Source organism: Mytilus trossulus, chromosome 4 (genome assembly GCF_036588685.1).
Source record: "Mytilus trossulus isolate FHL-02 chromosome 4, PNRI_Mtr1.1.1.hap1, whole genome shotgun sequence".
Taxonomy (NCBI): domain Eukaryota; kingdom Metazoa; phylum Mollusca; class Bivalvia; order Mytilida; family Mytilidae; genus Mytilus; species Mytilus trossulus.
Window position 1 is genome coordinate 72,857,837 of NC_086376.1, and position 131,685 is coordinate 72,989,521.

At 31.6% G+C, this 131,685-nt stretch overlaps 5 protein-coding genes across 9 annotated transcripts; 2 read left to right on the forward strand and 3 right to left on the reverse strand.

Annotated features, from left to right (window-relative positions):
• Positions 1 to 714: 714 nt before the first annotated feature.
• Positions 715 to 73,148, reverse strand: LOC134715921 (helicase POLQ-like). Of its 3 annotated transcripts, none has more exons than XM_063578483.1 (19): positions 73,063 to 73,148; positions 66,726 to 66,831; positions 20,778 to 21,101; positions 20,270 to 20,448; positions 19,494 to 19,694; positions 19,116 to 19,191; positions 17,275 to 17,372; positions 16,594 to 16,695; positions 14,190 to 14,344; positions 9,534 to 9,773; positions 8,041 to 8,182; positions 6,460 to 6,564; positions 5,447 to 5,663; positions 4,588 to 4,745; positions 3,911 to 4,009; positions 3,022 to 3,195; positions 2,286 to 2,399; positions 1,639 to 1,773; positions 715 to 1,021 (listed from the first exon to the last, which is right to left on the reverse strand). In XM_063578483.1, the coding sequence occupies exons 1-19, from the start codon at positions 73,129 to 73,131 to the stop codon at positions 860 to 862; spliced, it is 2,856 nt and encodes a 951-aa protein (XP_063434553.1). In that variant the 5' UTR covers positions 73,132 to 73,148; the 3' UTR covers positions 715 to 859. The 3 variants fall into 3 exon arrangements, with proteins under 3 accessions (XP_063434553.1, XP_063434554.1, XP_063434555.1); XM_063578484.1 differs by having other exon boundaries at positions 73,075 to 73,147; XM_063578485.1 differs by lacking the exon at positions 19,494 to 19,694 and having other exon boundaries at positions 73,063 to 73,147.
• On the forward strand, positions 46,218 to 52,507 carry LOC134715920 (uncharacterized). Of its 3 annotated transcripts, none has more exons than XM_063578482.1 (2): positions 46,218 to 47,237; positions 50,664 to 52,507. In XM_063578482.1, the coding sequence occupies exons 1-2, from the start codon at positions 46,910 to 46,912 to the stop codon at positions 51,281 to 51,283; spliced, it is 948 nt and encodes a 315-aa protein (XP_063434552.1). In that variant the 5' UTR covers positions 46,218 to 46,909; the 3' UTR covers positions 51,284 to 52,507. The 3 variants fall into 3 exon arrangements, with proteins under 3 accessions (XP_063434552.1, XP_063434550.1, XP_063434549.1); XM_063578480.1 differs by having other exon boundaries at positions 46,218 to 46,462; positions 46,903 to 52,507; XM_063578479.1 differs by having other exon boundaries at positions 46,218 to 46,462; positions 46,909 to 52,507.
• A 10,289-nt stretch (positions 73,149 to 83,437) lies between the features above and the next one.
• On the forward strand, positions 83,438 to 100,951 carry LOC134716801 (uncharacterized). Its single transcript, XM_063579808.1, has 14 exons — positions 83,438 to 83,511; positions 90,107 to 90,232; positions 90,548 to 90,625; positions 90,862 to 91,033; positions 91,537 to 91,613; positions 92,442 to 92,592; positions 93,096 to 93,154; positions 94,145 to 94,267; positions 94,503 to 94,574; positions 95,163 to 95,192; positions 95,649 to 95,848; positions 97,700 to 97,939; positions 98,274 to 98,337; positions 100,057 to 100,951. Exons 1-14 carry the CDS (start codon positions 83,464 to 83,466, stop codon positions 100,909 to 100,911), a joined length of 2,295 nt encoding a protein of 764 aa, XP_063435878.1. The 5' UTR covers positions 83,438 to 83,463; the 3' UTR covers positions 100,912 to 100,951.
• Position 100,952: 1 nt separating this feature from the next.
• Positions 100,953 to 102,825, reverse strand: LOC134715922 (E3 SUMO-protein ligase ZBED1-like). The gene is made up of 2 exons (XM_063578486.1): positions 102,093 to 102,825; positions 100,953 to 101,598 (listed from the first exon to the last, which is right to left on the reverse strand). Exons 1-2 carry the CDS (start codon positions 102,225 to 102,227, stop codon positions 101,179 to 101,181), a joined length of 555 nt encoding a protein of 184 aa, XP_063434556.1. The 5' UTR covers positions 102,228 to 102,825; the 3' UTR covers positions 100,953 to 101,178.
• An 8,271-nt stretch (positions 102,826 to 111,096) lies between these two features.
• LOC134716802 (complement C1q tumor necrosis factor-related protein 2-like) lies at positions 111,097 to 113,041 on the reverse strand. The gene is made up of 3 exons (XM_063579809.1): positions 112,969 to 113,041; positions 112,337 to 112,387; positions 111,097 to 111,512 (listed from the first exon to the last, which is right to left on the reverse strand). Exons 1-3 carry the CDS (start codon positions 113,039 to 113,041, stop codon positions 111,097 to 111,099), a joined length of 540 nt encoding a protein of 179 aa, XP_063435879.1.
• Positions 113,042 to 131,685: the final 18,644 nt, after the last annotated feature.

A 131,685-nucleotide genomic window follows, 5' to 3' on the forward strand; every position in this document is an offset into this window, starting at 1 on the left:
GACATTTATTGTCGAAATGTGCATCTGGTGCAGAAAAATTGGTACCATTAATGTTATTTGTGTCATTATCTTAATCACTTTAAAAAAAAAACTATATAAAAAAAAACCCACTTGAACCACAGCACAATAACACAATGACGGGATGTTTAAGTACAGATCATATGTAGGTCATATGTAAGAAAGAAACACAAAAGGCATGTAGACAAATGTTTCAAAAAAGAAATATGACATAGCTTTGCCTTATCTTAGAATTATTATCAGATTTGTTCTAAAAATCTAAATCTAAATCATAAATACATGCCCACCTTCAATATATTATATGTACAAACCATGAGCATCTGAAAACATCCTAGTATTCAAACTGTAGGAGTAGTTGTATGGTGAAGCTTCATACTATAATGGGATGGACTGACAGAGAGAGAGAAGGAAGGGCAGAAGAATGGACTAATGGACAGAGATAAAACAATATGACCCTCCAATTTTCAGTTGTGGGGGCATACAAAGTTTTTTTGTATTGATCTATCTACAGTTGTTCTGAGTCAGCTTTCAACATATACACTGTCAAGTCTTGTGATTTTGTTCAAGTTGTTAACCTAAAGATAAATTAAAAAAATAACAGGACAAATAGAATCAAGAGCCAGAATCTTAACTGAGCAAATAAAGAATTATCAAGTAATAACACTTGACAGAAGAATATGAAAAACTTTATAGATGTTAAATTAAAATTTTAATATTAACATTGATCAACTTCTGATTGCACTTTAGACTTCACTATATTTATGAACACATTTTTATATATATAGAATAAGTTCTTTTCTCCAATTAAAATGGCACAGTTTTTCATTTAATCACTGTTATGTTATGTAACTGATTCCTGTGAGAAGTTTGCACCATCAGGGGTAGGAGGTAGAATGTCAGATTCCTGAGAACTAATCATTGTCATGGAAACACTTCCTTCAGGTACATTTATAAGTTCTTCAACTTCCTCCCTCAATGCTTCTGCTTTTTCATTCAAAAGAACCTGAAACATATCAAAAACAAAATATGAATTTCTGGTTAAAATCAAATTCGATTTCATGCATCCTACGTGGCAGACATAATTTACTGATACACATGTACAATGACTATATTTCAAAATACAAATTAACACTATGTGAACCAAGAAGAATGTTACTTCTGGTTTGGGAATTGAACTTATTATTTATGTCTAGTTCAACGCAGTCGAATGAAGTGATCCAGGAATATATCATATCATATTGCACATAACATATAAATACATAAGATGACATCTTTGTTATTTTGCTACAAATAAAGTAGAAAAGTTAGAAATGTGATGTTGATTTCATACTGCAAGAAAGCAATGTGCAATAATTTATCAGTTTCATTATATTTTACATGGGACCATGAAATAGCCAAATAAAAAATATTCATTTACCGGTATGCGTATAAAACATGAGGTTAATGTGATTAACAAGAATGTTAAGATTCAAATGAACATTTCAAACTGTTTTTAAAAAGTGACAGGCATTATTTTCTACAAAAACCACTTCTCTTCAAAATGTTCATCTAAAGTTAATTTATTGTATAAGCTTAGATTTCAATGTATTAAAACTTGTAGCTCAACTCTATATGGAATACCTTTGCAGAAGTGACAATCTGTATAGCAGCCTTTTTAGATATCTGTTTAATATTTTTAACAATGTCCACTGGATCAGCATGTGCCACATGGGTTAATGTTTTATATCCACTGGAATGAAGCTGTTTGGCTCTTCCCTACAAAAGTTTCATTAATATATCATCTCATATTGAATCATATTTTAAGTATATTTTAGATTGAAAAAGTATGTGCGCACCCAAGAAACAACTTTATATTTGGTGAGATTATGCCAATAGTTATAATAAAGCTTCTGTTAAATTATTTTATTGTTTCTCGGCTGCGCAGGATGTTTCCACAATAGAAATAAAGATAGAAAACTGCATAAATTCTGTATTTTTCATCGTTTAAGTAAATTTAGTACACATTATGACGTAATTATGACTTCATCAGATAAAAATCTTTATGTTTTTCATTTATATTTCTTGACCCTGTGCATTTCCAAACATAATGTGCCAATTTGAAATAGTTTTCAAACGTTTTATTTTCTTGGGCCGAAACAAGGCCTTAATTCCCCTACTCCTTTGTATTTCCTATTGCAAAACAATCTTATGCATTCAACCAGTTCAAACTTTTTCAGAATCAAACATCTATTCCTCTCTCTAAAAACAATATATAGGTGAGAACTTACCAGTTTGACACCTGGAATTTCCATCAAGGGAATTAATTCTGTCGTGACACAATATGACAGTCTTTTTACAAAATTTCCTAGCAAATCTTGGTATGCCCAAAATTCTTCTAATTCCTATAAAATACATGTGTTTGTTTCAATATAAATTACTTTTTTAAATAGTACAAACAGGTGAAATTATAGTTTTCAATTTTACATAATGTAAATATTGATTCATATTAATTTTCATTTATTATGTTTTCGGCTCTTTAGTCAGGTTGTTGGCTCTGTGACACATTCCCCATTTCCATTCTCAATTGTATCCTTTCATTGCCTTAAAGAGTAAAAATGCTATTGTAAATAAATTTCTTTTCCTTGGGTTTCAGCAATCACATGATTATGAATGCATAATTTATTATTTGCCAATTGCCCTCTCCTGTTTATTTTTACCAAATCAATGATTGAAAATGAAAGTCAATACATTTATCTGATTATAAATAATTTCATATAAAGCACAATTTCTTTTTTGTTTTGACAGCTGAATGATGGTTTTAATTTAATGATGATAGGACTCGTCTACTGTAGTAAGCTTCCTGATGGTGTATAGGTTCATTAAATAGCACAAGAAATTATGTTTCAAATTACTGAAAACATATCTTTCAAAAACTTAAACAATCTTGACCAGATGTCTAAACACTTGACCAAACTTTCCCAATCATCTGATCTGTGTTTCAGTCTTCATATGTATGACTGTTACCTGACAGAAATGAAAAACACAGGATGCAAAACCTGCTGCACTAGACAATAGATTCTGTATAAATCCTCTTGGTTGCTGAAACTTGTCAGCTACTTCCCATAAACTCTTCTGTTTCCATAACTCATACAACATTAGGGTGAGGTAGAAGCGATTTAATACAAAATCATTTACTTTCTGAAATATTAAAATAAGCATTTGATAATAAGTCTGTACTATCACCTCAAGAAAAGAGTTACCGGTATAAATTAATGAAAATGAGTAGACTAATATGATTTTGTTGAGATTTTATCAAAATTAATGAAATCTCCCATTAAAGCTTCAAGTGTATATTTTAACAATACTTTGAGCTCTTTTTTCTAAATTAAAGCAATATTTCAATATTCACATTTTGAATGAGAGAGTAATTATTGATGATAATAAAGGGTTATTGCATGAATATTGGGGAATATTGTCCCAAGTAGAATTTTATATTGCACGAGCTTGCAAGTGCAATATATGTTATACAAGGGACAATATTCCCCAATATTCATGCAATAACCCTTTTGTTGTATAGCTATATAATATTTGAAAGTAAAAAATGTTTAAACTAAGATTTTGTTGTTGATAACGTCATCAATGTTGAAGATTTATTGCACTAGTGCAATTTTAAATTTTATTGCATGCTAACTTTTTGTTACTTTCTATGGGAATTATTATATTGCATTGCTTTTAATCATACAACAATAGTGACCAATACAGTCATGTCTTTTAAAACCATAAGTGCCTATAAAACAGGTTTTATGAATCTCTGATATCAGCAAACTATTGTACAAATACATATTTGAAAACCTAACAATAAGCACATTGAAAGTGGATTTTAAATAAGCGGAATGAGAATATTATATCTTACCTGTCTAGAACATTGTCCAGAAGCTCTCATGGCTATGTAACTCTCAGGCACACCTATTAATGATGCTGCTTTCAATTCTATGTTATCTAAAGCTGACAGCTAAAAGCAAGAAAACATATAGAAAGGAATTTGAACAATCCTGACAGTTAACATATAGCTAAAGTATATAATGCTTAATGTGTTTTTTCTCTTACAAACAAACTTTTCACTAACAAATACAGTAAATTGCAAAACATTGTTAGGTGAGGAGATGTCAGATATAAAGTTTCAATTCTTCTTGAGCACAGTTTATAAGGGTAAAGAGGTTTATCTTAAAGTATTGGTGTCTATTTTGTTTAAAATCAACACAAGCAACTTGTATTGCTTATGGACGTGCAAACAAAATACATAATTACTGTATGGTGAGGCTTAAACAAACAGTACAACTCACTACTGCTTGATCTGATATCACCAATATATATATAAATAAAAACTCGTAATTTAAAATAATAATCATTAAAATTAATCATAACAGAACTTATAAATATTAAAATTAGAAAGATCATATCATATCATTGGGAACATGTGTACTAAGTTTAAAGTTGAATGGACTTCAACTTCATCAAAAACTACCTTGACCAAAATCTTTAACCTGAAGCGGAACGAAAGGACGAACAGATGATTTCTATATTATATACCTGCTGGAAATAAATAATCCATGATGGTTTGACCATATCTACCATATCATAAGGAGTGACTAGAAACAAGAGGTGTATATAGGTAGCCAGTACCAGGGACTCCTCACCTTTCTTCAAATCATTATAAAGTAGGGAGGCATTATCAATATCTACAGAGCCTGCAAGAAAAATATATACATACATGAAGATAATTTTTTTCAGGAACTTACAATAAGTATTTTATAATTATTTAATATCATTTGAGGTGACTAACACATCTATGGGCCAGGTGTATTCATATATAACATATATTATATATTTATAATCTGTATATATATTTACACATGTTATAATAAAAATAATTGATTTACTTACATATATTTACACACTATTTTGAAAGTATTGACAAAGTTTTGGCGTTGTCCGTTTATGTTCGATTTATGAGTTTGACTGTTCCTCTGGTATCTTTTGCCCCTCTTTTAAGTCTTTTTATAAATAAAGCATTTATTTAATGCTACTTATTTTACGTTTTCAGACCAAACAACACATTTTTTAAAAAGGTTTTAGAGAAATAAATTGTTGAAGGATAAAGTTAATACTTCTGCACCACGCTGGATTTACATTTGCTGCCTTGACTTTGCGCGCAACAGGAGTAAAACCTTGCAAAAGCTCACATTACACCTGTTTCTCATTTTTGTACAAACACAGCTGATATTTGTAAAACATGTTTAAAGACACCAAGCTGTTATTGTCTATACAAAAGTTTTTAAGGTGATGAATGAAAATAGATGGCAATAATATTAATAGACTTCATAGCATTTTTACAATTATTTTTTGCTTTTGCCTTGATAAGACAGAGAGAAATAATCTTATAATTTACCTTTAAAAGTAGCTCTTCCTAGAGGTGTAACTTCTAAATGAAAACTATCACAGTTTTCATCTCCCTGAGACATTGACCTTTTCTGGACAACTAAACCAAGTTCAATTAACTTCTGCAGTGAATCTTTGGTTACAATAGAAACATCACATGTAGTTCCTTGAGTGGATAACAAAGTTTTTCTCATAAACTCATACACATCAGAAGTGGTCTTAGTAACCTGGAAGAATAAATGTATAAACATATGTAAAACCAGATGATTATGTCTTCATTTATACAGGTTTTAAGTAAAGAATATTTTTAATAATAATTCTGAGTTCACATTAAATTGGCTTCTATTTCTTTTCTTTTTCATTTAAAATATTAATTATTGTATATAAGGAAATGTTAGTTGTCCGACATATCCAAAAAGCTACCACAAATCACATCTGTTGTGTTGCTTATCAACTTTAAATAGTTCTGACTAAAGTGTGGCAAAAATATTTGTTCAATTCAGCACGTTGAAATACCAAAGTATTTGAAAAGAGGAAAAAGTAGAGTCACAAAAATACTCAACTTACAGGAAAATCAATTCAGAAAGTCCATATTCACATGGCAAAATCAAATAACAAAACATATCAAAAATAAATGGACAAGAACTGTCATATTCCTAACTTGGTACAGGCATTTTCAAATGTAGAAAATGGTGAATTAAACCTGGTTCTATAGCGCTAACCCTCTCACTTTTATGACAGTCTCATCAAATTCCGTTATATTTACATTGATGTGTTAAAAAAACAGACACAATAAATAATATAGTCAAAATATGGGTACATGATGGTGTCTCACATGATTCACTATTAAGCTGATGAGCCAGTATGAAGTCATTCTCTTCATAAACCTTATCACATTGCCTACAATTATGACCAACGTACCTGTAGCCCTACCACAGAGAGTATGAGACAACAGATTCTCTTTCCTCCATCATACATCAGATTAGCCTTATTCTATTGGCTATGATCTTTTGAGTGACATACCTGTAAGCCTATCACAGATAGTATAAGACTACGAATTCCCTTTCCACCATCATACATCAGACTACTGTAACACATCTCATTTGGTCCAGATATCAATTCTTGTACCTTAATAACAAAAATGTAACTTAATTTTAAGAATTGAATGCTTCTTTTTTTCAACATATTGGGGTGTTCAAGCGTTGACCAAAGTACATTTTGTATATAGTAGAGAAGCCCTTTATCATAAAAATGAGTGCATGATTTCAATCAAGTTTTCCTTTTATTTACCTGTGCACTTTGACATGGAAGCAGGCATCATCATGCATGTTACATTTCATTTTAAAATGAAGGTTGATTTCAGAATAAAGCAAGATTGCTGTTTGCCAATCAAAATAACGTATTGTAATGAAACATACATGTAATCATGTATATAAAAATGAATTATTCATCCTCGTTATAAGTAACAAACTAGTTTTAACAATTAAATTGAGTAAGCTGTATATAATACAGATAATAATCAAAGAGCAGAATGCTCTGAGGGATATGATTGCCATATAGTTTTCATTGACATATGTATAACAGTTCTGCCAAATTTTCATTAAGCAAATGCGTGAGATTTGGCCAAAATTGAAAAGATCAAAGCGGAAAAAAATAGATCCATGGATACTGCTGCAAATTAGCATGAACATGCGTGAGTCTCACGCATTTTGGGCATCCCTGGTAGGGTACAGCTGGATAGTATAATTTTCAAAACTAATTCAACTGCTTGTGCAAATGTAATAATCTGAATAGCCACTCAACTTTAAAAATAGCCAATCCCTGATACAAGTGTATGAGCAATGTACTTATTGTGTTTTATTTTTGTACTATCAATTCCAAGTTTACTTTCTACAGCAGTCACTGAGAGTAAGAGAAGGTATTTCACTTCATATCTTATCACCGTTAGTTCTAGGAGGAACCCCATTTCTAACTCTTTATAAAAAAAAGTTAAATTCCTTTGGGTCAGTGGACATGATTTCCTTTCCGAACATACTCCTCTGTTTAAATTAAGATTGTTCTTAATATAATACGACGTTAATTGACATCTAACGAGTTAATTTTTCTTGACTAGTCGTATTGTATTTCGTTTTTGACGGAAAATACTTCCGGAAGGAAGACAACTCGAAACGATAATATGGAAGACTCCATTTCGGCTGAAGGGGTACCGGTGTTATAGGTAAAACTACATTGATTTTAATTCAAATGATGCATATGATTTAAAATTATACAACGACAATAACCCTCAATAGCAGACAGACATAGAAAGAATCCCATGAGTTTCAAATTAATCAATGAAGCAGGGAATCCAGAGTAACCACTCAATCTGATACCCCTTGAAATCAAGAAAACTATACGCATGCGCATTAATACATAGACAAACCCACAACTTGCCATTTGGAAGAAATTGCTATCACTAAAAATCCATTAAAATAGATCTATATACTAAAACTCAAATTTTTTTAACAGAGATTTATCTATTATAGTCAAAATTTATTTATCTAAAACATATAACATTCTTTTCAGCTGGTTTTATTATGTCTCTGTTTTGAAGGTGATTTTTACCTTATCCCTGTCTGTAGATTTGGTAATAAGGATGCTCTCCCCTGAGGAATCAATCCCAGCTCTACCAGCTCTTCCTGTCATCTGTTTATACTGAGTCCTGCTCAGAAATGTACTCCCTACATAGGGACTTCTTAAAATTACTCTGGAAACAAATATATACTATATAAATACTTTTAATTTGTGAAAGTATAGCTGTTTTATTTTAAAGAAAAAAACTGGAATATATGGATATTTTTTTGCATTGACAAACATCTTTCCAATGCAAAAATAGTTATAAAATTCTTTCAATTTAAAGCTAATTTATATGATGTTGATTGGTCAATTCTTTACATACAGACTTCCATTAGCATAGTGTTGGCGATCTGCTGTAAGGCAATATTTCAAGGTGTAGCTTTTTCTCATCTTATGGCAATTTAAATTTTCATATCTTTTGAAAGGCAGTTTATCCTGATTCTGTACTATCACTTCTATCAAACTTTGCATGTTATTTCTGTGCAGTCTGGGTAAACCTGTATTCCAAGTTATCGCCAATATATTTGAACAACCAATATAACCTCTAAGCAAGAAGTTTAACACAAGCTTAAGCCCGTAGATTTACACCAGCTTCTAGTGTACTCATACAAGCAAGTCAACATTACCTTTTAGTTCACTTGTACAGGGCCTAAATTAATATATTGTTTGTTTCCCCAATCCCAACCTTGCCAAGCAAGGTGTGGGTAAGTAGGTAGGGAAATAATTTTATTTTTTTCAAAAAGTCTGAATAGTATCATATCGATGCTGCAAGCCGAAAAATCTGAAATGAATAAAATAATTTTCAACTTAGTTTCCTCTTAGCAGGTAGATAAACATCAGCCACCATTGTACTTGTACAAGCCAGTAAACATTACCTCTTAGCAGGTAGATAAACACCAGCAGCCAGTGTATTTGTACATGCCAGTAAACATTACCTTTTAGCAGGCCTAGGTAGATTGACACCAACCGCAAGAGCACTTGTACAGGCCTTTTAACATAACCTCTTAGCAGGTAGATTAACACCAGCTGCCAGTGTAATTGTACAGGCCAGTAAATATTACCTCTTAGCAGGTAGATTAACACCAGCTGCCAGTGTACTTGTACAGGCCTTTAAACATTACCTCTTAGCAGGTAGATTAACACCAGCTGCCAGTGTACTTGTACAGGCCAGTAAATATTACCTCTTAGCAGGTAGATTAACACCAGCTGCCCGTGTACTTGTACAGGCCTTTAAACATTACCTCTTAGCAGGTAGATTAACACCAGCTGCCAGTGTACTTGTACAGGCCAGTAAATATTACCTCTTAGCAGGTAGATTAACACCAGCTGCCAGTGTACTTGTACAGGCCTTTTAACATTACCTCTTAGCAGGTAGATTAACACCAGCTGCCAGTGTACTTGTACAGGCCTTTATACATTACCACTTAGCAGGTAGATTAACACCAGCTGCCAGTGTACTTGTACAGGCCTTTAAACATTACCTCTTAGCAGGTAGATTAACACCAGCTGCCAGTGTACTTGTACAGGCCAGTAAACACAGTGTTCCTTCTGAGTAAGCATCTTCTATCAGTCGTCTCTCATCCATTGTCAGTCCACTATGATGATAGGCTATACCAAAGTGTACTGTGTATTGCAGAACAGGACAAATTCTCTGTTCTCCATCACTGTATAGTTCTTTTAATAATGCTTTCTTTTCAGCTTTCTTTATGTCACATAACTCTCTAAAACAAATAGCTGTAAGCATTTATTCATTGGACAACTAAAATGATTTTTTTTAATTTTCAAGAATAATGTGAAAATCATTAAAGGGAAATTCCGCGATTTTTTACTTGTCATCTAATTATGTTCATCTTAACATAAAAAACACATTTGCAAAGTTTAAAATTCATATTCCTTCTAATAACGGAGAAAATCAAGTATTTGTAACTTTTTTGGTTGAAATTCTTGAGTGGGTCGTGACGTATAAGCCCGATTTGTTGAATTCTGGGAAAAAATAAAATCTGTTTAACTCTTATAGCTTATCGACAATATACGTAATTAAAAGTGCACAGCTGACGAATGGTCGTAGTTATTAACCACAATATAAGAATGAACGAAAATGAATTTGCATATACCATTTTGTATTGATTGAATTGAACTCCTATAAAATTATCTCTAGTAAATGTTTTCGAATACATTTCATTTATTATTGTTGAGATTTTTTCATAAAATATTTATTGAACATTTTTACTGATATTGAACTGAAAATATTCCGTTGTATTTACCGTTATTGTTTTCATAATCATTTTAATGCAACTAATGTGTGAGCAAAGTGTATATATTATTTTGTAAAGGTCGCTGTATATTTCTCGGCTTGAGGTCAATTCGTTTACCTTGTAGCTATTTAGCCGTAGGTGTGAGTTCAAGCGTACACAGGTATGAATGTTGTTATTTGGAAAGGATAAACTGAAAGGATTAGAAAGCATGAGTATACACTAAGATTTAATACACGATGAGAATAAAGATACAATAATTAAATTGTGTAAATATTAAAAAAGAAAATAGAATTCAGATTCGTAATTCCGAAAGTGTATAAAAATGAAATGAAACATTTTTTTATTACTTTCTTAGCGGCAATTGGCGTAAAGATTCAAATATGAAGTAAAAAATAGTAGTTTTAATCTTTAATAAAAACTAAATGCAATATTACCCAATTTGATAAGGATATACCATTGCACATCTGTTTGATATCATTGACTTTACCGGAATTTCTTAACATGTATTCAAATCTGACTGTGTTTAAATGCTCGTAAAACGATCGCAATTTTAAAGTTTTTAATTGAAAAAAAATACAACATACAACATGCATGATTTTTTTTTAGTTTTTTCATTGAACAATAACTTACACGAACTTTTTGTGAAAAGAATTCCAATTATCTAAGCTAAGACATTATTTTTTGGGGGGATTTTTGTACATTTTTTTTTAAAATTCTATGATAATATTTGTGAATGTTGAACATGATAGCCGTCATTAATCCAAATAAGTAACACAGTAGATGTAATAAAACTTATATTTTAGTCATACATAACTGATATTGACGAATTTAGAATAGTTCGTCCCTACATCGTTGTTCTTGAAACAATCATTATTAGTATACATGTAAGTTTCCTTACGTATAAGCGCCATTGAGGATGAGCTCCAGAGAAAGCAGACTAGTAGCGTTTTGTAAGTTTGTTTGTTGGGAAAGGAGAGGAAATACAACCACTTGTACAGATAAACGACAGAATTACCATACAAGCATTTATAGTCAACACAACCAGAAAGAATTCCCATCATTGGACGGGAAATATGAAGGCTTCCAAGAATGAACAAGTGACATGTCTAACTCTGAACAGTTAGAAAACGAAACTATCAACATGGACCGCTTGTTCTTGATATTTGAAACTGCATGCATATATAAGTATACGTTTATGATAGTGACGAGTTCTTGCGTCTGACAAAAACTAAAATCCTTCATGGTCATATCTTGCCATACGTTTATATTGGTTTGCTAGGTGATTACTTAAAATTGTTATTTAAACATCCTGTTTGTGATATGTAGATTCATTTCAATACCAAAATTTCGTCTATATATTAAGTTTCACAAGTGTATAACATGGAGAAGCTCTGAAGGTACATTACTCCCATTTTGTTTGGGTATGAACCATCGATGTTTACAGCAATACCAAAGAATAAGATGATGATGGTAGAAAGAACTATGGGCGTCATGTGGCAAATATATATATTACATGCATATCAAAGATTTCCAATACAACCATATTATTAGGTGTAACACCACTAATTCGGGCCGGCCAGAAAGCACATACCAGAAAGTAGTACATATTTAACACAAAACAGTTCCTACGCATGGACATAACTTTCAAAATATTTAGAATATTTTATTAATTTTGGTATGAAATGAAAGCTGCATGACTGGTGATCATTGTAGAACAATTTTTGACTGATAAATTTGAATAATAAAAAAATGGCATGAAATTTAAAAAGGAGGGTACATTTTGCCTTTTTGTCAGATCGGAAGTACCTGTTTTGGTACATCCGAAGTTCTGGGAACCAGTTCTTTCTTATATGCAATGTAAGGTATGTTGATTTTTTCAGTACAGGACACCAGAAGGTGTTGCTTTGACATGCAATGATTGCCACTTTATTTGAACTTAAAATAAAAGAGGTGTGCCTGCTTGAAACGGAGGAATTTAACATAGAAAGCAATGGGACCATGAATTAGTGGTGTACTTCCATTAAGAAGGAATGTTTACATGCTATACTCTCAAACTAGTATTACAGGATTCTTGTGGCGTTCACCTTAGACACACATTTTTTTTAACGATGTTTAAAAAAAAGACAGAACCAATTTAATGTCATATTTCCCTATTTTTTTAATATAACTTAGTCTTTTATCTGACAAAAATACCCCTATTTAGCGGACAAGCAATTTATTCTTTTTTCTGGTATTGAATACCAAGAAAAAAAATAATCCCGAAATTAATTTGGAACTTTGATACTCAATAGTTTCCCACCAAATATTCACATCCTTTGGGGATAATTAGTGTTCCTCCAGTGGCATATATAACAATTGTGATGACGAATTCCCTCCTTTGTTCGAGAACAATCTTTTTGAAATATAAATCTGTGATTTTACTATATCCACAACTTCGATGAACCAAAGCAAGTTAAACATCAACCTGTATTTAATTCAAATTGGTTCTCTTAATTCTTCTTCTTCGATCGTCTTCTGCGTTTGGTATACAATAGTTTATCGACATTCGATGATTACATACTGCTGGCATACGTGGACTTGTCTATTTACAAAACTTTTACCTTATTTATTCAAAATATATGTTGTTTTCTTATGTTCAATGTATACATGTATATATTTCAAATTGAGCTATAGTTCCGTAACTTTCTACCACGTCGTATAAACGAAGCGTCGACAAGTGCGTACATTTTTTTAAATCAATATTTCTGGTATGTTCCAATTTGTCCTTCACTATTGACAACGAGTATATATTACATTTTCCCAAATTTTCCCTTGGAAAAAATATTTAAATAGATTTTAATTTCATCAAATCTTATTTTTGGGGTATTATTTATATTTTTATGAATTATATTCTTTACACCAGAAATGTTATTTATGAATACCTGGACGTGTCATCTCATACCCCTCACAATACCTTTCGAAGTAATACCTTTAGGCATGCTGGTGATCAGATGAGGGAAGATCAGAATTTATTTGAAAAAGGTTTATTACTTTAAAGAATTATGGACAAATTAGATTTTCGAAAACAATTTTCACGGAACACTTATTTATGATTTCAACTTAGACTTTTTACCTAATTCCAATATTAACAGTTTAAAAACAACAGACCATGGTAATTTAAAAAAAAAAGAATATTTTTCGTATCAAGTTAGTTAGTCGGATAAAACAACCGTACGATTGACAAGATATCGACACGTAATTACGACTACATCGGTTACTGTAGTTTTGTTTCTTTGTGGTTTATAGACATATCGTTGTCAGTTATCGGGGAAAGAAGACAAAATGGCTGATCGCAGAGAATTGATACTCTAAATTTAAAATCGATGGTGATCGTTTATCTAGCGGAATAAAACTTTAATATATATGAATTTGAGCATTTTTATACAGGATGAACATAATATCAATTTTTGATTTTTTTGCGAAGTTTCCCTTTAAATTTCATTAATAATTTAAAACAATAAAATAATGATTTCACACATTTAATGTAGCCATAACAACTAAACATATTATACTTAAATCTAGTCATATGAAAAAATAAAGTAACATGAAATCCAATTTGCCTCATTTTAATTTTCACATTTTTCAGCAAAATCATACATTGAAAAAAATATATTTAACTTTATGATCTTTGCTGATTTTCATAAACTGAAAAATTTAATTGTAACAAAGCCTTAACTTTAAATTTTAAAATCAAAGCTTTCTTAATGCAACCTTTGAATCAGGTTAAACCACAGTATCATATCTATAACTTTCAAATGCATTTTTCTTCATACGTTTTGCTAAAACTTTAGTTACACATTGGTAATCTATTTATGTTACATTACTACTAAGATGATATTTTACCTGTTTTTATTAACAAACATTTTACATAACATCATGGCCACATTTTCACAGTTTTTCTTTGTAGGACAGAAGACCAGACATGAATTCTTTGGTATAACCTCTAATACTAATCCCATTAAATGGTCTGGATCTGTTTTGGTTTGCTCAGAAGAATACTGTAATTATTTAAAAAAAAAAAATGAAAATTCATACGTCTTAAAATTATTTTCAGTTTCTACATGTAGGTAAAATTTCTGAAGCCAAACTACTTAGAACTAACCAGGTAATGTTCTCCATCTGTTAATTTATAGCTGCCCATAGTTTTATCATTTCAAACTATTGAACCTTGTGATTCTCTGTATTTTGTAATAAGTTATTAAGCTGTATGACAGATATGATCAAAGTTGTGAAATAGAATGAATGATGATAATGGTAATGGATACTTAGTACTAAGGTAACAAATTTTTGTAAGTTTGAATGTTGTTCTGAAATTGTGAGTATTAAATGGAGAATGTGTCCAAGCCCCTGATTACATAAATGTTGTAAAGGGAAATAACTCAAGAACAGCAAAAGTGAAGCAAACAAAATTCAGACTTGATATGAGTTTTGAGGTAATAAGCAGTGTGTATAAGGCCGTGTTCACACCAAACGCCGTGTAGAGTAAACATGTTTACAATTAGTTTAGTGTAGTGTACACTGGTTTCACATTACATTTGTTCACATCTATACACCTTGTTTAGCTACCTGTACATAAGATTTGTTCCCACTTGTAAACTATATGTCATTTAAATGTTCATTACGTAGAACTGAATTCAAAATTTTTGGACAATTTTTCTAGCGCTAAGGGAACAACCATTTGTCTTCAAAAGGAGGTGGGGTGGAAATGGAAATATTCCGTTCCCCAATTTGATAAAAAAAAAGTGGTCATACAAATGATAAAAAATTTTATTCTGAATCAAGAGTTTCCCCATACATTATAGTGTTAAATATTGAAAAAAAAAATATTTGATCACCAGCATCGAAAAAACAGGAATAAAAACGTACGCGCGAAAAAAAATCTGACTCAGAAAAAAAAAAATAACCCTCCCCTTTTTTTAAGTTAAGTGGTTGCTATTTTATGAAAGCCATTTTTATTATTTGTAGTAGTTTGAATATACAAGAGATGTTTTGATTATGCATTAGAAAACGTTAGCTGCAGCAGTGTGCTTACAGCCGAAAAAAAAGGATTGAGATATAAGGGATCACTACATTTTTATCTTTTCTGTTTCTTTCAAATGGTATTTTCTTCTCCAAGTAGTATTTGGTAAAGGAATAGGGTAACGTTTTTTTAATTTATTTTTTAAAGTCTTATTTAACGGATCTGAGATACTAGACAAACATATCATTTACCTCACACTTTTTTTCTTTTTTTAATCATGCATTTATGCGTGAATCGCTGTTTGAGTAAAGACCAGTGGCGAATATTTCTGTGTACGTCAAGTCGATTCGGGAAGACCTTTTCAAATGAATTAGGCAGCAACTATTTACTTCAATTTTTGGAGAGGGGAAATAGGAGCGGTGGGTGGGGTGGGGGGGTTAGGGGGGCATGGGCTATTGATTTTTTTCAGGACAACTTTTGGTGACAAGTCGAAATCAATTTTAGCATTATATATAGTGGCAGCTGAGGGTGAAACAAACAAACAAAATTTCAGGGTCAAAAACTGGAAACATTTTTAGTTTCCAAAATAAAATCCGTAGCTCACCACCCAACCCCCTTGCCTTTATGTTTTATACTCAACTATAATAGCCCCCCCCCCCCCCCCCCCCCCCCCACCGAAAAACAATTGGTTGTTGCCTTATGGGTTCGGCAATTATGCTGCTTTGAGTCTTGATAAAGAACGTTAATTTTTTTTAACAAAAAAAATCTGTAAAATTTAGACAATAATTTCGGTGAAGAACTATATAATAATGTCACTAATAATTATCAAAAATATCAATTTTACTCAAAAATAGTTTCCTCCTTAAATATATACACGGTAAAACTAATGTCCTAAATGCCTAGTTTTGAGTACACTTAACCTACACAAGGCCTACATTGACTATCGACTGTGTGTAGATAAAACATGATTTAAACTACATGTAAACATTGAGTTTTATCAATGGGAACGCAATTGTGTTTAGTTTACGTGTGAGTTACACTAACACAACACCGAATTTAGGTCAATGTGAACACGGCCTAAGTTTCATAACATTTGGTTGAGGCAACCTAAACCAATTTTAAAACATACATACTTATGGATGGACAAGGGAAACACCTAATATCCCCTCTTATGACATCAGGGGCATAAAAAGAAAATAAACAACAAAAACATACAAAATTTTCAACTATAGATATTATTTTTTGTTGTTGGTATATTTGAATTACTATCAATGATGAGTAACTCACTGGAAATGTAACAACCCTTCTGTGAGATACCAAATCTTCTGACGTCTTACATGTCACCTCATAAATGTTGTCCTGCAACTTTAGGTACTCTGTCAATTTTACCTACAAAATCAATGTATTACTATATTACTATATGCATTCAGCTACAAAAACAAAGCAAACAATGTGAAAGTAACTTATCTAATTTATGGAAACAGCTATCAAGCTGATATAACTTTCAACAAGGATACCTTATAAATGAGCAAACAAATTTCTTACCTCCAGACAAACGAAATATTAAAAAAAGTAATTTTATATAAAAAACTCACTTGCTACTACATGTGATTTTGTTACAACAATTTTTTTCATGTTTGAAATAAACTGAATTCTTTTTGAGCATGTCTTTCCTCTATTTATTTTTTTCTGTTTCTTCATTTTTTTTCCTTTTAAGTAAATATATATTTGACCATATACATTGCTAAACAATTGTTTCTAAGATGAAGATATTGCATAAAATAACTTTTACTAGCAGTTATTTTCAAATAAAAATTTACTATAGAACAGCATGAACAGTGTGTTTGAATTCTGCCATCTGTATTGAAACAAGACTATTTTATCTCATGATTAAAATGAATTATTTTCTTGCAACAAGATAATTTATCTAATATGTCCCATGCAGTGCATTGCTATTTGAAATCTTACAGGTCTAAAGTCATTATGGTAGACATCAGCCTTAAGAAAGTTCTGTAAGTCTTCTATATTGTTCAAAGTAGCACTCATTCCTATAATCTGTGTATTACCTGGAATAGAAAAATCTAAAGGATAACATTCACAACATACATAAAATTGCATACTGTGAAAGTACTTTAATTCGTGGGCATCAATTTTTGTGGTCTGAGCAATATTTACATGTTCGTGGGTTTTTAAATTCATGGATCTTAAGTTTCTGAAGAAAAAAAAAACAGTGAAAAATAAAAGCCTTTAGAAAGGAAGGTTACAAATAGTCTGGACTGAAGGAAATTGCAAAGTAAACATTGACCCGTGTAAATTGTAGTGATAACACTAATTGACCCATGATAAAGTGATCAAATGATTAAAGACTATCAAAGGTGTTAATTAGGCCATAAACACATAACATAAAAGAAAACAGTAACATAAACAAATGCTATAAACGTATCTTCCTATCAAAATCAAGCCCATCATGAAATTATTATTTCCCATGTGTACGAGAACTATGAGGATATAAAATGAACACTTTATCATAATAGCATTTCAATACTGGAAATCTGACTTTCATCCATCAAAATATTTTTATGAGAATTAAAAGATCACAAGTTGAACAGTTAAGGTATTAGATATTAAATGGGTATACTCCTGCATGCAGTTGTAGTTCTGTGACTCCTATTAAAGTATTCTCAGATTTAGCGTTATTCAATATATTTTCTAGATCATATCAGTAGTCAAACCTACCAATGGGGATCTTTCCATATCTTTATTTGGACAATGGTTGTTTTATTTCGTTGGACACTTAAAATTGTGGATAAAGTCATCTACGAAAAACCACGAAAATTGGTACTCCACGAATAAAAGTACTTTCACAGTAAACAAGCTTTTGTCAACTAAATGTATCATTTATACAGGAATTATTTTTAACCAAAAATCCTTTCCTTATCAATGATCAATCATTTGAAGAATAATGTGTTTATTAAAGGTAATGCATAAGTTACATGTACAAAATTTAATACATCATGTACATTTGTGAGGTTACTTATTTCAAATCATTTACATAGTTAATGTTTTCACAAGTTAGACTCTCTAACATCGATTTCAATAACACTGTAAACTTCTAAATCTACCTTACAGATAGATACCATCTTAATTGTTGGTATATAACTTTACCTTCATTTGGAAATTTTTCATAAAACCCAACAGAAGGTTGTATGTTTGTTGTTTATGTCATGTATGTATGCTGGCTGATAAGTTTAAGTTTCTTTAGTTAATTCATGTTTTCTTATTGAAATATCTTGTGAAATACTAGATAAATTACAAGAGATAACTGTAAATCATATTATTTTCTAATAAAAGTGGACTAAATATTGCTAAATAGGGGGAGGGTTGAGATCTCACAAACATGTTTAACCCCGCCGCATTTTTGCGCCTGTCCCAAGTCAGGAGCCTCTGGCCTTTGTTAGTCTTGTATTATTTTAATTTTAGTTTCTTGTGTACAATTTGGAAATTAGTATGGCATTCATTATCACTGAACTAGTATATATTTGTTTAGGGGCCAGCTCAAGGACACCTCCGGGTGCGGGAATTTCTCGCTACATTGAAGACCTGTTGGTGACCTTCTGCTGTTGTTTTTTTTATTTGGTCAGGTTGTTGTCTCTTTGACACATTCCCCATTTTCATTCTCAATATTAACATAAAATAAAGTATCTGCAAAACTAAGTTGGTTTACAATAATTATAGGCAGTGTTTATATTCATCTATAATTGAAAAAGTCAAAATGAACCAACCAATTAATTCCAGTTCAAATAACCTACTCTGCTTATGAATAATTTTCAGCAATGTTGACTCTAAAGTGGCACCACGACTCCCACCTTCTCCTATCATGTGGAGCTGAAAAATTAAATGTCTTAAATATATCATAAGGTATATTCCGTATCAAGGGTAAAATTAACCATATTATGACTCCTGATTCAAAGATCAGATGAAATAAAAATAAAGCTAATAAATGTCCAATTTGACCATTTTAGAAACTATACTACAGTGATCCATTTGTTCTTAAACCAAAAAAATCCTTATAAAAATAAGAAGATGTGGTATGATAGTCAATAAGACAATTATCCACCAGAGTTCATTTATTTCAAATACTGAGATAACTTGACACATTTCATCAGTACAAAGTCAAAGACACTAACTTCATCTACAACAACCAATCCTAGAGTATCTAATCTGTTGTTCTCTATTAAGCTGTTAATAAGTGAGTGAGCTTTCTCTATTGTAGCTATATATAGCGATCGTTTGTTCCGTCTTTTCATTGGAGGGAATCTGCCTTTACTTCCTGCATATTCCTCTACCAAGAAATCTAATTCTAATGCAAATGTGGATATACTTCTAACCTAAGACAAAAACAAAAACAAAAACAGTTATAATTATATTTTTAAATATCAAAACAATGGTTGATCTCTGCAAATGAAGACTTTTATGTATAAGGAAAGCTACAAAAATGTTGGGGAAATTATTGTCATAGCTGGTTATCTATGAGGGGTGCTTAACCTTAGCAGATGAACCAAAATCAGCCTATACAAATTCTACAATTTTATGATAAAGTTGGATCCAAAACATTTTAGGAATTTGTTGTATTGTTAGGTGACTGGTCAGCATAAATAGGTCTTCATGGTACTCATAAATTTGACCAAATTACATTGCAAACAACACATCCCGCATATGTTAAAAGATATTATAAATAGGTCTTCATGGTACTCATAAATTTGACCAAATTACATTGCAAACAACACATCCCGCATATGTTAAAAGATATTGTAAATTTGTGAACCTTTTCTTTCTTTCTTACTTTACATTTATCAAATTCAAGCATTAGTAGAAACAATTCTAATAAGTTGCAAAGTCCAACAATCATGAAACAAAGTGTTAACACACCTTTTTATGCTAATCTGTACGAAATTGAACATACCTTTTCCTGTACTATAGAAACAAATGGTAGTATAATAATAGCGTCTTTTTGTTGACACAGTATCTGTTTAAGTATCAGTATCTCAGCTACTAAGGTTTTCCCACCACTTGTAGGTAAGGAATATATTAGATTTCTCCCTTCTCTTACGCCTGGTAGATTCAAACATTCATCTTGCCAATCTGCAGATAAAGGAGGCCTAAGAGTTGTTAAATGTATATGAACAATATAGTAAGGAAGGATAAACTTGGTTTATTATATGATGTAACAGAAGTCATCTTGTTTTTTTTTTATAATATAGGTAAATGAAGCTTTTTTTCTTAATTGATTCATTGCCTGAAATTGAGACCAAAATTTTGATTGTATAATATTTAAAACATTATGTACCAAACTGAGATAACAAAAAGTAAAACCTATATAAACATGATAAATGATGACTTTGTTGTTTATAATTACGCATCACCATGATAATTACAAAATGAATCAACACAATATTCATTTGTAAACCAACCATAAAGTTTTGTGATTCCTCTATGTGCCTGTAGAAGGTGTTGAACTTTAGACGGAAGACCATAAAATGGACCAATATCTGTGGTACTTCCTTTAGTTTTCAGTCTTTCCATTTCTTGCTGGACTTTCTGTAGTTGTTCCTCTTGTTGTTGTTGTATGACTGATCCAGGTCCCTGAGGTGTTTTTACACCTGCATTATTATGTAGTCTCTGTTTGATTCTGTCTCTAAGAGTATTTACAGGTGTAACAGGAACCGTTTTCTCTGTTTTAACATGCTCTTTGTTAATATCTTTCTTGTCTGGTTTTAATTTCACATCAGATTTTTCTATAATTACAAAGTCAAAAATACATGGCAGTCAAAGAATTCTGTTCATTATATTCTAATTAATATTGTTTTAATAATGGGTTTTTAAATTTCTTTTCGTTGAGACTTGGGGTTTTTCCCGTGATACTATTTATAAGTTCAAGGTTGGTTAGTGAGAGTAGGTGTATAACAAGTTCTTGTTTTGGTTATAAATATAGATGGGTAAAATATGCTCGTGAAATACTTTGGCGGTTTAAAAAGTGGGGTCCCGTTATATTATATAAAGAAAATTTGCGGGTGTCATTTATCGAAAGTGCTTGCTCACAGTAACTACGACAGTTTTTGCAGTTTATTCCTGACTACCATGACTACGTTATGTCAAACTCCGATCCAGATCTAGATGTGAGAGATCCTACAGAATCCAGTGGTGTTAATACTGATTTGTCGACAGACAGTGCTGTGTCACTCTTCTCTACCGTATTGAGTAATTGACAGTTTTGTTAAGTTTAATTCTTTGGACGCCGCATCACGCCTTATTTCAGAAGAGAAAGAGACATTAAGAAAACGCAACAAAATTCTTAAAATTGCCGATAAGCATGGGTGGGATACTGTTAATGAGTATTTGGATAGTCCTTTGGCTGATGATAAGGACGATGCCGCCAACTTACGATCCGTGATCACCAGAGCTAATTCAAGGAGAAGGAATTACAAACCGTATGATCGTCCGGTGGAAAAATCAACAAATGGTTATAGCCTTGCAGACAACAACGGTACAAAATTCAACACCAAAGAATTTTTTCGTGGCTTTAGCCAATTCAACGCCAATGACGGGAACCGTGGTAAACCAAACAGCAATTTCATATCAGCAGTGTGCTTTTACTGTAACCAACCTGGTCACTTCACAAGAGCCTGTCCATTCAAAGGAGCCCCATCTGCAACAGTCAGCTCACCAAAAGAACAGTTGCCAAAATCAACATGAGGTGAATTCTTCACAGTCATCAGTTATTAATGAAGTTGAGTATAGTTTTGATATTATTAACAATTATGAGACAGAATCGAAGGCAATTTAAAAAGAAATGTTGAGTTCTGGAAAAATGTTTTATGCGCAAATGATTTTATTATTAATACTATAAATTTAGGATATAGAATACCTTTTGTTAGTGAACCGAATTTGGCATATTTACGAAATAATATGTCTGCTATTAAATATTCAGATTTTGTCGAAAAATCCATATTCGAATTACTTGACTCGCATTGTATTAAAGAAGTCACATGTCCACCTTTTGTTGTGAACCCTTTAACGGTATCTGTACAAAGTTCAGGTAAAATGAGATTAGTACTTGATTTACGTCATGTTAATCAATATGTTGACAAACAAAATGTGAAATTTGAGGGTGTTAATGAAGCGTTAAATTATGCAGTTAACGCTGAATATGGGTATAAATTTGATTTTCGGTCGGGATATCACCATATTGATATACATGATGATCACCAAAAATATTTAGGCTTTTCATGGAAATTTGGCAACAAAATCAGATATTATACTTTTTCTGTTTTACCATTCGGCCTATCATCAGCTGGTCATATTTTCACTAAGACAGTTAGAGTTTTAGTTAAACATTGGAGATCTATGGGTTATCCCATCATAGTTTATTTAGACGATGGTTTTGGTTTAGCTATTGATTTTGATACATGTACAAAAATGGCTAATCAGATTCGTGCTGATTTGAAAAAATCTGGTTTTGTTGCTAATGAAATAAAAGCGTGTGGACACCACAACAGAGTATTGAATGGTTGGGATTTATTTGGAATTTATATAATAGTACATTAGAAATACCAAATAAAAAATTTCAGGGTTTGAAATTGTGCATTTCTGCATTATTAGAAGGTATGATTAGACCAACTTGTAGAAATTTAGCTAAAGTATGTGGTAAAATTATATCCATGAAACCAGCATTGGGTTCTATTTGTCAAATTATGACTAGACATTTGCATATGATGATTAACACTAGGATATATTGGGATTCTTTTATACATTTAAATGACGACATTTACAAGAACTCAGATTTTGGTATTTTCAGTGTGAAAAATTACATTTTAAATGTATAACTCCGATGTTTAGATTACCTGAACGAATTATATATTCAGACGCTAGTGAATATGCTGGTGCAGGTTTTACTGTAGGTGATAACCATATTGTACATTTTATGTGGGATAAGGAAGACAGAATTAAGAGTTCTACTTGGAGAGCATTAAAGCTGTCAAAAATATATTAGAATCATTACAATTAATGTTATGCGGAAAACTTATTAAACTTTATACAGACAATCAGAATGTTGTTAAAATTGTACAGAAAGGTAGCATGAAATTAGACTTACAAGTTATAGTATTAGATAATTTTCACATATGTTTAAACAACAATATAGTATTAGAAGTAGAATGGATACCTAGGAATGAAAAAATCTGCGCAGATGCGCTTAGTAAAATAATTGATTTCGATGACTGGGGTGTTTCACAAAATATTTTCAATTTTTTATAATTCTTTATGGGGTCCATTTGCTTGTGATACTTTTGCAGACGACAGAAATAAGAAATTAGCTGTATTCTTTTCCAAATTTTTTACTCCAGGTACATCAGGTGTAGATGCATTTGCATATGATTGGTCAAAATTTAATAATTGGGTAGTTCCTCCTGTTAATTTAATTACTCGGGCAATCAATCATATGCAGATGTGCAAAGCCAAAGGTGTTTTAGAAGTACCAAAATGGAAGTCTGCCATTTTTTGGCCTAGAATTGTAGATCGTTTTACTGACACTTATCAAAAATTTGTAAAGGTTTTAGAGAATATCAAAATCCAAAAAACTTTTTTGTGGCTGGATCACATGACAACAGTGTTTTTGCAAAACAGCCATTTAACAGTCATGTGTTGGTACTGTTAGTTGATTTTAGCTAATGTTTATTTTTACCAGACACAAGTTGGTTCCTTTTTCCTTTTTCCTTTTTCGATATTCAAATTTTGAAAAATATTACAAGTCCAAACAAAATTTTTTTTCCTCAAAATTTTTTTTTCCTCAAAATTTTTTTTCCTCAAATTTTTTTTTTCCTCAGAATTTTTTTCCTCAAAATTTTTTTTTTCTCAAATTTTTTTTTTCCTCAAATTTTTTTTTCCTCAAATTTTTTTTCCTCAAAATTTTGTTTTTCTCAAATTTTTTTTTCCTCAAAATTTTTTTTCCTCAAATTTTTTTGCTCAAATTTTGTTTTTTCCTCATTTTTTTTCGTTTCCTTATTCAATTTCTTTTTCCTTATTCGATTTCTATTTCCTTATTGGAATTTCATTTCCTTATTCGATTTCCATTTCCTTATTCGATTTCCATTTCCTTATTCGGTTTCTTTTTCCTTTTTCAATATTCATTTCCTTTTTCGGTTTCTATTTCCTTATTCAGTTTCTATTTCCTTATTCGGTTTCTATTTCCTTATTCGGTTTCTTTTTCCTTATTCGGTTTCTTTTTCCTTTTTCAATATTCATTTCCTTTTTCGGTTTCTATTTCCTTATTCAGTTTCTATTTCTTTATTCGGTTTCTATTTCCTTATTCTGTTTCTTTTTCCTTATTCGGTTTCTTTTTCCTTTTTCAATATTCATTTCCTTTTTCGGTTTCTATTTCCTTATTTAGTTTCTATTTCCTTATTGGGTTTCTATTTCCTTATTCCGTTTCGATTACCTTATTCGGTTTCTAGTTCCCTATTCGATTTTCATTTCCTTATTCGGTTTCTAGTTCCTTATTCGATTTTCATTTCCTTATTCTGTTTCTTTTTCCTTTTTCAATATTCATTTCCTTTTTCGGTTTCTATTTCCTTATTTAGTTTCTATTTCCTTATTGGGTTTCTATTTCCTTATTCGGTTTCGATTTCCTTATTCAGTTTCTAGTTCCTTATTCGATTTTCATTTCCTTATTCGGTTTCTTTTTCCTTTTTCAATATTCATTTCCTTTTTCGGTTTCTATTTCCTTATTCGGTTTCTATTTCCTTATTGGATTTTCATTTCCTTATTCGATTTCCATTTCCTTATTCGGTTTCTTTTTCCTTTTTCAATATTCATTTCCTTTTTCGGTTTCTATTTCCTTATTTGGTTTCTATTTCCTTATTCGGTTTCTATTTCCTTATTCGGTTTCTATTTCCTTATTGGATTTTCATTTCCTTATTCGATTTCCATTTCCTTATTCGATTTCCATTTCCTTATTCGGTTCCTTTTTCCTATTTCGATATTCAATTTTGAAAAATATTACAAGTCCAAACTAAATTTTTTTTTGCTTCAAATTTTTTTTCCTCAAAATTTTTTTTTCCTCAAAATTTTTTTCCTCAAATTTTTTTTTTGTCTCAAATTTTTTTTTCCTCAAATTTTTTTTTCCTCAAATTTTTTTTCCTCAAAATTTTTTTTCCTCAAAATTTTTTTTTTCTCAAATTTTTTTTCCTCAAAATTTTTTTTCCTCAAATTTTTGTTCTCAAATTTTTTTTTCCTCATTTTTTTTCGTTTCCTTATTCAATTTCTTTTTCCTTATTCGATTTTCATTTCCTTTTTCATATTCATTTCCTTTTTCGGTTTCTATTCCCTGAATCGGATTCTATTTCCTTATTGGGTTTCTATTTCCTTATTGGGTTTCTATTTCCTTATTCGGTTTCGATTTCCTTATTCGGTTTCGATTTCCTTATTCGGTTTCTAGTTCCTTAATCGATTTTCATTTCCTTATTCGGTTTCTTTTTCCTTTTTCAATATTCATTTCCTTTTTCATTTCTATTTCCTTATTCGGTTTCTGTTTCCTTATTTGATTTCTTTTTCCTTATTCAATTTTCATTTCCTTATTCGGTTTCTATTTCCTTATTGGATTTTCATTTCCTTATTCAATTTCCATTACCTTATATGGTTTCTTTTTCCTTTTTCAATATTCATTTCCTTTTTCGGTTTCTATTTCCTTATTCAGTTTCTATTTCCTTATTCGGTTTCTATTTCCTTATTCGGTTTCTTTTTCCTTATTCGGTTTCTTTTTCCTTTTTCAATATTCATTTCCTTTTTCGGTTTCTATTTCCTTATTGGATTTTCATTTCCTTATTCGATTTCCATTTCCTTATTCGATTTCCATTTCCTTATTCGGTTTCTTTTTCCTTTTTCAATATTCATTTCCTTTTTCGGTTTCTATTTCCTTATTCGGTTTCTATTTCCTTATTCGGTTTCTATTTCCTTATTGGATTTTCATTTCCTTATTCGATTTCCATTTCCTTATTCGATTTCCATTTCCTTATTCAGTTCCTTTTTCCTATTTCGATATTCAATTTTGAAAAATATTACAAGTCCAAACTAAATTTTTTTTTGCTTCAAATTTTTTTTTCCTCAAAATTTTTTTTTCCTCAAAATTTTTTTCCTCAAATTTTTTTTTTGTCTCAAATTTTTTTTTTCCTCAAATTTTTTTTTCCTCAAATTTTTTTTCCTCAAAATTTTTTTTCCTCAATTTTTTTTCCTCAAAATTTTTTTTTCTCAAATTTTTTTTCCTCAAAATTTTTTTTCCTCAAATTTTTGTTCTCAAATTTTTTTTTCCTCATTTTTTTTCGTTTCCTTATTCAATTTCTTTTTCCTTATTCGATTTTCATTTCCTTTTTCATATTCATTTCCTTTTTCGGTTTCTATTCCCTGAATCGGATTCTATTTTCTTATTGGGTTTCTATTTCCTTATTGGGTTTCTATTTCCTTATTCGGTTTCGATTTCCTTATTCGGTTTCGATTTCCTTATTCGGTTTCTAGTTCCTTAATCGATTTTCATTTCCTTATTCGGTTTCTTTTTCCTTTTTCAATATTCATTTCCTTTTTCATTTCTATTTCCTTATTCGGTTTCTGTTTCCTTATTTGATTTCTTTTTCCTTATTCAATTTTCATTTCCTTATTCGGTTTCTATTTCCTTATTGGATTTTCATTTCCTTATTCAATTTCCATTACCTTATATGGTTTCTTTTTCCTTTTTCAATATTCATTTCCTTTTTCGGTTTCTATTTCCTTATTTAGTTTCTATTTCTTTATTCGGTTTCTATTTCCTTATTCGGTTTCTTTTTCCTTATTCGGTTTCTTTTTCCTTTTTCAATATTCATTTCCTTTTTCGGTTTCTATTCCCTGAATCGGATTCTATTTCCTTATTGGGTTTCTATTTCCTTATTGGGTTTCTATTTCCTTATTCGGTTTCGATTTCCTTATTCGGTTTCGATTTCCTTATTCGGTTTCTAGTTCCTTAATCGATTTTCATTTCCTTATTCGGTTTCTTTTTCCTTTTTCAATATTCATTTCCTTTTTCATTTCTATTTCCTTATTCGGTTTCTGTTTCCTTATTTGATTTCTTTTTCCTTATTCAATTTTCATTTCCTTATTCGGTTTCTATTTCCTTATTGGATTTTCATTTCCTTATTCAATTTCCATTACCTTATATGGTTTCTTTTTCCTTTTTCAATATTCATTTCCTTTTTCGGTTTCTATTTCCTTATTCAGTTTCTATTTCCTTATTCGGTTTCTATTTCCTTATTCGGTTTCTTTTTCCTTATTCGGTTTCTTTTTCCTTTTTCAATATTCATTTCCTTTTTCGGTTTCTATTTCCTTATTTAGTTTCTATTTCCTTATTTAGTTTCTATTTCCTTATTGGGTTTCTATTTCCTTTTTCGGTTTCGATTTCCTTATTCGGTTTCTAGTTCCTTATTCGATTTTCATTTCCTTATTTGGTTTCTTTTTCCTTTTTCAATATTTATTCCTTTTTCGGTTTCTATTTCCTTATTCGGTTTCTATTTCCTTATTGGATTTTCATTTCCTTATTTGATTTCCATTTCCTTATTCGATTTCCATTTCCTTATTCGGTTTCTTTTTCCTTTTTCAATATTCATTTCCTTTTTCGGTGTCTATTTCCTTATTCGGTTTCTATTTCCTTATTCGATTTTCATTTCCTTATTCGATTGCTGTTTCCTTATTCGGTTTCTATTTCCTTATTCGGTTTCTATTTCCTTATTCGGTTTCTATTTCCTTATTGGATTTTCATTTCCTTATTCGATTTCCATTTCCTTATTCGATTTCCATTTCCTTATTCGGTTCCTTTTTCCTATTTCGATATTCAATTTTGAAAAATATTACAAGTCCAAACTTAAGTTTTTTTTTGCTTCAAAATTTTTTTTTCCTCAAAATTTTTTTTTCTTCAAATTTTTTTTTCCTCAAAATTTTTTTTTCCTCAAATTTTTTTCCTCAAATTTTTTTTTTCTCAAATTTTTTATTTCCTCAAATTTTTTTTTCCTCAAATTTGTTTTCCTCAAAAAATTGACTGTTGAATGTCCGTTCAAAGTTTTGAACATGCTCAAATTTTCCACCGGATATAACGTCCGCTTAACGGACGTCTAACGGGCATGAACGAATTGAAAAAAATGGAAATCGTTAGGCATCCGTTCGAGCTATCCGTTGAGGTGTGAACAAGGCTTTCATGTGTGACAGAGGCTTATAGAAGACAACTCGCTACGCATTTTAGATTTGCTATGGATTTCATAAAATGTTATACTAAATTCCCGGCCGAGTCAGCATTTTTTGTTAGTGTATACTATTGGAGTCCATTTAAAGACTTATAGAAGGACTTGATTAACTGTAGAACCCTATGGGATTTATTGTGTTAAATTTTCAAATAACTATTTCTCGAAAACAGTAAGTGATAGACAGACACGGTCTTCAGTAATGAGAACAGGACAATATAACAAATAAAATGAAATAAAGGATGAGTGCTTTAATCTATCTTGGAAATGATCGCGATCCCCAACTCTAAATCATATACATACGTGTATATGGGACAATAAAACAAATCAAATGAAAATAAAAATCCCCGATGTCGCCCAACCTCCTTCTGTTTGAGGATTTGTGAACGCTCAAGGTCCCCACAACTAAACCACATATATTCATTTATGGGACATTATAACAAATCAAATGAAATATATTTGAGTCCATGGGGTCACCCAATCCCTCCTGGTTTTGAATTTTGAATTGGTCGAAATCCAAACCCCTAAATCATAAATAGTCATGTATGGGACAATAAAACAAATCAAATCAAATATAGCAAGTGTCCCTTAGGGTCACCTCACCCCTCCGTTTTAGAATTTGGAAATTGTCAAGATCCCCACCTGTAAACCATATATGTTCATTAATGGGACAATAAAACAAATCAAATGAAATATAGGGGGAGTCCCTTTGGTCACTCAACACCCTCCTGTTTGAGATCTTGTAATAGGTCGAAATTCCCAACCCTAAACCATATACATTCATGCAAGGGACAATAAAACAAATCAAATGAAATATAGGGGGAGTCTTTTTGGTCACTCAGCACCCTCCTGTTTGAGATCTTGAAATAGGTCAAAATTCCCAACCCTAAACCATATACATTCATGTACGGGACAATAAAACAAATCAAATGAAATATATTGGGAGTCCCTAGGGTTACCAAAAATCCTCCCGTTTGAGAATTTGAAATTGGTCGAGATCCCCATCCCTAAACCATATATATTCCTAAATATCAAAACAAATAAAATTAAATATAGGGGGAGTCCCTTGGGTCACTCAAACCCCTCCTGTTTGAGAACTTGGAAATGGTTCAGATCACTACCACTAAAACCATATATGTTCATGTATAGACAATAAGACAAATCAAATGAAATATAGGAGGAGTCCGTGGTTTTCCCCATCCTCTCCTGTTAAGAACGTGTAAACGGTCGAATTCCCAACCACTTAATCATGTGAAGTCATGTATGGGACAAATCAAATGATATATAAGGGGAGTCCCTGGGGTCACATCACCCCTTCCGTTTTAAAATTTGGAAAATATCGAGATCCCCACCCCTAAACCATATATATATATAAATAAATAACCAATAAGTCAAATCAAATAGATTATAGGGAGAGTCCCTGGGGTTACCCAACACCCTCCTGTTTCAGAACTTGGAATTGGTCGAGATCCCCACCCCAAACCATATATCCATATATAGAAAATTAGAAAAATCAAATAAATTATAGGCACAATCCCAATTGTCACCCGCCCCTTTCTGCTTTAGAAATTGTAAACTGTCGAGATCCAAATCCCTAGACCATATATAGTCATATATGGGGCAATTAAACAAATCAAGTGAAATATTGTTGGGAGTCTTTAGGATCACCTCACCCCTCCTGTTTTAGAATTCAGAATTGTCGAGATAACCATCCCTAAACCATATTTATCTATGTATGGGACAATTAAACAATTAAATGAAATATAGGAGGAGTCCATGAGGTCACCTACCAACTCCTGTTCGAGTTGCCGGGTGACCTAAGGGACTCCCCAACTCATGTTCGAGAACTTGGAAATGGTTGAGATCCCCATAAACCATATATATTCATGACAATATTACAAATCAAATGAAATCCACGAGTCCCTTGGGTCACATCACCCCTCCTGTTTTAAAAATTTGGAAATTGTCCCCACCCCTAAACCATATATATATTCTTATCGGACCACAGATGAATTATCACGTTGTAATTAGTTAAAACTCCCTATGGATTTTACTAACCCTCTATGGATCCATAGGGGGTCAGTAGCGAACTATATAACTTATAATATATAACCAATAAGACAAATCAAGTAAAATATAGGGAGAATCCCTGGTGTCATCCCACATCCTCCTGTTTGAGAACTTGAAAACAGTCGAGATCACACTTCGTAGCCATATATATATATTCATGTATGGAACAATAAAAGAAATCAATTAAAATATAGGGGAGTCCGAGGACTCACCACGACCCCTCACGTTTGGGAACATAGCAATGGTTGAGATCCCCACCTCGAAAAAATTATATGTTCGTGTAAAAGACAGTGAACAAATCAACCAAAATATAAGGGGGGTCCCATGGGTCACCCACCACCTCATGTTTGAGACCTTGTAAACAGTCAAGATCCTCACCCCTAAACCATATATATTCATGTATGGGACAATAAAACAAATCAATGAAGTAAATGGGGAGTCCCTGTGGTAACAACATCCCCTCCTGTTTGAAAACTTGGAATTGGTCGGAATCCTCTTCCCTTGAACCATACATTTTTACGTGGGGGATGCTATAACAAATCAAATGAAATAATAAGAGTCCCTGGGGTCACCAGCCCCTCCTGTTCTAGAACTTGTAAATGGTAGATCTCCACTCTTAAATCATTGGTTGTCATGTATGGGACAATAAAACAAATCAAATGATATATTCAGGGAGTACGTGGGTCATTATTTCCATCCTGTTTGAGAATTTGTAAACGGTCGAGTCCCCCACACCTTAACCACATATATGGGACAATAAACAAATCAAATGAGATATATGGGGATTCCCTGTGATCACCCCACCCACTCCTGTTTTAGAACATGGAATTGGTCGAGATCCCAATCCTTAACTATATATATTTATGTATGAGAAAATAAAACAAATCAAATGAAATATAGGGTGAGTCCCTTGGGTCACCCACCCATACCTGTTAGAGAACTTGGAAATGATCGAGATCCCAACCCCAAACCATATATATTCATCCCGCCACATTTTTTATGTATGTGCATGTCCCAAGGCAGGAGCCTGTAATTCAGTGGTTGTCGTTTGTTTATGTGTTACATATTTGTTTTTCGTTCATTTTTTTAAACCAGAAAACATAATGCCCCTCTACTATCGTAGGTGGGGGCATACAAAAATTAATAAATAACACTCATAATGCTTAGAATGGTTGTCCTCGTGCAACACAGTTAATCACACCATATAGGAAAAACAGAACTTATTTTGTCATAAGACACTGTCAAACATCCATACATACTATCCACACTCATCTGTGTCCACACTTGTTTTTTTTACATAAATAAGGCCGTTAGTTTTCTCGTTTGAATTGTTTTACATTGTCTTATCGGGGCCTTTTATAGCTGACTATATGCGGTATGAGATTTGCTCATTGTTGAAGGCCGTACGGTGACCTATAATTTTTAATGTGTGTGTCATTTTGATCTTTTATGGATATTTGTCTCATTGGCAATCATACCACAACTTCTTTTTTATATCATGTATAACAAATATAATAAGGTTTATGGCGAGTCCCTGGAGGTCACCTCACCCTTCCTGTTTGAGAACTTGTAAACGGTCAAGATCCCCACTCCTAAACCGTATTTATTCCTGTTCGTCATTTCAAAAAGATTTGAATGTCATACAAGATCATTCTCCTATGCGTCGCATATGTATATCACTTTACTACTCTTAACCAATGTGTACTGGACTTTGTCCAATGTCAGACTTCAACGTGAAAGACGAATTGTTGGAGCTTTATTTGGGAGACTTCGTAACGGAATCCCGTTACAAATAGTATGTTTATTATAAAATTTTATTGGTGCATAAAATGAGACTAGGTTAATTGAATTTACTTTAATTATTTTAGGAATTATTTCTGGGCCTATCACAATTTTTAACCGGATTTTTGTGACAAAAATGTCGGTTATTGATTTGGGGATGTACGGCGGGCGGCCGGGCGGGCGACAACCAAATGTTGTCCGTGCATTTACTTATGAACCATTCAACCGAAGCTTTTCAAATTTTAATATGTTGTTACAGACAACAAAATGAAGGTCAAGTTCAATAATGACGATTTTGACTCTTACCGTTCAGGAGTTATGGTTCTTGAAAGATAGAAAAATGGCATTTTCACTCGCGTCCTTGCATTTACGCACTAACTGTTCAACCAAAGCTTCCCAAATTTTAATATGTTGTTACTGATGACAAAATGGAAGTCAAGTTCAATAATGACGATTTTGACTTTTACCGTTCAGGAGTTATGGTTCTTGAAAGATTGAAAATGGCATTTCCAGTCGTGTCCGTGCATTTACGAATGAACTGTTCAACCAAAGCTTCCCAAATTTTAATATGTTGATACTGATGACAAAATGGAAGTCAAGTTCAATAATGACGATTTTGACTTTTACCGTTCAGGAGTTATGGTTCTTGAAAGATAGAAAAATGGGCATTTTCAGTCGTGTCCGTGCATTTATGCATGAACTGTTCAACCAAAGCTTCTCCAATTTCAATATGTTGTTACTGATGACAAAATTGAGGTCAAGTTCAATAATGACGATTTTGACTTTAACCGTTCAGAAGTTATGGTTCTTGAAATATTGAAAAATGGCTTTTTTAAGTCGTGTCCGTGCATTTACTCGTGAACCATTCAACTTAAGTTTTTCAAACTTTAATATGTTGATACTGATGACACAATGGAGGTCAAATTTGATATTGACGATTTTTACTTTCACCTTTCATCAGTTATGGTTCTTGTAATATTGGCAGGACACAAATAAATGTTAATAACTCCGGTTTGCTGTCGTTGTGACAGCCTCTTGTTATTTATGGATCATTGTTAATTAATTTGCCATTAAATAAACATAAATTTACAATAAACGAATGTCTAATGTTTGAAATAAATTGAAGCAACACTGCCACAGTTTCCATAATTACGTTTGCCTTGCTTTTTGGTTAACTGCCTACATCGCTTATAGTGCTTTGATTACTTTCTTTGGATACTCACACCGATAGTAGAAAGGTTAATTTTGTATAATTCCGTATTTGATCTTGAAATTTAAAAATCAAATGAGGCGTCATTTTGCATTTGCGCCGATCCTGCACTTCATTTGCGCCGATTTTTTCTTTCATTTGCGCCGATATTTTCTTTCATTTGCGCCGATTGTTTTAAAGGTAAATTACAGGTGAATAATTCAGTTCAGTTCAGTTCAGTTCAGTTTCTTGTATATTCCTCCATTAAATGTGGAGCACTACCCAAAGGGTATAGTTTGAGCAACTATTTACACCTTAAAACATAGGGAAACAATTAATTATATATACAGATGACTGAATTTGGTCATAATGATCACTAAATAATAGATATCATAATTAATTCATAGGATTGTCATCATAAAGTTTTGTGTTTTTTTTGTGGTTTTTTTTTAATATATATAAGAATTTATATGTGCTAGGGTGTAGGAAAATGCCGATTAAAAAAAAAAACTGCATATACATGTATTTACAGGAATTAAAATGGTCAAAAGTTTTAAATTACTTATAATCATTAGCTAAGAGTGCTATACATATAATAATTACATTAGATGTATGTTTCATTGTAATACGTTATTCTAATTGGCTAACAGTACATCACATGTTATTCCGTAAACAATTGCATGAGACAATAACATTTATCATGCATGATGACACAAGGTCCCACAATAAAGTGCACAGGTGAATTAAATAAAACTGGATAACAATCGTGTTTTCATGATCCTAGCTAAAAAATGTAATTATAAGTATTGAATGCTTCTTTTTGTAACTTTATAGTGTTGTAGAAGCGCTTCATACAAAATGTACTTTGGTCAACGCTTTTACACCCCAATAAATTTACAAAAAGAAGCATTCAATTCTTTAAAAGATATAAGAAGATGTGATATGAGTGCCAATGAGAGAACTCTCCATCCAAGTCATGTTATTTTTCATTTTACATTATAGACCTCTTCCATTAGCCACTTGTACAAATTTATGAATTGTCAATCATAACATGTATATAACTGTTGTCCCCTGCTCACAGTGGGGAGGTGGAAGAACGCCTACAAGATACATCTCCAGACATTTTCCCTGAACGTAACCGTAGTTCTTCACCCTCTGTCTTTCGGACATCTGCCACATATTTATGCTCGATCTGTGTTTTGACAATAAAATCCGTGGTGACTCTGGCTTTACACAGTTTTATAGTACATTAGTAAGATATGTTGTTATATTTCAGGACACTTATCTTCCGATATGTATGGCCCTTGATGATTAAAGAATTGTCTCCGCGGCTAGTTTCAGTGTGCAATACGTCTATCATGTTACAATGAAGTTGCAGAAACATATGAATCAAAATTATCTTAAAAACATAAATGAAAAACATTTAGAACCAAATTTTACCACTGGTATAGTACATGTACAAGTATTAACTTGCCTGTAAATCTAATTAGGAGCAAATAAAAAAAATCGGCGCAAATGAAAAAATGAAATCGGCGCAATGAAAGAACGAAAATGTTCAAAATCGGCGCAAATGTCATACGCCCAAATGAGGATGAGAGTCGAGAACTGACATTTGATCTCGAGTGTTCTAATTGATATATCAATCAATCTACCTTTTCTCTTATCATAAAAACATGTTCTTTAGTAGAATAAACAATGCAAAATTTAAAGACAATAATAGTCCGGCGGCTACAATCATATTTCAGACGAATTGTGCACATCCTGTTACAAGCATGAAATTTGGCATAGACCTTCCTCAACTATTACTCTTTTATTTCAGATAGGGAGGCATTTGAAAAAAATGTCTCATTTCCGGTAAAATCCAAAATGGTGGACGTCATACTTAAATCAGTCCAACATCGAAGGCTAGCGTGTAAAAATGTGTTTTTATCATTCTCCTATCATAATATTTGGTACAGACATTTGTTTTTACTACTTTTGGATAAATTAAATAGATTAGGTGTCTTTAGAAACCCCACTTCCGGTTTAAATCCAACATGGCGGACATTGTACTTAAATAAGCCTCATTTTTAGGGAGGGTAACTGAAATGTGTTTTAACGTATTGCTACTATCATTACATTGTGTAGGAACCTTTCTTTGGTGCTTCTGATGGATACAATGTATAAGACATATGTCTTAAAAAACCCTTACTTCCGGTAACACCAAAATGGCGGACATAGAAATATTAATTTTTATTCAAATTTACATCCACAATGTACAAGCTTTTGACAAAATGATGATACCTCAAAAAGAGTTTTAAAAAGATATCCTCTATGTCCCCGCCTGGAGTGGGTAGCATAAGAGCCAATCCCAAGCTCGTCTCCCTAAACACCTACCTCAGTATATTGCATGATTTACATGCTGGAAAAGACTAGACCAAGTTGAGGGAATAGCCTCAAAAAGCCTTCCCTCTTGCGCAAATAGTTAATTTCTTGATTTGTTAACCATGTTATACCCATCTGTTAAGTTTGTGCGATCTTACAGTAAAATCCCGGTGATTTAGTCTGATTAATCATCATTCTTTTTGTGAAAGTCACATCTTCAAATGCAATCAATGTCTCCCACAATGTCTTTTTCCCCTTTTCAAGCAAAGAGAGAACCATATCACAACAGGTAAAGGCATGGATAACAATAAGTATGTCAGATCACTCAGATCACTCATTGCCTAGTTCATTTTAAAGGCCATTACTAGATATTAATCCAAAGTCTTTTGCTCTCCAAAACACAATCCACAGTTCGTCTACCCCTATGTGACGGAATAGCGAAACAGTAGTGAAAGCATCATCATTAATGACTCGTTTAAGTTCGTGTTTCACTGCATCAGACACATGTACCATGATTTTAGTGTCTGCCTCTAAATGTGAACTTGGTGCTGAACTTGAAATACATCACGTGGTGGATAAGATAGAATATTTGTTGCTATAACTACCATACGCATCCAAGACTTCATCCACTCGTATTTTAGTTTCAAGGTATTTCATTAAGGTAGGGACATAATACCCAATCAGCATACTCGTTAGGCCGCAATTCACAATCGGAGAGCTGATTTCCAACATTTACAAAGAGGGTGGTATTTTTTCTCACATCCATAAATTCTGCAAAAACACATATTTTCTTGCCTTGTTAACCCAATCTGTTTCTTTTTTTCTTTCGATCTTACAACAAAACCACGTATCGTTGTCAATGCCATTAAACTTATTAAATCCATATGGTGATGTTGGCTGGTCAATCATCATTCTAAATGCTATAGTCACATCTTCAAACTCCATTAATGTCACCAACGCAGTTCCTTTCCCAGCAAACGTGTTATCTTTTAATGCCTAGTGCATTTGAAAGGTCATTGATTGATATATATCTTATACTTTTTCCCCTTCCAAATGCAAACTAAAATTTGTCTGCCCCTATGACACGGAATGGCGAATCAGCAATGACATCAGTATCGACTGTTTGAGTCATGACTCAGTTAAGTCTGTGCTTCAACTACATTGTACTCAAAATTGTATTAAGCAAGCTCCTGTGAATGAAAACTTAAAAGTTCTTTCTTACTGTCGTCATCTCTCAGAAAACTTTGCCAATTTTGAGTATGGTTTTAATCCTGGATTCGTCTGTGCATTTCCCTTTCCCCTAAATGTTGCTCTTGCTTCTTTTAGCAGATTTCAAACTACCAGTATTGTCTATGTTCACACCAAACACTACATCCACTGTTGTTTCAGTTTCAAGGTGTTTCCTAAGGAGTATGATGATTGGGTATTATGTCCTTACCTTAATAAAAAACCTTGAAACTGTAACAAGAGTGGATGAAGTCTTTGATGAGTATGGTAGTTGTAGCAACAAATGCTCTTATCCACCACGTGATGTATTTTAAGTGTAGCACCATGTTTACATAAAGAGACTGACACTTAAATCATAGTGCATGTGTCTGATGCAGTGAAACACGAACTTAAACGAGTCATGATTTACAGTCACTGATGATGCTGTCAATACTATTTCGCTATTCCGTGACATAGGGGCAGACGAACTATGGATTGTATTTGGGGAGGCAAAAATTAATCTCTATCAATGGCCTTTCAAATGCACTAGGCAATGAGTGAGCAAACACTTTTAAGTTTGACCCATACCTTATTACCGGTTGTGATACTGTTCTCTCTTTGCTTGAAAAGGAAAAAAAAAGACTGCGTGGGATACATTGATGTTATTTGAAGATGTGACTTTACATTAAGAATGATGATTGATCAGCCTTAATCACCGGGGTTTATCTAATATGATTAACGAAGCAAGAAAGTCAATTTTTGCATAAAAGGGAAAACGTATTTAAAGTGCGGCTATTCCCACGACTTGTTCTAGTTTTTTCAAGCATGTAAAACGTGCAATATACTAATGCAGGTGTTTAGTGAGACGAGCTTGGGGGGATTGACTCTTATTCTACCTAGTCTTGTCACTAATCGATTGTGAAGGGACAAAGAGGGTCCCTTTTAAAAAAAAAACTCTTTCTGAGACCAAATCATTTTTTCAGAAGCTTGTACATTATGGATGTAAGAAAGGATGCCGCAGTTATTTTTAATGTGTAAAATCGGGTCTCCCGTGCACTGCCTTGTGTGCATGTGGTGGTGACTGTGAATAAACATGTATTCTTGGCCAAATAGTAGTAATTTTAAATATCTTTTAGTACTATAGTGATTTTATTTTGTTTAAATCAATATATCCTCAACTCTACATCGAAGAAATAGATTGAGGACTCATCTTTGAAATTTACGTCATATTTTTACCGGAAGTGTCAACTTTATATCTTAACATTTACAACATGCTAGAATAAGTGGTTTTGGGGATAACTTAAAGCCAAAAGTTTAATGACCAGCACAAAATAAAATCATTTTCTTTACATTTTAAAAAAGTTGAAAATTTGAATAAAAAATTGATATTTCTATGTCCGCCATTTTGGATACTACCGGAAGTAAGGGTTTTTGAGACATATGTCTTATACATTGTATCCATCAGTAGCATCTGAGAAAGGGTCCTACACAATGTAATGATAGTAGCAATACGTTAAAACATATTTCAATTACCCTCCCTGAAAATAAGCTTATTTAAGTATAATGTCCGCCATGTTGGATTTGAACCGGAAGTGGGGTTTCTGAAAACATCTTATCTATTTAATTTATCCAAAAGTAGTAAAAAACAAAGGTCTGTACCAAATATTATGATAGTTGCATGATAATAGGACATTTTTACCCGCTAGCCTTCGATATTGGGCTGATTTAAGTATGACGTCCGCCATTTTGGATTTTACCGGAAGTGAGACATTTTTTTCAAATGCCTCCCTATCTGAAATAAAAGAGTAATAGTTGAGGAAGGTCTATGCCAAATTTCATGCTTGTAACAGGATGTGCACAATTTTTCACAAAGCCGCCGGACTATAATGAATTCAGCGTTGAAAAAACGATTTGATATGTCTACATCGCTCAATATATAACGTCGACTGCTCGTGCCACGCAAGGTCAAGTAATCGACATTTTTAAGCTAGTGTCCGAGATAGCAAGTCGAACACTTCCGATATTTAGTTAGTAACTTGATTGTTTTTATAATTAAGTCGAACGCTACAGGTATTATGTTGGGCGCCCAAGATATTGTAATTGAGGCTCGAGATATAATGTCTAGCGCTTCAGATGATATCAGTGATATTGTTGACTTTTTTCAAAACTCAAATGATGAAATCATAATCTTTCAGTCAGTTTAATTGAAGTCTGGAGCTGGCATGTCAGTTAACTGCCTGAGTCTGTTGTTATTTATGTATTATTGTCATTTTGTTTATTTTCTTTGGTTACATCTTCTGACATCAGACTCGGACTTCTCTTGCACTGAATTTTAATGTGCGCATTGTTATGCGTTTACTTTTCTACATTGGTTAGAGGTATAGGGGGAGGGTTGAGATCTCACAAACATGTTTAACCCCGCCGCATTTTTGCGCCTGTCCCAAGTCAGGAGCCTCTGGCATTTGTTAGTCTTGTATTATTTTAATTTTAGTTTCTTGTGTACAATTTGGAAATTAGTATGGCGTTCATTATCACTCAACTAGTATAAATTTGTTTAGGGGCCAGCTGAAGTACGCCTCCGGGTGCGGGAATTTCTCGCTACATTGAAGACCTGTTGGTGACCTTCTGCTGTTTTTTTATTTTATTTAGTCGGGTTGTTGTCTCTTTGACACATTCCCCATTTCCATTCTCAATTTTACGTATGGTTTGGGTTATAGGTTGAGATCTAGACATTATAAGCATAGTGCTCATTAGTTTAGCCTTGGTATAAAACACATAGTGCTCAGGACGATGAATATTGAAAAAGGAAAAAGAAACTTATTCGATTTTCATTTCCTTATTCGGTTTCTTTTGGAACTAGAAACCGAATAAGGAAATCGAAACCGAATAAGGAAATAGAAACCCAATAAGGAAATAGAAACCCAATAAGGAAATAGAATCCGATTCAGGGAATAGAAACCGAAAAAGAAAATGAATATGAAAAAGGAAATGAAAATCGAATAAGGAAAAAGAAATTGAATAAGGAAACGAAACAAAATGAGGAAAAAAAAAATTTGAGAAAAAAAAAAATTTGAGGAAAACATTTTTGAGGAAAAAAAAATTTTGAGGAAAAAAAAATTTGGAGGAAAAAAAATTTTGAAGCAAAAAAAAATTTAGTTTGGACTTGTAATATTTTTCAAAATTGAATATCGAAATAGGAAAAAGGAACCGAATAAGGAAATGGAAATCGAATAAGGAAATGGAAATCGAATAAGGAAATGAAAATACAATAAGGAAATAGAAACCGAATAAGGAAATAGAAACCGAATAAGGAAATAGAAACCGAATAAGGAAACAGCAATCGAATAAGGAAATGAAAATCGAATAAGGAAATAGAAACCGAATACGGAAATAGAAACCAAAAAAGGAAATGAATATTGAAAAAGGAAAAAGAAACCGAATAAGGAAATGGAAATCGAATAAGGAAATGGAAATCGAATAAGGAAATGAAAATCCAATAAGGAAATAGAAACCGAATAAGGAAATAGAAACCAAAAAAGGAAATGAATATTGAAAAAGGAAAAAGAAACCGAATAAGAAAATTAAAATCGAATAAGGAAATAGAAACCGAATAAGGAAATAGAAATTGAATAAGGAAATAGAAACCGAAAAAGGAAATGAATATTGAAAAAGGAAAAAGAAACCGTATAAGGAAATGGAAATTGAATAAGGAAATGAAAATCCAATAAGGAAATAGAAACTGAATAAGGAAATGAAAATTAAATAAGGAGAAAGAAATCAAATAAGGAAACAGAAACCGAATTAGGAAAAAGAAACCGAAAAAGGAAATGAATATTGAAAAAGGAAAAAGAAACCGAATAAGGAAATGAAATTTGAATAAGGAAATGGAAATCGAATAAGGAAATGAAAATCCAATAATGAAATAGAAACCGAATAAGGAAATAGAAACTGAAAAAGGAAATGAATATTGAAAAAGGAAAAAGAAACGGAATAAGGAAATGGAAATCGAATAAGGAAATTGAAATCGAATAAGGAAATGAAAATCCAATAAGGAAATAGAAACCGAATAAGGAAATAGAAACCGAAAAAAGAAATGAATATTGAAAAAGGAAAAAGAAACCGAATAAGGAAATGAAAATCGAATAAGGAACTAGAAACCGAATGAGGAAATTGAAACCGAATAAAGAAATAGAAACCCAATAAGGAAATAGAAACTAAATAAGGAAATAGAAACCAAAAAAGGAAATGAATATTGAAAAAGGAAAAAGAAACCGAATAAGGAAAAAGAAACCGAATAAGGAAATAGAAACCGAATAAGGAAATAGAAACTGAATAAGGAAATAGAAACCGAAAAAGGAAATAAATATTGAAAAAGGAAAAAGAAACCATATAAGGAAATGGAAATTGAATAAGGAAATGAAAATCTAATAAGGAAATGGAAACCGAATAAGGAAATGAAAATTGAATAAGGAAAAAGAAATCAAATAAGGAAACAGAAACCGAATAAGGAAATAGATATGAAAAAGGAAATGAATATTGAAAAAGGAAAAAGAAACCGAATAAGGAAATGAAAATCGAATAAGGAACTAGAAACCGAATAAGGAAATCGAAACCGAATAAGGAAATCGAAACCGAATAAGGAAATAGAAACCCAATAAGGAAATAGAAACCCAATAAGGAAATAGAATCCGATTCAGGGAATAGAAACCGGAAAAGGAAATGAATATGAAAAAGGAAATGAAAATCGAATAAGGAAAAAGAAATTGAATAAGGAAACGAAAAAAATGAGGAAAAAAAAAATTTGAGAACAAAAATTTGAGGAAAAAAAATTTTGAGGAAAAAAAATTTGAGAAAAAAAAATTTTGAGGAAAAAAAAATTTTGAGGAAAAAAAATTTTGAGGAAAAAAAATTTTGAGGAAAAAAAATTTTGAGGAAAAAAAAATTTTAAGGAAAAAAAATTTTGAAGCAAAAAAAAATTTAGTTTGGATTTGTAATATTTTTCAAAATTGAATATCGAAATAGGAAAAAGGAACCGAATAAGGAAATGGAAATCGAATAAGGAAATGAATATCCAATAAGGAAATAGAAACCGAAAAAGGAAATGAATATTGAAAAAGGAAAAAGAAACCGAATAAGGAAATGGAAATCGAATAAGGAAATGGAAATCGAATAAGGAAATGAAAATCCAATAAGGAAATAGAAACCGAATAAGGAAATAGAAACCGAAAAAGGAAATGAATATTGAAAAAGGAAAAAGAAACCGAATAAGGAAATGAAAATCGAATAAGGAACTAGAAACCGAATAAGGAAATAGAAACCCAATAAGGAAATAGAAACCCAATAAGGAAATAGAATCCGATTTAGGGAATAGAAACCGAAAAAGGAAATGAATATGAAAAAGGAAATGAAAATCGAATAAGGAAAAAGAAATTGAATAAGGAAACGAAAAATGAGGAAAAAAAAAATTTGAGAACAAAAAATTTGAGGAAAAAAAATTTTGAGGAAAAAAAATTTGAGAAAAAAAAAATTTTGAGGAAAAAAAATTTTGAGGAAAAAAAAATTTTAGGAAAAAAAATTTTAGGAAAAAAAAATTTGAGAAAAAAAATTTTTGAGGAAAAAAAAATTTTGAGGAAAAAAAAATTTTAAGGAAAAAAAATTTTGAAGCAAAAAAAAATTTAGTTTGGATTTGTAATATTTTTCAAAATTGAATTTCGAAATAGGAAAAAGAAACCGAATAAGGAAATGGAAATCAAATAAGGAAATGGAAATCCAATAAGGAAATAGAAACTGTATAAGGAAATAGAAACCGAATAAGGAAATAGAAACCGAATAAGGAAACAGCAATCGAATAAGGAAATGAAAATCGAATAAGGAAATAGAAACCGAATAAGGAAATAGAAACCGAAAAAGGAAATGAATATTGAAAAAGGAAAAAGAAACCGAATAAGGAAATGGAAATCGAATAAGGAAATGGAAATCGAGTAAGGAAATGAAAATCCAATAAGGAAATAGAACCCGAATAAGGAAATAGAAACCGAAAAAGGAAATGAATATTGAAAAAGGAAAAAGAAACCTAATAAGGAAATGAAAATCGAATAAGGAACTAGAAACCGAATAAGGAAATCGAAACCGAATAAGGAAATAGAAACCCAATAAGGAAATCAAAACCGAATAAGGAAATAGAAACCGAAAAAGGAAATGAATATTGAAAAAGGAAAAAGAAACCGAATAAGGAAAAAGAAACCGAATAAGGAAATAGAAACCGAATAAGGAAATGGAAATCGAATAAGGAAATGGAAATCGAAAAAGGAAATGAAAATCCAATAAGGAAATAGAAACCGAATAAGGAAATAGAAACCGAAAAAGGAAATGAATATTGAAAAAGGAAAAAGAAACCGAATAAGGAAATGAAAATCGAATAAGGAACTAGAAACCGAATAAGGAAATGAAATTGAATAAGGAAAAAGAAATCAAATAAGGAAACAGAAACCGAATAAGGAAATAGAAACGAAAAAGGAAATGAATATTGAAAAAGGAAAAAGAAACCGAATAAGGAAATGAAAATCGAATAAGGAACTAGAAACCGAATAAGGAACTAGAAACCGAATAAGGAAATCGAAACCTAATAAGGAAATAGAAACCCAATAAGGAAATAGAATCCGACTCAGGGAATAGAAACCGAAAAAGGAAATGAATATGAAAAAGGAAATGAAAATCGAATAAGGAAAAAGAAATTAAATAAAGAAACGAAAAAAAATGAGGAAAAAAAAATTTAAGAAAAAAAATTTGAGGAAAAAAAATTTTGAGGAAAAAAAATTTGAGAAAAAAAAAATTTTGAGGAAAAAAAATTTGAGGAAAAAAAAAATTGAGGAAAAAAAAAATTTGAGAAAAACAAAAATTTGAGGAAAAAAATTTTGAGGAAAAAAAAATTTTGAGGAAAAAAATTTTTGAGGAAAAAAAAATTTTGAGGAAAAAAAATTTTGAGGAAAAAAAAATTTGAGGGAAAAAAAAATTTGAAGCAAAAAAAAATTTACTTTGGACTTGTAATATTTTTTAAAATTTGAATATCGAAAAAGGAAAAAGGAAAAAGGAACCAACTTGTGTCTGGTTTTATTTTTATGAAATGTATGAATCACAAATGAGTGTGAAATTTTATGTATGAACATTATTTGTTAGGTCGCTGGGAGCGACGTGATTGGTTGCAAAGTTGCACCATGGAAGGTTGTAATGTATGAACATTATTTATTATAATGTATGAACATTATTTATTAGGTCGCTGGGAGCGACGTGATTGGTTGCAAAGTTGCACCATGGAATGTTGTAATGTATGAACATTATTTATTGTAATGTATGAACATTATTTATTAGGTCGCTGGGAGCGATGTCATTGGTTGCAAAGTGCACCATGGAATGTTGTATAGTTAAATTTATGTATACAGGGGTCTGTTGTTCAACTTGTGATTAAACTAATCATATGATTAATTTTAATCAGTCGTTAAAAGTTAATCGGATGATTAGTTAATGCAATGATTAAATTTTGTTGTTCAACTTATTTTAATCATTGTATTTACTAATCATGCGATTAATTTTTAATCATATGATTAAGTTTGGGTAGTTAGCAAGTGTTTCCCACAATGCATTGTAAATCAGGGCCTCCATAACTTCCTTGTTTGCATTAAATCATAACATTATTCTTTTAAACAGTTTTTGGGTACCAATAATTATTGAATAAATATCTTATAACATGTTCATATTTTTTATGGAATCATATTCATGTTTTAGTTTTGTTTCCAGTTCATAATGAATTAAATGTTCTTAAATGGAAAAATAATTTCAGTGAAAAGTCAAGTAATGCCCTGAGAATATACCATTGCCAATTTGTTTGGTCCCTGTTAACCATGAAATGGTTATGGGTACATTTTATAATAATCAACATTTGCATTTCACTTGAAATACTTTTATCATGCAACATTTGGTTGTCAGAAAGATCCAGAAATAATGACAGTGATCTGATTGCAGTCCTCAATAAGAATGCATCCAATTCATGGCCGTGGTTTTTATGATTTTACCCCAGTTTTCCACATATCCAGATCATAATGATTTCTTTAAAAAATCCTGTCATTTATGTTGTTTAGTATGTTCAACCTTCTTCACATGCTATTAAAATGACGAAATAACATTTCCATTGGGGCGTTGATGAAGAGTGCTTTCTTTCACGTCCGCATTTCATCAAGTATGGCATGCCAAATTAACATTTAAGATAATTTTTACGGATGGTGTAGATCGCACTATATTTAACAGAACTGAGATCAATTGTAGTTCCTACGGCACAAGGAGATACAGAGGGACAATTACAAATATTCAATTGTTTAAGTGTAATAAATAAATAAATAAAAAATAAGCTTTATTTAGAGTCGGCATAGTATATAAAACATAGACAAACATAAGCACTAATGGCATAATGCACAGCCCGTCAAAGTTGTAATTTTATCAGTCAAGGTATCTGAGTTTTCAATATTTTAAAAAAAATTGAAATAGCAACTTTTTCGTGACATTATTTGACAATACTCTGTCAGAAAAAAAATCCAGATAGAAATAATAATTGAGATCAATGAAAGCAATCCAACAGAAGATATTTTGGGTATCCGATAATCATGTGGGATAGGGTGCATAATAGTATTAAAATATAAAGACAAGAAGATGTAGTATGAATGCCAACGAGACAACTCCCTTTCGGAGACAGCAAAATGGTGTAGAAGTTAAGGAATTACAGGTCACCGTACGTCCTCCAACAACGAGAAAAACTCATAACGTTGAATAAGCTATAAATTCTAAAGGCAGATATGACAAATCGCGATAAAACAATTACAGGCACATGCAAATAGCCGATTGTATACAAGTAGCAGATGCTTATTTGGTCCCTTTTGTGTGGTCTCTTTTACCATTGGATGTTATTGTACAACTTACCAACAAAGATGGATGCTAACTATAAATAAAATAATAGAATTTATGTAATATACATAAATTCGGTTATTCTAGTGGAAAGTTTTAATATCGTCCGTTGCAGTGCTTTCCTTTATAAATGCATATATAGTCGATAAGCTGTATAGTGGTGACGTCAATTTGACGTTAGCGTTCTTTTCAACTTTGAGCTGCAAGTGAACAAACGTGTAATTACAATACAGAGAGAAGTATTTTGAAAATATCAAGTTGAATTACTATAGTGGATATTAAAGTTGGTATTTTATATATGTATAATAGGCAAAGAGATATAATGGATAATACAAAAAATTGTTTTAATTAAAAAATTGTAAAATAGTTAGAAATTGTTGAATTTCGAAACGGCGTGGCCGCCACGTGGTGCCGAATATGAAATAAAGAAAAAATATTTAATCACAATACGACTTAAGTTAAAGAAATGATATTTTTGTGGTGACTTTATATTTGGTGAATATTTCACCCAGTGATTCTGCTGCGGAAGTAATTATTTCGTAGAACACGACATACTATCAATTCAACAAAAACGATAATACATCGTTTGAACGGCTACAGCTTTAAGATATATTGTCATTGATTAAAGACTTTTTGTTACACACACAAACAAACGAATAAATTTGAAATAAGTAAATAAATAAAATTAATAAAAATAAATTAATAAATAAATATAATTGTGAGTTTCAGTATGTTGAGAAGAGGTACCAGGAAGCGTACAGCATCAGCGAGAGCTGGAGTAAGAAGGACCCCGGTGGTGTCGAAGGGAGTTTCGTCACGGGCGTCAGTACAATCATCTATGACGGTTACAAGGCCTGAGGCTATCTATACTACTTCTGGACATGACGGCGCTGCCATACCAACAACTGCAACATTATCAACGACAAGAATGTTGATGCCAACATTTTCCAGCAATCAGGACAACTCCGTCCACATTCCGGACATGTTATCATGGCAACCAAGACCAGCAATAGACCCCCAGCCAACTGTTGATAACACACAGTTTGTGTCACAAACAGGTAATGTGACCAATAATGATTATGTACAAATTCCCAATAGAATTGAAAGTGTTCATGAGAACCTAGGCATAAATGTAACACAGTCAATTAAAGAAAAAATATTGAAAGGGGAATTCATAGATTTAGCTTGTCTATTAAATAATTCAGTCAACACGGGTTCTGACAAACAAAAGTTGACATGGGCTCAAGGGGAATTCATTTTACAACCCATTTCTCAACAATCAAAAATTACAAATATTGAAAAGTGGACAGATGCTTTCATCATTTTTATTTATATTTATTGTGCTGTGCACGTAAACCGATTTAAGGAATTGTTAAAATACATGCACACAATACGCCTTGGGGCTCAAAGAAACCAAGGTATGGGTTGGAAAAATTACGATGAGCAATATAGACTAAGAAAAGCTCATGAACCATCCAGTTTATGGAGTAATATAGACAATGAGCTTTGGTTGTTATATATGCAACCAGTGAATACTATCTCAAATGTGTCCTTAAATGTATCTAATAGTAATATTCAAGACAGTAGTGGTCATGGGAACAAATGCTATAGTTATAACTATGAGGGAAGCTGTTGGAAAACACCTTGCTTTTATAGCCATTTGTGTTTAAGGTGTAATGGTTCACATCCAATTATAAACTGTCAAAGACAACTGGGAAATGTGAGACCACATGTTGGTAATACACAATATAACACAGGCTCTCAGTTTCAGTTTCGGGCACCCGGGGCTCAGTATAGAGCAGGGCCCCAGTTTCAATTTCGCCCAAGGAGCGCCGAGTCAAGAGTCAGATTTTCCCCAAGAAATGCCACACAGTTCACACAAGCAAGATCTAGACCAAATATCAGAACTATGGCGACTTGGTAGAACCCCTATTAAGATTGGTGTTTTGAAAAATATGCTGAGGGCATATCCGCATGCAGGTGTAGCAAAAGAATTATATGAAGGATTTTTATGTGGTTTTCGTTTGAAATATTCAGGTCCGAGAATTTCTTTTATTTCCAAAAATTTACAGTCGGCAAATTGTCATAAAGTTGAAACGTTGGATAAGTTAGATCAGGAGGTAAAAGCGGGTAGGATGGCTGGTCCTTTTTTAGAAAAGCCGATTTCTACTCTTAGGACTTCTCCTATCGGTCTAGTACCAAAAGAGAAAGGTTGGAGGTTAATATCTCATTTATCATATCCGGAAGGTTCCGGGGTCAACGATTTTATTGATCGCGATGAATGTTCCGTTCAATATGCATCTTTTGATGAAGTTATACAAATGGTCAGCTCACTCGGAAAGTCTGCATTGATTGGGGTACGGGACATAAAGTCCGCTTTTCGTTTGCTGCCAGTGCACCCATCAGATTTTGAATTGTTAGGGATTTATTTTGATGAAAAGTTCTTTGTAAATAAAAGTATGGCTATGGGATGTTCAATTTCATGTAATTTATTCAATAAGTTTTCGACCTTTTTACACTGGTTAGTAGTTGAACGGAGTGGAGTGAAATCACTTGTGCATTATTTGGATGATTTTTTATTTGGAGGCCCTGAGGATACACCGGTATGTCAAATGATGCTAGACATTTTTTCAGATATTTGTGAGGAACTAGGTGTTCCGATTGCTTCGGAAAAATCAGTTGGACCTGTAACATCTTTGAAATTTTTAGGATTGGTCATTGACACTGTTGAAATGGTTGTCAGAATACCACAAGACAAATTGTTAAAGCTAAAGTCTTTACTTGAACCGATTTTGTTGAATAAAAAGATTACACACAAGGACTTAGAATCAGTAGTGGGTTTGATGGCTTTCTGTTCAAGGGCGATTACTTCGTCTAGGGCTTTCCTTCGCAGGTTTTATGATGTCATAGGGTCTATAAAAAATAAAAAGCCTTTTTATTCAATTAGAATAAATAATGATCTCAGAGAAGATGCAAAAATTTGGCTGATTTTTCTGGAACATTTTAACGGAGATTGTTATCTATCAGAAAACACTTGGATAACAAATGAAACGTTGCATTTGTACACTGACAGCTGTGGTAACTCTGATTTAGGTTGTGGTGCATATTTTGATGGTAAATGGGCACAATATAAATGGCCGGAAGCATGGTCAAATATGCCAATCATGAGGGACATTACTTTTTTAGAGTTAGTTCCAATTGTTTTAGCTATGTTTATATGGGCTTCAAATTTCCAAAATCGAAAGATTTTATTTCGAATTGACAATATGGCATTAGTTAGCATTATCAATAAAAGAACTGCCAAGTCGAAGCGTGTGATGGCATTTATTCGCCCCCTTGTTCTTTTTACAATGCAGCACAATATTCAGTTTAAAGCACAACATATTGATGGTTGTAAAAATGAAATTGCAGACTCGATTTCTCGTTTTCAGTTGAAGAGATTCCGGGAACTAGCACCCGGGGCCGAGTCGGTTCCAGAAAACAACCCAGAAGAGTTCAGAGATTTGATATTGAGTTTGAAACAAACAGATTAATTAATTGTTCGCTTGCTCCTAATACAATTCAAGCTTATCAACGAGCTTTAAATGCTTTGGCTAAATTTAGGGATAGTTTTGATTTAGATCATAGTTTTCCAATACCATTGAACCACATTACTCAGTTCATTGCATACATGTCTTGCTTGGACATGGCTCCATCTACGGTGAAATGTTATATTTCAGCCATCAGTTTTTATAATAAGATTAATAATTACGAAGATATGTCTCAATTATTTGTTGTAAGGAAAATGATTGATGGAATGGCAAGGTCAAAGTTAAAGAGACCTGACAGTAGATTACCTATTACTATAGATCTGTTAAAAAATATTATAAAAATTTTGCCCGCATTTTGTAGCTCCAGATATGAAGCTGTCTTATTTTCTAGTGCTTTTTCAATGGGATTTATTGCATTTCTGCGAGTTGGTGAAATGACAACTGCATGTGACAGGGAAGGGTCTAATCATGCCATTAAAATTGAAAATGTGGAGGTTACTAATCATAATATAAAAATATACTTGGCGTCTTCAAAAACAGACCAGCTAGGTCGAGGGACTTCAATTTTTGTGGCCCGACAATCAGATGTTGGAATTTGTCCGGTAAAATTACTGCAAGAATATTTAAAGATTCGACCTCGAATTAGTGGTCAATTATATTGCCACTTTAATGGCTCTCCAATGACTCGATATCAGTTTTCAGGAATTCTAAAACAAGCCCTGGGGTATATTGGTTTTGATCAATCAAAGTATGGGACGCACTCATTTAGAATCGGTAGTGCTACTTCAGCAACTATGCTTGGTTTTTCTGACGAGCAAATTAAAGTAATGGGTCGTTGGAGTTCTGATACTTTCAAAAGTTATATACGAATACCACAATTTTGAATAAATTTCGTTGAATTTGATGGTCAATTTAGTATATTTCATGTCAATACATACATGTATTAAATTGTAGGCCAAGAAGTGTCAGTATGGATAGTAGGCTCATCTTTGATAAGAAATGCATTTGTACACGCAAGAAGTAGAACAGGTGGTGTAAATTTAGGTCTCCATAGAATAGGAGTCAAAATTTGGTGGCAAGGGTATGGTGGCATGGGTTTAAAAGATTTGGAATCGACAATAAAAAGACTGATGAAATATGAAAAAGCGCCGAAATATCTTGTCCTTCATATTGCTGGAAATGATTTGGGGAAGACAAAATTAGGATTTTTAAGGAATGAAATCAAGGCCACCTTGGAGAAGGTACAAAGTTATCTACCGAATAGTTCGATTGTATGGTCTCAGATTTTACCCAGAACAAATTGGCGTCATTCAAAAAGTCAGGATAGCATGATGGCATGCAGAATAAGAATAAATAGTGCCATTGCTTCATTCGTGTTAAAGAATGGGGGACATTATATAAAGTATCCAGATATTCTTCCTAATAGTACTTTTTTAAAGGAAGATGGTGTTCATTTGACTGATCTAGGAAATGACATATTTCTAAATAATTTGCAAGGTGCGCTTGAAATGTTTATTTGTTCTGGTTCTTATACATATCCAGATACATTTGGTACTAGTATGTGTATATCTTAAATAATTTTAAAACAGTATTGGCCACAGTCCTATCGCAGCTTCATCCCCACTTTAGTGGCGGTTGATCCGGTACGGTTGAGTTTGACTATACCGTACCTAATCAATTTGGCAACTTCGCTGCGTGTGATAAACTACAGTTACAGTTGTCTATATTTTAGTGACATTAAAAGTACATTTTGTGGATCGCTGTATCCCAGGATCCAACAGCTAAGTTAGTTGATCGCTGTATCCCAGGATCATACATCTATCTATCTATATATATCTATCTAGTATCTGTAGGTTGCCAGAGGTAACCAAAAAATGATCTATACATCTATGAATCTATACATCTATGAATCTATCTAGTTGAACAATTTATATCGTTGAATCTATATGTGTACATATTTAAATTTGTGTTAATAATAAAAAGCTGTGGTCAATACTGCCAATAAATCTTAGTTTTACAAGCCATCTCGAATAATAGAATTTATGTAATATACATAAATTCGGTTATTCTAGTGGAAAGTTTTAATATCGTCCGTTGCAGTGCTTTCCTTTATAAATGCATATATAGTCGATAAGCTGTATAGTGGTGACGTCAATTTGACGTTAGCGTTCTTTTCAACTTTGAGCTGCAAGTGAACAAACGTGTAATTACAATACAGAGAGAAGTATTTTGAAAATACCCACCCTCCCTCCACCATATATAGTTAAATCATGTAGTTTTGTTTGGGTACTGCTCTTTTGTTCTTTTTATTTTCAGGTACATGTATATACGAGTAGTTAGAGTTCCAGTATGAAAAATTCTCCTCCATTGATGATTTGCCATGTGATGTCAAAAATTGCAGTAGTCAGTTAGATGTTGGTTGTATAGAAACATTTGATCGTTAAAAAGTGAAAAATGTGTTGGCAACTTCGCTGCGTGTGATAAACTACAGTTACAGTTGTCTATATTTTAGTGACATTAAAAGTACATTTTGTGGATCGCTGTATCCCAGGATCCAACAGCTAAGTTAGTTGATCGCTGTATCCCAGGATCATACATCTATCTATCTATATATATCTATCTAGTATCTGTAGGTTGCCAGAGGTAACCAAAAAATGATCTATACATCTATGAATCTATACATCTATGAATCTATCTAGTTGAACAATTTATATCGTTGAATCTATATGTGTACATATTTAAATTTGTGTTAATAATAAAAAGCTGTGGTCAATACTGCCAATAAATCTTAGTTTTACAAGCCATCTCGAATAACTATGGATTATGTTTATGCTTCTATTTTTTATGGCAAAAAGTACTGTGACAGCTTCTTGTTTGAAATATGATTCCTTTTATTGATGTGTGATATATGTATGCATGCAGTGTTTGCAAATAGACGTTCAGCAATTTCTTCTCTTCTCTAAAATAACAATATATTCTTTAAAACCTTTCAGAAGTTATAAACACCTCTCCAATATATTTATTCAACGCGTTTCAGCAGAAAAATACGAAAATACAAAGCAAATAATTAATATCAAACACATGAGTTCACACAATGTTATTACATCGTTTGTTTGTCTCAGACTGATTGATAAAATTGAGAATGGAAGAAAATGTCAAAGAGACAACAACCTGACCAAAGAACATAAAACAGCCGAAGGCCACGACATACTTATACCGGGTCTTCCACACAGCGACAAAATCCAGCACCCGGAGGCGGGGTTCAACTCGGACCCCTAAATATAAATTGTGTACTAGTCCAGTGAAAATGGACGTCACACTAAACTCCAAAACATATTATAAATGATCTAAAAATTAATCTAGACAAAGTGATCATCGCCCCCCTCCCACACACACACTTCATTCTGAGGTAACTGTATTAAAACAAAGTAAATATGAGACTTTATTTGTGATATTGTTGTGCCCCCGCAGATGTAAATTTAATTCTAAATCAAAACACCTTAAAAATTGTATAAGAAAAAAAACATAAAACCTAATTTCCTGTCGATATCCACGTCTAGATAGTATGTCCTTATAATCTAAAAGGTTTCATGAAATTCTGTTGTTGGTCACAAACTGTTGCAGTAGTACATTGAGGCAAACAAGTTCAAAGGGGCGTAACTCCTAGAAAATAACCTGAATCATAATCTCATGTCAATATGCTCATCTACATAGTATGTCCTTATTATCTACTATTCCACATGCACATCTTCAGTATATATGTTTAAATAGTCATAATTGAACTTCCTAGCATTCAAACTGTGGGAGGAGTTATCCATCCGGAAATTATATGCGTTTTTTATTTAAGCATATAAACTGCAATAACGACAAGTTCAACTATCTCCCAAAAAAGCTAATATTAATAAAAATCAAAACCCTGACCACATGCACACCTTAGATATATGTACAAATAGACAGCCAAGTTAAAACTTCCTAGAATTCAAACTGTATGAGGAGTTATGTGGAATAACTATATACAATAATGGGACGGAAAGACGGACGGATGGATAGATAAACGGACAGGGGACCCCCACCCCCATTTAAAACATTCAATATTAACAAAGGCCAGAGGCTCCTGACTTGAGACAGGCGCACAAATGCGTTGGGGTTAAATAACTTTTGAGAGATCTCAACCCTCCACCTTTACCTCTAGCCAATGTAGAATAAAGAACAACATAAATTACGCATAGTAAAACTCAGCTTAAAAGAAGTCTGAGTCCAAAGTCAGATAAGGTAACAAATAAAACTAAACGAAATGACAAAATGACACAGCATCAGCGTGATGGTATTTTTCCGTTGCTGATTAACGAAAGAAGAGGAAGACAATGATACGCCAGGGGCACCCTCTCCGTGTTCCCGAAATATACATGAAATATTAGTCACTGTGCCTTGTCTGTTCTAGGAATTATAACCATGAGTTTTTTTATCCGCTATACATGTCAAGAAATCTTTGCTCAAATCGCCGATGAACCCCTATTGCACCAATTAGAAGATAAACAATTCCATTAAATGAAATTGATTTATGGCCTACATGTACGTGTCGCTAAGAACACGATCATGATATAACAAATGGTCAATATATAGAATTCTCCATGTAATTTTCTCTATTGGATTTTTGCATGCCCTTTATTGTTAATATTGACGCAATTTATACTTTTATCATGTCTTACTCAGACTATTACACCAGAGTAGCATATAGTTGAGTGTTAAATAAATCAAACATAATATTATGTTTTGTAATGATCCAAATTATTTGAATGACCAGCACTAGTAACTGAAATTCTCCCTCTTTCCCAACGGGCGTGAGTTGCTTCTTTTGAAATATCTCTGACACTCGAAAAATCAAATGAGATTTTCCAGATTCTTGATAACAGGTGCTTGAGTTTGTATCATGATTACACGTCAGTTGAGAAATATGAGACATATCATTGACTCATACTTTTTTTTTTACTAAATCACTGACATAAAACACTTGCAATAGAACATTTTCATAATAAATAATTGTAGTGGAGGTTCAGGAGGGGTATCTGGGGTCTAACCCTTCTTCTTCTTCTTCCGAATACGGGAGTAGACTCCTAGGTAGGAGTGTAAAACCTCCTTTTTATTTAACAATCAAAGCCTTTGAAAGGAGACATAAAGTTGGAACACTGAACCCTTTTAACTTAGGCACTGTTGGACCCCCCTTTTCCCCCCAAATGGCTGGATCCATTCATGATTTGGGTTCTCGTCAAACATATGTTTTTAATAATAAATGGGAAATAAATAATGTTTAAAAACTTCCATGTTAAGATAAAAACCGTAAGGTCCGAGCTATCTGTGGGACGAATTAACCTGTTATAATTTACCTGCGTAAATTGATAGGTCAAGGGCGCTATCAGAGAATGTGCTATTATTTGAACTTCGAAAAATGGGGAAATTAGCAAAGAACTGCTTCCAAAATCACTTATGGCCTGTGCATTAATGCTATGGTAACATTTATTATTTATAAAGCTGTTTTGCGTAATATTTTATTGAATGATTCCGCACAATAATGTGGCCGTTGTTGCGATCAACACCGTCACTGAGCGGTAAAATACAAACGGAAATCTGCCGAAATGTGCAGTTTCATTCTGTTATCAAATGACCAATTAATGAGTGCGTCCGATCCTTCACCCCATCTTGTCAAATCTCTTTCCAATTTATGTTTCAACTCAATTCCTAGCAAATATATTGAGTTTCTTTCAAATATTAAAGCTCTTTCACAGCTGAAATCTCTTTCAAGGAGCTAAATATATCTTAAACATCTCATATTTCAAGGATAAACTTATTTTTGCATTGGTACTGCAGCCATCTTGGATGCTTTAATCATATGATTAAAATTTAATACACCTCAAAGAGGTCGATTAAGTTTAACGACAGTTTTAGCATTTTTAACGCAGCGTTAAAATTAACGACAAGTTGAACAACACACTAATCATATGATTAAATTTAATCGAATGATTAAGAAATTTTAACGACGCGTTAGCACTAACGACAAGTTGAACAACAGACCCCTGATATCATTCAAAAATTTTGATTTTCATTTATTCTTTTTTCTATTTATAGTCTCAATAGAAACAGTTTGAAGATTATGCCAATAATCCAAGATTAGCCAGTGTGATTGAAGTGTTACCGTCTATTATAGAATCATCTAAAGCCAAGTCTACTAATAATAAATATCGTATTTATTTTGAAAAATTTCGGAAATGGTGTGTTTTGTTCGGACTACAGTATTCACCAGCTACATCTACTACTATTTCGCTTTATATTGGTGGACTTATTCAGCAAGGAATTAGTGTGTCAGTTTTGGAGGCTAGCTAACTAGGTCCAGCAGCTAAGTCCAATATTTTTCACTTTATGGTAAAAGCATGAAACTTTGCACAGTGTTAGTTATGATGCTTATAAACATTTTTGGATATGGAGCCATAAAAAAAAAATCCACAATGGCCGCCAATTTCAAAATGGCCGCCAACAGTTATGAAGCAGAGTCCAAAAATTTGGTATAATTTATCATTTGAAAATAAAAGCACACAACTTTGCATATTGCTAGTTCTGATGATTATTGATCTTTTCTGAATATGGAACAATAAAAAACAATCCATAATGGCCGCCAATTTTAAAAATGGCAGCCAACAGTCATGAAGCAGAGTCCCAAAATATGGTATAATTTATCATTTGAAAATAAAAGCATAACACTTTGCATATTGCTAGTTACGGTGCTTATTAATCTTTAATGAATATGGAACAATCAAAAATAATTCCATGATGGCCGACAAATTCAAAATGGCCACCAACAGTCATGAGGCAGAGTAAAAAAAAATTGGTACAATTGATCATTTGAAAATAAAAACATAAAACTTTGCATATTGCTAGTTATGATGCTAATTAATCTTTTCTAATATTGAACAATCAAAAATAATTCCTTAATGGCCTATTATCAGAAACTATGTCGGGTATATCTAGAAAGCTACTAGCGTCACTGATATGTCATTTGTAGACGAAACGTCGCATCTGTCATACAGAAATTATCCACAAGGAATATATAAATCAATTTATTATGATCATAGTTATACAACATGGCTACTGAAAAGACATTCAGGGTATCAAGTGTAGAATATGACAAACCGACTAAATCAAATAATATTGATTGGGCAAATTGTATCCTATGCCAAGACAGTATAGAGGAAAAACTTATATGCCCATTTGATTCTAAACGTCTAAATGTTGGGGCTGGTTATCAATCTTTAGCTGACAATATTAAGAAGTTTCATAAATTAAGATTGATGCCTGAATGCCTTAATGTGTGCATTGAAAATTTAGATGAGGGATCTGGAATAGCAGTCTTTCATTGACCAAAAGGCATGTTGGCACAAATCTTGCAACTTAAAACTGAACAGAACAAAGTTGAATAGAGCAGAAAAACGAACCTCACATGAGAGGATATATAATAAAGCAACCACATCTAAAAGAAAACTATACATAGCTTTTCCTTTCAGTCCACCAGTAACCCGTCTGTGTGCTATTTCCATTATAAAAATAGCCAAGAAGCCCTTGATGAGTCCTCAACATTTGGATAAGATACACATGTGAGAGAATGTGCAGTAAAATTAAATGACACATCGTTTCTTGCAAATTTCAGAACTGTTGATCTAATTGCACAGGAAGCAAAGTACCAGGGATGTTTAGTTTGCTTATATAATCGTGCATCTCGAATTGAAACGAAAAATGATAAAGTCGAATATAAGAAGGAAAGTCAAATCCATGGTATTGCATTTTCAGAAATAGTCTCTTATATAAATGAAACAAGATCGTGCGATGAGACCATACGTGTTTACAAGTTGTCAGATCTATGTAAACTTTATACGGAAAAAATAACATGTCTAGGTGCAGATGTTTCATCTCGAGTTAATAGTACACGACTAAAACACATAATTGTATCTAATTTCCATAACTTAGATGCTTACAAACAAGGCCTTGAAAACATTCTTGCTTTCAAAGATGACATTGGTCCTGCATTGAAGAGAATCTGATTAGAAGGCTTTGATAATGAGTTTGTCAACATATCAAAAGCAGCTAGGTTTGTTCGTAAAGATATTTTCGCATCAAATTTAGAATTTAAAGGAACCTTCCCAAATGGATGTCAGGAAGTTTCTGTACCCCAGTCATTGCTTTCTTTGGTCCGTCTGATTCAATTTCGACCTAACATTTAGGATCGTTCATATTCTGAGTCGACATTAACAATAACACAGCCTCTAATGTAAAGTTGTACAAAGAAACTATCCAACCGTCACACGAAAGATAATTAACTACCTCCATTTTGTGCTTATTTGGGTTCATGATCTACTGTCATGACTGTAAGACTAGAAAACGTGATCTAGTAGATACTTTCTTCAAACTTAGACTGTCTGTCATCTACAACCAAGTGTTAGAAATTTCTACTTCCATGGCCAATGATGCTTGTCGTCGTTATGTCCAAGAAGGTATTGTTTGCCCTACCAATCTACAACGAAATGCGTTTACCTCATCTGCTGTAGACAACATTGGTCACAATCCAAGCAGTATCTCGTTAAAAGATTCATTCCATGGTACAGGTATATCTTTATTCAAGCATATTTCAGAGGTTGGTCAAGGCGTTGTTTAAACATTTGACCAATCTGAACCTATTTGCAAATGCCAATCAAAGAGAGTGCCTCTTTTACCAAAGAGTTATTCAAATCTTCCACCAGCTGTTCTAAGATTCAGCGAACCAGATATCCCATTAGTTGAAGGAGAACTTTCAATTGACATGTCCTTAGTTCCAGCTGTATCAAAAGGGGAAGTCAAATGGCTGAACAGCTGTGGATAGGATTTGACACTGGAAAGAACTCCCGATATATTTCAATCCATGGATTGTGCCTTGCTCTAGGACCATTGAAATTGAAAGTATTTCCACTGTTCCATTCATTTGCCAGTTGTAACACAGTCTCAGCTTTTTTTGGGAAAGGTAAGAAATCAGCTTGGGACATATGGTTCGTATATGAGATGTTGTCAGAGGCATTTCTGCAGATTATCGAGAATTCAAATGAAGTGGAAATTTTAAAAGTGTTAAAAGTAATAGAACGATATATTGTGCTTTTGTATGACTGATCTAGTACAGCTAATGTGGTGAATGAGTAAAGAAAACAGTTATTCACGCAGAAGACAAGAACAATTGACAATATTCCTCCAACACTGCACTTCTTCATTAAACATACGAAACGTGCAGCTTACCAAGGTAGTGTTATTTTGGGCAATTGTTTAGTTGCAAATCCAAGTATGACCTCACCAGATTTATTTGATTGGCAAAAACTCTATAGTATCATTCTGATTTGTGCTTGCTGAAGCTTCAATGTCATGCATGTAAATTCTTGAAAGCAGCATTTAAATGCACAGCATTATGAAACTGCTCACCGGACTGTGAAAGAGAAACTGATTAAGACTGTGCTTTCTTTTGATTTTCCTGCATTTGTATCATATTTTAATTATAATTTTGATCTGTTGTTATGTTGAATAGTAAATTGTGAGGTTTTTTTTATTTCTTATTTTATTTCTTAAAAAAGAAATACTCTTTGCACTGATTCAATACTGCATATGTTGGATATTTTTTTCATTTCAGGAAAATTGTGAAATTTTCTTAGGTCATTACCTGTAGCTGTGAAAAATAAGAACTCATCAAAAACGCCATGTTGAGTTATATCGGCCATTTTTATTTCATAGTTAATGTCACCTGTTACATTAAATAATAATATGCTTGTTTATTCGTTCTTGTATTGAAATAATTGATCCATTATTTTTTAATTATTTTTATACCATATTTAAAAACAAACATCAAATTTTCATATGTTAAACGGCGCCATTTTGAATATTGCCGCCATTTTGAAAATATTATCTATGCACCCAAGTATTTATGATACATTATAGGCCTTTGTCGATATCAAATTATCCAGTTTCACGAATTTGGTAAATTTATAACACACAATGATGGTGTATACATACGAATACTGTCAAACTTAGACATTTTGACGCGCCATTTTGAATTTGGACGCCATTTTGAATTTGGACGCCCTTTTGATGATTTCTGTATTATAAGGTTTAAAAAAATAATAATTGACATATCTTAATTGTATTTCCTTAAGTTTGTGACATCTTCTGAACTCATTAAAATTGGAAGACTTCATCAAGTAAATTATGTTATACTTATGTCGGCCATCTTGAATTTGGCGGCCATATTAGATTTTTTTTTCGTGGCTCCATATCTAAATTTTGTCTATACCCCTTAATCTTTCACTATGGCAATTTTCATGCTTTTACCATAAAGTGATCAAGAATTATGTTATACTTATGTCGGCCTCTTGAATTTGGCGGCCATATTAGATTTTTTTTTCGTGGCTCCATATCTAAATTTTGTCTATACCCCTTAATCTTTCACTATGGCAATTTTCATGCTTTTACCATAAAGTGATCAATTATTCTGATATCCGCTGGACTATAATTATTATTCTATTAAATGGCATCATGATAAGAACTTTAAGGACAATCCTTGTTCAGATGAATTTCTTTCCTTGATTGTCCAGGGTGGTAAAAGAATTTTAAGTAAGCCCATAAATAATCAAAGCGCGAAAGCGCTGTAAAGGCAGTTAATTACAGGTTGTGTGTATTTCTAGTCCAGTTATATCATTATCTTCCATAGAACAGAGGTGGTTTGTAGAATTTAAGATTTAGAGTTCTTTTGTACCTAGTTCACCTATATCTAGTCTACTGTTTACAGTATATTTTCTGTGCCTCCCATGAAATGCATTTTAGCCATGGCCTTGTCAGTTTGCTTTAAATTTATGAGTTTGACTGTCCCTTTGGTGTCTTTCGTCCCTCTTCTTTAGACATATAAGAACTTTTCCTTTTCAATATAAATAGACTTTTTTTAATTATTGATTGTATACACATATTTTATGACTCCCATAAAAAATAGTTCACAAAGATTGACTAGTCTCTGTACTGTGTGTATAGCAAGGACATCAAGTAACATAATGGTAAATGTACATAGTAACATGTCAACTTTTTTGATTACCATACCTGTCAACTGTCAGTATTTGCAGAGTATTTCCCCCATCGAGCTCAAGGCTCCCAAATGGAAATTTTGTGAGAGCAATTTTGTCGACTATTTTAAGGAAAACAATTAATTCAACAATGGCTATGAGCTTGTTAATGCACGAAGAAGCCAAAAACCACATTAGAATATATTTGAAGGGAATCCATGACAAATCGCCCCACTTTTTCACTAACTCGCCTCACTTTAAAAACAAGAGTGCACACACTGAAATGTCTCGCCTTCTTTACTAATCATTGATATTCTGTTGATAGTCCTAATAATAAAGCGTTATTACAACTGTCACATAATCTTAACATAAACCAAGAAAACTAAACATTGACCTTTGAACCATGAAAATGAGGTCAAGGTCAGATAAACCATGCCAGGTAGGCATGTACAGCTTACAATTCTTCCATACAACAAATAATATTGACTAATTGCTTATAGTTTAAGAAAAACAGACCAAAACACAAAAGCTTAACACTGAGCAATGAACCGTAAAAAATGAGATCAAGGTCAAATAAAACCTGTGCGACTGACATGTAAATCATGAAATATTTCCATACACCAAATATAGTTGACCTATTGCCTAAAGTATTAGAAAAAAAGGCCAAAACTCAAGAACTTAACTTAAACCACTGAACCATGAAAATGAGGTCAAGGTCATATGACACCTACCAGGTAGACCTGTACACCTTACAACCATGCCATACACAAAATATAGGAGACCTATTGCAAACAGTATAAGAAAAACAGACCAAAACACAAAACTTAACTATAACCACTAAACCATGAAAATGAGGTCAAGGTCAGATGACACCTGCCAGTTGGACATGTACACCTTACAGTGCTTCCATACACCGAATATACTAGACCTATTGCTTATAGTATCTCAGATATGGACTTGACCACCAAAACTTAACCTTGTTCGCTGATCCATGAAATGAGGTCGAGGTCAAGTGAAAACTGCCTGAAAGGCAAGAGGACCTTGCAAGGTACGCACATACCAAAAATAGTTATCCAATTACTTACATGTATAATAAGAGAGAATTTAACATTACAAAAAATTTTAACTTTTTTTTCAAGTAGTCACTGAACCATGAAAATGAGGTCAAGGACATTGGACATGTGACTGACGGAATCTTCGTAACATGAGGCAACCATATACAAAGTATGAAGCATCCAGGTCTCCCACCTTCTAAAATATAAAGCTTTTAAGAACTGAGCTAACATCGCCGCAGCCGTATCACTATCCCTGTCGAGCTTTCTGCAACAAAAGTCGCAGACTCGACAAAAAAACTGCCCCAACCTGGATTACCAAATCACCCCACTTGTGAACTGTGTTAAATCCCTTTAATATTACTCCTGCCAACTGGTCCCATCTAATGGAAATGGGTGAAATCTAGATAAATATATTATTAACCAGGATGAATTAAGTAATGCCAACTCGACCCACTTATGGAAGAAGATGTTATTCCATTTAATATAAGTTAAATTCCTTATATTGCATTTTGATACATTTAACTGGTTACTTTTCAATTGTTATGCAAATAACTAAGCTTCAAAACTTAGTTATTCTTCAACAATCAGTTTTTTTTAGAATTATAATCTCAGTATATATCAATAATAGTAATCAAATTAATTTTCGGTTTTTTTGTATTCTGTGTAGATTAGTTTTCATTAAAGTGGTGCGAGTTTTTATGTTTAATTGTATATATATTAATCTAAATATTACTGTTTTTTTATAAGTAGGGCGAGTTGGCAGGAGTAATATTAAACATGATTTAACCAATTTCACATGTGGGGCGATTTGATAAATCAGTTTGTGGCGGTTTTTTAAAAAGTGGGGCGATTAGCCAGTGGGGCAACTTGTCCTGCTTCCATTTGAAGGCTCCCTTGAAGGTTTTGTATGACTATATGGACCATCTTTCACGTAAAACCCCCATGTGCATTTTGAAAAGTTGGCAGATATGTTTCTAACTCCAGGCAAAATCTACCGGTATGAATGAAAAAGAAAATTTCAATTAAGGCTATGTGGCCATAACAGCTGTCTCATTAGCATTTTAACTACTTCCCATATTTTCAATTAAAACAATAGAAGAAAATTATTTAATGCAAAAACAAAACTTGCTTGTAAATATGAAATTCTCTTTACGGTATGAGTTTTTCTCATTGTTTGAGATTGTACAGTAGTACCTGTAACTGTAAGGCAAAATAGTGTCCTAGGAAATTGTGTCCACATGGACACTATTTTCCTAGAATTTAGGTATTCAATAATGTCCATTGCCATGGAGTATTGTCCCCTAAGTGGACAGATTGTCATAGCAATATCTATGAAATAGTGTCCACTTGACTACAGAATGTTATGAAATAGAGGACATTATTAAATCCTTCTATTATTAACAAATTATGTCCTCCAAGGGAAGTAATACAATGGTCATTATAATGTTTTATTATGCTTGATAAAGTTTAATTAGAAATTGATTAATATAAACAAAATAAAAAATGGATGTTTACCTACATCTGTTACTTATTTCATTTTGAACAATTGTAAATATATATTATAAGAACATCAGCATGGTATGAATGCCAATGAGATAACTGAAGTAATTCCTGTCAAAGCTGAGACTACTATAACACATGTGTTATAGTAGTCTCAGGTCAAAGTAACAAAATGGGCCGAACAAAATTAGTGTTTTAAAAATTAGCAAGTATAGATTAGAATACATAATTTAGTAATATAACTTAGGAATGAATGTTATTTAATCATATCATTTTTTATATAAAAAAAGAAATCTTATCACTGAAGTATAGTATTTAATTATGTCCACTTTCAGGGACACTTTTTCGTACCTGAGGACAGTTTTTCATAGAAAAATATGTCCAGGACACATATAAATAAGTAAATATTGTCCCGAGACCGTATTTACTAGGAAATAATGTCCGGTGGACACTTTTTCATTGGGGACATTATTAAATCCTACATAACTGCTTATACCTATTTCTTATTCACTTTTGCTTGATAAACTCACTAAATATCAAATACATTGTACCACATCTCCTTATTTTTATAAGCATTCCAATAACATGAACAATTGTAATTCAATTCTATATACCAAAGCAAAATGAACTGCACCACTTTCATTCACTAGTATGCATCTTTTGGCAAAATACAAGTTCTTAAATGACACAATATATATTTATTGATAAAAAAATAAAATTTAGTATACAACTCTTTAACAAGTATAAAAAAAGCACAGCTGTGTCATAACTTGTGAAATCTGTGCTGAAAACATAGACATTGGTTTTTGAGTAATTCCATATGTCTGAGACTACTATAACACAGTGTTATAGTAGTCTCAGCATATGTGAAGCTCAACATTAGCTCGTCAGCTGGTGGTGGACAGTTAAATATATAGTTCCTTTCTGAAGGCTAGGATGAATGACTTTTCAGGAAAACCAATTTCACAAATCAAAACTTTCCTCTAGATTTCTCCTACAATATTCATCCAGTTTAGTTCTTTTGTTTTAATTGGACATCGTCCTGATTTTTAATTTTGCAAACCATTCAGTCTCTTGCTTGCAAATGGTGCATGAAAATAGGATGGGTATGGCAGTAGACAAGTCTCTTTAAAGTGGGTTTGTGCCCTGAAAAAAAAGTTTTATAACCAGGGGTGTGGAAATGCTATGCCCGACTCGTACATTTGAACAACCGGACAAGCAATTATTTTTGTCTTGGTTGCCCGTGGACAAGTAAAAAAATACACAAGACAAAGTTGAAATCCAACAAAAACATAAAATTAATTTCAAAACGTATAGAGATGTTTAATTTATGTAAGAGAAACAAATGTTCAGCAAGTAAAAACATCAATGTTCATGACGATAAATATTACATAATACCGGAAATAGATCGATTACCAAAATAAATAAAATAAGTATGCGAACCCGAGTCGCGTAACATTGCATTGGCTTTGTCCATTGACCCGGGATCGTCGATTAGGTTTTATCCGTCATTTGCCGGAAGTGTCATTTTGGCGGGAAATCATGTACACACACACACACGTAGATTGGCTGGTACCCGATCGTAATGTTACACATCACATATATCAAATAGCTAATACCCGGAACGTAGTACCGGGAACCAGGATAAAACGTGGACAACATACATAACTAGAACCGAAATTGAAAACGCTTTACGGTTTCTCGTTCATAAACCGAATTCCGCTTTGAATTATAGAAGATGCAATATTAATCATGTTCAGTCGACTTTTCATTGTTATATCAACGTCTGAACTAATTAAAGAAACTTTAGATGTCAGATAACACTCGAAATTGACCCGACCTCTTTCCACACGGAATACACATAATGATAGTTTGTAGTCAGGTTGACTGCTTATAATGCAAAATACACACTAATAACAAGTTCTAAAAAACGAACAATACACACTGATCGTTTCTTTAGTCCCCAATGTAAATGAAAGAAACAAAAACCATATTATACCATAAAAAGAAGAGGAGAAATTCGAACATTTCCGGATCTATTTCTGGCCAAAAGACCCCCTGCAAAGATTGCGTATGAAAAGAAGAACCTCATGACTTAAAAGTCAGGCCTTAAAGCACTGCCTTTAAAAAAGAACCAGTCACACAGTATATTTTCCGCGCATTGTGTTTTTTAAAAAATTTGAGGCATTCATAAGTTGTGCAGTAAGAATTCTCCACTTTCTTACACCAGGGCACGAGAAATTTTGCTGGTGGCATTGGAATCTATAGGATTAGATAAAAGCAAATTTGGTTTGCATAGTTTAAGAAGTGGTGGGGCTTCTACTGCAGCTAATTTTGGTATTTCAGAGAGATTACTAAAAGCTCACGGTCGTTGGTCATCCGATAGATCTAAAGATGGATACATAAAAGATAATATTCAATCACAAATGGCAGTTTCTTTGAATCTTGGCATTTAATTCATATTTCATTTATTCCTTTGATATGTCGAAGTTACTGCGAGCAACTAAACCTATATCTAGAGTTTTGTTTTATTTATTATACCAAGGATTTAGTAAAGAAATGTTTTAAATTAAGACGAGCATGGCGAGGGAGAATTTAATTAAATTTCTTTTCGTTGAGACTAGGGGTTTTTCCCCTGTGATACTATTTATAAGTTCAAGGTTGGTTAGTGAGAGTAGTTGTATAACAAGTTCTTGTTTTGGTTATAAATATAGATGGGTAAAATATGCTCTAGAAATACTTTGACGGTTTAAAAAGTGGGGTCCCGTTATATTATATAAAGAAAATTTGCGGGTGTCATTTATCGAAAGTGCTCGCTCACAGTAACTACGACAGTTTTTGCAGTTTATTGTGTCATAAGAATGTGTACATATATATGATTATGAATTGTTTAATTATAGTCCATTTAAATGTATTGGACAAATGTGTTTGTATTTATAATATGTTGGTTTATAATGTTATTAAACTTTGCTTACTAGAAAAGAAAAACGAAGTTACTGCGAGCAACTAAACCTATATCTAGAGTTTTGTTTATTTATTATACCAAGGATTTAGTAAAGAAATGTTTTAAATTCGGACGAGCATGGCGAGGGAGAATTTAATGGAATATCTTGAAAATTGTTACTCAATGGAAAGCATATACATTGTATACTTGAATCTCTTTAAACAAATGAAAGCTTTTACATCTTAATGTATTTCACAATTATAATAGCTTTTGACCGACATTGGAGTGATTGGACTGCTTGATAAAAGTTACACAAGACCACGCACTATGTATAAAAGTATACTGTGTATTCTGGTTTTCTATTGAAGTCTACTTCATTTGATTATTATTCCGTTTAAAAATTATATACCCTCATGACCTTCACACCAGTTTATGTCCATGTCAGCCAACAGGAAGTCACTACTGTCAAGAATACTATCTTCTGCTTCATCATTGTGCACTATCTGTTTTTGTTCCTGGTGGAAAAGAATATGAAAAAAAAATATTATTCTCATTAATTCATTTCTTAATTACTAACACATACAATAATAATAGCTTAACTGACATATAAACATCTTTAATGACTAGGTGCGTTAAAATTTATGCAACAAAAAAAAGGTAAAATTCAAAAACTTCAGCTAACTAAACTGTTTTTTTTTCTGTACAGTGACCATGATGGAGGACAAACTAAAAATCTAAGTTTAGACATGTCAACATTTTAAAAATACATCTAATCTGGACAAAAAGCTCCAGTTTCATAGTACATGCAGTAGTGTAATTTATAAAATTGTCAATGAAGATGCAAATAAAAGCATTAATTTAACTAACTGATCTTTTTAGTTTTATTGATTTTATAATGTGCTGTTGTTGGTTTTTTATCCATGGGAAAGGGGTATTTTTTTGGGGGAAATAAAGTTTATATTTCAAAGTCAGAAACTTGTATTGCATCATCAACAAAAAAATTAAAGAATCTAAATATGGTAGAACTTATTTATTCACAACAAAATTTTTACGTCTGCATACATTATTTACAAAGTGATAATAGTAATATCACTGAAACATACATATTATGTATAATCTATTTTGTCATCCTTTATCATTACTTTATCAAAAACTTGTTTCAAAGTTCACAAACAAGCAAAACTAAATGATTTAATTTGAATAATCAAAATGTTAATGTTGTATTTTCTTTTGTTTCCTGCAGTTAATGGTTTTCTCCTAGATACTCCTCAGGGGAATGGAGGAGCCTCTAGTACCAATCAGTATCTTACATTATCAAAGTTCTATGAGGAGATGAAATTCCAACAAGAAGAGGTCCACAGGGATACAACAAAACTCCGCCATGATACAGATAACTCTCTTGCCTTGCTAACTACTCAACTGCAACAGAAATTTGATCTTCTAGATAAGAAATTGGCAGAAATTGAAGGACTAAATCAAACCATTCCTGACTTTCATAATTTAGAACAAAAGTATATACAGTTAGAACAAAAGTATTTGAAAGTGGAACAGAATTTTAACACCATTAAGCTTGAAAATAATCTGTTGCAGAATACGAAAAATCAGATGGAAAACGAACTCTTCTTGTTACGAAACGAAACCAATCATCAAGGGCAAGAGTTAGCCAGGTTGAAAAATAAATCCCTCTCAGTTGACCAGAACATTGAAAATCTTAAGGCTTTGGGGAGTATCAAACCACTTCAAGAACTCGCAACTTTACAGCAAGAAATAAGATCAATTTCTGCTCAAACAAGTTCATTAAATATGAAGGAACAGGCACGCAGCCAAGACATTCTTGCATTATACAGTCAGGTACAGAAACTAACAGCGAATAGTACTAGGTCAACCACAAATTTATCTACACAGATCATGCAAATGAAGACTGTGCAGATGAATTCTAACACTTCAATCATGGATTTAGGTACACAGATGAAAACTTTACAGATGAATTCTAACACTTCAATCATGGATTTAGGTACACAGATGAAAACTTTACAGATGAATTCTAACACTTCAATCATGGATTTAGTCACACAGATGAAGATGTTACAGATGAATTCTAACACTTCAATCATGGATTTAGTTACACAGATGAAGATGTTACAGATGAATTCTAACACTTCAATCATGGATTTAGTCACACAGATGAAGATGTTACAGATGAATTCTAACACTTCAATCATGGATTTAGGTACACAGATGAAGATGTTACAGACAAATCATAATACATCCATCACAGATTTAGTCACCCAGTTGAAAATTGTCATGAAGAATCAAAGCAAGGCTCTTGACAATTTTGAGTTAAAAATACATGAGGCAACCATAACTGGAAACCAAACATTTACCCATTTACAGCAACAAATAGACAAAAGCATGGACCTAGGTATGTCTTTCTTACAATTTAAAATTCAATATTTTCATCAGTACATTTTTTCTAATCAAAGCCATGCGATTTTAAATTTGCTATGAACTTTTTCAGATCTTTATTTAATCCTTTTAACATGTTCAACAGACTATTCTATCCTGAAGTTGACAAAATGTTAATGAAACAGTTTTGAACTTATTAACTCTGTTTTGCCTATGCTAGGCTAAAAAATATGTTTAAGCAATATATGTATTATAAGATAAATCTGTAGAAAACTTAAAAACTCATGTACATGATTAAACTCTTTTTTTTTATGGGGATTCAAGTTTGAAAAAACCCAAGATGAATTTCAGTTTTTCGAGATAATTTTTTTCAGTGGCCTTGACTGCACAACTAGTATCTCCTACAGTCAAAGCTGGAATAATTAAGTTTGATGATGTCAAATTCACCATTGGAATTAATAACTTGTTATCCTATAAAAGTACTGGGAAGTTTACTTGTGAGAATGATGGATTATATCTGATTTCTGCCTCAATCATGTCCAACACCTATGGCGCTGATTACCAAATTTACCTCAATGGTTATGCTAGATCATACACAAAGATTGGATCTAACAACCAGGGTACTATGGTACACACTGGTACTATTATTCTAGCACTTCAGTTACATACTAATGATAGTGTGTGGGTGTACAACGGTGGTAACTATTATATATATGCTGGAGCCTGGTCCACATTAACAATAGTAAAAATCAAATAAATTAAACCATTTTATGACTTTACAGTCTTGGTACTATCACATAAAAAAAATTACAAAATTAGAATTAGAATTGGCATGATGATTATCATTAATTACAATTGTATCCAATACCTTGTGCTGTAAATACAGTTACATTTGTTAAAAAGCAACCCTTTCTTCCCTGACTACAACAATAATTGGGAATATATAAATTTTATCAACATACTGGGAAAAGATAAAATAATGTAATTATTAGTTTAACTTTATAACATTCAAATGTGTATAATACTATTTTAGATGTATAATTGTATATATATGTATAACATTGATCCAATGTAAACATAATATTTACATGTCAGAATAAAAAAGAGATTGATAGATATAAATCATATTTTCAATATGTATTTTTATAATTAGTATAATTTTATATTCAATAATGCATGTATATTTTTATGTTTTATTATTCATTAATTTATTTTTAAAGTAACAACCACAAAACAAGAGGCTTTCATGAGCCTGTGTCACTCACCTGTATCAAATGTGGTTTTGTAAATATATGAAATAAGGTTAAAATCATAACAAATGGTTGATACCTTAATAATGATTGCCGACAAGTTTTGTTTAATTTGGCTCAGTAGTTAAAAAAGCAGGTTTTTTTTAAGTCTACAAAAATTACCTATAAATTGCAGAAAATGACAGGACAATAAGACATGTATAAGATTTCAATTGATAAAATTGGTCATGTTGACTTATTTGTCATTTTTTTATTTGTGGATCATTATTTAATATTTTTGCTGTTTACAGTTTACATCTTATTTTTTCTATGTATATTTCTATTCTATTTTTATCAGTCAGGGGACTTACTTAAACCATGTAAACAAGTGATTTTCTAAATCACTGATTCAAGTAACATTATTTCCATAAAGGTTGGAAGCTAGAGTTGTCTTTCTTTAAAAATCACCTATTTAAGTAGTACAAATTAATCACTAGAAGAAGTGTTTTAATTTTATTGTAGCTTTGAATATAGAATACTAATGATCCAGGGACTAATTATGTTTCTAAACTTATCAGAACCAACATCTGTGTTGTCTAGGATGACCAGGTCATTTCAGGTGATGACCTTGTACTGAATCTAGGATAATGACATAAAAATTACTTGTTTAAGTATCAGACCTCAATTTCCTTCCCAAAAATCACTTCTTCAAGTATCATTCTGTTAATAACCCCCAATAATTTCAACACCCCCGACCAGTGAAATTTTTATCGCGAACAGTAGAATTTTATTACATAATCTGAAATATGAAACCTTGAACTTCACAGGAAAAATACTCCCACTGCTGGGAAAAATCTTTTAAGAAAGTATCAGTTCATTATGTAAAGCCATTATTACAGCATTTTTTCATCTAAAATAGAATTTTTAGCTAAATGATAGCATCAAAGGCATAAACCATGTAAACCTTGCTACTTTAAAGAAGCAAAAAGTTCATATTTTTTAATTTTACTAATTAAAATATTTTATTTAAACCTACATGACCTATGTGTTTAAAATTTTTAAAAAACCTACAAAATCCCAATTTGTGACAAAACCTCGAATTTGCTAATCAAATAAGTGATTTAAAAATCACTTATTTCAGTAAGTCCCCTGACTGTTTATTAGTCCGCCTTTTTTGTGTATAAATAAAACATAGCATTAGCAATGTCAGATTGCTTTAAATGCTTTAGTTTCTGAGATAACAGCCAAAAACTGCATTTGCATCCACTACATCAAACTTCATGCCAGGGTTCTATTTTTAGCCATGTCGGACATGTTGGTTTGCAGGCAGGGTCATTGGACATATTTTTTAAACTAAATACTCTTGTGATGATTGTGGTCCAGTTTAATTAAATTTGTCTAAGTAGTTTCAGAGCAGAAGATTTTTTAAAAATTACTAAATATAATGTTAAAGAAGAATTGTTAAAAATTGACTATCATGGCTATAAAGAACAATAACTCCTAAAGGGGCCCATTGACTTATTTATATTAACAGTTTCAGAGTCATCATACCCACTTTTTAAAACTTCATAGCCTAATGAGGATTATACCCAAGTTTAGGTAAATTTGACCTAGTAGTTTCAGAGTAGAAATTTTTTGTAAAGTATACAGATGACATCGACGATGGCCACCAAGTGATGAGAAAAGCTCACTTGGCCCACTGGGCTAGGTGAGCTAAAATAAAACAACACATCCTTAAAAAAATCAAAAGGTTGTACAGTAAATCACAAGTTTATTTTTAATACAATTTATTGTCTTTTCCTCAATTGTTGAAAATGTGATTATCAAAATAATTAGATTATACAAAATAAAGAGTGATACTTGCAACTAACTTTCTTCATTTTGTAATTGTGTCACTGTCAAGGAAAATAACTTTATTGCCTAGACATATGAAGAAGACATCAAGAGTCAATACAATCTTAGTATTTGTTAAAATTAATGTTTTAAGTTATTTGCATTTGTTTTGTTTAGATTGGTCTATTTTCTTAATTTAAACGTCAATACTGTATATTTTTACTGAAACTTTACAAAAATGATAATTTGCATGTGTAGATGCACTTTTTGACCTTGGAATTTCCAAAAAGGCTGCCATTACCCAGCTGGCAATGAGTGAAGGTTTCCATCAATTATTGATAGCAATTACAAATCTAGTTTAAACTGTAATTGTACTGCTCCTCTGGGCATCTTGGTCGCCAAAATAATAACCGCCAAAATATTTCGTATACCTTGTTCAATGAAAATCGCGAAATTTTACACCCGCGAAAATAACCCGCTTTACAGTATATAAATATATATACCGGTATATCATTATTCATTAATTGAAAAGACATTTTTATCATTTGCAAATAAAATTGAGAAAGGAAATGAGGAATGTGTCAAAGCAACAACAACCCAAAGGCTACCATTGGGTCTTCAATGTAGCGAGAAACTACAACACCCGGAGGCGTCCTTCAGCTGGCCCCTTAAAAAATATGTATACTAGTACAGTGATAATGGACGTCAAACTAAACTACGAATTATACACAAGAAACTAAAATTAAAAATCATGCAAGACTAACAAAGGCAAGAGGCTCATGACTTAGGACAAGCGCAAAATTGCAGCGGGGTTAAACATGTTTATGAGATCTCAACCCTACCCCTATACCTCTAGCAAATGTAGAAAAGTAAACGCATAGCAATATGCACATTAAAATTCAGTTCAAGAGAAGTCAGTGTCTGATGTATGATTGAACTACACTCAAACGGGCATATAAATTGTACAGGTGAACCGAATGACATAAAGAAAGACTTTAAGAGCCATGAGAAAACAGTCATATAAATTGTACAGGTGAACCAAATGACATAAAGAAAGAGCCATGAGAAAACGGTCATATAAATTGTACAGGTGAACCGAATGACATAAAGAAAGAGCCATGAGAAAACAGTCATATAAATTGTACAGGTGAACCGAATGACATAAAGAAAGAGCCATGAGACAGTTACTTTGAACCTAAAAGGAAATTCATAAATCATATCATGTATAACCATGATAATATATATAAACAATGTAAAATTGAATCAAATAATACAAACCATTAAGGTTACCTGCTTTAAATCTTGAGGCTCTGTGGTTGTATCTGAATTTCTGATCACCTTTCCCATGGCTGACTTTGGTTCAGGAATATGACTCTGGTCGATGATTTTACTGTCACATCCTATTGTTAATGAGTTAGCATCACCACAAGGATCAGTAACATCTTGTGGATTTACATCTGATGAATGTTTTAATCTTGTGTTGCTTTTGACATGTGACTGTTTAACATTATCATACTCATGACTCCTTCTTTCATTATTAAAAGAATTTGCAAACCATGAAGAAGTGTCGTTTGGTAATATTTTATCATTAAATTGACAGTTATTTATTTCATAATCACTTTTTACTTTTGGTTCACTTTTGAAATATTTACTCTGTCGATTTAGTTCATCTTTCAAGTCACTACTACTTTTGCGCCTGGTTTTACCAACTCTTCTACATGGTCCCTTTTCCACATCAGCTGACATTAAGGTACATACACATAAAATATTAATGTATTTGGCAAGTCTTACATATGAGGTTCCCTGTTGAAAATAAATATTAGAATTAAGCTTTGTTTCTGACATACAGATTGAGAAAAACAAATCTCACCCTTTATTTTGTCATCAAATAAACATAAAGACACAGCAAACAAGAATGTGTCCAAAGTACATGGATACCCCACTCGCACTATCATTTTCCATGTTCAGTGGACCGTGAAATTGGGGTCAAAAGTTTAATTTGGCTTTAAAATTTGAAAGATCATATCATAAGGAACATGTGTACTAAGTTTCAAGTTGATTGGACTTCAGCTTCATCAAAAACTACCTTGACCAAAAACTTTAACCTGAAGCGGGATAGACGGACGAACAGATGGACGAACGGAAGAACGGATGCACAGACCAGAAAACATAATGCCCCTCTACTATCGTAGATGGGGCATAAAAATAAATGGGAGTAATTGCTCCTAACCAGCATAAACTGTAGGATATTCTTTATAATGAATAATAGATGTATTACATTTTTAAAATTATTATGATTATGTAGAAATAGCTACTTCCATATATATATAAAACAATGTTTGAATGGAAAAGCTAATAAACAAGAATGTGTCCAAAGTACATGTACACGGATGCCCCACTCGCACTATAATTTTCCATGTTCAATGGACAGTGAAATTGGGTAAAAAGTCTAATGACTAGTAATGTGGCATTAAAATTAGAAAGATCATACCATAGGGAACATGTGTACTAAGTTTCAAGTTGATTGGACTTCAACATCATCAAAAACTACCTTGACCAAAAACTTTAACCTGAAACTCACACTTTCATTTTCCATGTTCAGTGGACTGTGAAATTGAGGTCAAAAATTTAATTTGGCTAGTAATGTGGCATTAAAATTAGAAAGATCACATCAAAAGGAACATGGGTACTTAGTTTCAAGTTGATTGGACTTCAGCTTCATAAAAAACTATGTTTATACCTTGACCAAACACTTTAACCTGAAGCAGGACAGATGGACAAACGGACGGAAGAACGAACGGACAGACAGACGGACGAACGAACGGACAGAAGGACAAACGGACGCACAGACCAGAAAACATAATGCCCCTCTACTATCGTAGGTGGGGCATAAAAATCAATTTCATTACAAAAAGTAGGAGCCAGAAAAATCACCAGTCGGCCTCAGTGAATATCAGTTTTTTCAAATGTCAATAAAACCGCATATTTACCTCATCGAAAGACAGTAACTCTTTTATTCCATACTCTGAAAGAACAACATGTATTCATTAAAGGAATAACATATACCAAAACAAATTTTACATGAACAAATTTTACCAAAATGATGCATGTAAAAGCGTGTAACATTTAGCGCGGCGAATAACACTTTCTCAGTAGGGATCTCAATGTTATGAAAAATAAAATTTAGTTGTCTTTCTTTATTAGGGTGTGCTCCTTCTTCGGAGGATTATATATAATTAATAACATTATGCAGAAGTAAATTTTATATGATCAACATGATCGGATGGATTATGTTAATTTTGTATTAAATGTACAACTGACATGACTGAGGGCTGGATTTGCCAAAACAAAATTTCAGAAAATTCCAAAAACAAGTAAAAGAATATTTTTTCAACAAGTTGGTTATGGTTTTCTTCATTAAACTACAGTAAACATTGGAAATTGTGTTGTCGTATGAACATTTCTTCAAATGAAAAGAAAAACTGACCGTTTCTATTTGAATGAATTAATGTTGATGATCATTAATTACCCCTCTAATAAATGGATTCCCTAGGCCTGTAACAACAGATTATGACACCTACATGTATATATATTGTAAGCATTGATTAGCTTGGGATTGTAAACAAAGTCATTAACCATGTTACATTGTCGTCTGGTACAATTTTTTACTATTAATTTGAAAATGAAGATCAATGTTATTAAGAAATGAAAATTTTGGAACTAGGAATATTGCCAGCAGCTGTATTTTGTCGTCAAAGAAATATTAATTTTCTTTTTTTTGTACTGATTTGGATAGTAAACCCCACATTGACAGAAACAAGTGCCTGTGAACCTACGACTCATATTATAAATGTATCACATGTATTATTATATAGTGTTAACATTTTTCATTTATTACATGCATCACTGGGTTTTATTGTATAATCAGATTACTTATAAATCCTTATTAACCATTATAAAGTAATTCCTTACAATCTATATTTATCACCTTCAATCAGATTGTACTTGTTAAATGTCAAATCAATCATGTTAAGCAGCTAGTGCCCCGCTGCTATGTTTTTACAGGTGACCGGTTGACTTCAGCCTCAGATGACCATAGCCCTGGGCTCTGGGCTCCTGTAGAATATTTCTTTATTTAGAGTCATTTAACCATATTATAATCAGGTTACTAAGATTAGTATATAAGAGAGAAATAGTTGCCATGGTTGTAGAGAAAGGGATATACGATATACAAAGATCTGAGACGATTTTGTGTACGAGAAAGGTGCGTACGTAGATTTAGGATTAGGTCACAGTATTGTTGAGCCTGCAGTTAACTGTTAAGCGAAGCAAGACATCTCGGCACATTACAAACTCGGGACATGTCAACTCGGCATAGTGCAAACTCGGCACATTACAAACTCGGCATATTACAAACTCGGTACATTTATAATAAAAATATATCAGATTTATTATTGTGCCAATAAAGACTTATTTTAATTTAATTTTTAAGTAATACTAAGTAAGATATATGAACAACTTATAAATGACAAGAGAAGACAGCTTATTTTAAAAAAATAGTTTTGGAGAAGACAGCTTATTTTTAAAAATAGTTTTGAAAATAGAAAATCATTCTGTAGAATTGAGCAAGTGACAATTTCTTTAAAATAGAGAGATGTAGGTATACTATAAAAAAAGAATATATCATTGAAACATTGATACAAATGAGGTTGAAGATGAAACCCTCTTTTTCTTAAAATGTAAACAGGATAGACATGCTTCTCATGTACGCCAATTTAATTCAATTTGTAGAAAAAAAATCCATTCGATATCAATGAAATAGTAGAAACTCATTCTGTAGAATTGAGCAAGTGACAATTTCTTAAAAATAGAGAGATGTAGATATACTATAAAAAAGAATATATAAACATTGTGATACAAATGACGTTGAAGATGAAACCCTCTTTTTCTTAAAATGTAAACAGGATATATAGACATGCATGCTTCTCATGTACGCCAATTTAATTCAAATTGTAGAAAAAAAAATCCATTCGATTTCAATGAATGTTTTTCTGTTATATTTGTTATTTAGCTACAATATATGATAATTTGCAGTGATCATGGTAATCAGAAATCATAATAAAAATTATTTGAATTACTGTACTCTGAAACTGTACGCATGAAAAATAGGGTAAAAATGAGTTAAAAATCATCCCAAAAAACTCTGTTAATCATGTATATTATTATGAAATGAATCGTAAATCATGTTAATAGCTTTCGTTTAAGCCCTAAAGACCCAATTTTTCGCTAAAAAATAAAAATGTTAGCATGGGTGTACAGAAAAGTCGACATTTTTTTAAAATGACCCCTATAATGTTTTATTTGTTATGATTTTTGCATATATATTGTTTGTGTATATATTTGCATTGTATAGTTTATATATGCCTCCAACCCCTAGTGCATACTGAATAAATAAATATGTGTGTTTGTATTTAATATTTTACGGTGAAATTCATTTTTTTTTTCTTTTTCTATAAAAATTTAGATAAACATTAAAAATTGCATCCCCCGTTTTTCAACGTATCTAATAAACTGTAATTATGTAACATTGTCAATGATTTTATCATTGTTTCCTTTATTTAAATTATGTATTTTATTGATGGTATTATGACGATTTTATGATTATCTCCAATTAACTGCAATAAAAAGAATAGGATGGCTACCTTTATCCTTTTAATTAGAGAAGTTTCAGGAAACAGGTGTTGATTATAAATGCAGTATAACAGCGGTATTTAATGACAGCCTGATAACATTTTTATGATATCCCGTTAGTAAAGCAGCTTGAGTTAATGCTGCTGAACTCCATGTGACAAATGCATACCATATAAAATGTCAAGTACCGCCTCCTCTTAAATTTATTGCGTAAAAGGTACATATATATCTGGTGAAAAACTAAAAATATAATCATAGTCTTTTAATATTTTTAAATTGTTTCACGAATTGCTCTGTATATCCGCTTTAATATTTAATACTTTCGTCCAAAAATGGGCACAGACCATTGTGTCGAGTGTTCCCGTGTTGTCACTACCAGACAACAAGCACTAACCTGTGATAACTGTGAAAGATGGGTACACAGAGTTTGTAATACAGGTATGTATATAATTTAATTAAATTCTAATATATTTTTTTTTTTTTTTCTCTCACTTTGTCAACGAATTTATCAATTCAAACTTTTATTGCCTTATAAATCAACTCATACGATCTGTGACAAAAACATAATATTTACATAATGAGAAAAAAAACATGTATAATCATATTAAACAAACTATTTAAAATAGTTCAAAATTCCATTATGAGTCCCCTATCCTTAGTGCTATAATGACTTCTTTATAAAAAAAAAAAAACCATATGCTTTCTACCTGTTTTTGTGTTGATGTGCAGAGAATATTTATCATTTTTTTCCTTTTCATTGAGGCTATTAAAATTTTCTATACTTTTAGCCTTTGTTGATTTTTCAAAAACTGGTCTAATGGAAGCGTTTTTCCTGCAATACAAAAGAAAATGTTTGTCATCCTCTATTGCATTGCATTTGTGTATTTATGAAACCAACATTCCTATCATTTATATGATTTAGTTAGATGAATCTTCACCTTTAAAAAATGCTTATGAAAAAAAATATACGTACAGTTATCTTATTTATAATAAAAAATTATATGAAGTGTCTCTTTACTTTGACACTTTAAACATATCTCGCTCCAAGCTATATCAAGTCTTATTAATTTCTTTACTATTTGTTCTCGAATTTTCAGGCATAACTCAAACAGACTATCGTCGTCTTATGAAAGGAAAGCTTGACATTGCATTTACTTGCAATCTATGCAAGAACACAACAGAAAATGCTCCTGTAGAATCCACTAGATTAGAGCAAGACAGTGAGCAACGTTCCACACTGACAGGATATGGTACCTTTAATATCTCCTTGATTAGCAGAAAATCAAACTCTGTAATTTCCACATTCACAGAAGTACCTTCAGTTACGAGCAATCCAACAAATCTTCCCTATGCATCGCCAGTCAATACACCACACAGAAATGGTTTACCACGAGTGCCAACACCAGAACAGGCATCAACATCAAATACAGTTGCAAACAGTTTTACAAACGATGCAACTCTAAAGTCACCAAGTTACACGCCACATCGAAATGGCTTAACTCAAGTGCCAAGGATAAATTCAGGAAAGTCGAATGTAAGCTTTTATGTCCTTATACCAGAGTTAATGAGAGAAGCTGAGATCGTGGATCTTACTCTAAGATTGGTATCTGAGGAACAGGTTCTCAGACATCAGCGACGCCGCTTCAAGGATTTGGAAGGCCGGCTCCACCAATTCTGGGAAGTGTACGGCCCCTCTGATGACTAATCACTGCTGCCAATACAAAGAATGCATGCAGGAAGTAACATTTTTATTTGTCGTTAACTTCTCACTTAGTGTCTGTATGTAAATAGGAATTGTGTTTTTTTTTTGTGAATGGTTCATTAGTTGATATATGATTTATTTATTTATTTATTAAATGTGTTTTCCTATTGAGTAGAGAGAGAGGGGGAGAGGGAGAGAGAGAGAGAGCAAGAGAGAGAGAAAGATCGTGTACATAATCTGTTTATATATGTTTAATTACTTCAATGAAAATACTTCATTGATAATAAACGTTTTGGTCAGTTGATTTTGCTGTTTTTTATCAATCATTGAAAAAAGGACTACAGAGAAATTTTACTTCATGTTACTCCAATTAAAATACACTGATGACACAATAAAAATAAGAGATGCATGGTATACGCCAAGTAAGGCAGAAACCTAACCAAAAAAAAAAGAAACAAATTCTGATTAATAAATATAAGAAGATATGGTTTGATTGCCAATGAGACAACTCTCCATTGAAAAGAAAGGTTCTTATTGAAAAATATCATATTTGATGAAATAACCATTGCGATGGTGATAAAAAACTAAATCACTGAACATGATATTTTTGAACGAAGCCATTCGAATATGGATAACTCCGAAAATCTTGGAAAATTTAATCTTTCCACATACACCCTAATTTCTTTACAAGTTGTTAAGACTGTAAATTATTTCTTCTAGTGATCTGATGATTTAAAATCCTTTTTGGTCTATCAGAAATACTGGTGATTTCATTTAAATTTTATCAGACATGAGACTTATTGAAGTAAGAATTGTTGTTTCTGGTTATTTTTTTCTTGATCACGAATATCAAACTCTCGGGATCAAACTAAAAACTATATCACCCGAGAGACCTGTAGAAACGGCCACCTTTTTCCCGTCTTTACACAATGATTTGTCGTCATTTTTTATTAGGCTATCTATTAGTTATAGAAGAGGAAAAAAAGATACCAGATGGACAGTCAAACTCGTAAATTGAAAATAAACTGACAACGCCATGGCTAAAAATGACAAAAAAACAAACAGACAAACAATAGTACACATATGACACATCATAGAAAACTAAATAATATAATAAGCAACAAGAACCCCACCAAAAACTAGGAGTGATCGCAGGTGCTCCCGAAGTTATCATCCTCCTGGTAACTGATTGTGTTCATTAATATGTGCATTAGTTTTAAGACATAGGATCTAGATATGCAAAAAACGAGTGCGACAATTTTGGCTAGGACTGCATCACCTTAGATACACATAGCATATATCAATTACCAAAATAAAGAATGTAGGACAGAAAGTCAAATAACAAAAAAGGTCACAGGACAAAAAGTCACAAATGATTTTTTGACATTTATTTGAATATATAAGAGAGAAAGATCTTGCAATGTTTCTTTTTATTACATTTACATTTACATGTATCCATTTCAACAGTTCAGGTTTTATTTATTAGCCTTGAAAAATGAACATTTATTAGATTTTAGGCATAAACAACTTTTTTATCAATATTGATATTTATTTATTAAAATTTAATTAAAAATTAGCTTTATTTATAAAAGTTGTAACACATTTTTTTTTATATAAGTGTTTTCTTATTTATGTCAGACCTGATCAGAACTGACTTGTAACTTTTTGTCATACGACTTTCTGTCCTATAATATGTTCCATTTCTCACCTATGGTTAAAAATTTTCTCAGCGTAATTATTAAATAAAATTTCCATAAATATATTCATTATGTTCCGAGTATGTATAGGTAGTGTGCCGAGTTTGTATAGGCCGAGTTTGTACTATGCCGAGTTTTACATGTCCCGAGTTTGTAGTGTGCCGAGATGTCCTGTATTCCTGTTAAGATGTTATAAACTTGTATTACTGTTACATGTACTTTGGATTTTGAATAATACAGTATTGCACTTTTAATCGACTTTGTGTTTATGTTAACTTGCAAGACTTCGTGCAGACTTCACCAGGATCCATTTATTTATTTATGTAAACCAGAATTCCCTTAATCACGCTACCAAAGATTTTTAGGGTTACCCAGTTAAACAGGTTGGGCTCAAGTCATGAAACATGGGGTGGTCCCAGGTTTGTGGGATGAACACGTTTTTCTGGGGTCGAAAAACCCCACAAAACTGGGGTAAAAAACTTCGTTCATAGTTTACACATAAACTGTGAAAATGCGCACCATGTCAGCTGTTGTGGTAATTTTTATCCAACATGAACTTTTGTTTACGTTAAGTTGTTTGCCATTGCGATATATATTGTTTTGCGTAAGTCTCCGGATAGATGGGCTTCATAACCGGAAGTGTAAAAATCATGTCATTTATCAATAATATCATATCATTTCTTTACTTTCTAGACAAATTGTCTTTCTCACTAACTTTGTCGACTAACATTACTCCATCTTGAACAACAATGCATATGCAGTATGAAACAAAGCTTTCTATTGGTTGATTAATCTTTTGACTTTTGTTAAATTCTATGGAGTGCATAATTAACAAAACAATACCAAAAACTGTATTTCATTTTTGTACGAGAAGCTCTATTGATAGTCGACCTTATTATTTACAGAATTTTATTGATAGAACTTCCGATTCCTGTGATAAAAATTACCACAACAGCTGACATGGTGCGCATTTTCACAGTTAATGTGTAAACTATGAACGAAGTTTTTTACCCCAGTTTTGTGGGGTTTTTCGACCCCAGAAAAACGTGTTCATCCCACAAACCTGGGACCACCCCATGTTTCATGACTTGAGCCCAACCTGTTATAGAGTATACTTATCATTTTTTGTCAGTGGACGTGTGAAACGTAGACACCCAACAACACAACACAACTGCAAGAATAAACACTTTAGTTTAAGTCCTCATACTTAAATATTTTTCGTCACAATATTGATATTTATAAGGTTAAAAAACGTCTCAGGTACAAAACAACCTAGTAAGTTAAAAATAATCGACTCGTTACCAAACGACCATCAACCGACTGAATGAGTGAATCAATAAATTTTCATGATAATCACACGTGAGGAAAATTATATTATGTCAGTAAGTCTCCTTAATTTCTTATTAAAATTATTCATAGACAGAGTACAGAGTAAAAAGCTGCTTAAAACTTAGATCTTCATGTTTACCTTTTCAAAATGACTTCTTCTGTGTGTGCAGATTCGTAATTTCAGTCTTACACCATTGTACACAATTTAAATTTAGGGGACGACCATTTGATATTCTGGGGGGGGCCAGGAGGATTTTGAAAATAAATAACTCAGCCTTGATAATTGCAAAAATAAATGGTTTGTTCTTTGGTAGTTTGAAAATAAATTACCTGACTTGGAATGTATTGAAAATAAATAACTCAGCAGGTCTTTAGCTTCTTGGGCCTTCAGCGGTTCCAAAACCCTTCCAAAATTTTTTTGCCTCGCTTCGCTCGGCGAAATATGTTTGACAATACTTTGAAAAAGGCTACGTAGAACCAAACTTAAATACTATGTACATTGTATGTATGCAATACATGTATATTGGTTGGGTATATCAAGGAAATTATATATTTAAATATACAATTCCTTGGGTATATAAATGATTCGTTTCGAAAGAAAAATATAATATACTTAATCTAATTATACCAATTGTCTTTTATAATATATTATGTATTTGTGTTTCGTTTGTCCTGTCTCGTAATATGTATTATCTTAATATGTTTGTATATATTGTCCTTTTGTACACAAGTATGTGTCTGCATGAGGTTATGAATAAAATCTTGAATCTTAAAATTTTTGCAGGGGATAATGATTAATTTTGATTAAATGGTACACAAGAACTTGACTGTACATGTATTATTCATAATTAACAAATATTTTTAAAATTGTATGTTTTCGAATATCATAAATATAGTTGTGAAAATGAATAATCAGTCCCTTGCTTTAATGAAAATGAAAAATCTTGCTTCAATAGTGAAGAAAATGAATAATCTGTCCTCTCAGTTTACAAAAATAAATAACCGATCAAAAACAAATCCTCCTGGCCCCCCCCAGAATATCAAATGGTCGTCCCCTTAGTGCCATTTTCCAAAAAAAAAAAATCAACCGCTTACGCTATACCAAAATATTTGTATTTTTCCAAACTGTCAACTATTTTTAAAATTATTTGATTTTTTTATTCATCTAAATTTTATAAAAGATTTTTCTAAAAACATTTCAATGCTATTTCAACAATATTATATCAGTGTTTACATTATTTGATGATATAAGCGATAAGTATGGCGGAAAAGTTTGATTTGTTGCTGATGAATGGCCCATCATTTTCTGTAATTACCATCTATGTTAATCAGATGTGAATTTGATACTTTGAATGAAATGCATCATCATATCATACACTTAATTTTTTCACGCCCTTTGATCATTTTCTGTATAAAACTACTTAAACATGTTAAAGATGCACATTTTTTTTAACATATATATCACAGCCACTATACTCTATAGTATAGATGTTCTGTCAGATTTATTATACATGGACACTATTTTCTTCCCATTGTCAATATTTTTATTCTATTGACAGAACGTCTAGTGCCTGTGAATATAGTTATACACATTTGTATTGTCAGCCGTTTTCTTTTCATATCATCCATATTTCATTGGTTTTGATTGTACACATGCAATTATTGTGGCATGTTAATGTAAAAAATCTCCGGGGGGGGGGGGGGGGCACTTCCTATGTAATGACTGGTAGAGATGAGCCGCTGGAATTCAATAGGTCACTATTTCATGCTTCATGATGTATGAAAAGGGTGAGAAATTCAGATTAACTATATCAATATGTTGATATTATCACTTGCTGGATACTGTGGATTCATTAATTTTCGTGGGTACCAATTTTCGTGGTATGAGGAAAAATTACATTTTCGTGGATATTTAATTTCGTGGTTTTGGCAAAGTCTAAACTCATTCCTTTAGAAAATCTGTTATTCGTTGAACATTTGAATTCGTGGTTCTCCTGTATCCACGAAATCCACGAAAATTGGTATCCAACGAAAAATAATGAATTCACAGTATATTATAAGTATCTGAATCTAATCAAATGTTCGTATTTATTTTTGATGCGTTTAAAATTCAGTCGTAAATGCATCAGCTATTTGTCAAACCAATTAAACTTTATTCAATGTGGTATTTCTACTGAGGTTAGATATAGATGCAATAAATCCAATCATTTTGACATTTCCACCTAATTAACATTGAAAGGTTTGCAAACATGAAACATTTGAAGAAATTCCATAGCATAGTGTTAGCGTCCTTCAAGAGGGAACAACAAATCAGTTTTTAATTAATGTAAACTCAGTAAAAGTGATACTATCTGAAGTGTTACTACATTTATCTGATAAAACAATATTTATTGTCTTTTCAAATTTAAATTTCTTCATAATTAAAGTTTAAAAGGGGCAAATAGAGGAGTGAAGAATTTATTGGAAAAGCAAGGTGTGATTATTGCGACTGCGTTGCATCTAAACAAAAGCGTAAAATGAGCGGGACCTCAAAATTTTTGTAAACTCTAATGTACAAGAAGATGAAAAATATCCAAATATATCTATAGGTCTGTTTTTTGTTCATTAATATATGACAAGGTATATATTTTTAATAAACGAAATATATGAAAAGGGTGGGGTACTTGATGTCTCAGCTGCTCACCCCTACCCAAGAAAGTTTGAAGTATTCTTTTTATACATCCTTAATACATACATGTACAGATGAAAACCATCTTAGTTTTTTACATTTAATCACAATTTTGAAAACTGAATTTTAAATAAAGATAATAAATGTCTTGTAAAAACTCAGTGCCAATCTGAAAAAAACCATCACAATGTTAAAATTTCAGCACATGAAACATCAACCAAATACTATTTTCAAGTTTAATAGTTCAAGAACTCAAAAGAATTAAATATTATTAACCTCATTTATGATTCAATCAGTTACCAGAACCACGATTTTAGAAAAAACTTATTTTTGGATTTTTATAGTCATTTCATGTCTGTGTATTGATCAAATTTTTTCTTCATACGAAAACATATGACGCCGTTATTTGACATACAAAAATCGCAAAATAATCGGAAACAGTAAAAAGTTGTACATGTTGATGTGAGCAGTGAAAACTCATCACGACAGTATATATATAAAATTGAAAAAAAACCCATATTTTTAATCATTCACAATATTGTTTAACTTTGCATGCACCAGAAAATAATTATCAACCAATTGATGTTTTTCTGTATATAAAGAAAAGAAGGGGGAAAACTTAGGGTTCATGAACTTCATCATGAAATGGACAAATATACAGTGTATCATGGCTGTATTTTCACCTCAAAAACTATTCTGTGTACAGACTTACCTGTACAGTTTGGAAAGTTTTAAGGCCTGGTATCCACTTACTAGATACAAAGTTTTTAGATTTAATTTGCATAACAGAAAAATAAAAACTTTTTAAAAATAAATAAAGTTAAATTTAATTTGCATATCAAAAAAAATTTTTTTTTTTTGCCTGGATTATGGTCATTTTTTTTTCCATTTCTGCAGAATGTGTAAAAATAAACAACTTTGATATGTTTCCTCTCAGGTAACGACTAGTTTGTATTGGATTTACACATCTAATGAGTTAAAGGTAGTAACTGAGTCGGGGCATATTGCTTTTCCGCTAATTTTTCAAAGTCCCAATACTACGTTTCCGCAAATTTGAAATATACGTTTCCGCAATTTGTATTTATTTCTTTCCCGCAAATTTACCTGGTATATTAAAAACATTTGAATGTACATGTATGATAAATTATTTATTTTTTCTTTCTTATAAAGAAAATGTTCTGATCTCAGTATAGCTACAATTTACTAGATATAACTACTGACTCGGGTTATAATAAACTTTTTATAATAGAAACATATGACTGGGATAAAAAAAAATATTACTTTCAGCAAAGGAGTAATTGAAGGATTTTTTTTTATTTAAAATAAATGCTTTTTTTTTTTTCGCTATTGGAATTTCCTTAAATGATTTTTTTTAATATCATGAAACAATTTGTAGTAAACACTGTTAGTAATTTCTTGTGTTCATGCTTTTTAAAGAATAATCAATTTCTATTGTTACGAATAACAATGGACTTTGTTTGCGGGATGTAGAAGCAGGGGTTTCCAGAAACCCCGCTTGTCACAGCCTGTGGTCAAAATCCATTGTTATTCGTAACAATAGATCTATTAAATTTACACGTGTTTCAAAAATAGAAACTATGAAGTATAACAATAGAGCTGGGGTGTAATTACTAATCATTGAAGTGTAATTTCATGGACAATGAAAGTCCCATTTGTCTGTTATCTTCTTAACACTGCTCATTTACAAGCCCCAAAGGAGCAATTTTTGATTGCCTTGCGCAAATATACAAGATCTTTGCTCAATCAATTTCTTTGATGAATTAATGAGATGAAACATTGAACTTTAATGAAAAAATTTGAGCAAACCTGGGAAAAATCATTAAAGGCATGATTTTCCATCTCAAAACTAGAGGATTTTTGTGGGATTGTAAGAAAAATTTACTTGTACAAGTAAATTTTTCAGAAAATTAAGGGGAGATTATTCAAACATTATTTATTTACTTATTTGTGTATATCTTTTTTCACTTCTTCAAGTAAATAAAATACACTTGTACAAGTAGTACCCCTGACTGTATGTGTGTATGTTATCAGAAAATTTGTGTGAGTTTTGTTGCTCTAAAAAAATATTTGAAAACAAACAACGTATAAAGTAATCGTTAATTCGCAATAACTATGTCATTGGAATGCGAATGCAACACACATCCTGAGGTCACACAGGTTCATACAATACTCAGTCCGGCAGTGGGCAGAGCTTTAAAGCGATATCTGTATAGTATACAGATACAGCAAAGTGATATCTGTAGGGCTGTATCTGTATAGTAGAACACCCAATTGCAGGATAAATATTGGAATTTTATATAAATGGCAATTGAAATTTCCACCAACCATTTGGGCATCACCCTTGACCCAGAGGAAAAGAGAACAACGAATGGTGTACAGTACTACCTGTGACTTTATCTTATTAATGGTGGCCATAAAAAATATGTTCACCATGGTGGCCCTATATGTTCATCATCATACCCCCTGTTGCTTTTTTAATACACAATCAAAAACTTGTCAAGGATAAAGGGAAATCTTGAATGCATTGAAGTGTTAAAATTATATAACTTACAGGTCAGGTGTCTCAGGTAAAATATATATGTATGTGTTTGTCAAATTTAATAACTGTGTTTATGACAAGAAATTGAAAAATAAAATGAAATAATAAAACTAGTTGAACAAATACATGTACCTTTTCAATAATTTTTGATCAATTTAAGTTATTTTTTATATTAAGTCTATTTTTTGGTAGTGAAGAATAAATGAATATCATTTTCAAATATACTGCAAACATTTACAATGCCTGCCTTTTTCTATTGACAAGGTGTTTCTTAAATTGATTTTCTAAAATCAAAATGGTTTAGTATTGTAGATAGACTGATCTGTATTCAACATTGTTTAATATATATGATTAAGATTGTCTTTAGGACTTATGCTAAATAAAAATTAGGCAATTCATTATTTCTTTATTGAATACAATATTTATAAGTATTAAAAATATTCATTACAGCAAAATTTGATAATATTTTTATTGTCATATGATATTTTAAACATGATCCATGTTTTAGAGGTTAAGCATTTCTTTTACTTTTTGTTCTTGGGTTAGAGACATTATAATGAGAAGGTAAATAATTTTCAAATGGATTATCTCATAGTTGTTTTGTTAATTTTAAGATCAAGGAATAGGTGTTCTTCATTGACCTACCAGTTTACACATTCTATCCTTTCTAGGAATTTTATATTGTCCTATTTTCTATCATGTGTCAATTTTAAATTATGACCAAAAATTCTCTACCTATTGACACAATCAAGTTTACAGTTTTTATCATAAGTTTTTATTTTTAGATTTTTCTTTAAATTCATTTTTTATAAAGGACTTTAAAAGTCTTAATTCATTCAAGTCCCTGCAATTATTAACTTATCTAAAAGGCCTAGGTTGATTGAAATATTCTTTGTAAATGTATACCAAGAATATGTATCATGCCAGTCCAGCACTATTGACAATATGATAGACTGAAAAAAAATGATTTAATTAATAGACCATTAAAGTGTCACCATCTTTAGCAGTGCACTTTATTTTTTCTGGAGACAAATTTTGAAAGAAATTAACCAAACTGAAGATAACATATTTAATCAGTTTCAAGACAATTTCTTTAAAAACATTTTTTTTATAAGATTAACTTTATTTATTAAGATATATAAGAACATTTTTCATTATGATTAGCATTTTTTTTTAACATTTATCAAAATTTGATGATAACTAGGTGGGCATTTGGTCTTTTCAGTGATTGTTTATGCACAACTCTTGTTTTGAGATTTGAAGAAAATTTAGATAAATAAAATTAGTTTTTGACCATATATCATGTATATAATAATGGTACTTGTAGTTTTCCTGAATAACATTAGATGTTATCAAAATTTATTGTAAAAGAATTGATATTGATCATCTTATTTTGTTAAGAAACCAAATTGTTTAATTACTTTCATTTTTTTTTATTTAAAATATCACTTGCATGATTATTAGTTAATTATTAATAGTAATCATTCATTTAATAATGTTAACAAACAATTTAATACAATGTACATCATGTACATTTATATAAACCTTTTACTTAAAAACAATTATTAAGTTTTTTTTCCGGAAACGTCATCTTTTTTTCGCGGAAAAGTAATGCCAATTTGTGGAAACGTAAAACGCCGCTGAGTTGAAATTATCAATTGCAATATAGGTGGGTTTTTTTCACACCTTCTGCAGGAAGAAAAAAATAATGCCCATATGCAAATTAAATTTGAATTTGATGTCTAGAGGAAGCCAGTCCTTAAAACTTTCCAAACTTTACAGGTAAGTCTGTACACAGAGTAGTTTTTGAGGTGAAAATACGGCCATATTTGTCCATTTGTTATGATGAACCTTACAAGGTTGTAGAAAATCCATGACAACTTGCCCCACTGCTGATTCAATACTTTTTCACCAAAGTCTCTACATAGTACCTTCTCACCAAACTCTGGTTTACCAACTCGCCACAGTTATAAAACATGGTACTGCTGCCATATAGCCTTGTTGTGCTAATGCGACATAAAGCAACAAAAAATCAATCAATAAAACATGGTAAAATCCTATTGACTTTATTCCTGCCATCTTGCCCAACTTATGAAAATGGGAAAAAATCCTGTTGAATTTAGTCCTGCAAGAGAAATATATGTAATATACAATATGTATATGTCTCTGGTCCTGCCAACTAGCATGACTTGCCTCAATTTTTTAAAGAATAAAAATCAAACCAATAAAGGTCTGCCATCTTGCTTCACTTATGAAAAATAGTAAAATCCTGATGAGTAATTTTAGTTCTTAGTGACAAACTCACCTTGCTCAGTATGAAAAAGAGTGGAATCTCAGTGACTAAAGGACTGTAGTGCTACCTCTCCCCATCAGTAATGGAAATTAATATTATGCCATCCTGCTTTTTTACTACCAACTCACTCCATTTACATGAAAATGAGTTAACCCTAAAGATTAAAGTTCTGCAAACTCTCCACACTTATCATGCCTATGAAAAGTAGAATACAATCTTACTGCATTAACTCGTCCCACTTATGGAAAGGAGTAAATTTGCTTTGATCAAGATCAAGTAATATGGAAAGAATAAATATCCACTTCATGATATACACCAATTACGTTAGTAAAATAATAAAAATAAAAATGTTATTTTTTTTTGTTTATTTTATTTGTTTTAGGGCAGGAGATTTTATAGTTCTCTCTTGAAATCACACAGTGAAATTATTCCAAAGAAAATGTTTTTATCAGATAACACTCTTGGACTGAGAGATATTATTATGGAAGTGATTTCTTTGTTAAAAGAGGTATGTTAAGAAATACTATAGTTTTAATCAATTATTGTGAAACAAAACAAATGTAAGGCCAATCATATGGGAGTTAAAACAAAACAGTGCTAGAGGTTTGTTTCAATTTGCTGAATTGCATATATTTGATCCTGTCATATCCTAAATTATAATAAAAAGCGTTTGTGTCAGAAGCATCATGTTTTCAAGGTACTGAAGGTTGTATAAATTCCAATACTACGTTAATTTGTAAATTACATGCTTTTAACAGTATAGATGTATTGTATGGATATTATGTATTTTTGTTTGATTGATTTAAATTTATATTAATTATAGAACAAAAAGGTTGTGGTCAATGATGAAAACTGCAATAAATCAACCTGGGAGTCCTACATAAATATGGTGAAGAAAAAGGTACTCATTAAACATTGAACTTAGTCAGTAATAGGTTGAAACTTATAACCTGATTTCCATGTGTGTACATGTTTAAAGAATAACCTAAATTACTTACCTCTTCTGTGCAAGTTTTTTTCAATTATTTTAAAACATTTTAAAGAGTTTAAGTCATGTAAGTGTTAGTTTTAATTGTGTATTTTGTCATATTTATTGTTTATAAAGTTTTAATTATTATTATTAATTTATTTTACTAGACTCCATCAAAAACAATAGCTGTTGTATCAGTACAACCCAAACATGGATTGAAACAGTTGTACTGGTCCCGCCAGTATTACATGCTGGATAATAATGAATGGGAACCATTACTGGACAGTAACTTGACCAAATGGTTTGATAGTTCCACAGGGGAACTTTCTTATCATGTAGGTAAGTTGAAGATATCCTAAGTATCTAGAAAAACAATAGAGTTGGTGGTCTTGTTGACATCAGCTCTGGTACCCAGCTTGAAAAGGAGGAAGCATGAGTTCCTTCCCAGCCCAGGTCAAACCAAAGACCTCAAAACTGGTATTTTTCTACTTCTTTGCTAAGCACAACATTTAAGAGTAAGAGTCTCTAGGAGTCCAAATAAAGCATCTGAGAAAATGACATGTCTTCTTGCATGTTTATGTTTTTTTTTCTCCATCTTACATGCTTATGACATTTTAATTATAGTATATGTACAGTATTTTAGAACTTAAACATCTCAATAAAATACATGAAAATTGAGGCCATGAAGCAAATAATTAAAACATACAATATGTATATAATAGTAATACTTGGTTAGATTTAAATTGATGGATTTATGATACTTTTTAATTTTGTTGTTCAGGGCCAAAAATGTAGGCTTTTTCTTTCTTGTTCTCCTTTTTAAATTTTATTTTTGTTTACAGTTGATGACCCAACATCAGTCGAAGATCTCAAGGTTATTGTTGAGGAACATCCTGTCATTCTACAAACACATATTCAGGTAATGTATACATGTATAGGACTCATTAATGTGAAATTTGTACTAGCTTTATCTTATAGTATCTTATCAATTGTGAATATAAAAGTTCAAGCTGTGCAGCAGTTCACAGATACACATGTTTCTGATTCATATTGTATAATGGAAAACTATAAATTCAGAAATTATTGCGATGTTTATATTACAAATGTATTATTGCAAAAAATGTTAATGGTTTATAATCACAATAATTTCAACCTGCATTTTTATATGTCCTAATTAAACAGGATTTTTCTTATCATTGCAAAATTTTAAATTGCATTTTAGTCTAAAATGTCAAAATTTAAATAATAAATGCATGCACTAATTTCTGAATTTACAGTATATTTTTGGTGTTTTAACGCCACATTTAAGCACTTCATTTAGGCTATTTCCTGGAAGTCGAACTATCCAAAGAAAACCATAACTTTTGATAGGAAAACTGACAATCCTAGTCAATTATGATTGGAGTCTAGTGTACCCGCATGAGAGGGGTTCGAACTCAAAAACTCAGTGTTGACTGGCTAATGATTACTGTAGACCACTCTGCCACTGAGGCCCCCAATGGGTAGAGAAAAGATTTGGATCTAATATTAAGATATAACCCCATAAAAATATAGGAGAAATATCCAAATACATTGTAAAATATTGAATTAATAAACTTTCAATGATACATCAAATGTTGACACAATATACAGTCAGGGGTAATACAGGGGGAACTAGGCAGATAAAAGTAATGCAGATCTAAATTCTGTTTTAGGTGTTTAACATTGAGAAAAATTCTAACTTATAGTTTACTTTATTATTTTTTAGCCTGATATCCCAGGACTGTTTTTCCAATGGGAGGCTGTGTTTTGTGAGGAGTCAATTAAAGCAGGGATTATAAAGACTTGTCAGTTATGGATCCAGAAATGTCAGCATGGAAGGATATTTATATTGTTAGATCTGACCAAAAATGCCAGCTGTATGTTAATTTACCATAACAACTTTAAAATGTCATCTGATATTTTAGTAAAGCAACCTTTTATCAAAGAAACTTATTTATTGTAAATTATTTTTACTAATTGTAAGAGAAACTTATCTGTTGTTATTTTTTTTTTTTATTAGAAAAACTAAACTAAATTTATTATTTAAGTCATACTTAAAAGGTTATTGGCCAAGTCCATGATATGTGTAATAAAAAGAATTGCTTTGGGGTAGATGCTTATGGAGTTATGAGACAGCTTTTAAATGAAGATTTTAATATATAAAAGTGAAAGCACATGAGAACAAAATCATAATCACTCCAAAACTACTTCAATGTATTCTGTGATAAACATCCAGACCCAGCAAGTTCAAGATTGTCTCTAAAAATCAAGCCTAGTAATTAATATTTTTTGTAAAGTAGATACTATCCAGATTTATGTTTTGCAAGGTAAATAAGAGATTGCTTTGTTTTGTTCATAATTTCTATTATTATTTTTTAAGATATGGATTCTAGTTTTCAAGAAGAGGTAAAGAATTGTATGGAAGGACTTGTTAAAAAGGTAATTGCCACTCTGTTTACACATTTTTACATCTGAAATAAATAAAGAGAACAAACAAAGAGATAGACTTGAACATGTTGAAGGTGGTAAAAAAATTATTTCTGAGGTGTCAGATCAGCTTTAACATGTTAATGACGTATAACTAGATACTATCTTGTAATTCTCTGACCTAGAAAAAAAACGTATATCAGTAAGAATTGAATTGATATTACAAAGAATTTTGCTTCCATAAAGCTTTAATTTTCACATTCAGATATCTATGAATCTTTATTTTCAATCTAAAAAATTACTAAGTTTATGTTTAACTATACAAATTATATTTCCACATGACCTCATATCAACCCATACTAATTTTAAGTTTCTTGTGTACAATTTGGAAATTAGTATGGTGTTCCTTATCACTTAACTAGTATATATTTGTTATGGGACCAGCTGAAGGACGCCTCCGGGTGCAGAAATTTCTCGCTACATTGAAGACCTGTTGATGACCTTCTGCTGTTGTTTCTTCTATGGTCAGGTCGTTGTCTCTTTGACACATTCCCCATTTCCATTCTCAATTTTATAATGTAATACAGAACATTTCTAAGAATTCTCTCTTTAAATTAGGCAAGGGAGATAACTCATACTGATATAAGAAGAGAAAGATGTGATATGATTGCCAATGTGACACAACTCTTCTCTAGAGACCCATGACATAAAAGTTGTGTTTACTTTTAAAAACGATCAAATTAAACAGTGAAGTTAACAATTGACTTATTGTATTGAAGTAAAAATGGGAAGTTGCTAATTTTTCATGAAACTAAAACTATCAAACATGCTTACCAGTACTTATATTTTTATGGCTTCCTGCCAGCCAAGGAAAAGTATATCATTATATTTTTACAATCATAATTTACCTTACATTTAGTTTATGTAAGACTATGACTTTTTGGCAACGATTATAGATTTAAATACAGTCACTATTGATATTTATGATGTTTTTCCTTGTAGCTAGAAGATATTCCTGTGTATTTATACAGTGTTGATAAAGAAGCAGTAAAATATACGTTGCCACCTAATCCTGGGTTACTGGCGACAATTCAAGGGTCACATGGTATAGACTTGTTTAATAAGGTAAAGAAACAGCAATTAACCATTTGGTTTTACAGGAATAACGTGTATAGGAATATGGTTAAGTAAGACATCTGGTCATAGGTGTAACGTCTTTCACAATTTGTTCCTTAAAACTCAAGAAATCTACTTATTCTGGTCATTAATGTTTCTTGGAAAGAAGAATTGTAATCATTATTTAATGTATCTGGCCAATTTATATATTAATAAAATGTGTTTTTTTTTTATTTATCTTTAGAACACAGTCATGCTGTTTCAAGATAATACATTTTCTAAAATGGCAGATTCGGCAGGTGTAAAACATGTAAATGTGAGTATCTGAAATGTTAAACTTGAAAATAGTTTTATTCACACAAGAAGAATAGTATATTTTAGTAAAGAATAAAGAAGATCCCCATTCTCAGTTTCATTATGGATTTGAAAAAATAATTATGTTGTGTCGTTGTTCTCCTCTTATATTTAATGCGTTTCCCTCAGTTTTAGTTTGTTACCCCGATTTTGTTTTTTGGCCATGGATTTATGAGTTTTGAACAGCGGTATACTACTGTTGCCTTTATTTATATACCATTGAAAAAGAAAAAAAACCCAGCAATTTGCTGGTGCAATAGTTTCAGACATATTATTTGTGTGTATCAGCAAGAAAAAAAAATAATAACATATGAAATTTTGTATTAATACCCACTATTTACTTAAGTTTTAGTGATATTATATACAAGCATCACAATGATATACAAAACACTATTAAAGAATTTTTCTTTGAAATCATGCTCAAATAGTACTTAATCTGGTGATATTACATCTGTCCATTCATTACTGCAATATTACTGCTATACTTGAGAGAAAGTATCAAAATTCGTTAAGAAAATGTGAGTTTATGCTGATGATTTGATTTTTTTAGGCTTCAAAAGTGTTACAGAAGCCGACATTAGTAAGTGTTATATATTTTTAAAATCTGTTTATTTCATTCTCTTCCGATATACCTTAATAAGAGATGTCCATTTATTAAGATTAATAATTATAAGAATGCTGCAAAAGCTTGATTGATTTAAAGATTGCCTGTTCTTGGATTTGTTGGAAATATTATATTTTTTTTTAAATTGAGAAATGTTTGAGAATTGTTGTATGTCATATTCATCAGATAATTTCCTTTTAACTTCTTTGTTATAATATTTCAGAACTTTTTAAGATTAAGAATAGTAATAGAACATTACCAGTATTTCTTTGAGCTATTGGTTAATTTGTATCACATTCAATAGCTATCTTATGTCACCTTCACCCAGTTTCTCTTTTGACTGATATCCAATTCTTCACAATTTTGAATAAATAATACAACCATACACATTACATATATTGAAAATTCATCACTTATACCGTAATATTTCAGATTTTGAATAAACTGATTTTCACATCACCACGTCAGCCAAATTTTCTTCAAGATATGGAGTTCAGAGTTGAAGAGGACCAATCACCTTGTTTACCTTTATATAACCTCAAAGATAATTTCCATGAAAATTGTTTATCAGGGGAAGTAAGCCAGGGTATTAAAGCATCCCTGTATGGATCAAATATTCATTCCATTGAAAAGTAAGTTATTTTTTGGTACATTTTTTAATTGCTTAATATAAATCATTTATTAAACTTTCTCAATATTTGTTTGAAATCAGATTCTATTTAATTTATTCAATTTATTCAATTTCTAATCTTAAGTGCATATGAACTAATAATGAAATCGCACCTTAAGGTGTAATACCACCAAATCATGGTACGTCACATCCGGTTGCATACGAAAGTAGGTCTAAAAAAATATTCCCATGAATTTGACCGTTGTAGGTAATTAATCCTACATTTTTTTGCAGTAAAACTATTTCTGTGTCATAAACATATGTCTTGGCTATTTCAAAACATTTGTGATTTCTAAAGAAAATTTTGTAATCTTGAGGTTACATGGTGACTAAACCTTGTACACAGATAGAATAAGGGGAGAAATTTGATTGGTTAACTTCCAATGATGGTTATTTTCTTATATGCAATGAAATGTTATGTGAAACTTTTTCTATAAAACTGGACAGGATAAAACTTTACTCATGCCAAGTATTTCTTTATTTGAAACAAAGATAAATTCTGCATAATTTTTTGAAAAGTGCAAATTTAACAAAGACTAATAGGGGAAAATCAATGGTGGTATTACACCTAATATGGGAAGCTGTACATGCACCTATGGCCTTGTGAGTAATCTCATGTGTTAAAATTTCTTGCTATTTAAGTGAAATAATACAAAAAATGAAATATTCTGAGTGGATTGAGTCTCCAAAACACATTTTATGAGAAAATTGTCTTGAAATAGGACTGGACCATGAATATTCAGTTGACAGAACAAGCCATACTAAGTGCATATATTTATTTTTTTGGAGGGGGATGGGCTTTTTCTCCTTATTTCTTATACTTTTCTATGATATAACTTTTTCCTAGGTAATACTTAAATAAATATATAGTTATAAGTAGATGAAATTATTTTTAATGTTGTAACGACAAGTTATTCACTAAAAGAGAAGCCTTTTATTTCCCTCTTTTCAACGCGGCGTAAATTTAATTTTTACGTTAGGACTTATTGAAACCTCCATGACGACAGTAAACTTTTATATGGATTGTTCATTCTGCTAAAATGCTTCAATTACTCATTTCTTATAACATTTCTACCATAAATGAGTGAAAGTTACCCCAATATTTTTATTTATTGGCCTGAAAGTTGAAATTTTGAGGAAATGAGAGTATAAATTGACCCAAAGAGACCTTATAAAGAAGACAAAGAGGTTTATTAGTGGTATTTTATCTTCCTAAAATCATCTTGTGTATCATTTTCAACTGTTTGTAGGCAGATAAGATATATATTTGATCATTTATTGGTCCACACTCTATTCTATCCTGATGCGGCTTGGTTTGGATTTGTCAAAGAAATTTTGCTCAAATCGCTGTAGATGTCGTCTTTCAATACACCCTTCCTCGTCCTGAATATGCATGAAATATTTGCCACTGGACGTTAAGCAACCAACAATCAATCAATCAATTCAATATACTAGATTTTTCTCAAACTGTTGAACTGATTATGACAAAACTTGACAGAAATGCTTGAAATAACCAGTATTACAAAGGGAAAAAGTCATATTCAGTTTATTGAACAAAAAGGTCTTCTTTACCATCTAGATATGTTACAAGTATTTTTTAAACAAAATCTGATACATTAAGTATTCCATTAAAGTTATTAAAATATCATTATTGTGATTTATTAAAGTATCCATCAGCTAAAATATAAGTACCAGTATACAAAACAGGCAAGATACCTTTAAATTCTTGTTCACAAACACAAACTGTCTTGATTTTATATTATGCTTTATTTAGATTTATAGCTCATACAGTGAATACTATCATTTATCTCAGGTTTCAGAAAAGTTTTGAAGCCTACCTGATGAAAAAAGAAGACCCCTCCATTCAGTTAAATCCTGATGACAGTACACATGTATCTAGTGATGATGAGGTCATAATTCAGAACAAATCTTTTACAAGAGAGCTACCTAAGTGGATGTTGGGTACCAGTAAATCTGCTTCATCTTCATCCCTGTCAAGTCATCGTTCTGACAGTGTCAACAGTACAGCTTCATCAGACCAGAAGAAAGCCAGGTAAGAGAAAATATCATGAACCATATTTAACAGTTAACTCTTTTAAAGTTGTAGACATTTAACAAGTTGAACTGTAGTGGTATTAGCAGTTATATGGTAATACATCTAGTTTTGAAGTTCAAAATTCTTGATAATTAGGTTCTTTAAAGGAGAAATTTTGTATGCATATCCTTATTTATAATCAAATTAATGAGATGACACATTACACCTAGCAGTTTATTATTAATAATTTAGAACATCTTGTAGTAACCGAAATTAACATGAAAGTAAAATGTTGTTAAATTTCTGGTCCTTATATTCACAAAGCTGTAATTAGTTATTAATATTTTCCCAGATCTACAGCTTATGTGATGTCGGAGAAGGAACTTGTAGAGGTAGCTACAGAAATCCTCAAACAGGTATTAACTATTGTTTATGTAATATATACATGTTTCTCGTTTCTCGTTTTGTTTATATAGATTAGACCGTTGGTTTTCCCGTTTGAATGGTTTTACACTAGTAATTTTGGGGCCCTTTATAGCTTGTTGTTTGGTGTGAGCCAAGGCTCCGTGTTGAAGGCCGTACTTTAACCTATAATGGTTTAATTTTTTTAAATTGTTACTTGGATGGAGAGTTGTCTCATTGGCACTCACACCACATCTTCCTATTTCTATTTACTATTGTTGACCAATGAGACAAAATAACATAATTGATTATAGATGTAAAATATGGAAAATGTGTACTCTTTTTTTCTAGTATTATGAAATTGTTCAAAATTGATGAGTACAACAGTAGTATATATATGATCAATTAAAAAGAATTATAACTAGATAAATAAGTCCATAGCTTAATTGGATAAGTTTCAGTTTACGTACATATAAGTCTGAATTTTAGATAATGATTTGAATGAATACAAAAACATAATTCAATTTTCTAAAAGATACATGTGATAACATCAGTGATCTTATGTACAGGTAGATATAGTTTTCAGTCTTAAACAGAGCTTCTTAAGTTAAATTTAAAAGAGATTATGGTAAATTATGAATTGCAGTGATGGAAGCTTAATTCATATGTTCCAGACCGTATGAGTATTTCAAAATACTCATACGGTCTGACTAATATTGAAAAAGATGGTCAGGTTTATTAGATACAAATGCATATAGCAGATCAACAAAACTTACCTATCAAATTAATATAAAAAAAGTTCAATTTTAGTTGAAACAAAAACTTTATATTTCAACTTTTTTTTTAAATTCACGCTTATTAAATCTGTTAATCTCTTGTATCTAGCATGTCGATCAGTAATACATTAATTGAATTATGATCAATGAAATTGAAGATATTGGAAGTAAATATCATGTGGGAGGTCAATTGTTTTGGAATATTTAGCAACTTTACCAACAAATGCAAATGCCAAGGAACATGCATGAACTGCATACATGAAAATTTTCAAAAATATTACGTTACTTGAATTGTGTCACCTTGGGTGATAGTACCAAAATAGGATTCAGATTTACCATTAAACAAATACTTAATTTCAATTGTTTGTTTGTTCATTTTATCCTATTGTAATAAATTATCAATAAAAAATTTTAAAACTAAAAATCACTAGTAAAATAAAGATTGTGATAAATGCTTGTTTCAATTTATTTAAATAATCCCGTATGAAAAAATAACATGTATTGTCAGCTCGTACCAGACTGTTGGCTTATACTCATAAGGTCCAACCGTATGGTATGGTCGGACCGTACGAGTCCAAATACTCATATGGTCTGGAACACATACATTGAATTCAACCTCCTTCCTGATGAAGCTTTACTTTCATTTTGTTTTTAAAGAGTGACAAACAATACAAAAGGGATGCTCAAACTCATTAGTTAAAACTAAATGACAATGCCATGACTTACAACGAAAAAAAATTAATACACAAACAACAGTACACAAAACACAACAGACAACTAAAAGCTGAGCAACATTAAACCCGACAAAAACAGGGTTAGTCTCAGGTAACTAGTTCTGCTCAACTTGTGGATACCATTTTGTTACTCATTCAAGCAAGCTGGCCTATTTGAAGCTTTTGTTGATTAATAAAATTAATGATTGTCATCTTTTACTTGAAATTTTATTTTGAATTTAAGGCAGGAAGAGAAGATATTCTGCATAGAATTCAGGAAAAAGAACTGCCAATAATCACTTGTTCAAAAAAGGGAGACAACAAAGAAACAAACATTATAATAACTAAAACAGAATCCAACTACACAGCCATGGTGGAAGTAACTGAAGAAAATGGAGTGGATCCCTCATGTATAAGTGCCTCGAGTAAAAAGAGAAAAACATTCTCTAAAAAGAAAACCGCTTCTACTGGTAATAAAACAAAAGACATATTAGATTTAGATTTTATGGACTCAGAAGATATAAAAGACGAAATAAATGTGAAAAACTCAGGTTGTGAATCTAGTAAGAGAGACAATATTGTACCTCAGCGCCTGGAAATTACGAAAACAAACCAGTCCGTACAGTCAAAAACAAATTTCTCTAACGATTTATTTGACACTGTTCCTGTTTGTGAAGAGGAAAAGGACATGGAGATGAAATCAAAGAAAAATATTAGTGATGAAACTTGCATTTTAGGTGAAGAAAAAAATAACGACTCAATTAAAACTTCAAATAGTTACCTGTTTACAAAACTATCTAAAAGGTTACATGACCAAGTTGAAAGTAAATGTAATAATGACGGTATAAATGAATCTTGTTCTAGTAGAGATGAAACCTCTTTAAATATTGACCCAACAGAATTGTTTCAAAACTTACCAGAAGACGATTCTCAAAGACAGAGTGTAACATTTAAACCAAGGAAGAAACTAAAGACTGTAGAAACACGTCATGATCACCAGTCAAATGATAATCATAACAATAACAATGTTAAGTCTGCCATTGCCAGTGCTAAACCAAAGAAACCTGATTTGTCTTTCTTAGATGATATATTTGGATGAATTACTTGCATTAAGTATTTGTTTATAAATTATATTGGATTACAGACAGGGATGGGGTCGATTACTTTGAAATGTAATCGATTACATTACAATTACTTTGCTTATTTTATGTAATCGATTACATTATGATTACACCCAATTTCAAATGTAATTGATTACATTAGATTACTTTTCTCCATTGTAATCATGATTACTTGTGATTACTTATGATTACATTGTATATTTTACATAACATCAACAAACTAAATCTATAGAATTTTTTTAATATCATAAATATATACAAGTTAAGTAAAGTGATACTAAGAATCCCTTCATCTGACGATTAGACCATAAATCGATAGTCAGACACACACTTTCTGCTGAGCGTAATTTTTCCTTTATATTTGATTGAATATTGCTTGCTTTCTGATGTAATATTTTGCTAGAAAGATGTTTCCTGCTAGGAAGTTGATATTTTGGATTCAATGATTCGACAAAGGTCTTGAATTCAGGACTCTCTACAACTGAGAGTGGTGTTAAATTTCCAGCTACAAATGAAACCAAAGCATCTGTAATCTGCATTTGAGAAGCATCATTGGCAGAGTATTTTGAAACTGATGTAGATTTTGTAAAGTTGCTTATATTTGTTTGCGATATTTGTGTACCATCCTCAGATTTACTTTGAATGAAAATGTCTCTGTGCTTTCTCTGTAAAAGAAAACAAAAACATGGTTATTTATTTATTATTTATAAAAAGAATTAAACAGACAGTGACTAATTAATGATCAAGTACATTGTAGTCTTATTGTGTTTGACCTGAGGACATAATTGACATGTATACATGTTTTTACAGGTGTTAATCCCCATTTAAAATTTTATGACAATCAATAGGTGTAATAAAAATGTGTTGTGTTAATTGCATTATTAAATAATGTTATGAATTGCTAATATTAATTACATGCACAATTATATAACATATTTTAATATTGAACATTTAAAAAAAACATTTTGTGTAAACTAAAAATTGGAAGTATTTTCAAAGTTTATATAGATGTTTGAAGCAATGAAAACATAAAATATTGTAATATTTATAAAGTACAAATTGTAGACCTGATACCCTTGCTCTAAATTTTGGTCTCTCAAGAAATGATAATAATCATGATAATATTTCAACATTTCAATAATTATTTAAACTAACTTACCTTTAAATGTGTCACAAAGTTTGATGTTGTTTTGGCATTGCCAGAGATGTATGTTGGACAATATTTGCACTTTGCCTTCACAGTCCCAGAATTTGGTGCATGATCGGGAAACACAAAGTGTTTCAAAGCAGACATTTTATATAAATTTCAACATAACATCCAATTCAAAAATTAAAGATAAAAGCTTAGTTATAGACTTATAATATAAATAAAATCTTTCAACAAAGAAAATTTAAATATCCAATAAAAAGAGTGAAAATAACTAGTGAGTAGATTTCAATGCAAGAGTTAATACTAAGAAAATTCTAGTTTAAACCAGTGTGATCACTGAAGTATAGAAAATAAACATGTTTCACTTTTTTCTAATTAAATAGTTTAAATCTTAAATCAATCTCAAATCTTAACCATAGTTATACAAAACTTTTTCAAACAGTAATAAAGATCAATGACAATTGGACAATGTAAAACATTGTAAACCTAAGTTTAATGTGCCAGCATGATTTATTTAAAAAAAAAATATGTCTCTAAAATTTGTAATCATCAAGTAATCATATAAATGTAATCTAAAAGTAATCTAAAAGTAATCATGATTACACCTGTTTTTTGCAATGTAATCGATTACATTCCGATTACTTGTAATCAGAAAATGAATGATTACTGATTACATGTGATTACATGACAAAATGTAATCGATTACAGCTGATTACGATTACTGATTACGATTACCCCATGCCTGATTACAGAGTGTTTATAACAATTTTATGTTCATTTTAATAATACAAGATTATTAACCTGACTTTTACATATATAGCTCACCTTTCCTAAAAGGAAATGTGAGCTTTTTGCCATCACTTGGCACCCGTCGTCGTAACGTCGTTGTCGTCGTCCATCGTCGTTGTCGTCGTAAACTATTTCAAAGATCTTCTCCTCTGAAACTACTGAACCAATTACAACCAAACTTTAGCTGAATGATCCTTAGGGTATCTAGAATAAAGATTGTGTTTTATTTTTCATTTTGTGAAAAAAATGGCCACCATGGCTAAAAATAGAACATGAGGGTAAAATGCAGTTTTTGACTTATATCTCAAAAACAAAAGCATTTAGAGCAAATCTGACTGGGGTAAAAATGTTCATTAGGTCACGATCTATCAGCCCTGAAATTTTGAGATGAATCAAACAACCTGTTGTTGGGTTGCTGCCGCTTAATTGGTTATTTAAAGGAAATTTTGCAGTTTTTGGTCATTATCTTGAATATTATTATAGATAAAGATAAACTGTAAACAGCAAAAATGATCAGTAAAGTAAGATCTACAAATAAGTCAATATGACCAAAATTGTCAATTGACCCCTTAATGTGTTATTGTCCTTGAATGACAATTTATCACAATTTGTTCATCATATTTGCTTACTTTAAAAATCTTCTCCTCTAAAGCTACTCAACCAAATTCAACTAAACCTCAACTGAATGATCAGTAGGGTGTATAGAATAAAGTTTGTGTTTTATTTTCTATTTCGTCAAAAAACATGGCCGTCATGGGTAAAAATAGAACACAAGGTAAAATGCAGTTTTTGGCTTATATCTCAAAAACTCCAGCATTTAGAGCAAATAAGACAAGTAGTTAAAGTATTTATTAGGTCAAGGTCTACCTTTCCTGAAATTTTCAGCCGAATTGGGTAACTGGTTTTCCAGGTATAATGCCCCTGAATTGATGATTTTAAAGAAATTTTTTTTTTTGTTATTATCTTGAATATTATTATAGATTTTATAGATACAGATAAACTGTTTATAACAAAAATGTTAAGCAAAGTAGGATCTACAAATAAGTCAATTTGACCAAAATTGTCAATTGACCCCTTAAGGAGTTATTGCCCTTTAAAGACTTTTTTCACAATTTGTTCATCATGTTGACTTACTTTAAAAATCTTCTCCTTTGAAACTGCTGTATCAATTTCAGCCAAACTTAGGCTAAATGAGTTTCAGAGTATCTAGTATAAATTTTTATTTTATTTCCTTGTATGTCAAGAAACATAGCTCCTATGGCTAAAATAGAACATACATGTAGGAGAAAATGATTTTTTTTTTGCTTTTGAAGAAAATAGGACGATTCAAAGAACATTTAAATAAATTGAAAAGCCAAAATAATCATTGATGAGAGATTTAACCAAAAAAATTAAGGTGAGCGATTCAGGCTCTTGAGAGCCTCTTGTTATTATAGTTGTTATAACATAAACAATTCCAAAGGAAACTGATGTGTTAAACAGTGCAACACAAATAACTCATTATGGTCACACATTTATAGTCTTTTTTTCCCCTGTAAATACCACTGTCACTCTTATATAATACAGTCAATTTAATTATTGTCAAGATTATTGTCTCATTACTGTATGCCATATCCATTTAATGTAAATGTGTTTGTGATAATAAGTATTGTCTATTGTTTATTTGTATGACAAAAAAATGTATTAAAATGTATTTACTTAAAAAGATATTGGCAAATTTTAGAAAATTGACCAAAATCATACCTGAGGTGTAAAATTAAAAAATTGGATCATAATATTCTCATTTGCCAAGTAACATGACTGTCATTTTTGGGAGGAAAGGGAGGTTACAGACCAATTTCACCTTTTCATCTTTTAGTGCAATTTATTTATTTTTCTTGACCTAGTATTTTTTCCCCACAAAATTGTAAATTTGAAAAAAGTTCTCAATAACTGAATTTTACTATGGCCAAAAATTTGACCATAACTCCCATACTATAAAATACTTTCTTCTATCAATGTTTGTTAGCTGTTGATATTTTTTAAGATGCATTTGTTTCCATCAGAGTTCGCCATACATGTATATTGATAATGAAAAAAAGTCTCTGCTCTCTCTCCAGATAATATACATTAATTGTCTATTGAAGAGTTATTGGCATCTACATGTATCAACGCTAGTCGGCTATTTTGTAAAACTATTATAATAATGCCAAAACTTCCAATTTCTGAAGAACCTTCTGTTGCTTTGACTTACCTTAATTTCTCACTTATGCACTCATTATAAAAAATGTATGTATTATGTATCTATGATTTATCATTACTAAATAACCATCAATAGATAACTAGAAAGAACAAAGAAGACACAACTAGAACATGTAGAAGCAGATCATAATTTGATTATATAAACTATAAATCAATGAAAATTTTATTATCATTTATTGAGCAATAAGATAACCAGAAAATGTATTGTAGTTCATTATGTTGCTGTAAATTGTGTAATTGTAATAAGACTTTATAGATATTTGATCTCCTTTCTGCAAATCCAATATCACGATGATTGTTCCTGGCGTATGGTCTGAAACTTTCATGGACACACTACTGACTCTGGTGTTATTATGCCAAAGACTGACAACCAAGGGTTTTCCACGATCTTTCATAACCATGGAAGAAAATTGATATACTCCAGCAATAGGTGCAGTAAATGTTCCAGTGCTTGGGTTATAGCCGTTTAGATGGTTAGTAAATACTACGTCAAACTTTATGATCTCATTTGTTGAAAGTGAAAGTGTTTAAGGCTGCTGAAAAGGCTGGAATTCCCTTCCTATTTAACAACGCACAGCCTTTATCTACAAAAATAAAGAATAGAATAGTAAAATTTGGATTTGGGTAATTACACAATAACTCTAAATACAGTAAAAGTATGTAATCTAGAATGATCACATGTCATAGTAAAAATTGAAAAATACTTTTATTTTGGCAGGTTTAAATGGTTATTGATAGCTATAGGTTTTTACAAAAATATTGTGATGAAGAACTTTACTTTGGTTGTTGCAGCATTAGAATTCTTTCAGTTTCCAGCTGAAAATGAGACTTTCAAATTTAAAAAAAAAATGTGTACCACTTGAACCTTCTGATTACATTTAAATACATGTATGTCATGAGTAAAATGTCAGTGTATATCTTTTAACTAGTAAACCATGATATATACAGGAAACCTTGTGATGTAAAAATGCTGATTTTCATAATACATGTATACCTTTATTCAGATAAGATAACCTATAAAAGCACATAAATGAAACTGCCACTCACAATAAGCTTTGTTAGAGTTGTTTCTCTTAATGGCAATACATTTTTTCTTTAATATCAAACTTGTTTCAAAGATATTCATATTTGAAACTGCTCAAACAAACATATTTGATTCCTGTATGCGTTGTTTACAAATTATGAAGCAGTCTATTTACTGATATAACTGTATTACCAATGTTATTTATACTGATCGGGCGGAGCTCACGTTTTAATTTGCATAAGGACAGTCTACTTGAAGATGTGTGTGACAAGGATGATTACCGTTATAATCATTAGTGATTTCTAATCACCTATCAGTGTTATCAAAGTAATTTACAAATGAATAACTGGACATTTCATTAATGAGTTTATCCTAAAACACCTATTCATAGATGGACTGGTTTGTTATGAGCGAACTGGTGAAACTCCGCCCAGTCAAGTGAAATAAATTGAGTAATAAGCACCAACCATAGACTTGAACAAAAATGATTGTTTAAAAATTGAACACTGTAGTCCATAGGGAAGATCTGAGGGGGCCAACATAATTCAAAATGTAAAGATCTACTGAAAAACTCATCTTCTGTCATGCTCATACTGATAGCACTTGAAAAGCAGCATAAATTTAGAAATACATTATTTTTTGTGCTTAAAATTGTTTATAATCACTTAAAAAGTGTAAATTAATAACAGTTACGCATTTCCTATCAGTTGAAGGATTCAGACTTCTTACATATTTACTGGTTTGATAATTTTTTTTGGTTAAAAACTAACCTGATTCTTTTTTAATGAGCATTTTAACTAGATCCTTGAGAAGTGAACCCTCTGAAATCAAATAAATTTAATAATGTGTATCATATTCATTCTTTATCTACAAGTTCACCGCTAAGTTTTCAAGTTTTGTCAAGTATTCAACACTTATTGTTAATTTGAATGCATGCAACTTTTTTTTACTTTTCATTCACACACAAATATTTTTTTCTCGCTTTTTTCCCGTTCTCCAACTGTTTTTTTTCTTCAAATGACCCTTGAAGAATGTATGATGATCCTCCATTTCTATTTTAGGAATGACTGTAATATTTTTTCTGTCTATGAAGAAATAACATAAAAAATGTGGTTCACACTGAAAAACGTGTGTAGCGGATTATTTAACAGTGTGCACCACATATTTTATGTTATTTCGAATAGACAGAAAAAATAATACAGTCATTTCTTATAATTTAATTCTAAATTCCATTTTTAACGGTAGAAAAACATGAAAAAACGTTGATGACGTCAAGGTCACATGACTAAATTATGTCTTTACATAAGACATATTGATAAAAAGTAGAATAACAAAAATACCAACTCCGAGAATAAAATCTTAACGGAAAATGCCTAAGCAAATGGCACAATCATAGGAAACATCAAACGAATGGATAACAACTCCCATGTTCTAAACTTAAAATTCAGTAAAAGATTACGTATCACCGAAATTTCAATTTGTTTTTTTAATTCAAAATTTGTATGTATTCTTAACAAAAGTCACTATTATTTACCTAGTTTAACATCACAGGATCCCATGATCATCTCTCCACATAAAACGAGTGTTAGAACAGAGATTCTGTACATTATTGTTAGATTCATAATGTATTCAAAGGGAAATAACTCTGGATACTTATTATATTTCCATTTTTCTGCATTCATTTATATACTTGTGCTTTGTAATTTTACAATAAAAGTTCAGTGGAAATAGGAAACTGACTGACATTTGATATATTTAATGAGTTCTTGTCATGTCAACATTTCAGCCAACAAATGAATCAATTCAATTCTTGGAATTTGTTAAAAAGGTGTACTGTTTTTACCTGTATGCAATTGTGGATGGTCCAAAAACCCTTAGCTAATTACAGATTCGGTCTAAACGGAAGCTCAAAAGGGTTTCCACTTTTTCTATCTTACAGACTTTAAAGTCCAACAAGTAAATATAGGAATACAGTAAGAAGAATTTGGTAATCCTAACTGCAGCTCTAAATATAAAAATATAAACTGTTAAACAATTCCCCATTGAAATTATTAAGGTGGTATGGGAGTCTAAAATAAAAATGATAGAATTTGTTCATACTTTGCCAAAACGTAGTATCTATTGATATATGTTGAAAAATATAACAAAAATGATAGGTCACCGTACATTTTTTCAAGCCACAGAACGTGACAAAATAACAAAAGCAAATTCACTATTAAAATTATTCATGATGGTTTTTTATTATTAAGAACTTGATACTGTGGCTTTTTTCACATTTATATTAACATTGTAATATTTCTGAATTTATAGTACATGATCCCTTCTCAATCTACTAATCTACCTAATCCATGTTCCATGTTATGATGAGAGGCTCGTATGGCAAGGACTACTTCTTGCCACTCATTATTGTTTTGTGTTGTCTTTTTTTTTTTATCTCTTCCTCAGCTGGTCCCACGGTCTTTCATTTCAGCTTCAACCGTCCTTTGCCAGGTTGTTTTGGTGCATTTTTTTTTAATTCTCCCTCTGATGACCAGATCTAAGGGAAACTCTGACAAATCTATTTCCATTGTCAGTATGCATGACATGTTTGCACTTGATATTTGTGTCTTTAGTGTTTTTGTTAGTTGTGTGTGAGCTTTGTACCATTATGATGAGTCCAGCAGTTTTCAAATGAGTTTTAAAGTGTAATTTTATGTTTGGCTGTTACCCGACTGTTTCATATCCGAACGTTGATCTGCAATTGTTAACTTCTACGTCAAATGGTCTGTGGTTTAGATATGGCTTATTGAAGACCGTACCACACCTTATTCATGAATTCATTATACTGGGATATTGATGCAACAAATTTTGCAAAGAGTGTATAGGATGAGGTTGCCATTGCATCAAAAAAGATTATGAGTAGGAAATTATCCAAAATCATCAGAAGCCCTATCAGTAGATGAAACACTAAGTATCAATTAAACTGAAGTGAAAAGAAAATAAAACCTTAAATTAATATACAGATACATATATATGTTGTTACATTATATGTTTGAAATAACGAACGATGTATAGTTTTTAGTACAATGTCATTCTGCTGAGTAGAATTCTAGTAACTAGGAATATATATGCCTCTGGAGTCACACAGTTTCAACAGACTGGAGTGAACTAATCGGACATTTTATGTAGAGAAAATTGACGGAGTAAGCACTACATATGAGTTCTTGGCTGAACAGTGAAAGATAATAAAACCTGCATTTACTAAACAAACTACCACTGTATCATAGTAAGCAACTTTATAGGTTACCGAACGACCGTCAACAATGAGCAAAGTTACATTGCAAAGCAAGCTATAAAAAAGGGACGAAATATACCAAAGGAACAGTCAAACTCATAAACCGAAAATAAACTGACAACGCCATGGCTAAAAATGAAAAAGACAAACAATAGTAAACATGACACAACATAGAAAACTAAACAATAAACAAAACGAACCCCACTTAAAACTAGGGGTGATCTCAGGTGCTTCGGAAGGGTAAGCAGATCCTGTTCCACATGTGGCACCCGTCGTGTTGCTTATGTGATATCAAATTCGGTAGGTCACATTTTTGAAAGGGAAGGGGATTGTAGTTACGACGTAATGAACATATCCGATATCATTTGTGAAACGTTTATTCAATAACGCTCAACCAACTCGTGTGGCGTCCGTAAAATTACGAAGGGATGATTTCAACCTCACCATTTGGAACTCCTGGTTTAATAGCTTCCTTGTAAGCAATCAACCCTCTATCAAGAAAATCATGATAGGAAATGCAAGCACGAGAATACCGTATCATTTGGGAGATATATACCCCGTATGCAGATACTGCTGGAATGTTGCTACTAAGAAATGGAAAGTTAACAATTGCAAAGCTAAAATCATCTCTTTTGTCGTAAAGTTTTGTTTTCAACCGACCCTCATTGTAAAATTCTAGATATAAGTCTATGTAAGATATGAGGCCGAATTAACTGTAACTGAATTTTACATTTTTATTATAGTTGTTATAACATAAACAATACCAAAGGAAACAACATGCCAAACAGTGCAACACAAATTACTCATTATGGTCACACATTTATAGTCTTTTTTCCCTGTGAATACCACTGTCACTCTTGATAATACAGTCAATTTAATTATTGTCAAGATTATTGTCTCAATACTGTATGCCATATCCATTTAATGTAAATGTGTTTGTACTAATAAATATTGTCTATTGTTTATTTGTATGACAACAAAATGTATTAAAATATATTTACTTAGAAAATTTTTGGCAAATTTTAGAAAATTTACCAAAATCATTCCTAAGATGTAAAATTTTAAAATAATATCATGATATTCTCATTTGCCAAGTAACTTGGCTGTCATTTTTCGGAGGAATGAGAGGTTACAGATCAATTTCACCTTTTCATCTTTTAGTGCAGTTTATTTATTTTTCTTGAACTAGTATTTTTACCCCACAAAATTGTAAATTTGAAAAAAGTTCTCAATAACTGAATTTTACAATGGCCAAAAATTGGACCATAACTCCCATACTAATTTCTTCTATCAATGTTTGTCAGCTGTTGATATTTTTTAAGATGCATTTGTTTCCGTCAGAGTTAGCCGTACATGTATATTGATAATGAAAAAGAGTCTTTGCTCTCTCTCCAGATATTATACATTAATTGTCTATTGAAGAGTTATTGGCATCTATCAACGCTAGTCAGCTTTTTTGTAAAACTATCATAATAATGCCAAAACTTCCAATTTCTAAAGAACCTTCTGTTGCTTTGACTTACCTTGATTTATCACTTGTGCACTCATTATAAAAATGTATGTATTATGTATCTATGATTACTAAATAACCGTCAATAGTTAACCAGAAAAAAACAAAAAGACACGACGAATCAGATCATAATTTGATTATATAAACCATAAATCAATGAAAATTTTATAATCATTTATTGAGCAATAAGATTTCCAGAAAATGTGCTGTCATGCATGTTGCTGCTATAAATAATGTAATTGTAATAAGACCTTACAGCTATGTGATCTCCTTTGTTCAAATCCAATTGTATACTGAGTGTTCCTGTTGTATGATCTGATACTTTCGTGGACACACTAGTTACTCTGGTGTTATTATGCCAAAGACTGACAACCAATGGTTTTCCTCTTTCATTCATAACCATTGAAGAAAATCTATATATTCCTGCAATAGGTGCGGTAAATATACCAGTACTTGGATTGTAGCCGTTCAGGTTATTAGTAAAAACTTTGTCGAATTTTATTATCTCATTTTCTGAAAAGGATTTTGACTTTGTTAAGACTGCTGAAAAGGCAGGAATTCTCTTCCTATTTAACAACATACAGCCTTTATCTACAAAAATAAAGAATAAAATAGTAAAATTTTGATTTGAATAATTACACAATAACTCTAAATACAGTTAAAGTATGTAATCTAGAATGATCGCATGTCATAGTAAAAATTGAAAAATATTTGTATTTTCGCATGTTTAAATGGTTATTGGTAGGTTTTTACAAAAATATTGTGACGAAGAACTTTTACTTTATTTGTCGCAGCATTCAAATTTCTTATAACTAGTAAACCATGATATATACAGGAAACCTTGTGATGTGAAAATGCTGATTTTCAAAATATACCTTTATCCAGGTAAGATAACCTATAAAGGCACATAACTGAAACTGCCACTCACAATGAGATTTTATGAGTTGTTGCTCTTAATGGCAGAACATTTTTCTTTAAATTCAATCTTGTTTCAAAGATATTCATATCATATTTGAAACTGCTCAACCAAACACACTTGATTCCTTTATGAGTCCTTGTCTTAATTTACAAATTATATAGCAGTCTATTTACTGATATAACTGTAAGCACCAACCATAGACTTGAACAAAAATGATTGTGTAAAAATATAACTCTGTAGCCCATAGTGAATATCTGACGGGGCAAACACAAATCAAAATGTAAAAATCTACTGTAAAACTCATCTTCTGTCATAGTCATACTGATAGCACTTGAAAAGCATCATAGATTTAGTAATGCATTAATTTTTGTATTTAAAATTGTTTATAATGAATTACAAAGTGTAAATTAATAACAGTTACGCATTTCCTATCAGTTGAAGGATTCAGGCTTCTTATATATTTACTGGATTGATATTTTTTTTATTTAAAACTTACCTGATTCTTTTTTAATGAGCAATTCAACTAGATCCTTGAGAAGTGAACCCTCTGAAATCAAATATATGTAATAATGTGTATCATACTTCAGTCTTTATCTACAAGTTCAACGCCAAGTTTTCAAGTTTGGTCAAGTATTGTTTATTTGAATGCAAGCACCTTTTTTCACTTTTCTTTCACACACAAATATTTTTTTCTCATTTTTTCCCGTTCTCAAACTGTTATTTTTTTTCAAATGACCCTTGAAAAATGTATGATGATCCTCTATTTCTATTGCAAAATAGCTAAATTATGTCCGTCATTTGCAAATTTTGTGGTCAAAATCTTTGTACCCCTACTTTTTGAGAACTCTGCCGTATATGCTTTAAATGTTTTTTTGTTAGTTTGCTTTACTAATTGAGATTAAGACATATTGATAAAAAGTAGAATAACAAAAATACCATCTCCGAGAAAAAAATCTTAACGGAAAATCCCTAGGCAAATGGCATAATCAAAAGAAAACATCAAACGAATGGATAACACTCTCATACTCTTAACTTAAAAACCAGTAAAAGATTACGTATCACCGAAATTTCATTTTTTTTTTAATTCAAAAGTTGTATGTATTCTAAACAAAAGTTACTATTATTTACCTAGTTTAACATCACAGGATCCCATTATCATCTCTTCACATAAAACCAATGTTAGAACAGAGATACTGTACATTATTGTTAGATTAATGATGTATATATTCAAAGGAAAATAACACTGAATACATGAGCTATTTCCATTTTTCTGCATTCATTTATATACTTGTGCTTTGTAATATGACATAAAAGACCAGTGGAAATAGGAAACTATCTGACATTTGATATATTTAATGAGTTCTTGTCATGTCAACATTTCACACAACAAATGAGTCAATTCAATTCTTGGAATTTTTCAAAATTGTGTACTGTTTTTACCTGTATGCAATTGTAGATGGTCCCTAATACCCTTAGCCAATTGCAGATATGTTATAATGAAAGTTCAAAAGGTTTTCCTGTATTTCTATCTGATAGACTTTAAAACCAACATGTAAAAATAGAAATACAGTAAGAAGAATTTGGTAATCCTCACTGCATCTCTAAATGTAAAAATATCAACTGTTAAGCAAAATCACTATTAAAGTTGTAATAAAATAGTTATCAAAGGTACCAGGATTATAATTTAATACGCCAGACGCGCGTTTCATCTACAGGAGACTGACCAGGGACGCCTAGATCAAAATATTTATCAAGCCAAATAATTACAAAGTTGAAGAGCAATGAGGTTCCCAAATTCCAAAAAGTTGTGCCAAATACGTCTACGGTAATATATGCCTAGGATAAGAAAATCCTGAGTTTTTCAAAAATATCATAGTTTTGTACACATGAAATTTATGAAAAATTACCATATAATTCATGTTAACACTGAAGTGCTGACTACTGAGCTGGTGATAACTTCGTGGACGTAACGTCCACCAACAGTGACAACAAATGGAAGAACGACATTGACTTGTTACACAGCCCTTGCACGGTCGATACCAACAGTGGCATCGACCAAGTGGTTTAAATAGTTATCAAAGGTACCAGGATTAGAATTTAATACGCCATATGCGCGTTTCGTCTTTATAAGACTCATCAGTGATGCTAACATCAAAATATTCATCAAGCAAAACAAGTACAAAGTTGAAGAGAAATGAGGACCCCAAATACCAAAAAGTTGTGCAAAATACGGCTAAGGTAATCTATGCCTAGGACAAATAATGATAAATGATAGATTTTATTTAATCGCGTGGGACATATCAGAAAACGGAAGCGATGAGAGATCGGTTTTTAATTAGTTTGACATGACTGCTACACGATTCCCTAAAAGTGTGTGCAGATCTAATAACTAGTATATTTATAAGAACTTCAAGATTATTTTTTTCCTGTTTTATGGGATATTTTCTGTTTTGTCTGTCCGTATTTTCTGTTTGTCACGGCCAGAAATGTTTGTAGCATAAAAAAGAAAATGTGGTACAATTGCCACTCTTCACAGAACACCAAAATGACACAGAATGATCAATAACAACTATAGGTCAACTTACAGTAAAAAAAATCATTCTAACTTTTTGAAGTAATTTCACACAAAAATAAGACGAAAGACAAATATTTTTTATTTGGTGCGAATTCTTTCTAAGTTAACAGTATTCGGTTCGTGGGGTTCGTGTTGTTTATTCTTTAGTTTTCTATGTTGTGTCATGTGTACTATTGTTTTTCTGTTTTTCTGTTTGTCTTTTTCATTTTTAGCCATGGCGTTGTCAGTTTGTTTTAGATTTATGAGTCCCTTTGGTATCTTTCTTTCCTCTTTTTTAACAGTATTGATACAAACTGTTCAGAAGGCAACAAGTTTTGATAATTTTTTCTAACATACTTTTTCAAGTTTGCATAAACTTTGACAAACTATGCACTCGCTGCAAATGCGTCAACAGTTTGTCGTTCGTCGTTTGTTAGTTTAAACGATGCATTTCTTTCTAACTTTTTAACATTAAATCAATTATCCAAACGTGTTCTTGTTTGTCACAACTCAAAACATTGTCTAAAATTACTAAAAATTTCAATCCCCTCTAACCAAACGATGCATGATTTGTTTCTACTCCTGTTACGTTTAACAAACTATAACAAACGGCACACAACGTTAACCAAACTTTGATTAGAAAGAAATGCACTCTTGATCTCTTGATAGATATATGTAAAGTTATAAATTGATTTAGAATAGGTATCACTCCAGGGGATTGAATTTCTAGTTTGGGTCAAATTTTGGGGAAATATAAGACATCTTTCCTTCTGTTTGCAATACTTTTTTTGGCAAATACATACAAATTGTTGCCAAACAGCAACAAGAAAATAAATATCTTTAATCATTCAACTATTGGATATCAAATCAATGAAAAATTCTGAATACATACTTATTCACATATATTTGACAAACAATACGCTTTTATTTGTAAGAAAGCAGGTAAATGGGGATGGTAAAGTTTATGTATATTGCTATCTAATATAAGTACTAATCCAGTGACAAATCTCATTTTGTGATGTCATATCCAAAAAAGAGCAATAAAACATATCAGTGTCAATAAGCCTGGGGTTCCCCTTTATTGAGTTAGTGCAATATAAAAAAGAAGATGTGGTCTGATTGCCAATGAGACAACTATCTACAAAAGACCAAAATGACACAGACATTAACTGCAAGTCTCTCAAACTACTCACACAGTGGTCGTCGTGTTAGTCACTGCCTCACCTAGCTTGCTCGGCGCCTGTTGATGTATACAACATCTTCTTCGCCTTCTATGCACTTTACAAGCTCCGTCTGAGCCTTTACCACCTTGCCCACAAATCCAACTGCTTTATTTTTATGTAGATATTTTAAATGTATGATTTTACTCGGACCTTCCATTTAATATAACCAAATAAACTGAGAATGTTGGGACGTACGTGCGTACGGACGACAAGGGTAACACTTAATGCCAACTCCGAAGCGGCAGTGAATACAAAAATCGGACGTTTTTATACTAAAAATGTGCATACTTGACCAATTCCCGATTAGGTCGATCAGGCTGAGATAGTGAATAGTTAATTTGGTCTATCTAGTCCAGTAAAGATCGTGTAAAGATCGCGAATAGATCGGAATTAACGAAAAAGTTTTCTGTTTGTTGTTGAGATGGGGTCATTAAGGAGTCGTGAATGATCAAGTTAAGGTCGTGCACAGTCGGATGGCTGTCGTGTAGAAGTCGTAAACAAGTCCGATCAAGAGTTTGGTTGAGCTTGGTCGTGGAAATTTTAACAGTCGGGATCATCAAGTTGATCTGATCGGCAGTGTGAACATAGATTCAGTTAGACGAGCGCGTCAAATGTTTGTTAACAGATAATCATTTATTTTTAATAATTTAAAGCTTCATCCACAAATGGAGTAGATAACGTCATGCGGATAGAACTTCCAAGAATTTATGTTTCCTATCAGGATTAGCTTAAGAGAGGGTTTGACTCGCCTCTTACAAAGCACCCACTACAAAAAGGATTGGCATTTCTGTAATTCTGTTTCGTAAAGGAAAAAATATATGTTTCATTCGAATACCTAGTAGTCTTTTCATCGTCAATTAACTTTTACTTTTCAGGAGCGACAGTTCTGGTGACATGTGTACGTAGTTGTCTTTGTTCGAATCTTATTTTTTATTTGTTTGCATACGTTTGGTTTTCTATTCTGAATTCACTCACACTTTCTCTCAAAGCTCCCACGCTCGACATGGGTCAACCGGTCGAAAATGAGGAGCAATTGCGGGAAATCATTTTTAAAAGTGTAACTTTCACTAGACTCATAAACAATGCTTACAACAAAAGAGTTCTGTCTCCTTTAAATGACTCGTTGAATCTTTCTTTAACCCATTCGCTACTATGTTACTTAGAATACAACACAGTAATGCAGAGAAGTGCACAAAACAAAAACGTGAAAACAGCATCATTGATCCCGAATATCTTATATTTGAAAGGAGGTTATAAATTACACTATTGATGCAACCACAACATGAGTTGATTAGAAATTGTAACATTTGTTAAAATGCTTGACTGAAATAGATCTACAAAGCAATTAACAGTGTAGGTAAAGTACTCTACTTGTCATGAAGCATTGGTTATAGAAGAATAACCAATTGACGCTGACCTCCTACTCTGCTACAACAATCACTGTCTGTCAAATATAATGATAAAATGATTTTTGTAAATGATGTATACTTTATCAAGCTGTATCTATTTTCTATGTCAGCATGTTAAATATATGTAAAGTATACTACTTATATTGACCTAACCTTAATGACTGTAAGATTTACTTCATAGTATTCCTAATTATATAGGTTAGAATTTGTACTGTTGATATTCAATTGTTGCGTCTGGTGTTTTATGGATAAATATGAATTTGCTAATTTTCAGATATCGCTTGATCCAATTTAAATACATCGTTTGCTTTTGCATTTAAGTTATCTTTATTAAGGTTACAGTATTCTAGAAAAGTGTTTCGGATGCACGCAAACAAAGCATTATTTTTCATTTGCTATATATATATTTTTTTTCTGCATTGAAACTTTGTACAGATTTACTCAGAATATTGCCTCTGTGTTTCCGTTTTACAACTTTTTTGTATGAAACGTCCTAACTATACTTTATTGTACGGAACGTCCTAACTATAGGTTGTTCCGTCGCCTTTTATTAAAGAGTCGACAGACCAATTCCATTCTACCAGATTAAATACTGTGTGCTCATAACAGACCTTGCGATCATTCTCAAATATGAGGTATAATGGTTTATTATGTTGTGTTAATAATAGTTCTTTATTCGTTACTTGTGCAACTTTTTAAAGAGCTAAATAAAGGCAACAGTAGATAAACTCATCATAGATACCAGGAATAAATTTTGTATATACGCCAGACGCGCGTTTCGCCTACAAAAGACTCATCAGTGACGCTCGAATCTAAAAAAGTTAAAAAGCCAAATAAAGTACGAAGTTGAAGAGCATTGAGGACCAAATTTCCTAAAAGTTTTGCCAAATCCAGCTAAGGTTATCTATTCCTGAGGTAGAAAGGCCTTAGTATTTCAAAAATTCTAAATTTTGTTAAGATATAATTTATAAATATAACCATATCAATGATAATTCATGTCAGCACAAAAGTATACCGCTGTTAAAAATTCATAAATCGAGAGAGAAAAAACGAATCCCGGTTACAAACAAAAACCGAGGGAAACGTATCAAATATAAGAGAACTACGACACAACAGAGACACAAAACCGAAATATAACACACACAGAAACGAACTATAATGTAACAATGGCATTTTTTCTGACTTGGTTCAGGGCATTTTATGAAAAATGGGTTGAACCTGGTTTTGTGACCAATCCTTCCACTTTAATGGCAGTGTTAATATTAAAATTAAAATGAAAACAAAAACGACACGGTTACAATAAATAAACAGATAAATGGAAGAAAATATAGGACAGAGAAACAAACGAATAATAGCCATCAAAAGATAACAGGTTAGCAAATATTTTTATACGCCAGACGCGCGCTACGTCCACACAACACTATGTTCAGATGTAAAAAGTTGAAAGCCATAACAACTACAAAGTTGAAGATCGCCGAGGAACAAAAGTTTCAAAAAGTTGTGAGGTTAGGGTTATCCGCCTGGGACACAAACATCATTATCATCAAGAATAATACAATGCTAAGTGGATAACCTGCACTGATTATGATAGCACATTTGTTTCTGTATTTGTAACCTTTGTTGTTTCACTGATCATGATGAAAAGGCGAGGGTTGAAAAACTAGTCGTACACCGTCAAATGTTTTTGTTTACAATTGAAATTATGAACCTTGTTAGTGATTGTCTTTAAGATGAAGACATTATTTTTCAATCCATTTGGTCTGGAACTGGCATGCCAGGACCTACTAGTAGTCATTTGTTAATTCATATATCATTGTCATTATGCTGAAGTTTCTTTTGTTACCTATTCTGACATTGCACTCAGTCTTCTTGTTACTGAGTTTTATTGTGCGTATTGATGTGTTTTTGTTTTTTTCTACATTGGCTAGGATATTATAAGTTACATAGGGTTTTTATCTTACCGATTATCTTAATTTGATTAATTTATACTACTTTAAGAGTTGTCTCATTTTCTTAATTCTACATTAAAGTGTTCGAGTGTTCAATTTTAAGAACTTTCTTCAATTGTTCTGCACTAAAAAAATAATGCAACCAATAACTATCTATTATCAACAACCTTGATAACAATATTACACAGAACTTGCAAAACTGTTCTTTTATATAACTCGCATTAAAGTGAAGGCTCATTCAAATCAAATCGTGTCATTTCTCCATTTCTAGACTCAAGGTTGATTAGAGCTTGACATATTGTAAAAACATTAGTTTTATATATATATATATATTGCTGAATACTATATGTTGATATCATATCTATTTGGTTTCGTTTTGTCCTCAGGTGTTTGTCTCATTGATATAAATTATAACTCCTTATATTCATATAGATCTTCATTTCTGATAATTGATTTGACAGTTAGTTTCCCTTACCAGCAGTCTGTACCTTAGATTTTAAGGGAGAATCTTGTTCCAGGAACTGTTCACACTTTTTCTGTTGTTTTTATAAACCATTAATTTATAAGCAATTTCAATAATAACCATCTGATTACAAGTTAGATTTTTTTTCTTTTCCTGAGTTTCTTAGTTTCCTCTCACGGTAGATGTCACCAAGTTGCCAGTGGTTTTTAAAACTCAGTATTCAAGTTCTCATTTTGTCCCATTTTTTTTTTCGTTAGTAAGTATATCGATCTCGTTGAGTCAATATAAACTTACAATGAAAATCACGACTCCCTTTATATTATTTCCCTTTGTATTCCCTTGTCAACGTCCCCAAATCTACAGCATCTTCATTAAAAACCAGAATACAAAAAATATCCTTGGCATTGCTGTTTAGATGTAAGTAGTGTTCTCTGTTACTGTGTTGCTGTCTCCAAGCATCTCCTACTTTGATCATGCGGGTTTCATCGCTTTGACATAATCATTTGAATACAAGGTCAAAATAATACAACATTGTTTACGTTGTATACAATAATGTAAGCTTATGATTTATTGCTGTTGATCATTTTTAAGACTTACACTCTTGTAAGAGTACATATGACTGTTCAAGTGGGAGGACAGCTGATGGCAAATGGTAAATCATATTGACATACAAATTTGTAGAATCATGTGTTTAATTTCAAATATATTTTTTGTTAATCAATTTTTTGTACTAATAGCTATTATACTTTGAAATGATAGACTTTTGCGTCGTATTGAAGTAAAACAAAACGTTTATCTACAATTCTTTGAACTAACGACTATTTCTATCTAGAAATTATTTCAATACCCGACACATATCACAGTGAATTTTCGACATTCTTTTAATACCGGTGATTGACAGTTTGCTTTCCCCGTGACGGCTATAGGACGATGAGCGTATGCTTCACATTAAAACAACCTTTATAGGGGGAAAAAAAACCCACACAAACGAAAAACTTTAGTAATATGACAGTTGTTTTCCATTCGTTTGAAGTGTTTAAGATTTTGATTTTGAATTTGATTATGGACTTGATGTTTTGAATTTTCCCCGAAGTCCGGTATTTTTGTTTTATACCTTTTGGTTTGTTTCTGCATTTTGCGTTGCAGATTATTCATTTTCATCCTATCATGTACAATTTATTAATCACAGTTCGTACAAGAGCCATGTTATTCTTTTAAATCCTTCTGCACTCTCACGAAAATCGTAAGATCTCCACTTACACTTGATGAATTCGCATCTTATAAGCAGATTATTTGTGGAAACGCATACTGTGACCGATTTAGGGTTATACTTTATATAAACACAGAAAATATCGAATGTTTATGCATATGACCGACAAACAGGTATATTTCTAAAAATCAATGCGAATCTAAAACCATCGTCTGATATTGAGTTTATAAAAAAAACTTCCATTAAGTCAGGTTAATGTTAGTATTTATTTTAAAAGTTTACTAGTTCATTTAATTGTACACAGCAAATACAGGAAACAAAACCTTAGTTTTAGCGTATTGATGGCACTATTTCATTAAATAGTAAAAGCTTCCGGCCAGACACTGGATTCCCGAGGATTGCTGAATAAAATATCTCCTCTATAATGTTAAAAATATATTTATTTCTATCGACTGTATAGCTTTAATTGAAATGATCAATGTTTATGTTTAGGGCCAGGAAGATAACTGACAACACGTTTTCATAAGGGTTGGTTGAAGTGAATGTGTTTTTAAATTACATACTCTCACTCATCACTTCAAATAAATACGTTCATGAATAGATGAAATGTCTTTCATTTCTATATATATATTTCGAATGTCAATGGGTCTAATCTTGATGTTTTGTTTTTGATCTTGATTAAAGACAGGGAAACAATTATGTGATGACTTCTTGTTTAGGTACAGAATGCCAATTTAAAATGCATTTGATTTTGATTAAAATTATGATTGAGCTCAGTTTCAGGTTCAGCTTAAGTACTGATATTATTTGAAATCCACTTTTTGAAATTTTGATAAATAAAGAAATTATTATGATGAATTTCCCTATTTTTTCCGAGAATTTAAGGAGATTCAAAAATTGAATTGATTCTCTCCTGTAACATACATTGCAAAAACTTATTATTACACTTTGCACTTAAACATCATGACAGTTTACTAAAGCAGAAGCTGCATACCCTTCCAAAGCAATGTTGGACTTTCAGGTTGTATTCGTGTTACGAAATGTCTCTATGTGTTTAACGTATGATCTTTAATTGCATCTTTAACTGACAGCACTATTCAAACTTTGATCCGTTTTTTTACTATTGCAGATTGATTTAAATGGAAATGATCTTTTGGCAAAAATAAAGTATATATTTAAGAGATCGACAGTAGTACTTGTTAAGGATCGAACGAATGCTATATTTACTTGATAAATGATCTGTCTTTTCAGAATGAAATCAAATAGCAACGGTACAACTATTATAGTGATTGATGCCCGATCTTGATGAAAATTACGGCTCGTTTACATAATAATAGCACTGACATTTTTCTTGTAATTACAAAACAAAAATAAGTAGATCACATAATGACACATTATTAGGCTTTTTTGTTAATCTATATACTTGATGCCTCTGAAGGTTACTGGTAAAGTTCAGAATAGTCTGACATTGCTGAACCCCATCTAATTAAAACGTTAAGTATTTTGTATATCACTTGTATGTCCTTTGATTGTTTCTGGATTGCAATTTCTATGCTCTGAATATATAAAGTGTATATTTAGATGTATTGCCAATTTTATTTTTGTAGATATGTCAAGTTTGTTGACCGAAAAAAAATAGAGATGTTACGTTTGAAAGCAATACAATAATATACATCTATTCGTAGATATCGACAGCAGATATGCTCATGATCCGTTTTGGGAGAAAAGGAACAACACCAAACACGTGGCAATTCAATTGAACCAAGACGAAAGATACCAGAGGGACATTCAAACTCATAGATCTAAAATAAACTAAAACTGCCAAGGCTAAAAGTAAAATCCAACAGACAAATAATAGTACTCACAACATAAAAAACTGAAGAATAGCAACACGAACTCACCAAAACCTTCGGGAGATCTCAGGTGGTCTAGAAGGGTAAGTATATCCGGCTCCCCCAGTGTGGTACTCGGCGTGTTGCACATGTTATTACAAACCCTGTAAATGTCTTATTCGGCAGGTCACACTCATGAAAAGTTACTTATGATAAGTTGGACACAAACGGACATTACCCAAAATATTTATGAAGAAAACCTGTTTCTGGCGATTAAATTGTTCAAAACTCATTAATACTCTTACATCTGAACGCCTTTAAAATACTTATTTTCTGTCATTACCGCGTTCGATAACTGTCTTTTTTTGTAAACCGCCGACGCCATTTTCTGTCACTTTTCCAGACTTCTGACTTTATAATCGGCTCGTTTAAATTATTATTTTTACATTTTATTTTAGGAAATTCTTTCACAGTTATACTCATACTTGAATCTTTTAAAGACAAATTAATCCCAATTCTACATTCCCTAACGATTATGTCATTCAAGATTAACTTTTAAAGATTGATTGGAAACTAATTGATCAACCAAAATGTAAACGCAAGTTAAGGTTATATATTTGTTTTAACAAATCTTTGTTGTCATTCAAGCACATTTTACCTAAAATATAAAATAGTTTTCTCTTTTTGTATGGCTCAAAATTTTTATGTGTCATCATTTTTTTTTACAGAATTCTTTTTAATCATTTGTTTTACAGCATATAACGTCGATCTAAAATATTTCAAAGAATTTTTATCTGAACATACTTAAATTTTTAGCCAGTTATTTATGTAACTCTTACCCTTCCATTACCCGAGATAAAAACGACAGTATAAAGAGTATAAGGTTGACTACAAGTCAGGAATATGACAGTTCTTGTCCATTCGTTTTTGATGTGTTTTGTTATTTAATTTTGCCATGTGATTATGGACTTCCGAATTGATTTTCTTCTAAGTTCAGTATTTTTGTGATTTTACTTTTTACTCCAAAATTATACTTGTTAAACCAGGTTTGTGACATTCCATTCTCCAACCAACAGATTCTAGTAAAGATTAAAGCACGGACATTACCGAAAATTCTAGTAAAGATAAAAGCATCACTTCACTGTAAAAAAAAATATTCCAAAATGTTGATAAGAGGCTTTCTTAACAAGCGATATCAATCAGATGTGGATTCTTGAAATTTTTAATATTTCAAACAGAGTATCATTGTCTCTTAAGTAGTTAAAACTTTGAAACATTATCAAAACTTCCTGTATTTCTTCACTTTACACCGCTCCTCATTATTTTACTTTGAAAGATCGTCTAGATCTTCAGATTTAACAGAGTTTCTTTTAAAAATATAGCAAACGAAAATACCAGTTTATTGTTCTAGGCCAAGCTACATTCTACTTTGTCAAGGAATGATATGGTAAAGGTAACAGCAGCACCAAGTAGTAATACTCCAAAACGTTCTCCGTCGTGTCCTTTTATGCTTCGTAGTAGACACACTTTTTCATATTAATTAAATTGTGATTGACATAGAACCTTACTGGAAAAAAAATTAGTATATATTTGTTGAGGGGCCAGCTGAAGGACGTCTCCGGGTGCGGGAATTTCTCGCTACATTGAAGACCTGTTGGTGACCTTCTGCTGTTGTTTTTTTATTTGGTCGGGTTGTTGTCTCTTTGACACATACCCCATTTCCATTCTCAATTTTATGTTAAGATACTTCATCTTGAAACCTTGTCAACGATTCACTTGACATTATTAATGGATGGCGGTAAGTTTATCATAGATACCAGGATTGCCATTTTGCACACCAGACGCACTTTTCATAGATAAAAGACACATTAGGCGACGCTCAAATGACAAGCGTTAAAAAGGCAAAATAATGTGCGAAGATGAAGAGCACTAAGGATAAAAAGTTCCAGAAATTTGGCCAAAAACAGGTAAGAGATCATCCAAGTGGTTTAACAAAACTCATCATAAGTACTTGGATTTACATTGTGTAGGCCATATACGTGATTAGCCTATAAAATCCAGATAGTGTGTTAAACGAGGTAATTAAATTTAGTAGTCCAGTAACTACCAAAGCATATGCTAAATTATTTAATCTTATGTTAAAAACAGGACACTATCCAACTTCATGGAATACTGCATACATAACTTTAGTACATAAATCTGGTGACAAATGTAACCCAAGCAACTACAGAGGAATTTCTTTAATCAACTGTATATCCAAATTATTTAGTAGCATCTTAAATCAAAGAATGATTAAAACTTTGGAAAAAAATTTAACTAATGCCCAATTTGGATTTAGAGTTAATCATAGAACTGCAGACAGTGTATTTATCCTTAAAACTTTGATTAATAAATATATTCATAAAAATAAAAGAAAACTTTTTGTCTGTTTTGTAGATCTTAAAAAGGCTTTTGATTCCCTTTGGAGAATTGGAATGCTTTATAAATTAGCTAAAATGGGTGAAGGGAAACATATGTTTGAAATAATAAAACAACAGTTTATTCATACTGAAGCATCTTTAAAATATAATGATAAACATTTTAGATTCTTTCCCATTGACCGAGGAGTAAAACAAGGGGACAGTATTAGTCCCACACTCTTCAATTTATTTATTAATGATATAGTTGAAAATTTTGACCATAAAGGTTCAACACCCTTGAGAATATTAAATTCTGATATAGGAAGTCTTTTGTTTGCTGATGACCTTATAATTTTATCGGAAAGTAAAGAAGGTCTTCAAAATAGCCTAAATAACTTATCAAATTACTGTGAAAAATGGCAATTATGTCTAAATACTAAAAAAACAAAAACAATGATCATTGAACAAAGAACTACAAAACTGGAACCATACATTTGAAGGTTCAAAAATGAAAAAATTGATAACGTTACAGAATATAAATTTCTGGGCACTCTGATAAAAAATAACGGAAATTTAAATGCAAGTTTAACAGATTTAGCCAAAAAAGCTAGGAAAGCTCTGTTTTCATTAAAAAAACATGCAGCCTTTTGGGGAAATTTCCCTGTTAATGTATCCTGTAATCTTTTTGATTCTCTTTTAAAACCAATTTTAACATATAATGCTGAAATATCATACATGGATACATATCAATCTTATTATAGAGCAAAAGGCAGATTAAAATCTCAAAACAAAGATATAGATAATTTCCAATATTTGGATAAGACTCCTTTTGAAAAGGTTCATGTTAATTTCTGTAAATATATTCTAGGTACTAAAAAAACATCTGCTAATTTAGGCGTTAAAGCTGAACTTGGTAGACAACCAATAGAAAAATATATAAAAACACAAGCAATTCTTTATTGGGCTAGATTAAATACTGAAAACATAAACCCGTTACTAAAAGAAAGTTATACATTAAGTAAACACCTTGATTCACAAGGAGTTTATACTTGGTTCACTTTTATAAAAGACTCAACACAAGAAATGAATATTGATACACAAAAAGTAATGTCCTGTCAAAACATGGAACAAGTTAACAAATTAAAGACTTGGATTAAGAATACTACAAGTAAATTTTATACAGAACTACTGGAAAATAAAATAAATAGTTTGAACGAAAATAACAAACTTTTTCTTTACAAAAATATCAAAGTCAAACAAGACCAAGAATTTTATCTTAAATATCAAAATTTTGAAACTAGACTTTTTACAAAAATCAGAATTAGTGACCATAATTTGCTCATTGAAAAGGGCAGATATCTAAAAATACCTCGAGACAATAGAACATGTCCAACTTGTAAAACCTTAGAAGATGAAAATCACTTTCTCCTCCACTGTCAAATTAATAACGCTTTACGTATAAAACTTTTTAATGACATGGCAATAGATAATCCTATGTTTCCAAATCTATCTGATACACAAAAACTAGTAATTCTACTAAATCCTTCTAATATAAACCAAGTGAAAAAAACGGGTTCCTTTATAAAACAGTCTTTAGAGCTGAGGACAGGGGACTCTTAGTTAGTTTTACTTGTATATATATAGATATGTGTGTGTTCAACTCAGTTATTTTATTGTTGTTGTTACTTTTGTTTATGTCACAAGTATAATGTTACTTATATGACAAATAAAGATTATATATATAAAATACCAGTCATATGATAGTTTTAGCCATGGCGTTGCTAGTTTATTTTCAATCGATGAGTCTGACTGACACTCTGGAATCTTCGTTCCTCTTTTACATACACATATGATGTTATTGCGATTTCATGCATAAATGAAATCAAATAGCTGATATTCAATTTTATAATAGCTCTATGACTTCATTCAGATAGATTCTTTTCTAACGTATGTTGTACATAATATATGTATTTTGATATTATCAGCTTCGTGTGTACTCGGGAAACAATCAATTTCTGGGGTCTATATTTAGTGCATTCTATTGTTAACACCCTAAAGTTATTACTTGCAATAAACAAACAACAGTTGACTGCATTTTTTTTCTTCAAAACTTAGATCTTTAACCGCGTTTTTTTTAAACACTCCTTGTTCGTTTCAATAAAGCTTTATGTGGACAATGTCTCTGCATGCATCAGTTACAGTTGGTTTTAAAAGTTAATAAAATGTCTCCTAAAATCTGAAATTAAGACTTTGATGAAACCATCAGCTTTGGTAAAAAGTTAATTATGTCATTTCTAATTAAAGAACGAATTTCCGCTCCACATAAAACACAATTAGTATAATTTGTATTAACCGATGTTTTATTGTCTTGGATATACGACTTGAATTTTAATAGTCAAAATATATAAATACCTGCTTTATTTGGTTTCATTTAAAACAATCAAAGAAGCATGCAATACAATTCACGGGCAGATCGGTCTTTAAAAGTAGGTTTATTTCACAAATGATCGACGTTTTCAGTCTCTGTAGTATTTTTAGTTCTAGTCGGTTTAAATATATTTTTTTTTCAAGAATGGTAATTGTCTTTAATTGCTCAATTGTCTCATAAATGTGTGATTGTATGTGTGCATTGGAAAACAGTTTTCTATCCAGTTTGTGTTCTGTGATTTTATGTTCTCATTTTACGATAGCAAAGCACAAAGGCGACAGTCTAAAAACAGAGTTACATTTAGGTTGCTTTTCTTATTTTTGATTTTTTTTATGGAAGAATACACATGTTCGAATATTCAGACTAATCAGAAGCGTTTAAAAACCATGCGCTTTTGAAAGGTAAACTATTAATCTTTGAATATACATTCAAAGTTCTTTATTGTGTACAGATGTTTGACTTAACACACATGTGATCAAGTCGTGTCATAAACCATATACGTCAACGAAAACTTATAATACTCGTGGTACTTAATGTGGGTAGATATATCTCTTTTTTGTTATATAATGGCCAGAATAGAGTGCACAGTCCTTCTAAGCTCTATTAATAAAAAAAAAGAGCTGTGTTAGGTTGTGAAAAAAAGTATAATATAATGATTTACTGTTTCCTGGCAAAACATAGAGATTAAATCATGCTACAATGGCTGCGAGCATTGAAAATGGTTTAATTTATTTGAAAAGCAAGATTGAAAGGACAATTGTTTTATTAACAGTATTACCATACTATTCTCGTTGTGGTTATTTCCTGCAGTTCTAACAATAATTATGATCGAACTCAGCAAACTGCAATTTCATGCTGATGTGATTAAACTGTTTTTCAGTGTAAACGAACTCATGCAAATAACTTTCTCAAAAATACGCTGAGGTATTCATAAAATTTAGTAAACAGCAGTTATGTTCAATTGAAATTTTATTTTTGTTTTGTTCCAAAGATGCACGATGAAATATAGTGTTGTGAAAATTCAACTTTGTTCTTTAATAGCAATTGAACTACGAGAAAAAAAAACCTTAATACTGGGCATCTGACTCAACTTTTTTTAAAAATAAATTATGTCGTCTTGTTTACTCATGTTCTGGTTTCGCAGCTATAAGACGTTGGCAGTCATTTATAAAATAAGATTGTTTCGACACACTTAAATATTAAAAGTACCGACATGGGATCAGACTTATTAATCTTAATCTTGCATGGTAACGACTGTTATATTCATAGTCTCGTCATTTACAAATTAAGGAGATTTATTCCAAAACATTATCTATCCATCGATATATCGATATATAATGTTATATGTGAAAAAGATAGTTAAAGTACATATATAACGCCAACATATAACAACTTTCACATTCACAGTTTTAACAAAAGATTAAAACAGAACCACAGACAACATATATTTTCAATTAATATAACTATCAAAAATAATCTTCAACATTCAATTTATGTAGAGAATGAGATAATCGACAGTTATAAATTGAGATGAGAGAGGCATGTACTTTAATTTCTAAAGGAGGCGAAAGATACTAAAGAGACATTCAAACCTATAAGTCGAAAATAAACGTCATGACAATGAAAGGAAACGACCAAAACACAAACAGTAGTATACAAAACACAACACAGAAAACTAAGCAGCACAAATCCCAAGAGTAAGACAAGTTATGGTCCGTTGTTTTACGTGATTCCATTCAGTTACAAAAAACATGTTGTGCATTAAATATAAAAAAGGACATCTTTTTGACATAAAATGAAACTCTTTGTTAAATTAAACTAAACATGAGAACGGATAGAACATTATCAAAATGAAATATGCTTTCATTGCTGGTAGAAATACCAAATACATTTGCAAATTAAAAAGGACATAGTATAACCCTAAAAAACTAAAGCATACGCAACATGAAACACTTTTTATCGAAACTAAGGGGTAATATTTTTATAAGCCATTTCATTTTTATATCAATAGCGGAAAATTAAGTTCATTCGTGCATGTTTATTTGTTGCAGTATCTTGTTAATAAACATAAAGGTTAAACCAGTAAGACTTGTGACATACATTTGTTGTAACCCTGCGAGCATTCCTTTCTACAATAATGTTTATTATTGGACGTCTGTAGTAAGCAACGATCCTTATCATTAATTGTCATGATGAATTTTGGCATGTAAAGATTTCACTTCTGGTGGCAGATCTATCTTTAAAAAAGTCTGCCTGTTTTAGTTTACAGCTGATTTTGAGCACCGCAGATTTTCTAGTTTTCAACCGATGTTAAGCATCGAATAGTATCCAGGCAATTGTTTATTGTTGAAACCCGTCTGCTTACTTCTAGGTATAAATCAAAGGAAGATTGAATATTAGTGTTTCTGTGTAAACAGACTAGATAATGATTGTGTGTTATTACATGTATTCCATGTCAACACAGAGGTGCTAAATACTGGACTGGTGATACCTTTTAAAAAAATATTTGCTGAATGGTGATTGTTTTGGTCGGGTTAACATCACTGACGCAAAAACCCACTTGCACAAATTACCAAAAGACGTTTCTATATATACCTGTATCAACATAAGTCTTCGATACTATAAAAGTTGGATCAAATTTAAAATATTACTATTGTCTTATCTGAAAACTAAAGCAAGACTCTAACCGTAAATTATTCTTATTCCCTTAGTATGTGAATGTTTTGTTTTATTTTGATTGCACTCGGAGTCAAATAAGAACTACAAACCAAAAATTCGGGCTCAGCATCGACAGTATAACAAAATGTAATGATTTCTAATACACTCTCAAGCCATTCCTTAAAAATTTATAAAAAATATTACATTTTTTAGAGAAAAAAAATCTATATGTAGAGTAGTGTTGACATTTTAAATATTTCAGTCAAAAACAGATACTCAATCTAAAATAAGTGCATTTTCTATTAGCGGTGTTAAGAAAATTGCTTTTAAAGTGATATTATTGCCATTAAAATATTAAACTTATTTCAAGGAAGATTTAATGAAGTTTTCATCTATTATGAATAATTTCTGGTCATCAAGTTGGCAGTATGCTTAACATTACGTAAACTATATTTTTGAAGCGCATTAGCTAATCAGTTTATTATGAAACTTATATATCATTTGTATATTACAATGTCGAAACTGCTACTTCGATTTTAAAAGCCATTAGCTATATCGTGTGAGGTTCCCGAAACATAAATTCAATCTTCACGTAACAAATTTAATGATAAATCTGATATATTAAAATATATTAGATTTAACTTTAATTTCCAAAACAAAAATGGAAAAGGACAACCGATTTTCAGTTATTCAAACAAGGAGTGACTTAAAGAGGAAACAAAAAATATTCAATTTAATAAAAGGACAAAAAAGTTAATGTAGGAGACATGTGTTACTTTTTCTTCTTCTAAAATATTAGTTTTACTGTTCAGTCTGTTTTTGGTGGTAGTCATTTCACGTGGCTCTGTACTTATACCTCCCGTCATTGTGTTATCATTCTATGGAAAATTTTGTATTCTTGTCCTTCATTTTTGCTGATATGCTTTGTCTAAATGCCCTTTTCTGTTTCTATAACATATGACGTGAATCTTTACTGTTACAGCCTATCCTTGTATTATTGTTTTATAATACCTTTTGTATGTTAGTCTTTAGATGCCTTTTTGTGTTTCTTTTTTACACATGACGTAGCTCTGTACTTAAACATCCCGTCATTATGTTATTGTTCTTATAATTTTTGTATTGTTGTCTTTCATTTTTGCTAACATGCTTTTATTTGTCTGTATGCCTTTGATACATATGGCTCTATACATATACATACCTTCATTTTGTTTTTGTGCCAATGTTGATTTACCTAATTGTTCGTTTTAATGTGATTAAGTTAAAACACAGTGTTGACTACTGTACCCTTATTTTATCTTTACATTTTACTACTATCATATCTGTTTGTTTTGTTCACACATCGTTGTCAATATAATGGTATTTTATGCGACCGACATACAAGTGAGAGGTTAAGCTGTCTATAAAACCAGGTTTAATCTCCTATTTTCTACTCATGAAAATGCATTTACCAAGTCAGGAATATGACAGTTGCTATCTATTCGTTTCACGTGTTTAAGCTTTTGGTTTTGCCATTTTAGTTTTTATACACAGGGAGACTCCAAGTCAACCAGAAGGGGTAAGTCGCACAGGTATTAAAAACCAGGGTATTTAATACATGAAGGATAGATTCATCGTAAACCGTATGAAAAAATAGTTGTAATGAATAAACCGAAAACTTCAGACACTTAATGTTTGCTAATTCACAATAGCCATCAATGGTACCAGGATTATAATTAAGTAC

Coding starts and splice junctions, on each gene's coding strand:
- LOC134715920 (XM_063578480.1), top strand. CDS start 46,910: ATGTTGAGAAGAGGTACCAGGAAGCGTACAGCATCAGCGAGAGCTGGA.
- LOC134715921 (XM_063578483.1), bottom strand. CDS start 73,131: ATGGGAAAGGTGATCAGAAATTCAGATACAACCACAGAGCCTCAAGAT. Junction 21,102..66,725: donor CTGGTGTGAAGGTCATGAGG/GTATATAATTTT, acceptor TTGTAATTATAG/AAAAATCTGATGTGAAATTA. Junction 6,565..8,040: donor AATCTACAGACAGGGATAAG/GTAAAAATCACC, acceptor TTTGTTATTAAG/GTACAAGAATTGATATCTGG.
- LOC134716801 (XM_063579808.1), top strand. CDS start 83,464: ATGGCGGAAAAGTTTGATTTGTTGCTGATGAATGGCCCATCATTTTCT. Junction 95,849..97,699: donor AATATTCATTCCATTGAAAA/GTAAGTTATTTT, acceptor CATTTATCTCAG/GTTTCAGAAAAGTTTTGAAG. Junction 97,940..98,273: donor TCAGACCAGAAGAAAGCCAG/GTAAGAGAAAAT, acceptor ATATTTTCCCAG/ATCTACAGCTTATGTGATGT.
- LOC134715922 (XM_063578486.1), bottom strand. CDS start 102,227: ATGTCTGCTTTGAAACACTTTGTGTTTCCCGATCATGCACCAAATTCT. Junction 101,599..102,092: donor ACTTTGTGACACATTTAAAG/GTAAGTTAGTTT, acceptor TTTCTTTTACAG/AGAAAGCACAGAGACATTTT.
- LOC134716802 (XM_063579809.1), bottom strand. CDS start 113,041: ATGTACAGTATCTCTGTTCTAACATTGGTTTTATGTGAAGAGATGATA. Junction 112,388..112,968: donor ATCCTGTGATGTTAAACTAG/GTAAATAATAGT, acceptor ATTTGATTTCAG/AGGGTTCACTTCTCAAGGAT. Junction 111,513..112,336: donor GCTCATTAAAAAAGAATCAG/GTAAGTTTTAAA, acceptor TTATTTTTGTAG/ATAAAGGCTGTATGTTGTTA.